This window comes from Furipterus horrens, unplaced genomic scaffold (genome assembly GCF_987537825.1).
Source record: "Furipterus horrens unplaced genomic scaffold, mFurHor1.1.pri manual_scaffold_4, whole genome shotgun sequence".
Lineage (NCBI taxonomy): Eukaryota > Metazoa > Chordata > Mammalia > Chiroptera > Furipteridae > Furipterus > Furipterus horrens.
In genome coordinates this window covers 4177582-4311808 of record NW_028327174.1, presented here as the reverse complement: position 1 = coordinate 4311808, position 134227 = coordinate 4177582, and the positions used below count along the sequence as shown (strand labels likewise).

Here is a 134227-nt window from a genome sequence, read left to right as displayed (position 1 = left end):
AATGCCTCTGCGCATGGAGGGAGCGCTTTAAAGGCACCCGTCTGTGCCTCCAGGGGTCTCTTTATGACTTGGCATCGGGAGGCGGCCAAGTGGCAGGCTGCCTCAGAACAGGGACACAGGCGCCAGCTCAGCCCCTGCTTGTCACCCCGACGCTGTCTGCCGCCCCGCACCCTACACACAGCCCTCAGCCCCATCCCGCTGCAGCCACACTCCGGTCTGCAGCCCTGGAGCCTGGGAGCTTTGTTGCTTCGGGGCCTGGGTCCCACCATGGCCCCTCACCTTCCTGGGGCCTCCTGTTTGTCGGCCTCACCTCTGACTCCCCCGTGCAGAGCACAGGGCCTGCGCCTAGTACGTGCTCAATAAACACTGGTGCACGAATGGCTGGGTGAATGGGCATAAGGGGGATAAAGTGCCTTCCTCCCAGGCTTGCATGGAAGGTGGGTGCCTAACATCCAGCCTGGCCCACAGTGACGCCCAGCTGACTTCGGTGGGATGGCAGGGCCCTCCCCGGGCGGGCCCCTGAGCTGACAGCACAGATGTGACTGGAAAAGCAGAGGTGGGCGTGGGGAGGTGGGGTGGGGTCTCGAGTCACTGATGAGTTTCTGAGCCACTGGGAGCCACGCAGCCGCAGCCTCGGTGGAGAGGCAGGAGCGAGCCTTGGCCAGGAGCCATGTCAGGGCCTCAGGAACCAGGGCGACAGGAACCACAGCACATTCGGAAACCTCATTTTCATCAAAACTTTCCATCTACTCTCACCCAAGCGGGTGCGGAGCAGTGAACTTGCTAGACTTGGATCCCTGGCGTCCCCTCCCCATGCCCTTGGCGGGAGCTGCAAATGCAAGTGCGTGGTGGGAGGAGGGGCAGAGGACGTGCCCTCTGCTGGCCGAGGGGCGGGGGCGTGAGGGCCCTGGGGAACAGCGAATTTCAGCGCCTGCTCTCGTCCAGGCCTCTGTCCGACCGTCCATCCACCGGCCCATCCCTTCACGTTGTGCTGAGCACCTGTTGGCACCAAGGCGGGAGCAGTAACCCAGCACAGGTGAGCAACAGCCGCGCTTCAGAGCAGCCCTAATGCCAGACGCTTTCAATCAGCAAGTCAATTTAATCCTCAGTGTAATCCCACGTGGCCAGATCGAGAACCACTTCGTTTTACAGATGAGGACACTGGGGCACAGGGAGGTTAAAATAAAATTGCCCAAGGTCACACAGCTAAGAAATGTGACCAGAGGAAGTGACTCAGGATGGCCCCAGCCTCTGTGCTCCTAATCTCTGCTCCCGCCCATCTCAGTGGCAGAAGTGTATACAGAGCAAAATGGAGGGCTTCATGGAGGAGGTGGCAGACCTGAAGGCGGGGGAAATGGGGCAGTCCTGAGGGGCTTTGTCCACATAAAGACTAAAGCTTTCCAAACCGGACTGAAGCAGTTGGCCTCTGTTTTCAGTTTGTTTCCCACATACATTTATTAAGCGCCTACTGTGCACCAGACAGTGGGAGCGCAGATGTAAGTCATAGTTTTGCCCTCAGGGTGCTCCCTGTCTAGAGAGGAAAACAGACCCCTGCCCCACACACCCTAGACAGGATTTCCACCTGCCCCAGGTGAGCGAAGGTGAGTGAGTGGCTGAGCGCAAGGCCCCAGCTGCCCGAAGTTTGGTTCCGATGCCCATCTTCTCTGCACTTCCTCCCAGGCTGCACTGTTGGGCAGCAGATGCACCGGAAGCAGAAATGCCTGGGAAGGGGACAACTCTCCACCTTCCCTCCACCATGGGAAGTCACTTCCTTCCTCCCCATAGACCCCAGCGCCAGGAGGAGCCCGCCAGACGGAAGAACCCCCTCACAATGACCCTGGGGTCTGAGATCCACAGCATCCCACTCATTTTGTCCCTGGGGTCCCCACTGCCCGGGCCCTAGGATGGGTTGGTCAATTCCCTTGTTTCCTTCCATTCTCTCCCTTAAGCACCCCTGCATTGGAGAGGGCCAGTGTGGAGGGCAGTCTCCCTCTCCCTCTAGCAACACCCAGGTTTGCCTTCAGGGTCCCCCTTTCTGCACCACGGAGCAATGGGCCCCTGCTGCACTCGGGGAGGGGACCTGACCACTAGGCCCAGGGACATGATTCAGCCCCTGACAACCAGCTGTGCCTCAGTTGAAGGAAACCCATCTAATCACGAACTGGGCTGGCCCACAGCAGACCAGCCTCCTTGCTCTGAAGGGAGTGAGCTCTCTGTTACTGGAGGTGTGCAAACCCACCTGGAGGCCACCACCCTACATGCTGCTTGGGGGCTCCTGCCTGGGTTGGAGGGCCGACCTGGCCCATCTCCAAAGCCCCTTCTCAACCCAAGCTGCCCTGTATCTTCACCTGTTTATTAAGCATTTGTTCCATAGCCAGACACAGTTCTAAAGACTTTTTCATGTATTGACCACTTTGGTTCACGCAGAAACCTCAGGGGGGCAGGAGTTACTGCCCCTATTTTACAGATGAAGAAACTGAAGTTCAGAGAGTGGAAGCCACCTGCCCAAGGTCACACAGCAAGGGAGCAGTGGAGCGAGGACTTGAGTTCCAGTGGCTTTGCTTTTATGTTCCAGTGCAGTTCACCTGACTCTCCCAGCGGGGCTGGTGTTAGAACCCTCATCCAAGCAAGACCTAGAGGCCCCCCTTCAGGCCCTGCCACACTACAGGTGATCCTGACGCTCTGAAAAAACAAAGGTGGCATCGTTTTGCAATCTTGATTCCAAGTCCCTCCTGTGCCAAGGCCTTGCTAGGGTTAGGCCCTTGGTTCTCCTGCGTCCCTAAGAGACAAGCACCCACCAGGAGGCCAGTCACTGGAGGCGGCGGGTGCTACAGTCTGGAAGGTCCTGGATTAACCGTGCCACCCCCTGCCCCCTGCCACCACGGGCAGCCCCTGATCGTCCTGTGTCAACGGCGCCACCTGGCGGCCTACGGAGACCCTCACCTGCAATGTCTTCCTCTCCTTGCGGCTTCCTCACCCCCTAGGGCTCTCTGGCTGCCCGGCAAGGCCAGGTCAGGGCATGAGAGACGAAGGATGCAGTGGTGGAGTGGGGTCAGGGGTGCGCAGAGCCAGGAATGTGCTGGGGGGCTGTGGGAACGGAGAGCAGGTCCTGCCAGCTGTAAGACCCCCACAGGCCTCTCTGAGACCCCCAGCAGCCTCCTTCAGAGCACGCCCACTCTGCTCTAGCAAGCTGCTGCGGCCGGGAACACTTTATAATCTCCTCTTGGCGAGTACTCATCGGTGGAGCTGGTTGCCGGCTACCAGGCCAACCAGTCCCGTGGCCATGCAGGGACAGCTGTTTCAGGCAGGGCTCCCCATCGTGAGTTCAGCCGATTATGGAACCAGCCTCTCAGGAAGCTAATTCAAGCATTGCCACCCCACACAGCTCTCTGGTCCTGGGGGCAGAGGGCCTCAGTGCCCTGTGACCCTGTGAGCAGCCCAGTGTATGCGGCAGCCATTAATTATGCAGATTCCTGGCCCCACCCGAGATTTGGCTCCAGGAAACTTTGGGAGGCCAAGGGACCTGTTTTGTTTTTGTTTTTTAAAGATTTTATTTATTTATTTTTAGAGAGAGAGGAAGGGAGAAAGAAAGAGAGGGAGAGAAACATCAATGTGTGGGTGCCTCTCACACGCCCCCAACCTGGGACCTGACCTGCAACCCAGGCGCAAGCCCTGACTGGGAATCGAACCAGAAACCCTTTGGTTTGCAGGCCGACGCTCAATCCACTGAGCCACACCAGCCAGGGTGGGATCTGTATTTTAACAGACCCTGGTCCTCACATTGAGAAACTGCCCTCCTGAAGCAGATGCCCTAGGGTGTGGGCAGGGTGATGGGGAGCTTGGCCACCAGCGGAGAGGAGCCCTTCAGAGAGACTTGATTCTCCCTCCTGCCCTCCCTCGCCTCCCCGCTCTCCCTCATCCCTCCCTCCCACCTAGAAGACCAGCAAGGCCCCTCAGGTTAAGCCAATGGGGCCGTTTCCTCATCTACAATATGAAAGAGGTGAACGTCAGCCTGGAACCGCAGGCTTGATGAAGAGCCGAAGTGGCAGACACGAGAGCGTTTCGCAAATACGATGTTGGTTGACAATAGCTGTTCTGCCATAAACCTTTACTGAGGGTGTCTTTCCGAGGGGCTTGGGGGATTTGCAGAGAACAGCGAGGGTCCAGCAAGACGAGGTGGGGCAGGTACAGACCCTGAGGGTGTGTGGCTATCCACAGATGAGGAAATCTGTGGGGGTGGGGGACGCAGGGGGACATTCAGGAAGGGGGGGATGGAGAGGGGGGCAGGAGAGGGAGGACCCCCAGCCAGCGTGGAGTTCGGTATTGGAGCTGATCCCTGTTAGGGCTCCAGAGGTGGGGTGCAAGGGGCTGGGTGGCAGCAGGGGGTTCTCCGGGGCCTCGCCCACCCTCAGGGAAGCGCACTCACCTCTCCTGCCCTCCCCTCCCCCCTTGGTCCAGCAGGTCTTCTTCCCACCGCCCTGCCCTGTGCTGGGCCACCTCCCTCAGCCCCCATGGGTCACAGTCAGGAGGCCTTAGGGTCACAGACAACAAAGAACCAGGGCCGGCACCTCTCATTTCTGCCGGAATCCAGAAGTCCCTCCAGTGACCCACAGGAACTTTGAGCCACTTGTCCCTTCATTCAGCGAACCTCTCTGGGGCATTGCTTGGAGCCAGGCCCTGTCCTAGGCACCCTCCACCTCGGGCAGAGCTGGATACCACACATCTAAGTCACAACCTGGTGAGAACCCAGCAGGAAGGGGACAGCAGCCCAGAGCGGGCTTCCTGCCATGGAAGCCCAGGCCCGGGCATTCCCAAAGCCTTGCTGGAAGCTTCCAGAAGTAGAAGAGGGCAGGCAGAAGGGGCGGGGGTGTCGGGGCCTGGTCCAACCGCTGAGGCAGGAGAGGGGCCACGGGGAGCCTGGCTGGGAAGACCTCCTCCTCCCCATCCTGCGATGAAATTTCTCTCTCCAGTGTCAACAGTCAGATGAATAAAACCATTCCTTTTGCTGTTAAAAATGACTGGTATTGTGATTAGTATTGATTTCCATTGGTTTCATTTCATGTGTACAATTTTCAGGCACACGCTGAGCGAAGCCGCTTTCTTGCCGGTCCTGGAAGCTGGGCGTCATTTACAGCATGGTTTCCGAGTGGAAAGACTCTCTGGAAGACAGCTCGTTTGGAAGTTCAGAGACTTCTGCATTCACTGGAGTGAAACCATTCTCTGCAAAATATCCTCAACCCTGGAGAGATGCTGTGGTCTTTTTAGGACCAGCAATCTCCAAGGGACTAGCTGATTGACAAGAACCACAGTCTGTTCTCTGTCGGATAGGACAGGACCGGAAAACTCAGCGGAGTCCTGACTTTGGATCACCCAACCGTGACACTTCCACTAGGTCCCGGCAGAGCAGCAGCCCCAGAGCCCGACGATGATTTTATTCACCCAGCAGCTTCCTCCCGGGAAATCCTCCCCGCCCCCACCGCCCACCGAGGACTGTGTTTTCAGGGTTTTCTCAGCTGACTTGGGTGAATGGATTCCCAAGCAGCAGCCACCAGCCTGGCGGGGAGCCTGGGCCTGAGTCACCCCTCCCCTGGGCCCGGCTGGCCATGACTTGTCCTTTCTTCCCTCCCACATCTATCTGCTGACCTTTGTTGGGTCAGCACCTCTGGAAGATGAGATGCGCTTGCTCGGATGTGGTCGTTTCTGCTCTGGCTGAGGGTCTGGACCTCACCCCTCACCCACAGCCTCTCTGACTCCTTGGCAGCACTGCCCCCTGGGTGTCAAACTGCCTGTTGCTGGGCCTGTCCAGTGTCTGGGGGGGAGGGTGGGTGGGGGAGCCGTGACCCAAGAAGGGAATGGAAGCTCTTCTCTGCCAGATGTTGGGCTGTGTCCACCCATGAGCCACCCTGCCGGGCAGGTTCTATGGTGCACACATCTTACAGACGAGGAAGCTAAGGCTCAGAGAAGGAAATTCACAGCCATTGAGGGCAGAGCTGGGGTTTGGACCCCGTTCTGCCTGCACACAAGCCCTGACTTGTGACAATCTTTGGGGGTGTCTGCACTCCATGGCTAGATTGTGAGCTCTAGCCCCCTGTCACCTTATCCTAGCCCTTCACCTGCTCCACCTGCAGCAGTCCCCGCTTCCCAGGTAATGACACCTTCATCTTCGCAGGTGCTCAGGCCAAGCACATGTGTCTCTTGAATAAATGAACGAACCGGCACAGGATGGCCGTGTGAGGCCCTTTCCCCTGATACGGAGATAAAAAGGGCCCCACAAGGAACTGTAATCAAATCAATAATAGATAAATAGGACTTTGGTTACAAACCTATAGAAAGTGGATGTCAGAATCTGAAAGCATAGGGTCTGGCCCGACTGGGAAAGAACCTGCTAACGTGAAGAACTCTAACTGGGCAGCTTGGCCTCAGATGGCGAATCTCCCCTTTAATTCAATTCTGCAGATGATTAAGGGATGCCCTGGGGACAGGTTCTGTGCCAGATGCTGGGGACACAGGAAAGCCAAGAGACACGACCCCCACCCTCCCTTCCGTTCCCCTCAGGCAGGATCCCATACTCCCAGGTCACAGACCTCACTCCCAGGGACGCTGGTGCAGAAGCCAAGGGGGACAGGAGACTATTAACTGTCCCGGGGTCCAGGGGTGGATTGACGGGAAGGGTGGGAGCGGGCAGCCTTGGCTGCTTAGGGATAGGGTGGGGAATGAGGGTGGGGAACAAGCTCCGTGGGCTTCCTAGGTCACCTCCCCTCCCAATAAGGGTTTGCAGGTGGCCTGGGGCTCCTGTCCCTCCCCCCGCCCCCTCCCTTTTCCCTCCCTCTCTTACCCTCGCCCTCCCCTCCTTTCTGCCTTTGTTCCACGAGTGACCTGCATGAACAGTCTTTGCCTTAGAGTCTGCACCCCCAGGCCCTTCTCCCGTTTCCTGAGCGGGTCTCTTCCCTTCTCGTGGGAGAGGGCAGAGTCTGTAACCCCCTGCTTCCCCATCTTCAGGCCAGGACATCCCTGGTCCTGTTCATTTCCCCGGAGCTGCTTCCAGACCCTTCCCCACAGAGGGCTCCTCCCACTGCAGCCCCCTGGTTCCCCGTGGGACATGGCCTCGCCCCCATTCGGGACTGATGCCTCTGGAGAGTTCCTTACCTCCTTTTGGATCCCCCATTTCCTGAGTTGGAGGAGGGGCCCACCAGCTGCTGGTCGACCCTCTGCTGCACCCCCTCTATGCCCCAGAAGGCCTTCCTTCCCCTGGGAATGTGGGAGCTGCCCCCACATGGGTCCTTTTGGCTTCCCACCTGGCAAAGGCCGAGCCCTGCCCTCCCCTGGAGCCCCATCAGGATGGTCTGTTGGGAGAGGGAATGTGTGGGAAGACCCGCTCCCTGTCCCTTCTGCCACACTATTATCCCAACCGCGTGCATCACCGGCTGAGACTGACCACCTATCATTTCAATGTAGAGAAAGGAGTTCCCAGCTCCCAGTGAGGGTGAGCGGTCAGGCAAGGGTAACGCCCAGGCGAGTGGCATGGCTCAGGCCAGAACTGGTACCCTCTTAGTGGGGCAAACGCCAGGGAAGACCTAGGAAGGGGCAAGGAGCTGGCTCTGTGAAGGACCCGGGACCTCACGGCCCCCGTGGGACACAGTTACCTGTCTGAACCTGAGCTGAGAGAAGCGAGTCAGCCACCCAGCTCCCGCTTCTCTATAAACTGCCCCTTGGCAGCCCAGAGGAAGTTGGGGTCTGAGGCTTCCACAATCTTGAGGGGCCTCTCACGGAAGAATATCACCCACAATTACAGAGCCAAAAGTACGTATGACAGTGAATATTAACTTCCCCTGCTAATGAGAACAGAAACCACAAGTTATAAATTCTAAAGGGCCAACAAATACGGTAAATAAACATCAACTCAGGAAAGCGACAGCTACTTTGTATCAACTGGCCCACCGCCTCTGTGACACACGCCCTGTGTTTTGTCCACCCTCATCACCGCTCGGTCCCACAAGGATGCTGCATAAGTGCCCTGCAGAGAAAAGACAGACTTGGGCCAAGTTTCCTCCATCGATGAGTGGTAAGAATTCAGGCCATGTCGGGTCTTCTCATGCAGGGACCAGCTGTTCCTTGTATGGACGACATCAGTTACCCAGTGTGTCCTGGATGCCCTCGCTGCAGGGGCCGATGAGTTCTGTGTCATCTTTGTGAATGCGGACATTTCTGTCAAATCAGCAAGACAGTTAAACCCTTTTCCACCATGTTCACTGGATTCCCTTATGGCTTCCAGGAACACCCCTCCCCCACCACTGATGAATGAAGACCGGCTTCAAAGCAGGAACAGACCTTAACTGAGGTCAAAATGTCCCACATCTGCAAACTTTACAGAAACGTATGACCACGTGCACACGCTGCAATGACGTAGGGCAACTCGGGGGCAAAAACAGAACTGGTTTTTACTGAATGGCACTGGCTGAGCAGGCAGGCGCATCCGGGCAGAAGGGGCCTTGGCCATCCCAGAAAAAGTGCCCCAAAGAGGAGGCAGCAGCTGTTCCTGATGGGTTTTGATCTTGCTCAGAAGGCCCAGCCTTGGAAACAAGCCTTCTAGGCAGGGGTTGCCTGTGAGTGAGAGGAACTGGCGTCTGGACTCAGAGGCAGGAGACTTGAGTTCAAGACCTCGCCTTGCCACTTCTGGCCTGTGGGGCTTGGGCAAGTCCCCAGGGCCCTCTGAGCCTCACCTTCGTCATCAGTGAGGAGACAGCGGGTCCTATTTTCCTGCCTTGAAAGATGGTTGGAGAGGAAAGGCCAAAAGGAGCAGAAAAGTCCCTGTGAACTGTGCAAGGCCATACCTGTGTACAGGGCTATTATTCTCCCTGGTGACTTCCACTTGGGGTTCTGCTGCAGGGGCCCCGGGAGCCCGGCCTGGGAGCTCCTCTGTCTCCCGAGGCACAGAGAAGACCGCTCTTTCCAAGTCAGGCTTCCGAGCCAGACTCCCAACTGGGCTGTGGTTTACCAGCAAGCGGGCCCCCAGAGTCCCCGACGCCCCGGCCTGTGACCCCTGCACGGCCGGGGCCCTGTGCCCGCCAGCCGTGCTGCATCAGCGGCCAGGCTCCGAGAAGGGGAGACAGGGAGGTCTCGCTTTAGTTTCCCTTTCAGGCTTGATGGGCGGCAGGCGGCTCCGCCTCCGGGTGTCAGACTCCAGCCCGCGCTTTGCCTCCAGCCCCGCGGCGCGGCGCCCGCTCCTCTTCATCCCGGCATCAAACGTCTGTTTGATCGGCTTTTCATCCATTTTCCCATCCATTTTCTGCAAATGTGGCGACTTAGGGATGTTCTGCATCTTGCAAGACTATGAGTTGCACCTTGGCAATACATCAATGTGGTCCCAAACGTGACATTGGGGGCTGCCTTGCTCTCAGCCAGCCCCGCTATTCCCCCACGCCCCCCCTCCCCCAGCCCCCAGGGACGCCGGCTCTCTCCCTTTGCCAGAGCCTGGGGGAGGGACAGAGGGTGGACTGAGAGCTCCCTCTAGGGGAACCTGTCCACACGGATGGAGAGGCGGTGCCCCCTGGAGGTGGGGTGGGAAGGGCAGGGGCAGGGAATATTCCACAGCCCCGCAGCTCAGCCTTCCGGACAGAAGAGGGGGTTGCCTGGGCTGGTGGAGGGTTCTGCATCCCACATAGTTACTAATAAGTAAGCTCTCTCATTTAGTAGCAAATCCCAGTTTTACAAAGCATTTTTTCAACCATTTTCTCCCTGGAGCCCAGAACCCTGTGGGGCTGGCAGCTCCCCGTGTTTTCAGAAAAGGGAGCTGGGCATCCGAGAAGCTGTGCCAAGTTCACAAGTTACTGGCAAGGGGGCGGGGGCCACAGGTCGGTCAAGTGACAGGAAAGGCCAGGGGTACAGGGGCGGGGACATACAGGCGTCAGAGCCAGGGAGCCAGGGCTCAGCGGGCAGAGGCAGAACGCAGCGGGGCAGAAACCGCAGCCCAGCGAGGGGGCAGACGAAATCAGAGCTCAGCAAGGGCCATAATCAAAGACTTACAAAGAAAAAGCTCCTCACCTGCTCCCTCCCCCCGCCCCTCCCCCCAGAGGTGTCCACTCCCCCCAGCTCACCTGCACCTTTCCTGACCCTTCCGACTCTGCAAATACACAAAGCATAGCGCCTCAGAGGGAACCTGGGCTTGTTCGTGCTTCCTGCAACCAGGCATTCTCGCCCTTTCTACTGGGATGCATCTGCTTGGGGCTGGTGGGCAGGCTCACGTGGGGCAGCCCCAGCCTGCCTCTGGCTGCCCAGCCACCTGCTCAGTCAGGAGGGGGCCAGGCAAGGCTGCAGGTGGGCCAAGATCTGCAGGGGGGAACGAGGCTGGAGCGTGGGAGCTGGAAGAAGCAATAGGGAGGAGCCGGACTGGGGACACCCCTGCCCAATCACATACTGGGGGAGGCCAGGAGCCCCCACAGGGGTGGGCAGTGGGGGCGGGGAGGATGCTGGGCAGGCCCAAGCTAGCAGAAGCACCCTATTATAAAAGGATAAATTGTCAGGGGTGCTTCTAACCCATAACCCTCTCCTTCCCATTTCCCCTGTGAACATGCTTCACCACAGATACCACAGGGGAAATTACTAGAAGGAGGGAGAAGCAGCGGGGTTTCTTAGGAAGAGTAAGTTTGTGATTCTCTGCTGCTAAGTGGCAACTCTAGCTCACCTCCCCAGCCTCCTCCCCCAGATCGACAGAGGAGACAGGGGAGCACCCTGCCTGAGGTCTGGGGGAGACGGCAGAGGGCAGAGACATCTGCAGGGCCACTGGTGAGCACCAAGGCTCTGGCTTGCCTCTGCCCTCTCGAAGGAAGTCTTACTGAATGTGATGGGTTGAATCGTGGTCCCAAAATGACATGTTCCAGGACTCATTCCTGTGAATGAGACCTTATTTAGGAATGGGGTCTTTGAAGATATAATTCGTTCCTTCCATCTCGAGATGGACTCATCATGGATTTAGGGTGGGCCCTAGATCCAATGGCTGGTGTCCTTGTTAGAAGAGGAGGGGACCCACAGAGATGTTGAGATGGTGGCAGAGCTGCAGTAATGTAGTTACAAGCCCAGGGCCCCCAGAAGCTGGCTGGGGAGGGGGAGGATCCTTTCCCAGAACCCCCAGCGGGAGCAAGGCCTGCTGATGTCTTGAGTTTGGACTGCTAACCTCTAGACTGTGAGAGTGGAAACGTCTGTTGTTTTAAGCCACCAGTTTGCGGTACTTTTATGTCAACCTTGGGAACTAAGACACTGAATAAAGAAAGGAAACAAGGATCAATTGCGAGAATGGTGACTTTTCTCAAGAGGAGGCTGGCAAGCGATTTTAACATCTCCAGAGCCACGTCCAGAACCACCCTTTTACAGCAAGGAGCTGTAGGAGGGAACTAAAACAACCTTTTATTGTAAAGCCACGGAAACTTGTGAAAAGTCCAGAAAGTAGAAAAGAGCTTGGTACCCGTTGGACTCTGCACCCCCAGGTTCAAATCCCTGCTCCATATCCCTGCTCCATCATGTTCCTTTTGACTTGGACATAATTCACTTCTCTGGGGCTCAGATTACTCATCTGCAGAGTGGGGACATAATCCTGCCCTCCCAGATCTGTGGGGATTAAACACAGACAAGATCCCAGCAGGTGCCCGGCTACTCACCACACCTCAGTAAGGTGCTCACTGCATACCAGTTCCTTATGTCTCCGATGGAAAACTCCATAATGATGAAATCGGATTGGTTCCAGAGTCCCTAAGTGTGGATGTATCACAACGTTCTTTTATTTAGAAACAATAAGGGTTTTTCTTTTTCTTTTCTTAACTCTAAAAAATGTATTTAAAAATTTATATACCGCCCTGGCTGGTGTGGCTCAGAGGATTGAGTCCTGGCCTACGAACTCAAGTGTCGCTGGTTTGATTCCCAGTCAGGGAACATGTCCGGGTTGTGGGCCAGACCCCCAGCTGGGGGCGTGCGAGAGGCAGTCACACATTGATGTTTCTCTCCCTCTCTTTCTCCCTCCCTTCCCTTCTCTCTAAAAATAAATAAATAATTTTTGATAAAAAATTTACATAAATTAAAATTCACTCTTTGTTATACAGTTCTCTAGGGTTTAACAAATGCCCGTAGTCATGTACCCACTACCACAGTCGATATAAAGAACATCCGTCTGTCCCCCTAAATTCCCTCCTCTGCCCCCTGGTGGTCAGCCCCTCCCCCATCCCCTGGTCACCCCTGGTCTGTTCTCCTTTTGTCTTTTACAGGGTGTCATAGATGTGGAATAACATAACTGATGAGGTGCTACTTCTGAGATGAGGCTATAAAAGACGGTGACTTGCCGACCTTGTCCCTGTCCCCTGTCCCTTCTCCCTCTCTCTCCTGCTCACTTGCTTACTCTGCTCCTGCATTGTGAGCTGCCTTACAGACAGTCCACGTGGCAAGGCCCTGAGGGCAGCCTCCCGCCAACAGTCTGCCAGGAGCTGACTCCTTCCAGCACCCACGTGAGTGAACTTGGCTCGGGTCCCTCTCCAGCCATGCCTCGAGATGATGGCAGCTCGTGACACCTTGACGGCAGCCTTGGGAGATGCCCACAGCAGGAGGACCCAGCACTGGGACTTCCGACCACAGAAACTGTGAGCTCATGAGTGTCTGGGGCTTTAAGCTGGGACCTGGGGTTTTATCTGTCACACAGAAATAGGTAACGCCTAGCTCATGGGGCATGCTCAGTAAGTGGCCCACGACGGCTATTCTGTGTCTACCAGGGGGTTCAAGGTCCTTAGGACACTGAAGGTTATAAATCTGTTCGCCAGGATCTCGGTGTGGCCCCTTAACAAGGAACCCGCGTCCTTTGTCACTTTATAAAAACCGTAGAACGGGTGCACTGACACCGAGGGTCCAGAGGAGAGAAATGTGTACAGTGTGCTGCTGTTTAAGGGAGGAGGGGAGGGGGTCTGAGTATATAAAGGGATTTGCTGGTATCACACATAACAAAGGAAAACTTGAAAAGCGAGATCACAGAAAGGGGGGAGAGGGGATGGAGTAGAGAGGACGGGGTGGAACCAGACGCCTCTACGTGGACTCCACTTCTCCGAGTGGACCTTGTTTTGTGGCTCTGACTTTGGAACCACGCAAACACTGTACTTAATGGCAAACCAGAGCTAAACTGAAAGGGGAAATCCCCGTAAATAAAAGCAAAACGAACCAAACACATGCGACTGTGTCTAAAGTTGGTGGCTCAAACACTCAGGCAGGAACTATTTCCAGGTAAGTCACTTTACCCTGCATCCTAGATGAGATACTTTAAAGATAAAAAAGAGTAAATATGTATTAAATTATTTTCAGTAATCATATTGTTAGCAATAATATTGGTATTTTTCTAAAATATATACTTAAATATACTATATTATATATTATAACACGTATGTTACATATAATTACATATACGTGACTAAAACAAGTAATAATGTTTTTAGAAACTAAGATTTTTTCAGCATGTGAGAAAAAAGAAACAAATATGAAATCAAAGAAGATAAACAAAAACCCTGCCATCCTACATTTCAGCCAAAAATAGAATCCTGAACTCATTATGCATTTTCTCTTTAAAACAAAACTTACTTCCCAGTCCTGTCCACTAAAAATGCCTAGCAACTAAAAACCAACCAGTAGCAAAGCACTCAGCCCCCAGCTGCGCTTTCTGAGCGCCGTTTTCCACTGAAAGGATCTAGAACCCCTTGGCTGGTCCCAAGTCTGGGTGACAAGGAAGGGCAAGGCGAGCCTGGGATAGCTGGTCATACTAGAAAGCAAGAAGGCCCTCACAAATTATTGCAGTCTTCCCCTTCCCTTCCCTGCTTTATGAAACACTCATTGGCTTTTCCTTTGTTTACTCATCGAAAAGGCACTAGGCAGATGTGAACATGGTCGGTGGTTGGGAGTGGGCAGACCCCACTGGGGTAGGGCAGGTGCACCAGGCCTCATACCCAAGGTGAATGGCAGCCCATGTGGCCAGGAGACCGGTGTCAAACAGAGAGCTGGAGATGGTGGGAGCCCAGTTCCCTCTGTCAGAGATGGGGATACACGTACGGAAAGGTAAAAGCCAGAACGAGCTGTGTAAAACTGGACTGGAGTTGTAGGTAACTCTGGGAACTCCTGGCTTTTTAACAGAGGGAGGGGAGTAATGGAAACACACTATCGTAAGGTTCTTACACTTTCCATGAAGTGGTATCACCTAAAGGTAGACTGTGATTAATTGAAGTTGTACTATAAACCCCAAAGCAACCATTAAAATAATAAATGGGTTATAATGAATAAACCAACATATGAGACACATTAGAACAATAAAAATATTCAATTATGCCAAAAGAACTCAGAAAACAAAGGAGAAAGGGGAAACAAAAAAAAGGACAAATAAAAAATGAATAGCAAGGTGATAGATTTGACCCTAACCATATCGATAGTCACATTAAATATAAGTGGTTTAAATATCCAAACTTAAAAGAGCAGAGATTGTCAGACTGGATAAAGAGCAAAACCCACCTATATGCTGTCTATAAGAAATACACTTAAAACATAAAGATATAAATAAGTTAAAAGCAAAAGGATGGAAAAAGTTATACCATGCTATCACTACTCAAAATTAAAAACTGGAGTGACTATAATAATATCAGGCCAAGTATAGTATAGAGAAAAAAACATCCCTAAGGATAAAGAAGGTATATAATAATGATAAAGGGGTCAATTCATCAAGAAGACATAATGATCTTAAATGTTTATGTACCTAATAACAGACCTTCAAAATGCTTGAAGCAAAAGCTGATAGATCTGCAAAGAGAAATAGACATGTTGACAATGCCGTTGAAGATTTCAATACCCTTCTTTCAATAATTAATAGAACAACTGAACAGAAAACCAGTAAGTATTTAGAAGATTTGAACAACATTATCAATCAACTCGACCTAATTGGCATTTATAAAACACTAGCCAATAATGGCAGAATACACATCCTTCTCAAGTTCACACCAAACATTTACCAAGATAGAAGATATTCAGGCTAAATCTCAGTGCATTTATTTATTTTTAATTCTTATGGAATTTATTGGGGTGACATTGTTTAATAAAATTCTATAGGTTTCAGGCATACAATGCTATAATATATCATCTGTATATTGCATTGTGCGTTCACCACGCAAAGTCAAGTCCCTTTCTGCCTCCCCCTCCCCCATTTCCCTGTGGTCATCATGATACTGTTGTCTGTGCTCAGTGCATTTGAAAGGATTCAAATCATGCAAAGTATGCTCTCTTACCACAATGGAATTAAATTACAAATTTATAATGGAAAGATCTCTGAAAATGCCCAAATATTTGGAAACTAAATAACACACTTCGAAAGAACTCATTTTCCAAAACAGACGTCAAAGGAGAAATTTGAAAGGATTTTTAAATAACTGAAAAGGAAAACACAACATATCAAAATTTGTGGGACTAAAAGCTATACGGCTTCTGTAGATGCTCTTTATAAAGTTGAGTAAATTCTCCTTTATTCCCAGTGAGTTGAAAATTTTGAGGTTTTAAAATCATGAATGGGTGTTGGATTTTTTCAAAGGCCTTTCCTGTGTCCATTGATGTGACTGCGTGGTTTTTCTTTAGCCTGTTGATATAGTGGGTTGTAGTCATTGATTTTTGAATATTGAGACAGCCTGCACGTGTGGAATGCACCCTCCTTGGTTGTGGTGCACAGATGGGAGAGGTAGGGTTATGGCTGTTTATATGGAAAGAGGTTATGATCATTATAACAGCCTTATCAGCTCAAAAGAATGTCACAGCAGCACAGTGGGACTCACAGCTGTAAATCTGCTTCCTCCCATGCCTATATCATTTGTGTTTTGTAATTGCTGGACTTGCCTTAACATTTGGTTGAGGACTTACTTAAGTTCATGAGAAATATTGGTCTGCAGTTTCCTTTTCCTTGTACTGTCCTTGTCAGGGTTTTGACAACTGGCCTCATAAAATGAGTTGAGACGTATTCTCTCCTCTATTATTTTCAGAAAGAGATCGTGTAATATTGGTGTTAATTTTTCTTTATTCCCTAAAATTTCTTTTTAATTATTTATTTTTAGAGAGAGGGGAAGGGAGGGAGGAAGAGAGGGAGAGAAACACCAACGTGTGAGAGACATCAGTCAGTTGCCCCTCCCTCACCCTCAGTTGGGGACCTGGCCCGCAACCCACGCACGTGCCCTGACTAGGAATTGAACCGGTGACCCTTTGGTTCGCAGGCCACCACTCAATCCACTGAGCCACACCAGCCAGGGCTAGAGGTTTTATTTTTTTAAGGGAGATTTTAAATTATGAATTCAATTTTTGTAATGGTTATAAATAGAACTTTTCAGATTATGTATTTCATTTTTGTTGAGTTTTGGTAGTCTGTGGTTTTCAAGGAACTGATCCATTTCATCTAAATTATCGACTTTGAGTATAAAGTTGTTTGTAGTCCTCCTTTATTGTCCTTTCAATGGCTATAGGATCTGTTGTGACACTCCCTGCTTTAGTCCTGGTATTGGTGATTTGTATTTTCTTTTCTACATTGTCAGTCTTCCTAGAGGTCTTTTTCAAAGAACCATTTCTTGTTTCATTGATTTTTCTCTATTGCTTTCCTGTTTTCAATTTCATTGATGTCTGCTCTTTATCATTTCTTCCTTTCTGCTTGCTTTGGGTTTATTTTGTTCTTTTCCCAGTTTCTCAAGGCAGGAACTTAGGTGACTGATTTGAGACTTTCCTCTTCAAATGTAAGCACCTCGTGCTGCAGATTTCCCCTCCGCCTTCACTGCACCTGCGTCCCACGAATTTCTATATGTTTTTACTTTCAGTTCTATGTAGAAGGTTATTTTTTCCAGTGGCACCCAGAGATGTTTGGAGCAGACAAAGACAGCCATCTGCCAGAAGTCAGGCTTCTCCCCTCAGAGCACAGGTATTGCTGAAAGGTGACTGTCCAGCGGGGGACCCTGCTTCCAAGTTGCCCCTGACCCTGCTGAGACGGCATGAACCGTCCTTGCTGCAGGAGGCCCGGGAGAAGCACCCTAGAGTCGAACCTCGGTCCCCAATCGTCTTGGGTCTCGAACAATTCATTTCTTGACCAGGTTGTTCACGGGAAAAATGGCTCAATTGTCTAACAAAACCTCAGGTCTCGATTCTCTCCCCGACTGCCCTTTTATGCTGATACCTGTACCATCAGGCACACATCTCTCGGGCGACAGACCAAGGAGATTCCCTCGAACAGCTTTCTGGAACAAGTTAAGTTCGAGAGCCGAGGTTCCACGGTATGGCACTTCCAAGCCAATGTGGTTCAGAAGTAAATATTCTTTCTCCACTCTCACCCTTTGCACCTATGGATGAAGCCTCTGGGGGTAGCAGAGCCAAAAAAGGGGGAGGGTAGGGGTCCCTAACCCGCTGTTGGAGGAAATGAACCAACCATGAACACACACTGGTCTATTTTATGGGTGAGAAACAAGCCTTTTGTGATAAGCCATTAATCACAGTTTGGGATGTATTTGTAAACAAGAGCTAGAATGTCCTTGCTGTTACCCTCAAACCCCAGCATTGCCACTTGAAAGATGCCTTTGAATACCCCTTTAAGGACGTGGCATCCGTGCAAGTCCCTGCACTTTCTGATTTTACCCAGAATCAATTCTCGGGTATTAAAGGCCTCCCGTTTATGGCCTTATTATACCGACTGTAATGGGAACATAAAAAGGTGGGAGATCCTGGACGTGAGACCCATCGGGAACGCCCGCTCACAAGCCCTGGGGAGTGATTCAGCAGCCCCGGCCTGAGGACGATCACCGCCAACAATGCCAGCCGAGACCTCTGCCGTGCCCCGCTTCCCGTGTGCGGGAGAAAGATGTCTGGGGAAATAAGGGTCCCTGCACTGTCACACCGCTCTGTTTCCTTTGTCCCCGTGACGGGCACGTAGATGCCTCGGGAGCAGGGGATGCTCTTGGTCGCTGAACCTGAGCTCAGGTTGTTACGCTTCATTGCTGCATGTCAGGGAAGGTGGCCCGGAACCATACACACAGCGCGACCCAGGCCGCCTGCGGCTGCATTTCCCACGAAACAAACAGCCTGCTCTAGTCTGAGGTCTCTTTTGTGTCATTGGCAGCCCCCTTTCCAGCAAAATGCACTGATATTTAAAACAGAAAGTGGATGGTTTTATTTTTAAAAGCTAATCAATATCTTTCCCACCCCGTCCATCTTCTCCCTCAGGACTGCCTCTCCTGTTAAAGCCATTGAGCTTGAGCGCTATTAACTCCTATCGGCTTTATAAGCTTTGATTTATAGAACAAATTGCCTGGGTGGCACTCGAGAAGGAACCTGTCTGTCAGCTGACACTGGAGTTTGATTTCGGCGCCCTGCCCCCACACCGGTTTATTCATTCATGGCAGGGAGAGATCTGGAGGCCAGCTCAATCTCATCAGCCCTTGGACTTAACGTGGGGTGCGCCTCCTCTCCCCAGCCCACAGCACTCCCATAAAGAGGCCGCACGTGGCTCCTTTCACGATAAGGGCAGAGGAAACCAGAGCCCTGGGAGAAGCCGGCAGCGGAGTCAGAGCTCTGGGTCTCAGGCAAAAGGCCGCACCGGGCTAGTCCTCTTGCCTGGGGCCCGGCTCAGAAAGGAGGGGCGGCGAGGAAGACTGGGGTTCACCTCCCACGTCTCTGCCCTCCGCGTCTGTCCCACTCACAATGAGGCCTGCGGATGTCCCTCCCCACCTCCTTTGCCAGGCTCTGTGGCCCCTGGCTCATTTTCTGATAAAGCTATCGGTGTTTATAGCTGGTAGGAGAAATCATTCTCTCTTAGCTGAATCTTAATTGCTCCCCCCCTTCATTCACTTAGTACATGTAGTCCCCCAGTTTTCTCCCACCCGAGGGAAAGGCACCTTAGCAGAGAAGCATTCCAGGAAGACAAGGAAGGTGGGTCTTGTGAAATTGCTAATTGGTAACTGCTAAATCGGAAGTAAAGAAGCGGCTAAGGAGGCGTGTGGGAGGGGCTCCTGCAGGCCCCCAGCTCTGTCGCACCTCGTGAGTGCCACGGACTACCGCTCAGGGCTGAGCGCCTGCACCCCGCAGAGGGCGCAGGTTCCTTGGGGAGACCCACGATGCCGGCTGGGGCTGGTTAGAACACGGGGCACCCTCCAAGGGGCCAGGCACCCGCACATGTCCCAGAGAACAGTGACTAAGACTCCGAACAACGGCAGCCATTGGCTCGATGTGACCAGAGCTGTGGCAGGTAAGCCAGGACCCGGTGGGACTCACACACAGGACTCGGACGAACTTGCTGGAGAAAGCCAAGTGGAGCTCAGCCGCATGGGACGACCAGGGGTCGGCGGCGGGGGCATCCGTGGGGAGGGGGCATTCTGTGCAAAGCCAGGGTGCACGGGACAGGGTGGCCCATGAGGGAAGCAGGTGGCCGAAGGTTCAGGTCATGTGAAGGAACAGCTCACAGCAGGGCTTGGATACCCAAGCGGGGTCCCCTCCGCCCCCACCCCCGCCGTACAATTTTATGCACTTTATTAAAATAACCTTATTGAGATTTAACTTACATACCGTAAAGTTCACCTGCTTCAGGGGTGCCATTCAATGGTTTTTTGTACACAGGGGTAGGCAAAGGTAGGTTTACAGGTGTGTACGTACGCAAAGCAGTTTAGCCTTGTGTTATTATTTCTTAATCACTGTATTATTTTCCCTGTGAACGACTGTAAGGCTGCTCTGGCCCGCCCTGGATTTGCAGAGCTGTGTACCTCACCACAGCCTCATGTCAGAGCACTTGGTCATCCTCCACAGGACACCTGCTGAGCGGTGGGGGGGGGGGGGGGGGCAGGGGTCTGGCCTGGCCCCTCATCGAGCCCAGAACACAGGCAACCTCTCAGCAGTGACGGTGCCAAGCGCTAAAGGTTTGTGGCAGCGACAGGACAAAACTTACTCCGTTTCTCAGATTCTTCTTCCTGGCGAGGGAAAGCACTGGGCTGCGATCACTCAGGCCATTTTTTGGCTGGCTGGCTACTCGGCGGCAGTGTGATAGAGGAGTGTAGCCCATTTACAAATAAAAACCACAGGAAAATCCAGAATCCTGAAGTTTCTGCCACTGTCCAGGGGTCTCATGAAGCAAAAACCACAGCTTGTCCGTACCCCCAAAACGGGCAGGGGCTCTGTCCTCAGAGGCTCTGTCAGGCGACTGAAGCATAGACCCCGTGAACGGGAGCTGTGAGCGGAGCTGCCCCTGTGCAGTGCAGGTGGCCCATTCAAACCCCAAGTCCTTAGCAAGGCAGGACCCAGAGAGAGTGGGGGACCTCTGTAGTGGCTCCGGGGAGCAAGTGGCTCTGATTGGAGCGAGACGCTATGATAACTGTATTGGTTAGGGGTTTTATTGTAAGAAACAAAAACAAATTAAAGCGGCTTTCACAATAAGGGAGAGTCGGTTCTGACCCACTCGTGACTAGGATGATGTGGAAAAGCTCCCTCCACAAAAACGTAGCGATGCGTAAGGAAATGTAACCCCATTGATAACTTGTGAGTGCGTGGCTGAGCTAACAAGCAAGGAAGGGGTCTGTCTCCCCGGGGGCCAGAACAAAGAAGACAAAAGCAGGTTGGTAATTTCATGATGGGACCCCAGCGCTGCCGCAGGGTGGGATGCAAGAGCGGGTGGAAGGAGGGTGGAGGGCAACCAGGGGCCTGGGCTTCGGCCTCCATTTGAGATGAGATGTGGTGCCTGGAGATAAGATCTTCAGCCACAGGAGATCGAGAGTTAAAATTGTGACTCCTTGCAAAGCCAGGCTCCTCCAAGGGCTGATCTGTAGGTGAAAGCGTGAGCTAGGGAACCTGTCCCCTGGTGCGGGGGGGATAAAAAGACACTTGTCTGTCACAGCACAGGCAAGAGCAGCGGGGCCTAAAAAAGGATCCTTAGAAAAATGCAAACTGCAAGTCTGTGCTTTGACTTCCCAGTTTAGATTGCATGCATGGTCTTGGAGTCGTATGTCAAGAGAAAAAAGTTGGTCCCACGCTGGTAGCAACTCTAAACCACCTGGTAAAAGCAGATGCAGAAAGGCTTTAGAGGGACACTTATAATTCAGGTAGCAGGAAATTCCGAAGAGAAACACAAGGTCATCCAAAGATGAGCTCACAATATCAAACTCCAGTGTACGTGAAGGAAAGGGCCCTCGTGAACACACCAGCAGCAGGAGGGGCAGAGCCCTAAGACTGAATAAGAATGCTTATAATGAGTAAAGACCGCATGGAAGATTCAGACTCTTGAGAAAATAACGACACATTATAAAAACAAGAAAAGACAGATTTGAACAATATTTATACATGAAATGCTATGGTGTCTGAAAGTCACCTCCAAATAATCTCAGGGTGGGGGGTGGGGGGATTTCTTATTCTCTCGTCTCTAATTTCACATTCATTTGAAAATTTTTCCATAATAAAAATTTTAAAATAAAATAAAAAGCTCCAAATAGACCTGAACAAGATGAATAATCAAGTTTACAACGCAGGACAGGCTTAATGGCAGACTGGACACAGATACAGAGAGAACTGAGGAACGGGAAGACATTTTTAAAATCCAGAAGGCAAAGTAGAAAGATAAATATACGAAAAACTTCAGGAGAGGTTAAGAGACGCAGAGGGTAGGGGACCACAGCAGAGAGCCGGGTGACATTGCCTGGTGAGAGGCTCCGCCCCAACAGTTTTACCTGTAGGCAAACATCCCAGGGGAACTTCCATGTATGAGCATGACAGCCGTGTGTAGGAATGGCCACTGCGGTGTCCTGTGTAGTATTCCTGGGACGGCCTGCTGGAGACTTCAATGCAGCAGCTAAACCCAGCGTTTAACCTGCCAGCAAGGATTCCACCAGCCAGAAGGACACATACATGTTACGGTGATGATGCACCCAGCAAGCCTGGGCGTCCTCTTGGTGGTGGAGAGTGGCAGGGAGGAAGTTTGGGACAGAGGAAAGTGGGGTGTCAGGTGGCTGGTGGTACAGCCACATCTGAAAGGCCCCATCGAACCGCTCGCCTCTGTCCCAGGCCCTTCGGGTTCCCATGCAACACAACCTGGTGCGCCAGCTGTGTCCCCAAGCGGGACACTCCCAGACCCTAACTCTAGTCTAACAAGGTCGGCCGCAGAAAGGCATAGTGCTGAATCTGGTTGGGTTAGAAGCCAGGGCTAGACCGTGAATTCTTAATAAAGTGTCATGTACTTGGCCATAGCTGATTTATTTAAAGGTTGCCTAAATGTCCCTCAGTCCACTGGGCGCAGGTCAGGTTCCAAGGCTGGGTCTTTCCTCCCCCCTCACAGCGACTGCCACCTCCCAGAGCCCCCTCCTTCCTGTCTGCGCCCAGCCCTCTCTACGCTTCTCCTCCGTCGGCACCTGGAGCCTTTGGTGCTCCTAACCACTGTGCTCATTGACAGTCACCGCCCTTTCTAGGGACAGATAAAGGTCTGCGGTCTCCCCAGCCCGAAGCTCGCTGGGGTCTGTGCTGGTTTCTCCATCTCGGGCCTGCCCCTCCCCCGTCCCGGGGGAACTGCCACCCGTTCTCACACAGAGCAGAGGGTACCCCTTTAGGACAAAGCTGCACATTTACAACCATGGCACTCTGGGTACAGTAGCTTCTGGGGAAGTTTCTGGGGCTGTGCCTAGAAACACCTTCGCCGAGACCTTTGCTGAAGAGTCATGAAATGAAAATGCAGTCATTTGCCACTTGAAACTAATTTTTAAGATAAGATCCAGCTCCAGACCTTTACGATTATGCTGGGCCCACCCAACAATCCAGGATTCTCTCATTATTTTCAAGTCAGTTGATGAGCAAGTTCATTCCATCTGCAACCTTAACTGCCCCTTGCATGGAACATAATATATTCAAGGGCCCAAGGATTAGGATGTGGACATCTTTGGAGGCGGGCATTTTTAAGCCTACCACAGCAGGGCTGCTACTTTGGGTAGGGTGGTCAGGAAAGGCTTCCTGGAAGAATTGGCATGGAAGCCATCATCAGAAGGACAGGAAGGAGCCAACCATGTGAAGACCCAGGAGAGCTTTTCAGGCAGAGGGAGCAGCGTGTGCAAAGACCCTGGGACAGGGAAGAGCTGGGCACACCAAAAAGCAGAAGGGAGACCAGAGCGGCTATTATATATTGAGCAAGGGGGCGGTGGTCCCACATAAGTTTCGGGAGGAAGGGAGAAATCGGATAACACAGAAATAAATGTCTCTTCAAGCCCTGCAGGCTATGGTATTCCATAATTGCCGCCTGAGCTAACCAGGACATCAGCAATCCTTGGCATTCCTGGGTGAGCGGCAGCATCTGTCTTCACATGGCGACCTGTCCCTCTTCTTCTAAGGACAACAGTCCCGCCCTGCTCCAGTGGAACCCCATCTTAATTTGATTCCAGCTGAGACCCTATTTCCAAACAAGGTCACAGTCACAGGCTCCAGGCAGGTGTGACTGTGCGAGGGGCCCCTTCAGCCCCACCAGGCCCGCCCTTACTAAGCCAGTCCAGGCCACCCAGCCCCGCCCTGGGGCGGCCCTCGCCTGGGGCCACCTTCTCAGACACAGTTTTCTTGCTTGTGGGTCTGCAGACAAGTTGCTCTTCCTCTTCATCCCATCACCCTTTCCCCAACCTTTGATTCCAGCCATACTTTTTTTTTAATCAATAAGTCTTCCTACAGTGCATTTTCCCAGCAGACCGAACGCAGTTTAAATCCTCCAGCTGCCTCCTTTCAGGTCTAATTCTCTCTGTAAAGTGCTTATCTTAGAAAATCTGGATAGAATCTGAGTTTGATCTTGATACCAACTAATTAGCATACACATGCTCCCTCAGCGAACTGGTTAGAGCCCCCGGAGTGCTGGCTGGCTTCAGGCTCGGAGGCTTGGGGAAGGAGGACCTGAATGACAGCATATTGGTCTCCCTCGTGCCTCCATGTCCTGTTAGTCAGGGGGCCCTAGGGCCCCCAGAGGCCGCTGGCCGTCCTCCACTGGGAAAAGGAGGTAACTGGGACCCTGGACATGGACAGGACTTCCTCAAGGCCACAGCAAGTACACTATAAAAGGAAGGCTCCGGACTCCCTCCTCCCCTCTCTTCCCATCTCCCGCTCCGCCTGGGCGAGGCCGTCCACCAGCCAAGTCTTGGAAGGACTCCCATCAGCCAGGCTTGTAAGAAAACAGCAGCTCAGCCAGGAGTTACAAGCACAGCCAGGAGTCCCCCTCCGGGGAGCTCAGGTCCCAGAAAACGTGCTGGCTGCTTTGTGCCACAAGGGGCCACAGCCCGGGGCTGCAGGCCGTTACTGCCCCTGCGGCGGGCAGAGGACAGAGACGGGGGACTTACCAGATGTTTAAATTACGTCGCACCCCTTCAAACACAGCCAGCTTGCCTCATAGCCCCCATTAGTGGGTTCCTATGTTTTAGGTCTTCTCAACTTTGAAACGACTAGGAAGCCGTCTGTGCCTCCACGGTTACAGCCACGGTTTCCTCAGCAGGTGGACGCGGATCACTCAGACCGTCATGATCAGCGCCCTGCCCCAGCAGCCTTTCCCTGCCACTCCTCCCTGCGGCTTTAAGGAGACAAGGGGACCCCTGCTCTGGCCTGGCTGCCACATTCTGCAGGAGGCTGCAGCGTCGTAAGTGTCTTGCCCCGGCCCTGCCAAGCAAAAAGCATTGGACTCCCCTGGGAATTCACTCTGCCAGGACAGAAAATGGGGCCCAGCATCTCCGGCCCCACTGTCTGCGCCAGGGGCGCTCCCACTGGAGTCGCAGGCCCGGAGGTGGAGGTCGTGGACGCAGGCTCCCGCGGGTGGGATTGTTGGGCTCAGAAAACACAGCTGTGCCCTGCAGTGGCTCTGTCTCTCTGCTTTGAACGCACCTCTGTTTACTCCCGCTGAACCCACACTCTGCAGGGGGCCAACACGGTGAAAAATCCCCGGAGCGCTGTACCATTCTCTGTGCTGTCCCCGCCAGCCGGGCCCTTAGCCTCCGGGTGCCTCTGGCATGTGCTTGAGGGGTGGGTTCCCCTGCGCTGTCTCCAGCATGAAGCTCCCAAGGGAATGCCCATCTCTCAGGCTTTAAAAAATTCCTCTTGAAAAAAATTACAGTCACCAAAGATTCCAGCCAGCAGGAACTTCAGAGGTGGAGAGCTTGGAATTACTTGCTCTAAACAAATCAATGCTGCTTCCAGTGCTGATGACAAGGGTGTGTGACAATTGGGCCCACTTGGGGAAGAGGCCAGTTGGAATCAGTGAAAAGTGTGAATTAAACAAAGTGCAATAAAATGCAACCACTTGAAACTACCTCTTTACCATCTTATTTTAAACTATTTAGGCATACTGTAAAGAAAGGGTTTATTACCATATATTTGGGGTAGCCCTTATCTATCAGACATGAATGAAATGATGTTATGACTCCTGCTATAGATACAAGTGAGAAACAAAGTAAACTATTTCAATGCCCATCACCACTCAGGAGGAATGAACAGGCAGTATTTATCAACAAGACACTCAGGGACTTCCGGCAAGATGGAGGCCTAGACAGACACTCTGCATCTCCCTCCACAACTAAGAAGGAACACAACTACCTCAAAACTGGAGACAACCAGAAGTTCCAGAAAATCGAGCTGCATGGAAGCCCAACAAATAAAAATATAAAGAAGAAATACTCATCCAGACAGGTAGGAGGGGTGGAGTAGGGGTGGAGAGGACTCGGTGTGGTGGTGGCAGCAGCAGCAGCAGCTCTAGCAGGCCTGTGGAAAACGTAGTCACACATTATAAAAGCCGGGAGGGACACCTGGGGAGCGCTCCCAGCACCAGACCAGACCGCACTGCTCACGGTCCAGGTACCGGAGAAAATAAGGCCTCATTGCTTCTGACTGTGCAAACCAGTGGGGGTTGGGGAGAAGGAAGAAACTGCCGGTCTCTCAGCAGAGTCCGCTTGTTTAAAGGGCCCCCATGGTCCTAGAACATCCGCAGACCCACCCACTCTGGGAACGACGGCCAAGGCAGCAGCTAGAGGGGCGCCAGTCCCATATAGGAAGTGGGAGAAGTGCCTGGAAAAGGGGCAAGTGCTCAGCAAGCAGCATTGTTCCCTCTCAGACCCCTCCCCCACACACAGCGCCACAACGTGGTGAAACGGGTTGCCCATACTGACGAATACCTAAGGCTCCGCCGCTTACAATGTAACAGGTGCGACAGCTCTACCTAAGACACATAGACAAACACAGGAGCCTTTCAAGATGAGGAGACAGAGAAGTATGGCCCAGAAAAGGGAACAGATCAAGGCTCCAGTGGGAGAACTAAGCGACAAGGAGATAGCCAACCTAACAGATGCAGAGTCAAAACAGTGGTGATAAAGATGCTCACAGGCTTGACAGACGTGATTGAGTATGGCAAATGCATAAGGGAAGAAGTGAAGGTTATGCTAAATAAAACGAAGGAAAATCCACACAAAACCAATGGTGAAGGGAAGGAAACCAGTGTTCAAATCAATTATTTGGAACATAAGGAAGAAAAAAACAGTCAACCAGTACAGAATGAGGAAACAAGAATTGGAAAACATAAGGAGAGGCTTGGAAACCTCTGGGACAACTTTAAACATGTCAACATCTGAATCATAGGGGTGCCAGAAGGAAGAGGAAGAGCGAGAAATTGAAAACTTATGTGAAAGAATAATGAAGAAAAACTTCCCTAATTTGGTGAAGGAAATAGACATAGACGTCCAGGAAGCACAAAGTTCCAAACAAGCTAGACCCAAAGAGGACCACACCAAGACACATCATCATTAAAATGCCAAAGTTTAAAGATAAAGAGAGAATCTTAAAAGCAGCAAGAGAAAAGCAGAGAGTTGCCTGCAAAGGGGTGCCTATAAGACTATCAGCTGATTTCTCAAAAGAACCTTTGCAGGCAAGAAGGGACTGATAAAAGTATTCAAAGTGATGAAAAGCAAAGACCTACAACCAAGATTACTCTATCCAGCAAGGCTATCATTTGGAATGGAAGGGCAGATACAGTGCTTCCCAGACAAGGTGAAGCTAAAGGAGTTAATATCACCAAGCCCTTATTATATGAACTGTTAAAGGGACTTATTTAAGAAAAAGATGATCAAAACTATGAACATTAAAATGACAACAAACTCCCAACTATCAACAACTGAATCTAAAAAATAAAGACAAAATCCAACTAAGCAAACCAGAATAGGAACAGAATCACAGGTACGGGGATCATTTGGAGGGTTATCAGCTGAGAGGGAGAAGGGGGAGAAATGGGGAAATTGTGCAGGGATTAAGAAGCATAACTGGTAGGTACGGAATAGACAGGGTAATAGGAAAAGGTGAAGCCAAAGAACTTACATGCATGTCCCATGGGCATGAGCTAAGGTGGGGGTGCGGGATTGCTGGAGAGAAAGTGGGTACTGGGTGGAGGGGGCAAAGGAAATAGAAACTGGGACAACTGTAACAGCATAATCAATAAAATATATTTTTTAAAAAGACCGGTAAAGAAACTTTTTCTTCCGTCAACTAAACTTAATGAAACAGTGTAATAGAAGATTTGTGAAAACATGACCAAATGATTAACTTTTTAAAATAAATCAATATTTGGCGATTTAGAAGCCAAAGTATCATTCTCTGCCCAGAATAGAAGGTTCCTAACACCAGAAAAACCATTTTAACCATGACCTTTTACCATCTCTTACTGAATGTTCTTTGCAAGCAGGACTTTCTAAGCAAGTTTCGATCTGGATCTAACGTGTTATTCAGAGTTCTGCAGAACAGTTGGCTGAGGCAAAAATCAATCTGTATTAAGACCGAAACTGAGTTCCCCACTCCGAGCTGCAAAATATTGATTAGATTCCTTTGAGGGAAAATCATAAAGTCCCTGGCCATCAGGCACCACAGACAGCTTATATGGAGCATATGTTTATGTTTTTTCAATTTAAAAGATTTTCACATGCAAAAGAACCATTTTTCAGAATCCTTGTGCCTAACAATTGTGTAACTCAGAAAATGTGGACCAAACTCCACTTAAAATTATTACCTTCAAAAGGCATTTTGCATAAAGATTATGGGATAATTCCTAAGTATCCCGATTGTATTTTTGGTCCCTTTTATTTTTTATTTGCCAAGTTCTTTGTCAGCACTCGTTTTATAGACAAAAGAAGTGGAGTACAGCGCCCCTCACGGAGCAGGTGACAGGTTTGGTCATGAACATGTAAACAGCCCCGGGGGTGCCACATCCATCCGCTTGTCTGTCTGTAGGACTAAGTATTTTAGATACATGTACATGGCACTGACCAATTCAGTGTCTAAATACAACCTTGTTTTAAAAGGCTCCCTAAGATTCCAATAAAGTTTTTGTGAATCTTAGTGGACGTTTAATAGATAATAAATATCGAATATCAACCATATATTGAGATTTTCATAAAAAACGTAATCCAGCGCTCAGGCTCGTGTGTGAATAAATGACATTACAAAGTGTGGAGCTGAGAAATGTCACGCATGAGTAAGATCCTCACAGCCAAATCCAGCGTGCTATTCACATATCAGGTGACCTTCATGCAATTTCCTTGCACTTTAGGGTTCAGTACAGAATTCATTAAATACTCTACAGGTTATCATGTAATAATAATAATTACACACATACATGGCTTTAACATTTTGATAAACCTATAATTTCATTTCAAATATTGCTGAAATCATTTTTAATTGGGAATACATAATAATATCTCAGTATAATATTGCATGAAAACAGTTTGGGAAATGGTGTTTTCACATAAACCCAATGAGTTTTAAGAGGATAACATTTTTTTCCCTATTCCTCCAAAGTTTAAAGAATTAAAATCAAGAATACAGTGAGCATAGTCTAGGCGAAAAATCTCCAGGCTGGTCAGGAGGTCCTGATTTCCTGTTCCCCCAGGCCCAGGGGTCGGTTCCCACGGGGATCTGTGACCTGTCCTTCGCCCAGCATCCTGTCCCACCCCTGGGCGTCACCAGAGGAAGCTTCTTACATTACTTTCCCTGTGTGTTTAGAGTGGGCCTCTTGCTATGGGCCTCCTGCACCACGCTGATTCAAGACTGCTCCACGTGTGCGCAACACCTTCTTGCTCAATGAATCAATGACCCTAGACAGCACATACAGATTATGTGAGGTGGCAGTGTGGCCGGGTGAGGATAAAGAACAGGCACCAAAGCAGTCCACTTGGGAGAACGCTGGTCAGACATGTGAAGTATATACCTCGCCTTCCTCATCTTTAATCTAACAATGCATATATTTGGGAACACCCTAATCGGGCTGGCTGGCAGTTCACTAGGAGCAACGGAGACAGGGATGGCGGCCGGTGAAAGGCCCATCCTGCTCTCTGTGTGCTTCTGCTGACACCAGAGGTTTGTGTGAAGCTGACTCGGAGCTGGATCTCCACTAGCTGCAAAGATAATTGAGCAGATGTCCACCAAGAAAGGCACCTGAGGAGCTAACGAGCCAACACTGACCAAGTCCTGAATAAAAGTTGCTTTTCCACTCGTTCCGGTCCGCATCGAAGTCTGCAGGCACGTTTCAGAAGAAGAGACCAGCAGTCGCAGAACCCTCATCCCGCCCTTTCAAACGCTGTCCAGGAGGAAAGGAATTCAGTGTGTGGAAAGTGGAGCCGTAGAAACTCTCCACAGGGACAGCAGTGGGGGAGCAGGGCGACAGAGGTGGCTTCAATCTTCCTTCTAGAGTTTTATACGTACAACCTGCATTAAAGAAGAAACAACAATGACCAAGAACACAAGGCTGGCCCAGGCATCCTAGGAGGGCCACTAAAGCAGGACGTGGCCACCTAGCAATTGATCGGGAACACGAAGCGGTGGTTCTCAGGTGTGACGCTCTCTGGCTTGGGCGCACGCATCCTGGGTCAGCGGGTCCCTTTCCCCACACAGCCGGTCCTGAGTTGTGTCCTCCTGCAGCTCGGGCCCCAGCGGGCACGACGCCCACCCAGCTCCCCAGTCAGTGGAGAGGGCTGTTCGGAGCAGCTGCCACACCTTTCCAGACACCTTGCCACCCAGCCAGTCAGAGAACAGCCCTACAGCCGAAAGTGGCCCCTCTGGAAGGAGATCTGGAGGCTGCTGCGGCCCGATGACACCGCACAGGGGACCTAGCAGGCGGGTCCAGGGAGGAAGCCAGCCTCAGCACGTGCCTCTGGTATATCTGATCCGGGGAATGGGTGAGGGTGGGAGACTCACAGAGAGGTAGACACATGTGAGCTCCACCCGCCCCCCACATACCCACAGTGACTGAAAGGGGGCCACTGTGCACACAGGTGCCAACACTGCCCCCACACACGACGCATCCTTTCCAAGTAGGCGATTTAGTAGCAACACCTCTGACCACATTTGGGGCATTGCGTTCAGAGCATAGGGAACCTCTTTTGAAAAGTTCATTGCCTTTTCTTTAAAATAATTATTGGAACATAAAATTTCGATCCCACAAATGTATGCTTATTATTATTTTTTTATCCTCATCAGAGGACACAAGAGAGAGAGCAAAACACAGATGTGAGAGAGAAACATCCATCAGCTGCCTCTCGCACGCCCCCAACCAGGGACCCAACCTGCAACCTAGGCCTGTGCCCCCACCAGGAATCGAACCGGCAACCTTTCACTTTGTGGGACGACACCCAACCTGCTGAGCCACACTGGTCAGGATGAGAGGTGAATTTAATTTCTGGAAATATGCAAAAGTGATTGTAACCCATCTGATTAATTAAAGAAGTTCCAAAAGTTTTTCTTGATCAAGGATACGACCAGCGTCAATATTCTAAAGATCACAGGCGAGGGTATAATGTACCTTCTCTAGTCCACTAGGGAAAATATTTTGGGGTTGTACTTCATATTTTAGGCATACTTCTAGCTAATTTTTAAAAGCCTTCCAGGAACCAAATCTCATTAGTCAGAAATCCACTGAAGTCTAAACTCCTGGGGTTACAACAGGGAGGGGAGGGCGGGTGGGGGGGGGCCTGCAGTCCTCTGCGACATTAATGAGATTAAGGATAAAGTTGCCAGAGCTGAGGGCTGCCCATTCTGAGTAGGCCCTTCACAGCTCATGTTATAAAGCAACAATTACCTTTCAAGTTGAAATTCAAATCCTTCCTCCAGGATATTTTGCCTCAGTACCGTAGTATTATTAGTGAAGAGAGCCCAGTGGTCTATTCACACTCACCAGGTGCCACGGGACAGCCTGAGCCTTTATGTGAATGAACTTGCTCAGCATGACTCATCCCCACTCTCTGACGAAGGGACCAAGGCTCAGAGAGGTGGACTAACTCATCCAGAGTCACACAGCAGGAATGCGGTGGACCAGCCAGCCCCTGGGCCTGAGCGCACTCCCTGCATTGCACCCCTCACAAAGGAGCTCTCGATAAAGTCGCTGCGCCATTTCAAAGTAGGAACCAAAGGCAGAAAGAGCCAGCGGGGACTCTCAGGGGCCGCTGAGGTGGCAGGGGGTCAGCAGCACTCAGCAGAAGGACCTGGGGCTGTCCTGAGCCAGGGGTTCCTAAGCACGTGTGGGTCATGGGTTCTCCGAGGCGCCAGCGAGGGCTCTGGAGCCCCGTCTGCAGAAACACACGTGGGCACAGCACACGCAACTTCACACTCTCCGTGGGTGGTCTGAAGTGCGTGGGATCCCTGTTGGAAATGTGCCCTGCTCCCCTCCCCCGATCCTGGGGAATTTCCCCTCATCCAACTTTTTAGAATGTTTGATTCACTAATTCCAAAAACAAAAATGTTTAGAATAATAAAGCACTTTTTTCTTCAAGACCAGAGGTCCCTACCTCCATACCTCCTGTTCGTTCCCCTCCCCCAATGCAGAACCATTCTGAGAATAATTCTGGGAAGGAACCTGTCTGAAACCCAAGGTTTGAACCCAGTAAGAAGCTAGGGCTGATCGCAGACTGGCAGCCCCCGAGGTGGTGAGCTGTGAGTGTTCATTCACTTGTTCACTCGGTTCATAAAGGGCCCACTAGGTGCCGGGTGCTTGGGCTACAGTGGGAGCAAAACGGAGAAGCTCCCACCCTTGCTGCGCTTCCGTTCCAGCAGAGGGGGACAAACACAAAGAACAGGCCAGAGAGCGTAGGGCAACTTCTACATCATGTGGTCGGGGCAGCTCTGGTGAGAAGTGACATTTAGAAAAAGACTCAGAGGAGGTGGTGGAGCTGGTCGCATGGACAACTAGGAGGGACAAGTTCAAGGGGACTTGCCGTGTAAGGGCACAGGACAGAATATGCCCGGTGCCTTCTGCGGGGCCGATGTGGCTGGGAGGCAAAGAGTAAGATCAAGGTCAGCCGATGAGCTCAGAGAGGTACCGGGTCTGGTGACAAGGACTGAGTGAGTTTAGACTCACGTGAGGACGCTGGCATTTAGAGGGCAAGGAGGCACCGTTGCAAGCTTCTGAACAGGGCATCCCTCTGGCCTCTGTGTTGAGAACGGATTTCAGGAGACAAAGGAGAGGCAGGGTGACAGGCTGAGGCACCGGGGCCGTACCCCAGGTCAGAGACGCGAGCAGCTGCAACCGGCGGGCAGCAACAGAAGGAGCGAGAAGGGAACAGAGTCTGCGTTTATTTGAATGCGGAGCCGATGGCATCTCAGGACAGATTGGTTCTGGGGAGAGAGAGGAGAAGGGAGAAAGGGTGAGTGTACGTGTTTGGGCCTGAGTGACGGAGGGGGCAGGGGGCAGTGTTGCAGTCCCTGAGAGACGGCAGGCCTGCGGGCCGACGGGGCGTGTGGGTGGGGAACCCTGGAGATGGGTGTGCAAGCCGGGCGCACGCGGTGCTCAGGGGAGAGGTTCTGACCAGAGATAGGAAGAGGAAGCTGTCAGGTGTGATCAAAGCCCCGAGAAATTGTTGCCAAAGGAGAGAAAAGGTGAAATTAAAAAATTAATTTCTGGTTCAAGCAGAAATGTTAATTTCATTCAGAGAGAGAGAGAGATCATGAATATATTCATTAGGACCTCACAGAAAATCGAGTTATCGCGTATAAATTTGGTACAAGCTGAGCAGGGTCGGTGATGCCTTCAGCTCTTAGATGGGCCTCCTTCCCTAGATCCTATTCTGATTTGTTTTCAAACGGATAAAATACTGATTTCACTTATACATGGAATCTAAAGAACAAAATAAGTGAGTAAGCAGAACAGAAACAGCTCAGTGATGCAGAGAACAGACTGACAGTTGCCAGACGGGAGGGATTTTGGGGAACTGGATAAAAAAGTGAAGGTTGGCACAAAAGTCCATTTAGTTTTTTCCGTAAAATAAAAGACATCTTTTTCATTTTCCCCAGTAACTGTATTGATTTGAATATTTTAAGTATGTCAGCTCTCTCCTGCATTGTATAACGTTGATTGTTCTCAATTAATGTCTCAATTTGATCGCTACCAACTTCAGCTGGTCTACCTGACCATGAAGCATCGTCCAGCAAGAAGTCTCCTGCACGAAACTTCACAAACCACTTTTGATATGTCCCATCAGTCACAGCATCTTCTCCACACACTGCACAAACCTTTTTTTGTGTTCCAGTTGCGTTTTTACCTTTCTTGAAATAATAAAGCATAATATGCGGAAACTGTTGTGTATCTTCTTCCATCTTCAATATTAAAATGGCTACCAAAAAAATCACCAATTTTAATACTTTTTTTTTAAATGCACGCTGATATGACAGCTGTCACAATACAATCTAACAAGATTGTTTCGAATGAAGTTAAAGACATCCAAGATCTTCTAGAGACACCTTACAGAAAAAAAAAAAAAAAAAAAAAACCCAAACTTTTTGGACAACCCACTAGTAATTGCAAAGTAGTCACAGGGACGTAAAGTACAGCATAGGAAATAGTCAATAATATCGTAATACCTATGTGTGTTGCCAGGTGGGTACTGGAAATATTTGGGAGAACACTTTGTAAAGTATATGACTGTCTAACCATTATGCTGTACACCTGAAACTAACATAAAATAATGTTAAATGTCAAATGTAATTGAAAAATAAAATTTAAAGAAAGTAGAAAACTCTCTATACATCTTAGATTGTCTTAGATGCTTGTCCTGGAATTCTGCTGGCCTCTCCCACTAACCAAAAAGTTTGTAGATTTTTTGCCATTGAATCAGGAAAGACAAATATAAGGTATTTTAAGATATAAATTTGGTTCTGAATATATTCGGAGAGCTCTTATTTCAGAACTTCCATTGATGTAGCATTTAATGGTTTACACTCCTGATCTGACATGATGCCGAAAACACACGTGAGGTGAGTAGGAAGGTGCCACCCCTCGGTGCTGAGGGGACCCCTTGCATGGGGGATACTAACCTGCCAGGCTCCCGCCAGGCCCGCCAGCTCTGGGCCCAGTTCTCTCTGAACGTTTTGTGGTTCTTCTTGGTTAAAAATATTGACTTGAGGAGGGTCAGAAAGGATGAAGAAAGTCTGAGGAAGAAACGAAAGCGCAAAGAGAAGAGAAAACAGTCACCAGGTGAGCGGGAAGGAAGCGGCAAAGAAACGGTGGGAACAGTAGCTCTTAAACTCCCATCGCTCAAGACCCCAAAGATCGCCAGGGCTACAGTCTGGCACATACTGGAAAGAGTTTAGCCCTGGCGGTGTAGCTCATTGGTTAGAGCGTCGTCCTGACGCACCAAGGTGGCGGGTTTGCGCCTCAGTCAGGGCACATACAAGAGCAACCAATGATGCATCACTAAGTGGACCAACAAATCTCTCTCTCTCTGCCTCGCTCTCTCCCCCCCTTCCTCTCTCTATCTAAAATCAACTTTTTTAAAAAGATACAGAAATAGGCTAGATATTGCAGGCTGAAGGTACCAAAGCACAACACAGCAATCCTTATCCTTACCACACTCTGAACTTGGGGGGGGGGGGCAGAAATAAGAAGCTGGATCAAACTGTTCAGCAATTATTAAGGGCCTGACATGAATTAATTAACTTAATTTTCACAACCGCCCTATAAGGGTTTTATCCCACTTTATAGATGTGGACATCGGGGCAGAGAGAGGGCAAGAGTGATTGTCACAGCCACCCAGGGTACCGGTGTCAGAACCAGGATCTGAACCCAAGCAGCAGGACACAGCACCTGAGGCAGTAATCTGTTCGCCACCCACGTTTCTGCAAGGTTAGTCCTAGGACAGAGAGAGTAGTTCAGAAGCCCTTTAAAAAAAACACCCTCAGATCATTTTTGGAAAAAGCCATTTCTGTTGAATTTTTTTTTAATAGCTTAGGTTTATAAAATCTTTGCCACACTGGACCCAACTGTCCGTCAAGAGGTAACCATCAGCCATGTGTGGAAAGGAACAAGGTGGCTTTGCGGGGCTGCTATGGAACGTGACAAAGCCAGCCCCTCCCCCCACACAAACACAAAGAGTCTCTAGACGGTCCCTAGGATGAGGATCCCTGGGCCCCTTAAATTGCCTGCCTGAGAGAGCTCAGGCCGCCCAGAGAATTCACCATGTGTTTCAGCCAACAGGGCAGTTAAGCCTCTGAACCCCCTCTTCGAGCAGTCCCCTTAGACAGCTCACAATGGTCTTTCCTCTGTCCCTTTGAGATGCACAGGTGTCTCTCACAACGCAGCAGCATCCTTCCCAAGGACCTGAAGGCCATTCATTTGAAATGTCATCACCTGGAGGGATAGCACCCCTGTCCTCCGTCCCCGCCCACCCCGGCTCTGTGGGAGGACGGAACCCTAACTTCCGGAATGGCCAGGCCCCAGACACAGCTGGCCTAACCGCGCTGACGCTGACGACCCTCTTACGCACCATCTGCCATTTTACACGTCTCTGGCTGCCTCTCCCTCCCCGCTCCCTCGCCCTCCCTTTGCTAGGCCTGATCGCCTCTGCACAAGCCAGAAGGGAGCTCAGCTCTGTCCTCGAGGCCGTGGTGGCAGGGTAAAATCTATTCTTAGCAGAGGCTCTAACGCCCAGCTTTGGTTATCTTTGACACATGTTCACCAGGATACACCATGCAAGGTGCAAGGCGTGTGCTCCTGAGTGGCTGGGGACAGCGCGGGAGTGGCGCCCTTCACCAGGCGCCCCTTTGTGCTTGTCAGTGTAGAGCTTACTTAATTCCTTTCTTAAAAAGAAAGATAAACATGCTCAGCCTTGCTTCTCCAAATCAAGGTGCAAACACCATAATTTTAGGTAGCATTTACAGGCTCCCTTCTAACTGACCTGATGAACGCATTCCACCCTCAAGGCTCCTTGAAGTGGGGCTTTCATTGGACCCATTGTACAGATGAGGACCTGAGGCACAGAGAGGGTGAGAACCCTGCTCAAGATCACAGAGCTCGTGAGTGAGCCAGGCCCGACCTCACGCTGTCTCTGGCAGAGCAAGTCTGTTTATAGAGACAAAGGCATGGGGACAGCTACAGTAACTTGGTAACAAATTCGTTCCTGTTTGAAAAAAGAACAAGAGAGGCACTCTCCCGCTCAGGAGCAGGCCTGGCCCCTCCTGTCCCTCCTTCTTCCCCCAGGCTCCTCACCTGTGCCTTTCCCTCCCCCAAGCGCCAAGGGCCCTTCATTTGCCTCCATAACTTGTTTCCTGAGCCCACGCAGCCCGGCTGGCTCACTTCTACTACCTCTGTAACTTTCTAAATAAACGTTCTCTTATAATTTGAACAAAAGAAAAGTAAAAAGAGTACATAGGCATTTTAAACCTAATATAAGACATTCATCACTTGCTTATGCTTTTGTAGATGTAGTTCTAAACAAAGGATGAAACAAAGAGAAATGTCACGGAGAGGAGGGACAGGGGAGACGGAAAGACCCCGGGAGGCAAGGAGGGCAGAGAAGGGGCAACGGTGAGAGAAAGGAGGGGCGGCAAAGACAGACAAGCACAGAGCTTTCTCTTGTGTGTTCAAGTTCAAGATTTCAATAATCTTACTTTTCCACCTAAAGGAAAACAAAAAACCCAACTCATGGAAACTGGATATGTTTGGCATTTAAGTAAACATGCTTCCTTTTTCATAATTAGATTTATCTTTAATTATAAAATTTATTAATTAACTGAAGCAAAGTACCCATAAAACCAATTCACTCCAACCTCCAAAAGAAGCTAAGCTTTATTTACTTTTTTCCTTTTTTTTAGAGAGGGGGGAAGGTGAGGAGAAAGAGAGGGAGAGAAACATCGATCAGCTGCCCCCTGCACGCACCCCAACTGGGGACCAAACCTGCAACCTAGTCATGCGCCCTGACCAGGAATCAAAACCTTTTGGTTTTGGGGGTGACTTTCCAACCAACTGAGCTACACCGGCCAGGGCTAACCTTTATTTTACAGATAGGAGACTTCTTGCCTTTGCAAAATTTAAAATCCTGAATTCTCACTCTATGTTATGAGTAATACCCATTTTGAAGCATTTCCGATTGTCCATTTCAACGTGTACTTAAAACATAAAAAAGAGCCTGGGAGATATCAAGACTAAATACACAAACTTTCCTAAGGAGGGTCTGGGTCTAGAATACAGTAGCCACAATATAGCAGATTCCTCCTGAGTGACAGGTGTACATCACCACCTTTATGAAACAGACATTTCTTTCAGAACATTCTACACTGAACAACAAGCAAGCTGGTGTCTCCCATTTCATGTTTCACCATTGTACTTACCGGCCCTAACTAATTCAAGAATGTTCATGGATATTTTTAACTATTTCAGAGGTCAGGCTAATAACAGTAATAATAATAATAGCTCCCATATATTCAGCACATACGACTATATCAAAACAGTGCTATGCCCTGACCAGTGTGGCTCAGTTGGCTGGGCATAGTCCCACAAAGCAAAAGGTCGCCAGTTGGATTCCGAGTCAGGACACATGCTTGGGTTTGGGGTGCCTACAAGAAGGAACCAATCGAAGTTTCTCCCTCACATCGCTGTTTCTCTCCCTCTCTTCCTGTCTCTCTAAAAATAAATGAATAAAATCTATTTTTTAAACTGTGCTAAATACTGTATATATATTATTTAATCTTACAATAAGTTTTAGGCATTTAGCTCAAAACTATTTATGCATTACAAATCAATAATGGTAAAATATAAACATTCAAATGAAATGTATGCAGCTTGACATATTCTTAAGCTTAAAATATATCACACCAAGAAGTTTAAAAAGCAGTTAAAAATGCAACCTTTCAACATTATATATCAGTTTTCATCTGACAGTAAAATAGAAGAATTTTAACTGTTTAGATAAATATACTGCCAACACACTTAAGTAGCATAAAGAAGTTTCTACCTATTATCTCTTTTCTCGATGAATAATTTTTTACAGCTATTTTCATCTACCATTTATTTTAGGCCAGACCCTGAGCCAGGCACCCTACTGGCATGATGTCATTGACTAAGTGATTCAACACAAGGTTCTAAAACCTTGCTGAACACTGCAAGTGCCCGATAAACGTGTCTATTATGATATCAATCTCCACATCCCTAATAATTCCTACCGAGGGGAGGGTTACTAGGCCCCACCACAAATAAGGACACCGTGCTTGGTCCAGAGTGATGCATCCCGTCCCAAGCGGAGCCCAGCCAGGGTCAAGTCCGTCCCTTCTGATGCTGCCACTTCCAACTGCACAGTTGATTTCAGAACATTCTTGGAAAGGATATGGTGGGTTGTCAAAAAAATACATGCACTGAATATAATCCAGGTCAGACACAAGGCACAGCGTAGATTCCATGTGGACTCAGACTACTGACTCATTCTGTGGGAATTGGAGGGGACCCGTGGGAGACCCGACTTGGGGTGCAGAGAATGCCAGAAAACCGAATGAAAACAACGGGCGCCACCAGAGCTTCTGGGGGGCGGGGTTCTGCCTCCGACACACGTCTGCTGAGAGTCAGGTCTGCGCCAGGCCCGGCGCTGACGCCGGGAATCACCCTAAGTGGCCAGGTCAGTGGTGCTGGCCCACGGGCGGCAGCCCAGCCCAGAGGCAAACAGAAAAGAACTGCAAACGGGTAAGTGAAGAAGGCACACATGCCGCCGAGTTAGGGGCTAGCATTGCACCTTTAGGGTTCAGAAAGCAGCTTCTTACAGTTTTCCTGTTAACTACTGCAGATGGAAACCTATGGACCATAGACGCTCCTTAAGATTTCGTGAGGTGGAAAGAGATGTTCTTTAGTCTTTGACCTCGAGGTGCTCCTTGAACCAAAAAGGTTTAGAAACCCCACCGAAGTGTGTGGATTTCTCCCCATTGTCTCACACAAGGCGGGGGAAATGCCCTCCCGCCCCTTTCTCTTTAATTAAGATCAAACCAGTACCGGCCTCAGTGCGAAGAGACGGCGGGCCCGGGAAGGTGCTGGGCGCTCCGCCGGCGCCCGCCCGGGTCCCCCCCGGGTCCCCGCGGTGGGCTCTCCAGGAGGACCGCGGCCCCGGCTGCAGTCAGGCGGGGCGCCGGCAGGGGGTGCTGCGGCCTCCCCGCGGCCGGTCGGCGCCCGGGTGCGGGCCGCTCCGGTGTGCGCGGTGCTGCCCGCTTAAGGTCCCGCCGCGTCTGTCCCTTTTTCGCTCGCATTCCCTTTGAACTTTGTAGCGCCTGCCTCCATCCTCCCACGCGGCCCCCCACCTGCGCCGCGCGAACCGCTCACCAGAGGCCGCATTCGGGCTCCGCGGAAGGGCGGGTCTTCCTCTCACTCCCCCCAAAAGCCCCCAACAGATGCCGCCCGCCGCCCGCATTTCAGGAAGCTCTGCTTCGACAAAACAAGTTTCACTTGTGTCGACCAGAATGGAGACGTGCCCACCCCGCGGGCGATCTAGGAGGGACACTGGGACTGGAGGGGCACACTGAGGGGACACACACCACCCCCACCCCACCCCACCGCCACCTCCAGCCCGGAGCCTTTGGGAACCCCGTTAGGGCTCCCAGGGCGCGTGCCCGCCTGCGCGCTCTCGCGTCGCCCCACCCAGACACCCCGCCGCCCTGGAGCGCGTGCCCCGCCTCCCGTTTCCCGCTGGGACCTGACGCACCCCGCCTTCCCCGCGCCCCCTTGCGCACCTGGAAGCAAATCAGCTCCAGGAAACCCTCCAAAGGGCGGGAGGGGCCGGTAGAGGGCGGTGGGAGGATCGAGTGGAATTGATTGAATCTACGCCCGTGGGAAGCATTTCCCTCGCCCGCCTGACCCGGGCTGCGGGATTGGATGAAACACTCACCTCTGTTTCCGCAGCTGCAGCGCTAGGGGCTCGGCTGAATTTTTTTCTGGAGCGCAAGGCCTCTGCCGCCTTCAGCCTAGAGACTCTTCCAGACTCTAAAAGGGAAGCGAGCTGCTGTTTCACCTGGGGATATTGCTGGAGACCAGAAACAGGAGCCCTTTGGGGTAGGGAACACACCATACAGTATACAGATGATGTATTATAGAATGGCACCCCTGAAACTATGCAATTTTATTAACCAATGTCACCCCAGTAAACTCAATCAAAGAAAAAAAGAAAAAGCAGGAGCCCAGTGGGACGGAGCGTGGTTAACGTGCAGCTGGCGGTAGTTCCTGCACGTGCGCGTCGCTGGCCGCGGGGATCCGAATGGTTGGGACCCCGGCCAGGACACTGATGGCCAGAAGGATAAGGGAACGGAGCCCAGCTCTCGGGGACGCTCAGTCGGCTGGATGGGGTACCTCCCACTTCGTCCTTGGGTAGTGGGAGGACCTGTGAGAGGGAGAGTCCAAAAGAAAGACGAGGTGCCAAGGCCAAACTTGACCTCACTCACGACATCGCCCGGACCTCCCCTGCTTTTCCCGAGGCCGAATTGATTACCACCCCGACTTCCATCAAACTGTTTTCATTTAGTAAACATTAATTTAGCGAGGCCCAGCGCTAGGCGCAGCGAGGAAGGAGAGGGGCGCCCTCGGGGTATTTACGGGCATCGTCATAGCAACCATAGTTGTTAGGCTCCCAGCGCCCTAGAATTGTAAGCCTCCCGGTTTAGGCTGGGTTCCCTAGGAACCAGAAGCGGAGTCTCTGAGATGCGCAGGCACGAAGCTTACTGGGCGGTGTAATCGGGAGCCCCTCTGGCAGGGAGTAAGAGGTGGGACTGGGCAGAAGTTGAACTGCGATGCGTCTGGGAACCTTAGCCAATTCCACAGGGAGCCCAGGAGCTCCGGTGGTCCCTCGGAGTTGTCCTGAATCAAGGTGAGGGGGCCAGCCCTTTGCAGCCCTTCACTGACCCGTCATTGCCATGGCCGGCCCTGGGGAGGGCGTGGCAGCTCCCTTCCGTGAAGGCGCAAGTCTCCGGCAAGAGTCAGCTGTGAGATGTCACAGCGACGCTCGCTGGCAGCTGGAGGAATGGAGCCTCCTCAGTCCTAGCTGGATTCTGGGGGGCGCACCGCGGCACCCACTGAGCTCCTTGGGGACAGCCTGTTTCCTTCACCTCTGCTCTCTGCACGCCCGGTTGTTCTTCCTACTGCTTAGGCTGCAGGGCTGCATGATGGTCATATCGCAGCGCCTTTCCTTTTACCTTCCTCTCTTAAACACAAGCCCAACCATGACAACAAGACACCTAACCCAATAAACCACAAAGGACATTACATTTCTCCAAAGAAAATATACAAGTGGCGCCCTTGCTAGTGTGGCTCAGTGGGTTGAGCGCCGCCCTGAGAACCAAAGGGTCACAAGTTCGATTCCCAGTCAGGGCACAGGCCTGGGTTGAGGGCTGGGTCCCCAGTTGGGGATGCGTGTGAGGCAACCACACAGTGATGTTTCTCTCCCTCTCTCTCTCCCTCCCTTCCCCTCTCTCTGATAATACATAAAGTCTTTTCTTTTCTTTTTAAAGAAAATATACAAGTGGCCAATAAGCATAAGAAAAGGTGCTCAAAGTCATCAGGGAAATACAAATCCAACAGTGTACCACTGACACCTACTAGGATAGCTCTAACCTCAAAAGACGGAAAAGACCAAGTATTGTCGAGGATGTAGAGAAACTGGAACTCTTTCGTGTCGCTGGTGGGAGTGTAAAACGGTGCGACCACTGTGGAGAGCAGTTGGGCCATTTCTCAAAAGGGTAAACTCAGAAATGCCACTTGACCCAGAGATTCTTCTGTTCGGTGTGTGTCCGTAAGGACAAAAAGCAAGGACTCAAACAGATGAGACTGTACACCCACGTTCACAGCAGCCCCAGCCGCTTCTGGCTTTCACACGCAATACCTCTTGTACGCGTACCTTCGTGCAAAGGGGCACCCGGTGCTCTAGGTCGGACACCTGGGAGAGGAACTCCTGGATGGCAGAGTAACAATCTTCAGCTTCGACAGTTGATGCCAAGCTCTTTCAAAGTGTCGCAATGTACAGCCCTCACCAGCAGTTTCAATCGCCCCCCATCCTACCCCACACTGTGCCATCTGGGGGGTGCACCATGGTACCAAGCCATCTCTGGTTAAGTCAATAAAAAGAGGGAATTTGATAAGGAAAATTGGTTACAAAAGAACGTTGGCATGGAGGGAAGAGCAAACTAATAAAGATTGGTAACTGCAAGTAGCTGGCACAGCTCCTAGGCCTGAGCGAGAAAAAGAGAGGCTTGGGGAGCAGACTGAGGCGCGCCTGATGTTTCGGGGAACACGGATGGGGCTCCTCCCGGTGCTGTTACTACAGTTGGCGATGCCTGTTCACTATTTCCGGTACATTCACTGTAGCACATCTGAGTAGCCTCCAGCTCCATGAATTGTACCGTTAGCCTCCTGACGCTTTCTTCCCTCTTCCTCCTCTGGCAGCACATGCCACTACCCGCCCCCCCTCCCTGTGCGCGCACCTGGGGCAGAACCCCGGAGTCAGCCTGAAGTCTCTGCTTCCAAACTGACCCCGCCTGTTCTACCCCTGCATCTCTCTCTCTCATCTGCGCCCTCCCCTCCCTCCTGCCTTCATGGCCTGCCCGATGGCAGGGACACCTGGTGTGTCTGTTCCAGGTCCCAGCACATGGTCTCAGGAAAACCGCCTGCTCAGAAGATGTTTCTCTGATGAATCTGAAGACATCAGGTTTGGGGGACAGGCGAACCATAGTGTTGCATCCAATTAGACATCTGACAGGAAGAGAGAAAGCAGCCTCCTTCCGAACCGGAGGCAACAGGGAGCCGGTGTGGCTGCACTGGGTGTGCCCGCCCCGGGAGTCCCTGCAGTCCTCCTGGTGACAGCGATGTGGGTTGAGGACCCCCCAGCCCAACACATGTTGCAGTTCGAAGATCACCTGAAGGAAGGGCCAGTGTGGCAGGAGAGTTCCTTTCATTGAGCCAAGAGCTTGTCACTTGGATGAAGTCGGTTTTGTGACTTTTAAGGTCTAATTGAAGTGAGATGAAAACTCAGAGTCCCTGGAAGAAAGACCTAAGTGATGCTGTGGATATTTGCAGAAAGCGCTAGGCTACTTACTCCCCTCCTAAAAAGGGGGGTTGTTTGTTGGGGAGAAATACAGAGCAGAGTCACTTCCGTCCACCACCTCAGTCACCTCAGGACTCTAAGGGGACCGACCAGGTACTACCTGGGCCTGAAAGAGCAGGGACAAGGGGCCAGCTGACCTGGTAGAGGGTGCTTAGGCCACTGTGCCTCAGGCCAATAGGACAGGGCAGGCTGGCAGCCACCACACCCCGAGGACAGCGGCACATGGACAGCTCATGCGACTATACTTCACAGAGTGCCAAAGATGGGTTACCAACTAGCTTTTGGCAAAGGGTTTTAACAGCTCTGGAGAGACTGCCAGGTGTGACTGTGGCAGCAAGTCCCCAGGGCAGAAGAAGAAAAGCCTTTTCACAGGAGTCCCATCCCCATTGTTTCTGTCACCCTAGGATCTGTGACATCCTTCATAACTCATCGAGGAACCCAAAACATTTCTGGAACCATGCGTGAACTCCTCATAGAAATGCCCTTGTCACCCCCAGTTTCTAGCCCCCCCCCAGTCTCTCTGCTCAGAATAAGGTCTAAACTCCTCTCCCCACTCTCAGTCCCTTCCCCACGTTTCCAGCCACCACCAGCTCTCCTTGCATTCTGGCTCTCCCAGCAATGTACCCCCAGTCCCCTGACAGCAGGACCTGGCTCTCCTGTGATCCCCACCCCCACCCCCGGGAGAATTCGCTGTACAGCTCTCTCTCCAGCCCCTCAGCCTGCTGGATTCTGGTTCACCAGTTTGGGGCTCTGCTGGACTGTGACCCCCGAAGAACCATATAGATGCATTCCCAACCAGCATATGGTGGTGAATGAATGGGAAGTATTTCTTCTTATTTGTCTTAGACTTGCCACTTTAAGAGACTCAAAGGACACATTTTAGTGCCTTTATTACAGGATTTAGTACCCCGAACATCCCCTTCCTGACTTGGGGTCCTTGATCCTTTTCAGGCTCAAGGTCATTGTCTATAATCCTTCCTCACATGGGCTGAGTCCAGCAAGATAAGTTTACCTACCATACAACAAATATTAAGGTTGTTTCTAGCTAGGGACCCCCCAGGACACGGTGAGAACACCGTGGATGCAGCCCTGGTGGACATTAAACCATTAAACAAAAGTCACCCCACCTTTAGCCCTAAGGGACTAAAGGACAGGGAGTACCCAGCTCCTCGCTGCTGCCATTCCCCTCCCCCCCAATCTCCAGGTCGCTGGGGACGTGGGTGGGGGGTGGGGGCGGGACGGCCATGAGCACAGCACAGTCAGCTCACGCTGCGGCCTCCTTGGGGTCCATGGGCGGCGGGGCGGAGCTTAGGCCAAGATGAGGGCGGGGCCTGGACTGGTGGGCGGGGCGGGGCCTCTGTGGGGGCGGGGCCGAGGGGGTAGGCACGCTAGGCCCAGTGACCCGCGAGTTGGCTGTTGGGCACTTCATAGCCGCGGACGCCGACGGCCATCGTGCGACCCCGGGACACGGGCCATGGGTGAACACGCCTTGTCCAGAGCCCCCTAGACCAGAGTGGGATGGGGGAGGCCCCCGCCCACTCCCCTACTTGGGGTCGCAGAGGGCCGGAGGGGTGAGAGAGGAAGGGTCGCTGACCACGCCGCCCTCCTGCGGGTTGCAGCTGCTTTGTCGGCAGCTTGGGGGCTGGCCGAGCAGGACCAGCGTGGGTGGATGGGTGGGAGGACACGGTGGCACGTGGCCCCGCAAGGTTGCGGGAGCCCCAGTTAGAGAAGGAAGCGCGAAGGCATGGGGTTAGGGGCGGGCAGGTCTGCAAGCCCGTGGGGAGCCCGCAGGCCAGAAAGGTCAGCTCTGGGCAGCGGGGAAGGCGCCCTGACAGAGCAGGCGACAGCGTGGTGCCCGGAGTCAGGGCTGCGGTCCCGGAGTCCTGCCCCTGGCGCCAAAGCCTCTCCCAGGCTCACCCTCCCTGTGGGACCTTGGCTGTACTGCACCTCCCTGTGCCTCGGTTTCCTGGTCTGCGCAGGGGGAGATCGTTACCCAACTAACTGAGCATGTGGGGAGATGCGCCACTCCAGCCTGCACTCAGTAAAGACTCAGAAAATGGTGGCTATTACTGTTTTCACGCTGGTTTTACAGAAAAGGAAACCGAAGCTGGGCTTTAGTAACTTTGCCCAAGGTCGCACAGCCAGCAAGGGTCAGAGTCCAGACCTAGCCAACACCCCAGACTCATCCAGGAAGTTCTGTGGTGAAGCCCTCCCAAGGTTTCCCTCACCCAGGTTACCTTTCCCTCCTCTGGGGACCCCCACGCCCATGTGCGGCTCCCTCCCTGTAAGCTAGGGACAGAGCAGGCATCTGAGCCCCTGGGCTGCGCTCCTGCTGCCCTGAACCCACAGGGCATGGATGAGGCTCAGGAAGCGCGGGCCTCAAGACTGAGTGCCTGCTCTGGCTCTCAGGTCTGTCCTCAGAGCTGAAGTTGGCTGTGCCCTGGGGCCACATTGCCGCCAAAGCTTGGGGCTCCCGGAAGGGTCACCCAGTCCTCTGCCTGCATGGCTGGCTAGACAATGCCAACTCCTTCGACAGACTCATCCCTCTTCTCCCGAGAGGTGAGGCTGGGGCTGAGGGGAAGTGGACGGCCAGGGGGCAGGGCGGCAGTGGGGTGCAGAGGGGGAGACGTGTACTTAGACACCTTCTCCTGCCCTCTGATCTCTGTCCCAGATTTCTATTATGTTGCCATGGATTTCGGGGGGCATGGGCTCTCATCCCATTATAGCCCAGGTCTTTGGTATCAATATCAGAACTTCGTGAGTGAGATCCGAAGAGTCGTGGCCGGTAGGTACCAGGCAGAGCGCATGTGTTGGCAGGGGTGGGGGGACATCCCCTCTCGTCGCAGGAGAGGGATGTTGGTGGTCATGAACCAATGCTGGCCTGGCAGTGACCTGAGGCTGGTCCCAGTCTGCCAGGAATCCGTGGGTGGCTTTGGGAAAGCAGGCGCGAGCAGCCACTTCCTCCTGCAGGTTCCACCCCTGTAGTGGGGCTGGGGCCCCCTCTCATCTGGTGTCTGGAGTGGGGTGCCCCAGATGCGAGGGAGGGATTTCCCAAGCCCTGGGACAGCAAGAGAGAGGGTGGGGAAGGCCGGGCCCATCCAGACCTGGCTCTGTGTGCTTTCAGCCTTGGAATGGGATTGCTTTTCCATCATGGGTCACAGTTTTGGTGAGTACACTTTGCCCTGGCCCTGGCTGGGCTCCTGCAGGGGGGCAGCGAGTGCGGGCAAAGAGCAGGTACACAGGTGTCTGTCCCCTGCACTTCTGGGAACTTTAAGGGCAGATGAGGGGGTTCTTTTGATATTGCCCTTGGGACACTGTGGCCCTTGGCCTCAGGCAACTCCCCTGAGGCACACATGACCCAGTAGGTAGCTGTCTCCCAATTTGATGAGGGCAATATGGCCTCCTGAGTGGTCGGCTCTGGTGAAGGGGCCCTCTGGCCCCAGGGAGGGAGTCCCAAGTCTAACAGGAAATACAGAGCCCCACCCACCCACCGGTGGGAGAGCACAGCCAGGCCCCTCTGCCGGAGGTGGCTCAGGCCCTGGGGAAGGTTCTAGCAGGGTGTTGACTGCTGACGAATATGGTCCCACTGTTCTTCGTCTCCTAGGTGGCACCGTGGGTGCAATGGTGAGTAGGTGGCTTTGCAGCAATCACCTCTGGCCACCCTGGGTGCTCCTCCAAGTGGCGTGGGGAGAATGGGAGTAGGAGGGGGATGTTACCGGGGCCAGGAAGTGCCTCCTCCATTCAGAAGTTTCGGGTCAGCATTGTATTAGCGAGTGGCAGCCCGCTTTGTAGACTGCAGGAGTCATCGCTGAGGCAGAGAGACCTCGGAACCCAGCAGGAGATCCCTGTCCTGGCCTCTTGGTCAGCACCCTCGTCCTGGCCTTAGAGGTGTTTCAGGAAGAAGCAGAGAAAAGTCTGAGTCCCCCTTCCTTCCAGTTCCTCTCCTCTTCATTCTTCCCTTTTGTGTCCCGGCAGTTTTCCTCTATCTTCCCCGAGATGGTGGACAAGCTTATCTTGCTGGACTCATACCCTTTTGCCCTGGACACTTACGTAAGAATGGGGGCTGCCACTGGGGGAGTCCCAGGGCCCACCCAGGTGGGGCCCTGGGCACCGTCTCCTTTGGTGGATGCCGGGGAGGCGGGAAGAGGTGGCTGAGGGTAGATGAGGGGAATCAGCCCCCCGTACACAGCCAGAGAACAGAGTGGACAGGCAAAGGGGTTCAGGGACCTTTGTTACCCTTGGAAACCCTGTGAGTGGCCTGGGATCTGCAAAATGCCAGGTCAGTCGTAAAGTGTTAAATGACCACAAACTCCGTAAGGGCAGGAACCATGGCTGTATTTTTATCGCTACATGCCCAATCCTGGCACATAGTAAGTGCTCAATGAACATTTGACACGTAGGCAGACGATCTGTGGGGTTTTGTGAGGATCCAGTGAGATGCGTGGCTGACACGCTCCCTTTTTAATCTGTTTCACTGCTGAGTTGACCAGCATGGTGCCCCCGGACTCTGGGCCATCCTGGCGGGGGGGAGGGGGCAGCGGTGCCTGGTGCGTGTTCCGTCCTCCCTGTTTCCTGTACCGTCCTGCAGTGGACCGTGGACAGGGCTGGGTCATTCCCAGAGTGAGCTGGGCTGGAAAGGGGCACATGTGGGGGCAAACTGGAAGTCCTTGAAGTGCGCCCCTTCTGCCAGTCTCCATGCCACCATTTGGAATGATAGCGTTAGTTGAACCAGATGAAATTGCCAACCCGGATTGTTCCTGAATATTGACCCTAATATTGCACCTTTGCAAGCACTTGACAGTTGATGGAGATTTCCTTGCCCCCCCTTCATCCAACCTGACCCCTCCAGCTGTCCTCCAGCACAGGCAGGACTGGGCTGGCTGGGACGAAAGTGGGCAACTTGCTTGGGGTCACAGGGCTAACAAGCAGGGTTGATCCTATGCCACCCCTCACTGGGTCCCACTGAATGGTCAGGGGCTGCTGAGGGCAGAGCCAGGGCTGGGGGAGGGGCCGGGCCCCTTTGTCTGCAGTTGGGAGCCCCGCCCACCCAGCAGAACCACGAACACTTAGGAAATGGACAACCTGCTGACCTACAAGCGGAAAGTGATGGAGCACGTGCTGCGGCTAGAGGAGGCCTCCGAGAAGCCGTCACGTGTGCTCAGCCCGGAGGAGACACTGCAGAGGTGGGAGCCCTGGGGGACGGCGAGGAAGCTACGATCGCAAATCCACACCCTCCGCACCCACCCAGGCATCGGGCTTCCCAGCGCTGTTGCAAGTGTACTGCCTCCCATTCTCCCCACTGTGTTAGCGATGCCTTTCGCCCGTCTCCGCACCGACTCTGGCCCCCCCTCGCCCCTCCTGCCCCCTCTCCATCCACGCCTTTGCTTCCTCTGCCGCTCCTACCTGTACCTCTCTCCAGCACTCCCCCTCCTCCTTTGGGCCTCAGGCTGGCTGGCACTTCCTCTGGAAGCCTGTCCCTGAGGCCCCTTCCCTGCCCTGCAGGTAATCTCAGTTCTGTGGGTGGTGACCACAGCTGGTTGGTCACCTCTGTACCCCCAGCACCTGTCAGGGCCTGGTGGTCAGGGCTTTATACATATTTGGTGTGTAAAGGAGTGAAAACACCTCCCGCCCCCCACGAGTGTGACCATCCCCCACACATGTGCCTGCGTCCCTGTGGGGTGGCCGCCCTCCCGTCCCCTCCTCTCCTTCCCATCTGGCCCCTCTTGACCCAAGGCATTCAGCACCCTCCTGCCTCCCCCAGGCTCCTGAAGAGTAACAGCCACGTGGGTGAGGAGTGTGGGAAAATTCTGCTGCAGAGGGGAACTACGCAGGTGGCCACAGGTAAGGGGCTCACCGTCCAGGGCGCTCTTACTGCCACTGTTCTTGGTGAGGAGTGACAGTGACTAAGCTTGTCTTGGGCCGGGCATGACACTAAGTGCTTTGCAAACAGTCTCTCCTTTCTCCCCCTCCTACCCTCTACTCAGCCCACTTAGAGCAGGAGAAGCTGAGGCTCAGAGAGGACAAGCAACTTGTGTCGGGAGGGACAGTACGGCCCATCCCAGAAAGCCCCGTCCTGTGGGCACCTTGGTCAGGCATCCTGGGACTAAATGTTGGGGAATGTCGCAGCCATTCTGGCTGGTGGATGCCCGGTCCTGGGTGGTGGGTGCGCGGTGTCCGAGGCTGGGCTCTGAGGGGTTCCTAAGGGGCCGAGTGACACTGAAGAGGTTTTTGAAAATGGAGAAGTGGAGTTGGTAGTACCCTGGGTTCAGGGCAGCGTCAGACTCCTGGTTTTGTACTTTGCTTCTCATCAGGAAACGTTTACTAAGAGTGTACTCTGTGCCCGGCCTCCAGCGAGGCTAACTGTACTTCAGTTCATTAAATATGAAACAGGCAGGGGTCACAAACCCCAGAGGTGCTGGGGGTGAGACCGTGAAGAGAGGCGGGGACTGTGGGCCTGGCCCAGCCAAGGGCTATTGTGTGGGAGCTCACGTCTCGTGTGGCCAGAATTTCCCTGTGCTCAGGAGAAGCCACAGATCTGCCGTGCTGCATTATGTTCCCGCAAATGGGAACACACTATGAGTTCGAATGGACTAGGTGGCACCTGTGACTGTGTGAGGCTCAGCAGCCAGTTTGTGACCTATAGTGCGGGATTGTCTTATCATCTCTGAGCCTCTGTCTGCCCCTCCCCGCAATCCTGTCACGAAAAGTGGAGATCGAGGGCAGAGAGCTGTGGGCCCAGGCTTCCTGGTGCACCCACACAGATGGGCGGCCCGGAGGGGCCCCAGGAGCAGGAAGAAGTGGGCAACTCCGGAATAAACAGGCCCCTGGCCAGGCGTGGAAGCCCACTAGGCCAGGCCAGGGTCACATGCAATGGGGAGCACAGATCCTGAACCAGTTGTCAAGGGGAGTAAGAGAGGAGAGGGGAGGGCGGAGGTCGTGGTGGGGGTGTGGGCAGTTGGATCGCTGTGTTGGCCCCCAGTTTAACCCAAAGAAGAGCAGGCTCCCTGACACCATGGGGCATGGGACTGTGGCACTGGGGTTCCAGGCTTTTCCTGAGGCCCCAGAGCCCCTGCCAGCAGCCCCCACTGTTCTGGAGCAGGGCAGAGGACAGGGACACACACTTCTGTCACCCAACCTGACCCCTCTGAGCCCTGGGTTAGCTTCCTGGGGCTGCCGTTATAAAGTCCTGTAGACGGGCAGCTGATTTATTCCCTCACAGTTCTGGAGGCTAGAAAGCCAAGGTCAGAGTGTTGGCAGGGCTGTGACAGACTCTGCTGATGCCTGTTTCCAGGCTTCTGGTGGCCTCAGGTGTTCCCTGGCTGTGTGCACCCCACCCCCACCCCAGTTTGTGCCCAGGGTGAGGGAAAAGCAAACGCTATGCAGAGAACAGAGCGTGGAGGGCTCAGCCCACGGGCAGAGCTCGAAGCTTGGTCTTCGGGTAGAATGGCTGGCTCGGTCTCATGGGGAAGCTGATTTCTGAGCACAGCAGGGCAGTGCTGGTGAGGGAGCCGGTCTCAGGGAACCCAGGAGGAAGGCGATCCCGGGGAAGGGGGCTGCCCGGAAAGGCTTGGAAAGGCTCCAGACTTGTGCTCTATTGCTCCCTCCAGCTGGGCCGCATGTGGGAGGAGGCGGCGGGCAGTGAGCCAGGATGGACAGAGGCCAGGGCCTTATCGACTCTCTTATCTGTGTCCTGTCTCAGTCCTGGCCTAGGCCTTCTGGGATCAAGCTTGCGGTGTCGGCGTGAAGGAGGGAGAATCCAGCTCCGGCTGGGGTTCCCTAATGACTGACAGGGACAGTCCTGTCTCAGGGTCGAGCCCTGCAGCCTGTCCACTGGGGTGCATGCTCACACCCTCACTGCAAGCTCAGCGGCCATGGGGTTGCAAGCAGGGCTTGTTTGACATGTGATGTTTAAGCACAGATATTTGGCATGGGGGGATTTTAAACAGGTTGTTGCCATTTATCGTTCTTCTTAAATATTTTTCTTTATTGATTTAGAGATAGAGAGAAAGGGAGAGAGAGAAACATCAATTTGTTTTTCCGCTTACTGATGCATCATTGATTAATTCTTGTACATACCCTGACCTGGGATCGAACCTGCAACCTTGGTGTATTGGAACGATGCTCTAACCAACTGAGCTACCTGGGCAGAGGAGGTGTTCATATTTAAAACTGAAAGATTTTGTGCAAAAATGGAGATTTCTAGTTTCTTTTGAAAGATGGGAAGTCCTGGCAGCACATTGTGCATTTCCCACAAGCAGCAGCAGCCAGCAGAGACATGTGTGGCTCTGCTGGCACCGGGGCCGGGGACCTTGGCGGGTCCCAGCGCAGGAAGGGGGAGGGAGCAGATTGAAAGGTTTTTTGAGGTTTATCCTGTTACCTTTGAACCTTGGGCCCCTTTTGTGGTCAGAAAGCCTCTGTGTTGAGGCCACTGGCTGGATCTGCAAACACTCCACACCCCCCTGGGTGGCAGCAGCCCAGACCCTGTCCACTCCCAGCCAGCCATGTTGCCTTGTTGTCCCTGGACCGGACGGACCCTCACGGATCAGGGCCCCTCAGCTTGCAGATGAGGAAACCGAGGCCAGAGAGGGCGAGCCCAGGGCCTTCCGTCCCATTTCATATGCCCCTTCTGGGCTGACGTCGTCCATGCAGCCACACAGCCAACAGATCAGCTCTGGCCCCCGGTCCCAGGCAGGCTGCGCACTCACGCTGGGGAGAAGTGCCTGGGCAGGACCAGCCCTGCACTCCTGGAGTGGGCCTGGGGGTCTGGGGACAGCTGTTAACCAAGTCACCACATGGACGGTTACCTAACCTGGGGAGGGCACCCCACCTGGGGGAGCCCCGCCAGGAGCCCAGGGATAGAGAATCAAGCCCAGGGCAGTGAGGAAGCAGTCATGGCAAGCGGCCATTCCGCACCCAGGGGACAGCACTTTTAGAAGTGGCTGCCAAGCTGGGAAGGGGATAAGGGGCTGGACTGGGCAGGGCGCAGTGAGCTAGTGTTGGTTGCTGGTTGATTGTGGTGTTTATTCCAAAATGAGAGGGAAGGTCTTGGAGGGTTTTACTGGGGGGTGGGGGTGGGGGCGGCCCTGATCAAATAGGCATTTCCAGACTCACGCTGGCTGCATTGTGGGCCCCACTGCAGACGACTGAAGGTGTAGATTGTCACCTGTACTCTGAATGACTGGCTGTAAACTGGGGTTCCCACACCCACACTTCCGGTTCAATAATTTGCCAGAATGGCTCACAGAACTCAGGAAAACGGTTTGTTTCTATTGTCATGGGGTTATTATAAAGGACTCCGATGGCAGAGATGCACAGGGCAGCAAGGTACGGGGAGGGGCATGGGGCCCCGTGCCCTCCCCGGAGCACCACCTTCCCAGCACCTCAGGGTGGCCACCGACCTGGAAGCTCTCCGAACCCCTTACTTGGGAATTTTTATGGAGGTTTCATTACGCAGGCTTGATTCATAATTAAGATTGATTATTAGCTCAATCTCCAGCCCCTCTGCACTCCATGGAGGATTGGCTAGACCTCTCAGGTGACCACCCCTATCCTATCACCCACAACATTCTAAGGGGTTCCAGGCTCTTCCGCAGGGGCCGGGCTCAAGGACCAAATATTAGAACAAAAGATGCCCCCAGCACTTCTACGTTTACAGCTAACACAGTCTTTAGGTGCTCTGGCCAGGAGTCAGGGACAATGGCTACCGTGTGTATTTCTTATTATGTCACAATATCGCTGCCTTTGAATATTGGCTGTGGCAGAAGAGGGAGTCTGGAGTTCTGATAGTATCTCCTGTGTTGAAAATCATTTTCTAATAAAATGTATGTTTCATGCAACTTTTCAGGGATTTTGAAACCCTTGGGGCCAGCAGGCCTGTGCAGAGCCCCCCATCCAGGCCGGGCCCAGCCTCACCTCCCTCCTCGCTGCCTGACACCTGCCCCTGGGTGGTCATTGAGGGAATTAATAAAATCGGTCAGTGGAAAGGCCTGGAACCCAAAACTGACTGAGAAAAGGACTGAGCACCAACGGCTCTCCCCGCAAAGCCGGGGCCCCTTGTTCTTAGATCTGGTAGATGGTTGGGCTCCTTAAGGACATCAGTGCTGGCACGCTAGTCTCAGAAACACAGTTCCTGCCTGTCACAGTAAAGAAATGAGTCCTGGCTACAAGGGCCCCGGGTCCTCTCACCCTGACAGGGGACACTGAGCCCACTGTCTGTGACTCTCTTCCAGGTCTGGTGCTGAACAGAGACCGGAGGATCACTTTGGTGAGTGCCTCTCTCTTCCTGCTTCCTTCACCAGCCTCTTTTTTCTTATTGTGGTCAAATATACATAGCATAATATTTACCATTTTTAAAGCCATTCGTAAGTGTGCAACTTAGTGGCATTATTTATGCAGCTGTCGCCACCCCAAAAGTTTACATCGTCCCCAATATAAACGCCTTACCCAGTAAACACTAACTCCCATCCCCCTGCCGCGGCCCCCGGAGACCCCCCTTCTGGTGCCTGTCCCTGCATTTGGCTGCTCTGGGGGCCTTCTATGAGTGGAATCGTGCACTGGGGGCCTTTGTGTCTGGCTCATTTCACATAGGGAATGTTTTCATGGTTCATCCATGTGGCAGCATGTAGCAGAAGTCGTCCCTTCCATGGCTGAACTATATCCATTGTACGGCCGTCCATTCATCCGCTGGCAGCCACACTCGGTTTCACCCTTCGGCTGTTGTCATACAGCCATTGTGAACACGGCTGTGCAAGGACCGGTACGAGCCCCCTCACACATGCCTAGGGGCAGACTGTGAGACCCCATGGTGACCCTACGTTCACCCTTTTGAGAAACCACCCAACTCGCCCACAGGAGCTGCTCCACTGTGCATTCCCACCAGCGATGCGCGCGGGTGCCCGTTCTCCACGGCCATGTTCACACGTGTTATTTTCTGTTTTTAATTTTATCCATCGTATTGGGTGTGAAGTGGTGTCTGGCCTGTTTTGAATCATTGGTCTCCTTCCAGTCTCCTTAGGGCTGGAGGTGAGGGAGAGGATCCACCACCGAGTGGATTTCTGAAGTCAACATGTGTCCCCGCTGGGGCTGGCAGGCGTGGGGCTGGCTCTATGCCTGGGAGGAAAGCAGGATGGCCAGTGGCCTGGGCACAGTGACCGCCCCCCATTCCTCAGGTGTCTCCAGGGTGTGCGCTCACAGGCCAGACCGCAGCCCTGCAGGCAGGCACTGTTGTCACCCACATTTATAGGCAAGGAAACTAAGTTGAGACACACAGCCAGCGAGGGCTTCACGACCAGAAAACGACGGGAAAAACAAACAGCCCTGCACATAGGTGCCTGAAGAGCAAACCGTGAAAGCAGACCCACCCTCGGCCCTTCTGCAGGCAGACTTGTCTGTGTAGGGACAGAGCCTCTTTGTTTTAGGGCCTGTTTTCTGGCAGGTATGCCTAGGTTTTTACACACACAGTTGCCGGTGCTTCAGTGGAGTAAGTGCGAGGGCAGCCGGCAGCCAGGGGGCATGTGATTGGGAGTTTCTTAGAGGAGGGGGTACTTGTGCTGGGCCCAAGGTGGGGGGATTCAAGGTGGGTAAAGAAGGGAAAGCCATTCCAAGTACTTGCTGCCCCCGCACAGGTACAGTCTTTGAAGTTGTGTTGTTTAAAGGGCTCCTTAGTGAAGACTAAAGAGGAAGAGGGGCTGGATAGCAAAAGGGCTTAAAAACCAGCCACAGACTTCCGGCCAAGATGGAGGCGTAGACAGACACACTGCGTCTCCCTCCACAACTAAGGAGGGATACAACTACCTCAAAACTAGAGACAGCTAGAAGTTCCAGAAAATCAGGCTGCATGGAAGTCCAACAAACAAAGACACAAAGAAGAAATACTCATCCAGACGGTAGCAGGGGCGGAGCCGGGGCAGAGAGGATGCGGTGTGGTGGCGGAGCAGCGGTGGTGGCAATGGCAGGCCAGCGGAAAGCGCAAACATTTAAAAAAGTCAGGAGGGACACCTGAGGAGCGCTCCCAGCACCAGAACAAACCACGCAGCTCACGGTCCCAGCACCGGGGAAAATAAGGCCTCATTGCTTCTGACTGTGCAAACCAGTGGGGATCAGGGCAGAGACAGGAACTGCCGGTCTCTCAGCAGAGTCCGCTTGTTTAAAGGGCCCCCATGGTCCTAGAATGTCTGCAGACCCACCACTCTGGTAACGACAGCCAGGGCAACAGCTAGAGAGGCACCATTCACATACGGAAGTGGGAGAAGTGCCTGGAACAGGGGAAAGTGCTGAGCAAGCAGCATTGTTCCCTCTCGGACCCCTTCCCCACACACAGCACCACAATGTGGTGAAACGGATCGCCCTGTACTGACGAATACCTAAGGCCCCGCCCCTTACAACATAACAGGTGCAACAGCTCTACCTGGGACACGGAGGCAAACACACACGGGAACCTGTCAAGATGAGGAGACAGAGAGATATGGCCCAAAAGGGGGAGCAGATCAAGGTTCCAGTGGGAGAATTAATCGACAAGGAGACAGACAACCTAACAGATGCAGAGTTCAAAACACTGGTGATAAAGATGCTCACAGACTTGACAAATATGCTTAAGTATGGCAAACGCATAAGAGAAGAAGTGAAGACTATGCTAAATGAAACGAAGGAAAACCCACACAAAACCAATGGTGAAGGGAAGGACACCGGGGTTCAAATCAATGATTTGCAACATAAGGAATTAAAAAACAGTCAACCAGTACAGAATGAAGAAACAAGGATTCAAAAAAACAAGGAGAGGCTTAGGAACCTCTGGGACAACTTTAAACATGCCAACATCCAAATCATAGGGGTCCCAGTAGGATATGAGGAAGAGCAAGAAATTGAAAGCTTATGTGAAAACATAATGAAGGAAAACTTCCCAAATTTGGTGAAGGAAATAGACATACAAGTCCAAGAAGCACAGAGAGTCCCAAACAAGCTAGACCCAGAGGACCACACCAAGACACATTATCATTAAAATGCCAAAGGTTCAAGATAAAGAGAGAATTTTAAAAGCAGCAAGAGAAAAGCAGAGGGTTACCTACAAAGGGTTTCCTATAAGACTCTCAGCTGATTTCTCAAAAGAAACACTACAGGCAAGAAGGGACTGGCAACAAGTACTCAACGTGATGAAAAGCAAGGACCTACAATCTAGATTATTCTATCCAGCAAAGCCATCATTTAGAACGGAAGGGCAGATAAAGTGCTTCTCAAACAAGGTAAAGCTAAAGGAGTTCATCATCACCAAGCCATTATTATATGAATTGTTAAAGGGACTAATTTAAGAAGAAAAGTTGTCATTTCAGCATGTAATCAATATCGAACATTATTAAGACAGTTGAGCCCTGGAGGCTGTGGCTCAGTGGACTGCCCGCCAGCCTGTGAACTGAAGTGTCGCCAGTTCGATTCCCAGTCAGGGCAGAGGCCTGGGTTGCAGGCCAGGTCCCTTGTTGGGGGCACGCGAGAGGCAACCACACATGGATATTTCTCTCTCTCCCTTCACCCTCTCTAAAAATAAATCTTAAAAAGTTATTTTTTCACACTGTCTTCAAAACCCAGTGTGTAATTTACACAACAGCACATCCCAATAGTCACATGTGACACGTGTGGGACAGCACAGACCTAGACATCGTAAACCATCATAAGACGAGGTGGGCAGAGGTAGATGGGGGAGGTGACCCTGCCAGGCCCCCCAGTGCCCTCCAGAGCGGGGGGCTTCCCCCCACAGCAAGGCGTGGTGGCGAGAGCGCATGTTGGTTTCTGTCTCTGCAGGCACAATACAGCTTTGATTTCATCAGCAGAGAGCAGCTTGTGCCCTTCATCAGGAGGATGCAGGCCCACGTCCTGCTCGTCAGGTAAGTCTGAACCCAGCGCCCAAGATGAGCCGCGAACGCTAGGGGTCTCCAGTGTCCCTGGTGTCAGGTCTCCAGGTCCCCCACTGCGACACCACACGGCCATCCTTCTTAGGAAGCCTCCGGCAGCTGATGTGTGGAAGGCAAAGTGACGGGAGGGCTTGGGTAGCACAGGCTGAGGCAAGGACCGCACACGCTCAGACACGCGATCCGAGGCTACCACAACCCTCTAGCGACCCTGGGGCCCTCACGCTCCCCGGCCGAAGCTCGTCCTCTGCCTGTCTTCCTCCCCCAGGCCAGCACCTGCCGTTAGCAATGCCACCACCTCAGGGTCCCACGGCAGCGAGCATCCTGGCATGTGGCTCAGAGGCCACTCCCCACTCTGCTGCAGCACCCATGACTTCAAAGGACACATCTGTGTCTCTGGTGCCAAGACGGGGTCCACAAAGCATGGACTCAGTGCCACTGCAGCCCACTCGGACAGCTGGACCCCAAACGTGAGGCGGCAGTGCGGCTTCGCAGGACAGTGAGGAGCTGGAGCCCTCACACGCGGCTATGGGACTGCGAAGTGGGGCGCCTGCTCTGGCCGAGTCTGGCAGTCCCTGGAGCCATTAAGTCTCCAATACGACCCTCTGGCTCAGCACTTCCCTCCGAGGTGCAGACCCAGCACACGCCCACACAACCTGTCCACGATGGTTCACAACAGCGTTAAAGGGGAGACAACCCACTTCCAGCCAAGAGGGAGGCCTAGACAGACACGCTGCGTCTCCTTCCACAACTAAGAAGGAACACAACCACCTCAAAACTAGAGACAACCAGAAGTTCCAGAAAATTGAGCTGCATGGAAGTCCAGCAAAGATATAAAGAAATACTCACCCAGACAGGTAGGAGGGGTGGAGAGGATGCGGTGCGGTGGTGGCAGCAGTGGCAGGCCAGCAGAAAGTGCAGTCACACGTTTAAAAGGTCAGGAGGGACACCTGGGGAGCGCTCCCAGCACCTGACCAGACCACGCAGCTCACGGTCCCAGCACCGGGGAAAACCAAGACTCATTGCTTCTGACTGTGAAAACCAGTGGGGGTTGAGGCAAAGGCAGAAACTGCTGATCTCTCAGCAGAGTCCGCTTGTTTAAAGGGCCCCCACGGTCCTAGAACATCCGCAGACCCACCCACTCTGGGAACGATGGCCAGAGCAGCAGCTAGAGAGGCGTCGGTCCCATACAAAGTGGGAGAACTGCCTGGAAAAGGGGTGAGTGCTGAGCAAACGGTACTGTTCCCTCTCAGACCCCTCCCCCAGATACAGCGCCACAATGTGGTGAAACAGGTCGCCCCAAGGCTCCACCCCTTACAACATAACAGGAGCGACAGCTCTACCTAAGACACAGAGACAAACACAAGAGCCTGTCAAGATGAGGAGACAGAGAAGTATGGCCCAAAAGAGGGAACAGATCAAGGTTCCAGTGGGAGAACTAAGCGATGAGGCGATAGTCTACCTAACAGACGCAGAGTTCAAAACACTGGTGATAAAGATACTCACAGGCTTGACAGGGGATATCTGGCCAAGATGGCAGCCTAGACAGACACGCTGTGTCTCCCTCCACAACTAAAAAGGAATACAACTACCTTAAAACTAGAAACCAGAAGTTTCAGAAAATCAAACTGCATGGAAGTCCAGCAAAAATATAAAGAAGAAATACTCATCCACAGGTAGGAGGGGCAGAGCCAGGGTGGAGAGGATGCGATGTGGTGGCAGCAGTGACAGTGGCAGGCTGGTGGAAGGTGCAGTCACACGTTTTAAAAAGTCAGGAGGGACACCTGGGGGAGCACTCCCAGCACCAGACCAGACCATGCAGCTCACGGTCCCAGTAACGGGGAAAATAAAGCCTCATTGCTTCTGACTGTGAAAACCAGTGGGGGTTGGGGCAGAGGCAGAAACTGCTTGTTTAAAGGGCCCCCACGGTCCTAGAACGTCCGCAGACCCACCCACTCTGGGAACAACGGCCAGGGCAACAGCTAGAAGGGTGCAATTCCATACAGAAGTGGGAGAACTGCCTGGAAAAGGGGAGAGTGCTGAGCAAGTGGCATTGTTCCCTCTCTGACCCCTCTCCCACACACAGCACCACAACGTGGTGAAACGGGTCACCCTGTACTTACAAATACCTAAGGCTCCGCCCCTTACAACATAACAGGTGCAACAGCTCTACCTAAGACACAGAGGCAAACAAACACAGGAGCCTGTCAATGAGGGGACAGAGAAGTATGACCCAAAAGGGGGAACGGATCAAAATTCCAGTGGGAGAACTAAGTGACAAGGAGATAGCCAACCTAACAGATGCAGAGTTCAAAACACTGGTGATAAAGATGCTCACAGGCTTGATAATATGCTTAGGTACACCAAACACAAGGGAAGAAGTGAAGACTATGCTAAATGAAACGAAAGAAAATCCACACAAAACCAATGGTGAAGGGATGGAAACGGGTTCAAATCAATTATTTGAAACATAAGGGAAAAAAAAGTCAACCAGTACAGAATGAGGGAACAAGAATTGAAAAAAATGAGGAGAGCTTAGGAACGTCTGGGACATCTCCAAACGTGCCAACATCCGAATTATAGGGGTGCCAGTAGGAGATGAGGAAGAACAAGAAATTGAAAGCTTATGTGAAAAAATGAAGAAAACTGTCCCAAATTTGGCGAAGGAAAGAGATACACAAGACCAGGAAGCACACAGTCCCAAACAAGCTAGACCCAAAGAGGACCACACCAAAACACATCATCATTAAAATGCCAAAGGTTCAAGATAAAGAGAGAATCTTAAAAGCAGCAAGAGAAAAGCAGAGAGTTCCCTACAAAGGAGTTCCTATAAGGCTATCAGCTGACTTCTCAAAAGACACTTTGCAGACAAGAAGGGACTGGCAAGAACTATTCAAGGTAATGAAAAGCAAGGACCTACAACCAGGATTACTCTACCCAGCAAAGCCATCATTTAGAATGGAAGGGAAGACGAAGTGTTTCCCAGACAAGGTAAAGGAGCTCATCATCACCAAGCCATTATATGAAATGTCAAAGGGATTTACTTAAGAAAAAGATCAAAACTATGAACATTAAAATGACAACAAACTCACAACTTTCAACAACTGAATCTAAAAAATAACAAAACCCAACTAAGCAAACCAGAACAGGAAGAGAATTATAGGTATGGGGATCATTTGGAGGGTTATCAGCTGGGAGGGGGGAGGGGGAGAAATGGAGAAATGGTGCAGGGATTAAGAAGCATAATCGGTTGGTACAAAATTGACGGGGAAGTTAAGAATAATATAGGAAAGGCCATGGCCATGAACTAAGGGGGATGGGATTGCTGGAGGGAGGGGCATACTGGGCAGAGGGGAGCAAAGGGGAAAATAATTGGAACTACTGTAACAACATAATAAAATTAATAAGAGACACTAAAAAAAGAAAAAGTGGAGGCAACCCAAATGTCTGCCCATAGCAGACCATGCTTCGGCCATGAAAAGGAACCAAGCGGACACATCAGAGCACATGGTCGAACCCCACACACACTGTACCCCATCAGAGGCCGCCAGTGATGCCCACACAGCACAGGACTCTGCTTCCATGCACGTCCACATAGGGAAACCAGAGCAAGCCAGTCAGCGTGTGTAGGACAGGCCGTTGTGTGCGGCAGACAGAACACAAGCATGGGGTTCTCTTCTTTTAATTTTGAAAGTTTATTAATTTTAGAGAAACATCCATTTGCTGTTCTGCTTATCCATGCATTCATTGGTTGTTTCTTGTATGTGCCCTGACTGGGGATTGAACCCACAACCATGGCATATCAGGATCTAACCAACGGATCTACCCAGCCAGGGCCTGCATGGGGTTTTTGCAGTGATGAAAATGTTCCAAAATTGACTGTGGGGATAGTTGCACATTGAACATACTAAAAACCAGGAAGTTAACTTAACACCCTTTGAGTACCAACGTCACTGTGTGTGATGCTGACAAATTTTCCCAAGAGTACCAGCATCACTCCCAGCGACTCTTTTCGATGATTATAGATGTAAATAACAATGGACTAATTCGTATTTTATGTACTGTTCTCTTTTTGTACCTCAGGCTATATATTGATATATTTTTTTCTCATGTTGATCCAAATTTCTAATTATGCATGGTACTCAAAGGGTTAAAATGAGTGAAATTATCTGTGAAGCTACTTTTCCAAAAGAGAAAGAAAAGGCATGGACTGCAGCTGCTCACTAGCTGGGCCACTCAGGGGCAGTGACTGGGTGCGGGTCCTGGGACACCAGGTGAAGTGCACACTGAGTGGCTGAATCCTGAATTATACCTGAACCTGAAGGGATCCAGCTGTGGGGAGGTTCAGGTCCAGAGTCCGGAAGTGCACCAGAGACGAACCCTGGTTTCCTGGTTTCTAGAGCAAGCCATGGATATGATGAAGAGAGGAGAGAGAACAAGTCTATAAATGAGACCCTGCTTCTCATGATTGATGCGTTGAAATCAGTCCTAAAAGAGGTAGGTGTGGGGCTCAGTGTGGCTGGGGTCTGGAGGGGGTATCAGGCCCTCGGGGCTCCACCAGTCTGTGCTCTTGCACGGGGACCCCTGGTCTGGCTCAGCCCCCACGGGAGCTACCAGGCTCACTCCGAGCTATAGTCACAGGTGCATCAGCACAGGAATGGTGTTCGCTGGCAGATGCTCCCCACTTTATTGTCCCTGAACACCCACCAGACTGGGCCCTACTCAGCCAGAGGCCATCTTAGTTTCCTAGGGTCCCAACCAACCACAGACAGATGGTCAGTCCCCCTTAGTGGCTGCTAGCTGAAGGTGTCAGGGGGCAAGCGGTGCTCCAAGCTGGAGGGCTGGGACTTGTACTGGGACTTTATGCTGGGGAGTAGCTGGCAGGTTATGAGCACGATCCCCCAGAACACCTGCCCGTGGGGCCACCGCAGACACCTCGGTGTCCTCATGCAAGGGAAGCCTGAGCGGGCCGGCCAACGGGCAGAGCCCTCCTCACAGGCAGGAACAAGTGTGGGCGGCTCATTCTTCCCCCTCCTGGGCCTTGTATGATTATAGGGCCGGCAGCAGCCGACCACTGGCCCCTGCCCAGCCCCGCCCTACAAGGTCACAGCTCAGGAAGGCAGATCACGCGCGGAGGAAATGGGGGCCCTCGGAGCTCCGGGTCAGCCACTGCCCCACCGTTCACTGTGAGGGGTCACCTGCGGACCACAGGCAGGCAGCAGATGGTGGGGAAGCCCCGCCCCACCTGGCTGGGCCACACCTCACCGCCCGTCCCCTCCCTGCCGCAGCGGTTCCGGTATGAGGAAGTCCCAGGCAATCACTACGTGCACTTGAACCAACCCCATCACGTGGCCGCTGCCGTCAGCGCCTTCCTGCGGAGCAAGGGCCGGCCCCGGGCCCAGCTGTAGCCCCGGGCCGGGGGTAATGAGACCTGGTGGTCGCCGCTCAGCACGCAGACACCCAGCTCCCGAGGCCACCAGCCAGGCCAGGCACAAGGGGACAGGCCGCACTGGCGACGACCAGCGTGGCGGGCAGAGTGGAGCCGCGGGGTTGAGATGTTCTGTCCCACCTTTGTGACTTCCCAAGGGAGACTGTCTGGACTGGGGAGCTGTGTTTGCGGCTGACAATCTGCCGTGGGCTGGTGGCGGCTGCAGGACGGAGGGGCAGGAGAGTAAAGCGCCTGTGTCCTCCCTCCTCCGGCTTCCGAGGCTTCGCTGCGGCGCGGCTTTTGCACTGAGGGCAAGGGGAGAAAACAGCAGACACTTAGCTTTCATTGGGGGGGGGGGGGGTCCAGAGACAGGCTCGCGAGAGACCGGGAGCGCGAAGGAACCACTTCCTGGGCCGGTGGCTTCCCGAGGGCCGAGTCCTCGTGCTGGGCAGGCGTCCCCACACTGGGCCCAGGACTGCGGAGGCCCTGTCCTTCACCCCGCCCGCGTGGGTGCGGGGCCCTGGTGCCGTTTGCCGTGGCAGCCCCTCCGCCCGGGCAGTGTGGCGAGCGTCCAGGCCCCCACGTCCTCACCGCCCACCTGGGCCAGCTCAGTAGGGCCGGAACTTGCGCTGGGCCCGCAGCAGCTCAATCCTCTGCTTGTCCTCCTCGAACTTCTTGCGCAGCTGGGCTAGGTCTGGGGCGCGGGGGGGGAGGGGGAGACGGCCAGGTCAGACTCCATGCCCTGTGGGAGCCGCGCGCCGCCTGCACCCCCCCCCCCCGGGGGCTCGGCACGGCCTCCCCGTCCCCTGTGGGTGCCGCACTGAAACAACGGGCTGCAGGCCCGGGATGACGGCAGAGGCCTGCGGGGAGAGGGCAGCAGGCCTGGCTTTTCAGACAGAAAACTCTCCCAAGGAGAAGGCACAGGGAAAGCAAAAAGTCACTTGCTCCCTTCCTACCCCCCGCCCACAAACACTCGAAGGTGAGAGGAGTCGGCTCCTGGGGTGCTGGGAGTGTCCCGGGGACACCTCTCCGGGCCCCTTCCCACCGCAGCAACCAGACTCGGGAGGAGCAAAGGGACTCCAACCCAGAGGGCCAGAGTTCAGATGGCGGCGTTGGTCGCTGGGTGACTGGGCCTGAGGAGGTATGTGGGGCCCGGAGGCCCAACGTCGAGTGAATCTAGAGGGGACAGGGCCGGAGCAGAGATGCGGGAGGACGGGCAGTGTGGGGACAAGCAGCGGGGCAGGTGAGGGCGCTGTGGCCGGCGGCGGGTCACAGGCAGGAGCCCCTCCCTGGCCCACAGGGAAGCCATGCTGCAAGAAGGGAGACAGGCGGCCGGGGCCGCGCACAGCACGCTCGCTGCCTGAGCCCGCAGCAAGCCATCAGGGGCTCATCCCGCATGCTCTGCACACGCGGGCGCTGGCCGCACGCACCCATGGCGGCAGCCCTCTCCGTACCCACACCCGAGGCCGGCCCTCTGCAACCGGGCTCCAGCACTAACTGCCCAGGGCTCTGGCTGTGCGGGCCCTACATCCCAGGGGCCCCCAGAGCAACCTCAGGGGAGAAACGGGGGGGACCCCAACCCCGAAGCCTATGGGGAAGTCTGGGCCTAAGAACACACTGGCTCAGCCCCAGGTCGTGTGCACAGGGCTGAGGGCGACGGGCACGGGGCTGGAGGACAGGCTGGGGGCGCGCCCTTACGCTCCATCTTGGTCTGGCGGTGCTGCCAGGCGTAGAAATTGAGCAGCTCCTTGCGGGCCCGCTTCCGCTTCTCTCTCTCCAGCACCCGCAGGCTGGCCGCCTCCGTGCGGGGCAGCACAGGCCGCCGACCACGGCGGGTCACCTTCACCCAGCCCTCGTCGTCAGGGACCCCTTCTTCCTCCTTGGCCTTCGCTTCCTCCTGCAAGGGACACGACCCTGGGATAGCATCTGGGAGCACCTGCAGCCTCAGGAGCACCTCGCACCCTTCCTGCTGGCCAGGCTCCCCCCAACCCCCACCCCAGAACCAGGGCACCCTGCCGCTCCCTCCGCACCAGCACAGTGTTGGTGCCCAGACAGGTTGGGGGTGCGGGGGAGCAGACATTCCAACACTGCCTCCTCCTCCATCCTCGGACCATTCATTCCCTACAGACCTAATGTAGGTGTCACCAAGTCAGATGACCCAGGACTCGGCAGGGAAAAGGGAGCCTGGACTCTGTGCGGTGAGCAGGCCAGGCGGCCACCCCACTCCCCGTTGGGAGTCACACCACGACACCTACGGCCCCCCCGTCCCATAGCAGCCACCCCGGCAGCCCCACCTCGGCTATCTTCTTGTCGTACGCCGCCATGAATGTGTCCACCTCAAGCCTCAGGGCCTCTGGGTCCTGCAGGGAGTCTGCGTAGTCCCTGATCCATTCTGAGGGAGGAGGGGACGTGGGGGACAGGCTTCCTCAGGTTGACACTCGGGACCCCCCCTGCAGGGCCAGCCGGGCCCGCCGGGATTGTCTGACACCAGCCACAGGCATGGGGACTAGGGCTCAGAACTGTGCGGTAAGCAAGGCCCTAGGGTGGCGCGCTGGGCCCACACCTCTGCCGACCCCGAGTGCCAGGCTAGGGCCCCCCCCACGCTGCTCCCAGGGCCAGTGCGCACAGCAGATGCCGCCACCACAAAGCTTCCCCGCCAGCCCAGGGCCCAGGAAGGAGGCCCCCACATCTCCCGCAGTACTGACTGTGAATGCCACTCTGCACGGGGTGACTCTCTGTCGAGACCAGCAAAGGGCCCTTCAGGGCTAAGGCAGCTGACACCCCGCCGGGCTTCTGGAACACCACGTAGGCCACCTGGAACCCCTGGAGGGAGAGATGTCAGTGTCAGGGGCCTCCCCATTCCTCCCACCCTCCACGCCTGGCACGAGCGGTCCCACCGGGCCTCAGCTTGACATGTCACTGGAGCAAGGGAGACGTGCTAAGCCGTCCCTGAACTGTGAAGACAACCAGGAGGTTGTCCGTGACCCACAGGTGAGGTGGCTGCGCTCCTAGTTAAACCACTGAGCCACACCCACAGCAACCTGCTCCCACCAGAGGCCTCTCTTCCCGCTCTGGGAGGGACTCGTGAGAAGCACGCTCACCCTCGGCCAGGAATGGACGGGCACACTATCCCGGGGGAACGGGTGGGCTCCAGGGACACAGGGAAGTGACGATGGGGCCACTGAGCCTGAGAAGGACCGACTGCAGCTGGGGAGCTCAGGGCGGCCCCTCAGGGCAGGGGGCAGAAACAGTCTCTGAGCTCCCACCCAGGACAATGGAAAGAGCCGGCAGGAAGCCGAAGGACGTGGCGAGGCTGGGGTGAGGCGTGGAGGCTGCTCACCTGCCAGCCTCCTGGATCGCACAGAAAATTCTCTGCAAGCCCCACTACCACGTGCACCAACTCCGCCTCCCACGCCGGGGACCCTGCTCCGACCCCACGCGCACCCCCGTTCTCGCAGACCCCGGCGACAGGAAGCTTACCGCGACAGGCCTGGGGTGAAAAAACTTCGACTTTGGCTCCTCTGGGCTCTCGGCGAGCTCGGGCTTCCCACGCAACTCCACAGAACAGACAGGGCCACACGGGGAGAGGAGGCGGGTCAGGCACTCCTGCCACGGCCCAGGGAGCACAGCGTGAGTGGCTGCAGGGCCTTGCAGGAGCCTCCCTCCGCCCCTGGAGGTCTGGGACCCCATGGCTGTGCCCAAGCCAGGGGCGCGCAGGGAGGGCCTGGGCAAGCCACGGCCTCAACACGGAGGTTAAAGTCCGACCCTCCCAGGGCCCAACACAGAAACCTCGTCAACTGTCATGTTAAACCTTGTGGGTAAAGAAAAAACTGCCTCCACCAGCCAGGGCTCTCGGGAGGACAGAGCCCGCAACAGAATTCAGATGTCACTTTTTTGGCTTCATGACAGGACCCTTTGAGTAGCCCCGGATGTGTTTGGTTTTCTCTCCAAAGGGAACAGGATTTCTCCCTCTAAAAGGGCATCCCATGAAAGATCAGTCTTTCCCATCAGTTTCTCTGGGTAAATGATCCCAAAAGGAGATTAGGTCCTAAATTTAAAATGAGTTTTTTTTACAACAACAGATGGGGACTTCTTGGCTGTTGTTCTGAGTGTTCTGATTTATGAACCGTAAGTTATAATACCTGAATCAGCCTTTTATAAAAACTTAAAAAAAAATTTATTTCAGAAAGAGGGGAAGGGAGGGAAAAAGAGAAAGAGAGAAACATCAATATGTGGGTGCCTCTTACAAGCCCCCCACCGGGGACCTGGTGAACAGCCCAGGCACGTGCCCTGACTGGGAATTGAACTGGCGACCTTCTGGTTTACAGGCTGGCGCTCAGTCCACTGAGCCACACCAGCCAGGTCTTGTTAACTGTAACCTTTCATTTTTTAATTTTTAAACTATAATCTTTTAGAAACTGATATTTCATTTTTTGAATAATATGAGTTTCTCTTCTGTAAATTACATAATACTAAATTCAACAGTTTTGTGGAAAAATTGTCGCTGTGTCCAGATAGATATATAAGTAACCTGATTTTCTTTATTCTTTACTATGGACATGCACACCTTTTACAAGAGTGGGTCTACTCGCTAGACACCCTCCCTTGGGGCTTCCGTTTCACCACTAAGGCGCTGGTGCGGGCCAGTGGGAGCCCCGCTCTGCCTAGAGCCCCCCACACCTGAGCCTGCAGGCTCCCTCCCAGGCCCCAGCTCACCTCTGTGCAGTACGGCGGCACATTGAGGACAAAGAGGGTCCTCTTCTGAGGCCAGGAAGACTTGGTGCCTTCTCGAACTCTGTGCTCCCTCATATACAGGTAATGAGAAGCCTGCTGCTTTGCGGAGAACTTGATTGGAACGGCTGGAAGGGAACGGGGCAGGGAGGGACCGCACGAACGTCAGGTTCAGGCTGCCTCTTTCTCGTCCCACTTGTCTGTCCACCCACCCACCCATCCACCCTTCACCGAGCCCCTCCTCTAGGCAGGGCCTCTGCAGGGTGTCCTGCAGGCTCTGAGAGCAAGAATCTGCCCATGAGGGGCCCCCAAGCTGGTGGAGGAGACAGAACGGAACCGGGCCATTAATACAGGTGGGGAGAGAAACATCAGTCGGTTGGCTCCTGTAGCCCTGACGGGGGACAAACCCCCAGCCTAGGCATACGCCCCCACGGGGAATCGAACCCGCCACCTTCCAGTTTACGGAGGCCACTCCAACCAGCTGAGCCACACCGGCCACGTCCCACAGTTTAATCCTCATGAAAAGAGGGCCGCTTCCTGTGTCTCCCACCAGCTGCCCCGAGCGCCCTGGGCATGCAGCTCCCTGCACTCAGGGAGCTCCCACGTCACAGGGGGGCGAGCGAGCGAGCAGGCCTAAGAGGGGGCCGTATCAACTGCGAAAGAAGGGGGAAGCGGCGCGGGGTGACGGGCGGCGGGGCCTTTAGATAGCCGTCCCGAAGGCGCCACAAAGCCGGCAGCAGTCGCAGGACCTCGGGGGACGAGGGCAGCGGCCGGGCGCAGTCCGGGAGGGCGCAACGCGCGGGGAGCCAGCGCTGGGGGTGAGCACCGGCCGGACATGGGGGGCCGTGCGGGGCAGTGGCTACAAGTTCGGGTTTCGCTTTAGGTGTAACGTCCCCCAAGAGGCAGTTCACGAGAAGGGGGTTGCGGAGAGAGGAGAGGGGGGCGGAGGGAGGAGAGGGGGGCGGAGGGGGGGAACGGGGGACAGGGAAGATGGGGGCGGGGCGCGTGAGGCAAGGTCGGAGTCAAGTCTGACTTTAGGGAGCACCCCCGGCCCCGGGGCGGAGAAGAGACGCCAGGGGCGAGAAGCGAAGCACGAGAAGCGAGGAGAAGGGCACATACTGCCCGGGGCTGGGCGGCGGTGCGGCGGCTGGGGGCCGGGCCGGGAACCGCGAAGGGCAGGAGAAGCACATGTGCCCACCGAGCGGGAAGGTGTAGAAGGACACGCCCTGCGAGACAGCGTGGACAGAGGCAGGTTCGCCCAAGCGCAGCGCGGGCCACCGTGGGCTCGTCCCGGGAGAGCGCAGCGAGACGGGAGCAGGGCGCCACGTGGGTGTCGGGTGGACCCAGGCCTCACGAGCTGCGGGGGCCCCGCCGACGCCCACCTCGCCCCTGGGCGAAGCCTGCCCGCCCAGCCGCGTGGCCCGCAGCCCCTCACCCGAGTAGCCCAGCGGGCTGGGAATCGCCTCCTCGGAGCCCCGCGCCGCACGCTTCCGCCGACGCGCCACCATCTTGCCGACCGGAAGCCGCGCGGGCCGCTGGGAGTGGTAGTTGGACGCTGGGAGCTGCGCGTTTCCGTGACAACGGCGCCGCGTTGGGCTCCCGCCCTTTTCTTAACAGGCCCGCTTTGCTGGCTCGGGTCTCCCCAGCGCCCAGCCCTCGTTTCCTCAGAATAAAATCAACGCCTAAATGTGGAAGCTCATGCAGGCGTGGACGGGGCCGTTCTCGGGTGCGAGCTCAACTTTCCATTCATCCATCTATGCATTCATTCCACAAACACCAGTGAACGAATGTTCCAGGCACTGTCCTGAGCGGTAGAGATACGGAGCTGAAATAAAACCCAACCTTCCTGGAGTTTATATTGAAACGGAGAAAGGAACAGGAACTACTCAAAGAAGCAAAGCGCAAAGCATATGCATGAATGCCAAGTGCTAAGCAGAAAAACGAAGGAACCGTAAGGCGAAGGCTTCAAAGAAGTGACATTCGAACACAGATCTGAAGGACGTGAGGGAGCAAGGCATTCAGGGGTCTGGGAGAAGAGGATATTGTGAGCAGAGGGAAGGGCAAGAGTAAAGGCCCCGAGGCTGGAGCCTCCCTGCTGTGGTCGAGAAATAGCAAGGGGACCGCGTGGCTGGAGCCAGGGAGCCATCCGAGGGGCAGAGTCTGGCCCATCGCGCGGGGTCCGGTAGGCCACCAGAAGTACGGTTACCGTGCCTGTGCGTCATGGAGCCAATGTGGGACTTTGAGCAGAGGAGCAATGTGTCAACATTTTGGCTGTTACATTGCAATTAGTCTTGGAGGGCAAGGGCACCCCAGGACCGCACAGGACACCATCGCACCACCCAGAGGAAAGGTGGCGATGGCTTGGTCGCTAGGGAAGTGGCCGTCGAGGTGATGAGAGGTGGTCAGATTCGGGGTACGTTGGAAAAATTCCAAGAGGATTTGCTGACAGATTGGATATGCAAGTAGGGGAGAGAAATCCGGGGTGACTGCTCGTTTCGGTGTCCTTGCAACTGGAAGGGTGGTATTGTCTTTATGGTGCTCCACCTTCCCCCCGCCCCCGCCCCAGTGCGGAAGGGATGTCTTCCTCCTCGTGGTGACTCAGCACAGGTGTCAGCACCACACATTCCAGCTGGCTCTTGCTCCAGCACTGAACTGCTGAAAACCATAGCCATTTTATTCTATCTCGGGATTTTTGTGGGTTAGGAATTTGGACAGGGCTCAACTAGGAGATTCTTTTGCTCCACAAGGTATTGACCGAGGTCACTTGGTGTTCAACTGGCACATGCGCTGGTCTGAACGGTCTAAGTTACCTTCATTCCCATGGCTGATACCTCAGCTGGATGGCTGGAAGGATGGGCTCTTGTGGAGCTGTCAACTAGAGCACCTACCCATGGCTTTGTCAGTACGTGGACGCAGTAGTCAGGCCCCTAGAGAATCTCCAGGGGGCAGCGAATGGGGAAATTGTCCGTTTTCCTTTAAGATTTTACGGTTTAATTATTTTTAGAGAGGGGGAAGGGAAAGAGAAAGAAGAGGGAAAGAAACATCCATGTGCGAGACAAACATCCACCGGCTGACTCTCACACATCCCCAGCTGGGGATCTGGCCCGCAACCCAGGCCTATGCCGTGATCGGGAATCAAACCAGCGACCCTTTGGTTCCCAGGCCAGCACTCAGGTCCACTGAGCCACACCAGCCAGGGCTGCCACTCTTTCAAAATCTGGGCCCAGAAGCCGGCCGAGTCACATCTAGTCAAAGCAGTAACAGAGCCCAAGATTCAGAGGGGCAGCGACCCACCTCTTAAAACCCAGAATGTCAAATAATGTGCCGCTGTCTTGAGCCAGGACACCACCCGTTACCATGAGCGGCTGGGTCTTTGTTGTCACCTGGCCGGCGAGGTTCCAAATCCACAACTGAACTCTGAGGACCTGTTAGACTCCCTTTGAGTACCAACTGTTCTAGAGTGGGTTCTGCCATGGCAGGCAGACTGGAACAGGGATTCAGGCACCAGTAGTTTCTTTGGTAGGGGACCCCAGCAGACGTCACCAAGGGAAGTTGATGCATGGCTCCAAGTTCCAATACTGCACCCAAGCAGGCTGAGTGGCTTGTTACCAGTTCCCTCTTCAGCCCCTGAAATTCAGTAGTTAAGAGCTTGTGACCAGCAAATGCCTTTAGGGTAGCTATAGCTTCAGTGCTAACTTATAGATTCTTCATTTTTGTGCCTGGAGACATTATTTTCATGGGGGCAGAGCCATGCGAGGAGGATTGTCACTATGTGAAGAGTTTCTAGGTGTTTCGTAAGGGGAGGCTTTCCCGTATTGCTTAGTTCTGCTTATTGCTGGAAGCAAAGGTCCAATAGTTTCAGCTTCATAGGGTCTCTGTGGGAGATTCTTCCCAACGATGGCCACTCCTTTCACCAAGGTATGAAGGCTATGTACGCTCTTGACATGGACAACCTTGTGACTTGCTTTGACAACAGAATGCGACAAATCACATACCGGGCTTTATAAGCCCGGGACTTAAGCGAGTAGCTCCCACCCTCTTGGGATCCAGGGATCCAGGCGTGTAAAGAGGTTTGTCCTAGAGTTCTGAACAAGAGACCGCACAGGGAGAGAGACGCTGCAGCTGAGGTGGCGGTCACGTGAGTTAGGGGCATCAGATGTTTTAACCCCAGCTGAACTGATGAAACACAGCCGCCCGAGTGGCCCTGTGAAGGAGACCAGCCATCTCTGCAGAGCCCTGCTCAAACTGCAGCAGAGTAAACGTGTTTGTTGTTTCAAGTCACTAGGTTTTTTATAAGTTTTATTGCAATATAATACACATATAAAATTCACTGCTTTAACGTATACAATTCATGCCCTGGGTGGTGTAGATCAGTGGGCTGGACAGTCTTGCAAACTCCAAAGATCACCAGTTTGGTTCCTGGTCAGGCACATGCCTGGGCTGCGGGGCCAGTCCCTGCGTTGGGGACCTGATAGAGGCAACTTATCGATGTTTCTCTCCCTTCCTCCCTCCCTTCCCTTTTCTCTGAAAAATAAGTGAGACCTTCAAAAAAACAGTATACAGTTTTTAATACATTTACAAGGCTGTGCCATCACCACCACTAATTTGAGAACATATTTAGGTCTCCTGGAAAGAAACCCCATCCTTACCAGCACTCCCTCTCCGTCCCCGTCAGCTGGCGGCCACCGCGCTCACCCTTTCTGTGGGTTTGGCTGCCCTGGACACTTCATATCTATGCAATTATGCAGCATGTGTTCATCCCTGCTGTAGCCCGTATCAGTACTCCATTCCTTTTTAAACACTGTAGTAAAAATATACACAAATTTACCGTTTTAACTATTTCTAATTGTACAATTCAGTGGCATTAAATGCATTCACATTTTTGTCAAAATGTCCCCATGGTCCATCTCTAGAATCCCTTCCGTCCCAAACTGAAACCCTTAATATTTCCCTCCCCCGGGTCCTCATGACCACCACGCTACTTTGTCTCTATGAACCTGACCGTACTAGGTACCTTGTGTAACTGGAATCAAACAATAGTTGTCCTTTTGTGTCTGACCTACTTCATTTAGTATGCTGCAGAATTTCCTTCCTTTTCAAGGCTGAATAGTATTCCATCACACGTGTGAACAGAGAAGGGGCTATGAAGTAAATCTGACCAACTCAGTCAAAGTAACTGCACAGCGTGACCAGATCATAAACCCCTAACTAGGTGGCCCATGGCGGGTAGTCACTCCCCAGGCCTACAGCTTCCTTCGTAAAAGGTTTATATTTGCCTTAAGCAAGCCATGCTCTTGTGCATCTAGGTTAACACACTTTTGAAATGTCAGGTTAATCCTCTTTTTCAGGCCCCTCAAGGGAGCATATGACTCCTTAAAATTTTAAACATAAAATTAACATATGATGCAGCCATTCCACTTCTGGGTAAATGCCCCGAGGAGCGGTAAGCAGGGTCTGAAAAAAACACGTTCACAGTAGCATTGTTCACAGGAGCTGAAACACAGGAGCAGCCAGAGTGCCCCTCAGGGGATGGATAAGCCAAATATGGTTTCTGTACGCCTTCAGCCTTAAAAGGGAAAATCCTGACACACGCTGCCATCAGACGAACCCTGAAGGCACGCTAAGTGAGAGGAGCCATTGGAAGACAAGTACCGCGTGACCTCACGCGAGCGAGCAGCATGGTGGCTGCCACGGGCTGAGGGGGGAGTGAGGCGTCAGGGTTCGGTGGGTACGGGGCTGCAGCTCCACGAGAGGGGAGCACTGCAGGGACGGATGGGGGCGGGGCGTGCAGAGCAATGTGAGTGCACTTAATGCCAGTGAGCTCTGTATTTACGAATGGCTGTCAGTAAAATTTGTGTATTTTACCACAATAAAAAGATAAATTTTCTGCCTTGGCTGGTATGGCTCAGTGGATTGTGCGTCAACCTGCGAACCGAAAGGTCACCAGTTAGATTCCCAGTCAGGGCACATGCCTGGGTTGTGGGCCAGGTCCCCAGCTGGGGGCGTGCAGGAGGCGGCTGTTCAATGTGTCTCTCCCTCCTGTCCTCTCTAATACATAAAAACGTAAAAAAAAAAAAAAAAAAAGGCAATATTTTTCTAACACAGTTGGTCTAAAGAGGTAAATTTTGGGGTTCAATCTCTTCCAACCGAGACAAAAGCCACCAGTCAGGCTGGCCAGACGCAGCGCTATGCTGGAGCTGACCTCGCGAGACACCCAGGGAGGCACGCCCGGCCCGGAGGCGGCGGGTCCCTGTGCGCGGTGCTCGCACAGACAGGGATGCTCGCCTTCTCATGGCTGCGGAAACTCGGGGTCAGGGGGTGCGGTGAGGGCCTCGGCTCCAAGGCCAGAGCTGGTGAGCAGTAACGCAAAGCCCGATGCCTGTGCTTGGTTCCAAGGCCCACAAGGCCACTCAGTAAAATCTTTGAAGAAATGACAGCTCAGAGGTAGGAATAACAAACATTTATTCAGAAATGTATAAGTAGCAGAGTCTCCTCCATCCCTTCATGTCTCTTCCTCTTCTGAACGAGACACACAAGATGGAGAACGTCAGGAACTGGGAAGTTAAGAGGGACATAAGGACCGGTCCACCAGCTCCTCTTCCCGCTTTTCCACGATGCCATCCTGTAGAACGGGGGAGCGGACGGGCTTCATCCCACAACCTACCACGTGGCTGTCCCGGGGACCGGGTTCAGATGGCCAGGGCTGCAGCTGGCTCAACAACTCTGGCACGAGAGCAGCCCGCATGGGACGGACGCGGAGGGGAGGGTGGAGCCGGTGGGCAGGAACCATCTCCGCTCACAGCTGAGGCTGAGCAGTGGCCAGACTGTGCTCAGGACCTGGTCCTACTGCCTTGGGGGCTCTCTCGGGCCAAAAAGTTTCGAGTGTAGGAGGAATGTCTTTCAGCTGCCGAGAACTAAATTTGCACCCGTTTAAAGGGGAAGGAGGGAACAAAAACTGTATTAAGAACGGGGTGGTGGAGCACCACCAGGCACCCTCCTTGGGCTGCCCAGGCCTAGCAACCTCGCCACTGGAGGACTGAGCTGGGTTCAAGTCTCTCCTGCTTGACAGATTTAACTCTATGCGAACATGAGTCTAGGTTTTTCTTCACCGGGCTGGCCCCGAACAGAGGCTCTTAGCGCCTCAGTCCCATTCCAGGTCTGGGCTTGTGCCTTTCACGGCACTTGCTGGCGATTCAACAGCACTTCCCAGAATCCCGCTGCCCAGCTCTCTCCGGCCCTGTCAGCCAGGACTCGCTTCACAGTCCCAACAAACCAGGGGCAGGCTGACAATGACTCTGGAGCAATATTGTCTTGTCTTGGTCTTCAGGGGCTGCCCCTGGGTTCTAGAGATTGGCCCCAGCTCCCTGGAACCATGCTGAAGGGCCTGTCTGAAGGATTGCTCTACTGTCTTAATCCCCCCTCACCACCCACCAGTGCCCCCAATCCCTTTGCCAAGGCAGGAAAATCTCACTGGTCATGGACGGCTGGATCACTCATAACAGTGAGGATCGTGCCCCTTGGTGGTAGCTGCACTAGGCTCCCCGCACCCGACTATTGTTCTGTAGACACCTGAGGCCAGAAAGCGTGTGCCAGGAGCAAGTCAACATGTCCCCTTCCAATAATCCCCCAAACGCTGTATCAAAGAACCAGGGGAGAGCCAAACCATGGTGCGATGAACACTGGGCTAGTGAAACTTTAAGAACCAGCAACACAAGCCTTCCCAGCAGTGACAACCAGAGGCCACGAGAGCTGGGGGGAGCCCTCCTTGGTATAACCCAGTGGGAAAGGGAAACGTGACGCCAGGTTTACTCTGGTTGCCTGAGAAGGCACAGACCCTCCAGCCAAGAGCCGGGTGCCTAACCTCTTTCCGGCAGAGCGGCCTCCCCCAGCCCTGGCCGGCAGGGCCCTCCCCACCCCACGCTGTGCTGAGAAACCAGGGGGCCTGTGAGCAGGTGCCCACACCGGCCATCTCCACGGACCAGGCAGGTGAGTGGCACAGCTCTGGAGCTGACCAGGCCCCCATTCAGATGGCAGGGGCTTGCATTCTCTGCTTCGTTTGCAGTTTCAAAAAGAAAAAGGGGAGGCAAGCCCCTCACCCGTGAAGAAAAGGAGTGTCCTTCACACAGTCCCTGTCCCGGAGGCCACAGAGCCACAAGGTCACCCAGAGAATTGAGAATGGGTTCCCAGATGAGTCAGTCTGGGGCTCAGGTCGGGGGGGAGACACTGAGCAACACACACCTACCTCGGTGAGAAGGTGGAAGAAGAAACACACTACAGGAAATGTTAACGTACAATGAGCACAGGGTAGAATATCACAGAAAGGCGGTCGTGTCCCCGAGGAAGCACTCTACCCCCAGCTGGGACCCCAGCCCGACGGCCCACTGGCCACCAGTGTCGCTTTGGGAAACAGAGAGAGCCCCCCCCACCCCGCTCTGGCTGCCGCACTCCCCATTCAGAGTTTGATTTTGAATTCTGTGGGCTGCGGGGTCACGGAGGCCCCCGAGGACTTGAAGAGCGCCTTCAGGATGGTGTCAGGGTCCACTTCGGCAGGAGGGTGGCAGGAGGTGGCAGAGTTCGCCCTGCGAGGCAGCTCACTCTCCTTCTTCACTGAGGGGCTGTCACTCAGCCGTCTGTGGGGGGCAGCGGAGTAAATACCCTGTCAGTTTCCCCAGAGATGAGGCGGGACACCCCTGACAGAGCACCTGTTATTCGCTTTCTGTTCCCGTTTTCCTTTTCCTCTGCAGCACTCTCATAAGCATCCCTATTTGCCAGTGAGAAAACCAAGATGCAGCTGTTGTGAGCTGGGGTTTTCAGTGTAGAAAACAATGCCCATCCCTCAGGGGTGGTCATACACGCATTAGTGTATTATACATTGTGAGACGTCTTGAATAAAGAAATCGACTTAACTCTGCTTAGCTCAGCGGTCCCCAAACTTACCAGGTCATAGGAGACACAGATAGTCTCTAGAATACAAATGAGCTCTGGAACAGTTTAAGAAACTTGTCCAAATCACACAATTCGATGCCCAGCGTTCATGTTCTGGTCTATTTCAGGCCTGCCCCGCTCTGCCCCACCCACCTCAGCCAGTCTAACGCCCTCCCTGGGTCTCTGTCTCTTTCCCTGCAAAGGATGTCCTGCCAGTCTAGACACTGTGTGCCCCTCAGTCTGGGGCCAGGCAGGCACGTCTGGGCGTGTGAAGCAAACAAGAGGCAGCAACGAGCACTGGCTCCAGAGTCAATGACGGCAGCAGGAGTTCTCCACTCCCCGGACAACGACCCAGTTCTGCAAAAAAGGACACACTAGCCTGCTCCCCCACTTCCTTCTCAGGTGTTTCTACATTATTAGTCTGGGAACAGGTCTTATCACTGGCCCCCAGGAAGCCACCCCCCCTGCAGAAGTAACAGACAAGCCACTCTGTACCAATCTATTAAGGCCCTGGTTGACTGCCTGCCCTCAGAGCACATTTGAGCACAGGAAATGGGCCGAGTAGGGCTGTGATGCAGGCATTTACCCCTCAGGACAGAGGTGATCCTGCAGAGCAAGCGAGGAGAGCCCCTGCCCTTGGAACTTACAGGAGGATGGGCTGGTCTGAGGTGATAACGTTCCCGTTCAAGTGAAGGTTGCACTTCATTGGCTGCCCTGAAAAAACGAAAGAAAAGGCTCTGCCATGAGATGTAGCAACACCCCACCACTGGCAGCCCTGGCTCCACAGTGTGGAAGCGGCTGCCAGGTTCCAGCAAAGCCCGGGGACTGAGAAAAACCCCGGTGTTAGGACGATAAACCTTGGCAATGACCTTGCTTCATACAGGAGGGGAGGAGAGTGAGGTGGAGGGAGAGAGTGGACTCAGTGTGAAGGCTTCCAACCTTATTTGTGTAGCAATTAGGAAGGGAAAACATTTGTGCTATGAAACTAAATGAAAAGAGGATTCAAAAGCTTATGTCTAGACTTTCACTTTGCCCATGAAAGATGAACTCAACTGAGTACTACACTTGCACTGCTTATAAAATGTGATCAGGAGGATAATAACAAAGAATAAGATAAATTTCTTAAAAAAATTTTTAAACATAAAAAAAAAAAGCCCTGGCTGGTGTGGCTCAGTGGACTGAACGCCGGCCTGTGGACCAAAAAGTCGCTGGTTCAATTCCCAGTCTGGGCACGTGCTTGGGTTGCAGGCCAGGTCCCTCCCTGGTTGAGGGCACATGAGAGGCAACCACACATTAATGTTTCTCTCCCTCTTTTCCTCCCTCCCTTCCTCTCTCTCTAAAAATAAATAAATATTTTTTAAAATAAATTTAAAAAAAAAAAAGGAAAATCCCTGGCTGGTGAAGCTCAGTGGACTGAGCACCTACCTGCGAACCAAAAGGTTGCTGGTTCGATTCCCAGTCATGGCACTTACATGCCCGGGTAGCAAGCCAGATCCCCAGTTGGGGGCACATTAGAGGCAACCACACATTGTGTTTCTCTCCCTCTCTTCCTCCCTTCCCCTCTCTCTAAAAATAAGTAAATAACATCTTTAAAAAAAACCCCAACAAGAACAGCAGAAGAGGGACTAGAGCCATATAGAAGTAACGTTTCTATCTGTCACTTGCATTAAGTTAGTATTAATCTGCAACAGTCTGGTATATTCTGTCCATTGAAGATGCACTTCAGATTCAAAGATACAAAAAGTCTGAAAGTAAAAGATACAGCACCCAAAAAGCACTGCTAAGAAATCTGAAGTGTTATATTAATATAAAATAAAGAGGGATATTTTATAACTGATAGAAGGGTCAATCCACCAGGAAGAAAACTATTAGAACAATTATAAACACACATGCAACTAACAGCAGCCTCAAATACATGAAGCAAAAGCTGACGGAAGTGGAAGGAGAAGTAAACAAAGAGCAGCTGAAGGTTTCCCGCGTCATGGTCAGTAACGAGAGAACCGCCAGGCCAAAGACCAGCCAAGAAGCAGAAGACTTGAGCAACATTATAAACCAACCAGACCCAAGAGCAGCCAAACACATATCGTCCCAAATACTCAGAAGAAAATCTGGAAAATGCACAACTACATGGAAAATTAAGCCAAACAATCCTAAATAACCAATGAGTCAAAAAGAAAAAAATCACAAGAGGAATTAGAAAGCACTTTGAGACAAAGGAAAATAAAGGCACAACATACCAGCACCTATGGGGTGCGGCTGACGCAGGGCTTAGAGGGGAACCCATCCCTCTAAATGCATAGTTTTAAAAAGGAAGTGAAAAGACAAACTACATAACAGGAGAAAATACTGACGACCCACTTATCTAAGACACTCATATCAAGAATGCAGTAAGAAAAAAAAAGAACAAAGAACTCCCTGTAGGCCAAGGCTGCGGGTGCGGCCCCCGGTCAGGGCACCACAGAACCATCCAATGATGCACAAGTACGGGCAGCAACAAACGGATGTCTTTCTCTCTCCCTGTCCCCTTCCTCTCTCTCTAAAATCAATAATTAAAAAAAAAAAAAAAAAAAAAAAAGACGACTCAAAACGTGAGCAAAGAGCTCTGGCCAGTGTGGCTCAGTTGGCTGACTGTTATCCTGCAAACCGGAAGGTTACAGGTTCAATTCCCAGTCAGGGCACATGCCCAGGTTTCAGGTTCAGTCCCCGTTTGGGGCACGTGTAGGAGGCAGCTAACTGACGTTTCTCTCTCACATCGATGTTTCTCTCCCTCTCTTTCTCCCCCACTTCCCCTCTCTCTGGAATAAAAAATAAGTAACAAAAACAAAAAACTTTCTAAAAGTGAGTCAAGATTCTGAATAAACATTTCTCTAAAGAAGATACGCAAATGGCCAAAAAGCACATGAAAAGATGCTCCACATCATTAGCCATTAGGACACGCCAACCAAACCCCCGTGGGCCGTGTCTCATTAGTTCCTGCGCCCACTGCTAGCACATGGCCGTGCTCCACAGCAGGTGCCCAACAAACACTGGAGGAAGAAACGAGGGCAGAGGGAGCACAGCAGCCAGTGTCCCCTGTGCGGGCCCTCCCGGGATGGACGACGGAACCCGAATACAGTGTGCTCAGTGGCTCGCTCACAGAAGCAGAACGCACCGAGGTGCTGACACTCGGATGAGCCTGGGGCCACGAGGGAGCCTGCGTCCTGGCACTGAGCAAGTGCCATGTGGGCAGGGTGGGGCATGGGGGGTGGGCTATGGCTCTTGGTGTGCCTGCCAAGACCCCTTAAGAGAACCACCCGCGGAGAGATGCGCTTCCCTGCAGGCTCGCTTCAGTGCCAGGGCTGGGTGACACCCAGAGCCCTCTGGGCCAGGCAGCTGGCAGCTCCGCAGCACCCAGAGACACTGCACCCCACTGCCTGGCCGTGGTGCCCGGGAAGGTCCCAGCGGGGTGACTGTACCTGGGTGCCCGCCCACCCACCTCGGAGGAGGCTGTATTCTGGAGGCTGCTGTCTGACAGCCAGCACTGAGGGGGAGGGGAGGCGGCTGCCTGCTCTGACTTACCGTCCAGACACCGGTTGTTATATTTCTTATATGCGGTGATCGCGTCATCCTTCTTCACGAAGACCACCTCCGCCACCCCGGGGTGGACCAGCCGAGCCCGCTTCAGCGCTCCACATACACAGAAAAGCTCCTGCAGGGCACAGGGGGTTAGGGTCGGGGGACAATCTGGGGCCATTATCCGCCCGCCTGCCTGCCATCCATCCTCTCTGAGGGCTCCGTAGGGTCCACACTATGCCTGACGGTGCCCAGTGCCCAAGATTCCAGGGAGGCTTCCTTTTAGGTGGCGTTCCTGGGACAGCCGCAGGCCTCAGCATGGCCCACACAGGGGACAAGCTCTGCTGGCAGTGGGAAGCGGGCCTGAGCTTACAAGCCGTGGAGGCCCCGTGCCCTTCAGCAAGCCACCCCGAAGCCCTCCTGCCTCAGTGCCACTTCTGCCTTCTCAGGGGTAAGAGCTAAGGAGTCCCTCGGAGGATTCCGTCATGAGAACGAACGTGCAGGCTTATCCAAGACAGACGGGCCAGTACCACGTGCAGCCATCTGCTGGAAATCAATTCTGCAGTTCTGCACAGAGGGACCAGGTGTCCCAGCTCAAGGACATTCCTAGGACACGGGCCTTTCAGTGCTAACCAGGCCAGCTGGTCACCCTCAGTCAGACCGGCCCGGCTGTGACCTCCAGGACTCTGCCCCTCCTCAGCTGTACGACCCCCAGCTCTAGCGGCTCACTGACGCCTCGGGTAACGCTCCCTCCCCTGGAAGTGGCGGGTCCAGCCTGCCTTCCAGGGCTGCTGTAAAGCTTCACTGAGCTCATTGCTAAGGGAGAGCTTCATCCACACATCCTCCTCCTCCTTTACTCTAATCCCTCTGTTGTACAGACCAGGCGTCTGAGCCCAGACAGGGAGCATGACGTGGAGGCAGACCACAGGGGCCGACTCACACCCAAGCCACTTCTTCACCTGCACCTGCCCTCGCACGGCTCTTACGAGGACAGAGACTCAATTGGTTTTTAATAATAAAAGAGAAAACATCAGATATCAAAACCAAGATCCCGATTTTATTACGGATGTTCTTTTAGCATCGCCTATTTGGGTAGAAAAGAAGCGAGGGTGACTATCACTGGCAGTTCTCACTGGGTCACCGTTAGAGGCAATTAGTTTTTCCACTATTCAGTATCTTCAAAGGTCCTGCGCACCGAGTGCCCGGTACACAGTGAACACTCAGTAAACGGTAGCTGTTACTACTTCCATAGTCAGGAAAACCTGCAGTTCCTGTTCACTTACCAAGTACGACACGGATCTGGCTACAATGCCCTTCTCATGCGCCCCGCTCACTGGGGGGACTGCTGAGTTCTAACGGCGACCACACAGCACCTGTGGGTGCCACAAACCCACTCACGAACCCGGCGGCCAGCGCGGGCTGTTCCGGAACCTGGGGTCTGGCTGCCGGGAGAGCCCGAAGCCTCTAGTTGCATTCCTTCTGTGACCTGACAGTTCAGGTTAAAAGGGCACAGGGACTTCCAACCTAACAGCTTTTTTGGTGCCTGAACGGAAATGAGGCTGAAATGAAGCCCTGGCTGGCTCTGGGCCCCTGCTCACCAACATCTGAACTGGGTTTTGCCCATGACCGCCAAGGGTCGGACAGGATGGACCAGGAGGGCAATCCAGGGAGGCCCAACCACCAGATGACACCTCTCACCCCTTTTCCTCTGGAGGCATCACGTGAAACCCCCGGAGGGGAGGCAGATGTTCTGAGCCTCACAGGAAAACAGGAGCCCCCCCAGGGCCCGTCGCAGCATGAGCCCTGGGCCCTGGCGCAGAGTTAACTGCCCCGCCCGACTGCTACCCTCTGAAAGGCCTGTTTGCAAGGTCGGTCTGAGGCCGGCGTCTGGGAATGCAGATTCTGGGAGGGCTCCCAGCACCCGGACTGACGGGAACAGCTCACTGTGCTGCGTGGGCTGTGGTCTGTGCTGGACCCCTGCTTCCCTCGTGGGGGCCTGGAACTCTGGTGTGGCCCAGCAGAGGGTGCCTGCGTGACCCGCCCCAGTTACAGCCCTGGGCACTGAGTCTCTGATGAGCTTCCATGACTCACACGCATCATCACAGCCCACTGGCCAACTGCTGGGGGAATCGAGTGTCCTGTGTGACGCCACTGGGAGAGGACTCTGCAAGCTTGTATCGAGTGACCCCTGGCCTTTGCCTGTGACCCTCTCCCTTTGCTGATTTTGCTTTGTGTGCTGTAATGAATCTTAGCTCTGATGCAGCTCTGGCTGAGTTCTGTCAGGAACAGGGAACCTGGGGCGGGGGGAGGGGTCTTGGGGACCCCTAACACAAAGGCAAGCTCTGGCAGGGCAGAGTACTCACAATAATGTCCTCCTCGGTGACTCTGGGGTGCAGGTTATTCACGGTCATCTTGGTGCCTTCCAAAGGGCTGAGGACAGGCTGTTGCAGACACGCGTGTTACCAGAAGGCAGAGAGCAGCTGTACATTCCAGGCCAGTGACCCGGAGGCCCCCCGCCCCTCAGAGCCCTCAGCGCCCAGCATGCCCCAGCCCCTATGAGAAGGGACAGCGCCTCTTGTTTCCCCAACGCTCTGGGCCACCCTTCAGGCCTCTGAGCCTTTGCTGGGAATGCCACTCCCATTTCAAGACCCACCCAGCCCAGATGGCACTCTCTCCGTAAACCCTTCCCAGCTGTGCCCAGTGGAGTCAGCTCATCTCTCCTTAGTGTTCCCAGCAGCTCTCCCCTGGGCACAACTGTCGTGCCATCAGACACGGTATCTGCCTGTGGCTCCGTTTTCCCACCTGCCTGCAAGCCCTTCACGTGCAGGGGCCACTGGGTCTTTGTTTTGCTCATTTGTAAGGGGGATGGCAACGTGTACCTCGGAGAGGGGCAGTGAGCGCAACAGGGTCCCTACAGCACTCCCACCTTCACCTCACCTCGGCAGGCGGCGGCTCTTTGGGGGTGTCCTCCTTGTTCACTAGTGTCCGGGACATGTTGGTCAAGGCTTTGGTCCGCAACGAGGAGGGGAGAGCAGGAGCTGTGTACGCATCATTCTGAACCACTTTGGTGAGCGGGGGGGCCTTGGACGCGGAAAGCCTGGAACTGCTCAGCCCGGCCTAGACAGAGGCAGACGGCAAGCTGAGAGGCCAGCGGCCCGGATCCCCAGCTAGGGGCTGACAAGCCTCACCCAAGGCCTCCCAGTTCCCCAATTCCATTAGCGACCTGAAGCCAAAAGGGCTGCCAGTGACATCCCAGAGGGAAGGGGCAGAGGCGAGAAACACACACAACCTGCACACACGCCCACAGGAGCCACTCTGCGGTGTGCAAAGCCCTCGGCAAGAGCTGGCACGCAGCCCAGACCAGGACCCGCAGGCTCACCCATACCGTCCAGGCTTTACACAAACCCAACGATCTGGGGCTGCTCAGAAGGCGAAGCTTGGGGACACGTGTGTTCCCACATATGCTTCTGGCACAGGGGCTGCTCACCAGCCCAGGCCTAACTGCCAGCTTCCTGGTCCCCGCCGGGCCGTGCAGAAGCACCACGCGCAGGCCTGGCCCTAGCGGCTCCCAGACCGTCAAGGACGGGCTGGCAGGGCCGGCACACGGAGAGGGGCAGACAGCGCCCTCCCGCCCCAGCCACCCCTCACTGAGCACGTGGTCCCCCGCAAGCACAGAGCAGTCAGGGCCCTGGTATTAATGCTTCCGCGGCAGAAGACGCCCGAGGTGGAAGTGGCAGGTGGCCTTGCTGACCGAGGGTGGCGTCAGGCAGGCCCCGACGCAGGGAGGGAAGAGGAAGGCGGCAGCCGGGGGACAGCAGGAGTCGGTCCGGCAGCCGCTCCGGCTGTAGGTGAGGGCCCCTCCCCAGCCGGGCTCCACGTTCCTCGGGCCGCTCTCTTGGCTCCGAGAGCCAGTGCAGCCGAGGGGTCAGGCCCACAGCCCAGGAGCACAACTGCTGCCGCCTGAGTCCTAGGTCCACCCCTCGCCAGCTAGGTGACAACGCGCAGGTTCGCTTAACCCGCTGTGCCCGACTCCTCATCGGTAACACAGGGGTAACAATGCCCCCATCTCACGCGAGGAGGGAGGGAGGGAGGAAGGGAGGAGGCGCCTTAAGTGAATTAGGAGACACACGCGTTTCGGGGGTCCCCGTTAGGGTTGGTTACGGAGCCAGCTCCCCCTGCGGCAGACCCCGCAGCCTGATTACTGGAAGGCCAGCCCCTTTGTAACAAACTGGCACCGTTCAGCTTCACCCACCACTTGAAGAGCTTCACTGCTAACCAGGAGACTGGTCCACACATTCAGTGCAGTGACCCAAACAGTCTTTGGGCCCCTGAGGGCAGAACAAAGGCACTTGGCTTGGAGGCCCACTGGCCTCCCTGCCTGTAACGTGGCTACAACCACTAGGCTAAGCAGCACAGGCCTCTCTGGGGTGCCCGATGCTGCTTTCTTTCCTTCTCTGCATCGTTATCTGACCAGCATCCTAGTCTATCAAGTTTTTCTCACAAGCAGGCTGCACCTGGTGGTATCCACAGGTAAGGTTCAGAAACTTTGCTAACATACTAACCAAGGGAATCCATATTTAAAAATGGGACCAGATCTGCTGACGGTGGAGGAAGGGGGAACATGTAGAATGTTCTGCCACAAATAGAAGAAAATAGGCCCTGGCTGGTGTTGCTCAATGGATTGAGTGCCGCCTGTGAACCCAAGGGCTCCTGCTTCAATTCCCAGTCAGGGCACAGGCCTGGGTTGTGGGCCAGATCCCCGCTGGAGTGTGTGAGAGGCAACCACACATTGATGTTTCCCTTTCTCCCTGCCTTCCTCTCTCTCTAAAAATAGATAAAATCTTTAAAAAAAGAAAAAGAAAAAGAAAATGAGATTTCCTCCTTTGCGGTTGCCCACATTTCTTTCAAGTGTCTCAGACCTCACTAGCTGTGGGACCTTGAACAAGTCACCAAACACCCTGGTCTCAGCATTTATGAAATGAGGGGTTGGATGAGTTTGTTCTGAAAATCTTAAGATCCAGATGAAGAAGTACTTCTGAGCTGAAAAGCCTCCTTTCCACCACCTCTACGATCCACCATATTGACAGCCTTGGTTCCCACGCCATCCCCCCTTCTCCCCGCCAGCCTGCAGCTGTCTGGGTTTCCCATGATAGTGGGGTACATCAGCCCGAGCTACGTGTGGCCTTGATGAGCCCTAGACTCACTGCTGCGAGATAACAGCTCAATTCAATAGTTTCTTTTTTCTTCCCCCTATGAAACAGTCCCTCCTTCCCTAGGAACCCAGAGTCGGGCCATTGGCGGCACGGCTCCCTCCCCGCTTGCTAGTTCCCGCAATAAACTTCTTTTTGCCTGCTTGCTACCTCCTCATGGTTCTCTGAGCAACACCGTTCTTACACCAATTAGAAACACACAGCAAGTATATAAAAAACATAAAATGCCCTACCGCATGGTGGAGAGAGCTGCCTGAGGCTGTGAATTTCATCTTACTCGGAATGGGAGCTGCAATATCATCATCTTCATCCAGGTCGTATAAATTCTGAAAGAAAGAAATAGGAGCTACTGTGGCATATACAGGCTGGCAGCAGAGCTTTGGAGCAAGGACAGCAGGGAGAAGACTGCTGGAGTGATTGAGGTGGAGGGAGAAGCAGGTATGTGGGTGTCTGAGGAGGCCGGGGCTCAGGTCCTAACATCGGCTCCCTGCCCACAGGGGCCCGATGGAAGTGCTGCAACTTACAGGCACATCAGAAGTATCTTTCTACAAGTGGACAGTGCCTAGGAAGAGCCCCCCAAATATCTGTTTACATCCTTTGGCTTGGAAAGCCCACCCCAGGCAATCTGGGCTACAGAAATAAGCCCAAACCCAAGAAAGAGTGTCATCCAATAAGATGTTCAGAGAATTTCTAACAGAAAAATAGTTTAAGTCAACTGTAAGGTCAACTCAATGGATTATGCAGTTATTACAAATTCTGTTTACAATAAATGTGAATCACAGAAAAATGCCTGAATTACAAAGTGAAAAAAGAATGACACAAAATTGGATTAAGAATATAACACAACTACAACTATGTCAAATAATAATGACATTTAAAAAACAGGAAGGAGCCCTGGCTGGTGTGGCTCAGTGGACTGAGCGCCGGCCTGCAAACCAAAGGGTCACTGGTTTGATTCCCAGTCAGGGCGCATGCCTGGGTTGTATCCAGGTCCCCAGTTGGGGACATGCAAGAGGCAGCCACATATTGATGTTTCTCTGCCTCTCTTTCTTCCTCCCTTCTCCTCTCTAAAAATAAAAAAATAAACAAGAAACAGGAAGGAACCAGGGAAGAATTGCAACAATGGCTGACTTTGGAGAGTGGAAGCACAAGAAACTTATTCTTCTTAATCTTTCTCTATTTTGTAAATTTTCTGTATTAAGCACATATTAAATAAAAATATATATATATTCAATTTGCCTCTCTGTCCCTCTCCAGTTATGAAATTTCTTCTTAAAACTCATAAAATACAAGAAGTCAAATGTAACCCTGCCCCAATTCTTCAAATTCTGAACCTTGGGTTAGGCATCAGTTAATCCACCCAGCAAGCCCAATCAAACACATGCCTGTGCACACATCTGTACACAAATGTTCGCGCGTGCACACACACACTCTACCTGTTTGGCCTGGTGATGATTGATGACATTAATCCTCATTCCAGCAGGATGGGCATGGGGTGGTATCATGGCCTTCTGCTGTGGGACCTAGAAACACCCACTGGTCATAATCCAGCCCATAGGCTTCACGTGCATGATGACCGAACTTGAAATACAATGGGCGCTGGGCTTTGGTCTCTGGTAAAAGGCCCTACAGAGTGCCGCATGCCCCCAGCAGGAGAGTGACAGGGAGATTCGTCATCCCAGAGACCATATGATAATGCATGAGTAGGGCTCAGTGAGCCTGGCTCAATGAACATTCCCTGCGGCTGTTCCTGTTATCAACCTTGCGTGAAGAGTAAACGATATTGTTTCCCTTCCCCTTGGGGTGGTGGCTGTGCAGGTGGCCAGGTCCCTGTATGGGGAGCCAGGCCCTCCCCATGACTGGCTGGGTAACTCCGGGCATTAATGACTCACATCTCTGAGACCGCGGTTCTGTGATAAGACTGGGCTAACAACCCCAGCGCTGTAGTGAGGAATGCATATATGTTAAGTGCCTGCCACGTAGCACATGCACAACAAATGTTCTGTCCTTTCCCCTCTCTTTCCCCCCACCATCTCACCGGAGAAAGGCACTTCCTTTCTCTGGACCCTCCGCCCCCTTTATATGAAACTGGACTAATACCCTGCCTTCCTCATACGGTTACTCTGCACACATATGGGTAACTGTCATTTTGCCAAATATCCCCAACCCCTGCCCCCTGCCAGAATCTAGTTGTTACTGGCTTCCTGGACCCATGACAAGAGCCACACCCACCTGGATGGTTTTAGTGAGCTTCAGAGCTGGCGTCACTGTCCCGATGGGGGGGCTCACGAAGGCAGCAGGGGAGCTCCGCTTCAAGCTGAGCTTCTCCCGAGCATCAGCTACCTGATGGGGCTTCGGAGGCACCGCGCCCTGCTGCTTGCGGGAGTTCAGCATCTCTCTGGCATCCTGCACCTTCCCTTTGATCCGGAAACGAGCATCTTTCTGCAAAAGCTTTTCCCGGGCATCCTTGACTCCCAGCTTGAGCCGGGCATCCGAGAGGCCGATCTTCTGCCGGGCGTCAAACCTCTGCTGGAAGGTGGCTGTGCGTGCTGGCTGGCCGAGGAAGCTCTGCTGCACCCCAACATGAGACCGAACACCTCCAACTCCTGGCCTGACGTTGAGCCTGCAAATAAGAACTGCAGTACTAAGTGGATCCGGATACCAAGAGCAGTGCTACTGAGAACAGAGGAGGCCGCAGAAACCAGAAAGCTGCTTCCTCTCTGAGGGAACAAATACTGGAATGGCCAAAAAGCTCGTGTGGTTTTTTTCCGTCAAATAAGAGATACATTTTGCATTTTCACCAATAACTTTATTGATTTGGATATTCTGAATATCTGCTGCATGGTATAACGTTGATTGTTCTCAATTAACATCTCGGTTTGATCACCATCAACTGCAACTGACCTACCCAACCGTGGAGCATCGTCCAGTGAGAAATCTCTACCACGAAACTCCGCAAACCACTTCTGACACATTTAATCGACAAAGCGCCTTTTCCATATGCTTCACAATTTTTTTTTTGCATTTCAGTTGCATTACCTTTCTTGAAATAATAAAGCATAATATGCTGAAAATGTTAAGTATTTTCTTCCATCTTCTATATTAAAATGGCTACAAAAAAATTCACCAATTTTGATATGTTTTTTATTTTTAAAGATTTTAATTATTTATTAATTTATAGAGAGAGGGGAAGGGAGGGGGAGAGAGAGGGAGAGAAACATCAGTGTGTGGTTGCCTCTCGCAAGCCCCCAGCCGAGGCCTGTGCCCTGACTGGGAATCAAACCAGTGACACTTTGGTTCGCAGGCCAGCACTCAATCCATTGAACTACATCAGCCAAAGCTGGTAAGTTTTTTTAATGCACGCTGATATAACAGCTGTCACAAAACAATTCAATCTAACAAAAATGTTTTGAATGACATTCAAGACAACTAAATGCTATTAGACACACCTTACGGAAAAAAAAAAAAAAGAACTTTTTGGCCAACCCAATAGTTAGAGAGGCTTCCTTCCTGGTTTTATGGCTTTGGAAGGAGGGCCTGGTGATTTGTATCACTAGGTAAGTGTTTTGCTCCTGCTCTGACTAGCTTGCCTCAGTGGGTTTGGCACTGTCCCATGAACCAAAAGGTCACTGCTTCCATTTCCTGGTGGGGGCACATGCTTGTCCCCAGTTGGGGCCATGTGTGAGAAGCGACCAATCGATGTTTCTCTAGCACATCGATGTTTCTCTCCCTCTCTCTTTCTCCCTTCCCCTCTCTGTAAAAAATAAAAAAAAATTTAAGTGGTTTTTTGCTCCCTAGACCAGGTGCTTTGAGACACCGTTAGTGACAAAGGGCATTCCAGGCAGACTAGAGAAAACGCCCTCACAGCCAGCTCGAGGCTTCTCTGCTCTGCAGCTCAGGCAGCAGGAGGCACTGAGACCCGCACCCGGCCCCTCCGCACTCTATCCTGCTCCCACATCACTTCCAGAGCCGGAGGCTCCCTCCTAGGGGATGCAAGTGCTGGACAAAGCTCCCATTAAGGCACTTACCAAGCTGCGTCCTAACGATCTGCTTACAAGTGTGCATCTCCAGCGGGACTAAGAGCTCCTCAGGGGCACACCCTGCAGCTCCTCTGCAGGGTCAGCCAGGCACCAGGAGAATGACAAAGGCTCAAAGAGCTTTCTGGTCCTGCGCTCCTATAGATCACTCTTCTTCCAGGCCCACCATCTGTTAGTTGCCACCACTTCCACCTCCTTTGCAAGGACCAAATCACAGAGCTAGTGGCATGGCTGGGACTGGACCGCAGGTCTGCCTGGCTCCAGAACCCACAATCTTTCCACTGGAACAAGCTCCATGCTTCCCTCCCTCCTCCTCCAAGCCCCAGGGCGGTGAGAGGGGAGAAGTGATGGCCGCCCCCGGAAAGGCTTTTCCTGGAGGAGACCACCTCTGCAAAGGCAGCCTCTACCCACCCCCCAGCCACTGGTGCACACCCTGCTAGGATCCTGGCCACCAATCGCTCCTCCCAGCGCCTACCCATGCAGCCAGGGCATATAGGGTGACCCTGGCGGACCCTAAAAGAGGACCCACAAGGATCTGCTTGCCCCAAGTAGGGGGAGATACTAACCCTCCTACGGGAGCTTCAGGAATGGAGAACATTACAAATGGAACCAGACTGCATAAACATCAACACTGCAGGAGTTAACTGACGAGCAGACCCACCAGGGGCACTCGGCACACCCTAATCCAAACCCGAGCCTGTCTGAAGATCGCCTGTCTTCGTCTGCCTTCTCCAAATCCCACCTCCTCCCATCACCAGGGTACCCTCATTACCCAGGGTTCCGGATGTTTATAACTAAAGAGGTAAGATGCTCTTACTGATGGGGAAAATCAAGAGTTGGAAAACTTTAGTTTTAGGTAATAGTAGGCTTAGTAGTTGATGCATGTAAAAAGCTACTGTTTCAGAAACTGAAGATTCGGCCCACCCTGACTCCAGGAGACCACAAGCCAGCATTCAACCTTTGTGCCCCAGAAAAGACCATAAGCAGTCAAGATGGTATCAGAGGGAGAGACATCCCGCCACCCAGGACACAGGACACAAGGCCCAGAGAGAAAATCACTGGCCACCCATGAAAGGATGTTAAGGAAATTGCCAGACTGCACCTCTGACCTGATTATAACCTTTTTCCTGTATTCCAAATCCCTTATCTACTCTTTTTCCTTACAAAAAAGGCTGGCTTGGACAGAAAATGTAAGATGGTCTCTTAGGGTACATAACCCATCTTCTCAGATTGCCGGCCACTTGAATAAAGTGCCCATAGAGATTCAATCCCTATCTCTGCTTGTCGGTTCTGATGGAGACGGGCAGCACAAACAGTGGCTTTTCTGGTTTCATTATTATGTGATACTGTGTGATTTTACAACACCATGAAATAGGACAAATCTAGGCTCCATGGCATCAATTATGCATTCAAAAACCAAAGCTAGCCCTGACAAGTGTGGCTCAGTTGGCGGGGCATCATCCAGTCAGTTCGATTCAGTCAGGGCACAGGCCTGGGTTGTGGGTTTGGTCCTCGGTCCGGGCACCTGTGAGAGGCAACTGATTGATGTTTCTCTCACATGGATGTTTCTCTCGCTCTCTTTCTCCCTCCTTTCCCCCTCTCTCTGAAAGTAAATAAATAAAATCTTTTTTTTTTTTTTAAGTGGGGGGCGTGGCTCAGCGGACTGAGTGCTGGCCTGCAAACCAAAGGGTCGCTGGTTCGATTCCCAGTCAGGGCACAGGCCTGGGTTGTGGGCCAGGTCCTCAGTGGGGGGCGCATGAGAGGCAACCACACACTGATGTTTCTCTCCCTTTCTCCCTCCCTTCCCCTCTCTCTAAAATAATAAATAAAATCTTCAGGGGGAAAAAAAAGAGACCAGAACTTGAAGGGTGAGTACTGTCTCCAGGCTAAGGGAAATCTCAGAACTCCAGTCATGTCCAGGACAAAGCACACTCTCTGTGACCAGAGGGTGAGCACACAAGAAGGAAGGCCACACACGTGGGAGCCACACACCACACTGCTCATCAGGCAAGAAAGACCACCAACAAATACCAGTCTTGTGCAGCGCGTTTCATACACCGGAACAGCGGGGAGGGACACCGGAAAGGGAGGCGATGCAGCTGTGGGGCTCAGCCACTTCCCTCACTCCCATGCATTCACTCCCCTGGTCACACCCATTCTTCCGACTGCTCTCGCAAAAGCTTAGGGGGCTTCGGTGTTCAGGCTTTTTATAATCACTGCTCCTGTTCCTGCCTGAAAGACAGCCATTCATCCCAGCAGGTTTGGAGGTAAGATATTAGTCATCAAGAATTTCTGAATAAACATTCCTGCTGGAAGCAGGTCTGTAAAACAGAGAGCAATTATGTTACCCACCCACCCCCTGCCGCAAGAAGTACTGCGGGTTCCCTAACAAAGCTCAGCCCCCCACCCCCCACCCCGTGGAGCCCCTGGTCTGGCTGGGCCCAGCTTCTGCCGGCAGCCTCACCTCTGACCGCAGACTACCTGATGTTCCCAGCATGTCCTGCACTTCTGGCCTCAGCAGATGTTTGGGAGGAGGGGAGAGGGGCATTTTGAGCAAGTCTCGTAACTGCCCACCCTGTCACCCCCCAAACAGCCCCACACCGCACTGTTTCCAGACACTCGCCAGGCAGTATTCCCCAGGTGTGGGGAAGAGTGCTGTGGGTGAGAGGGCCAATGTCCCCCCTGGGGCCTGAACACACGGGATGACCAGGAAGGGTCGGGTCGGTACGGGGCTAGGGATGCCTCACCATCCTGCCTCTATTTGTGGAGGGCGGAGTGGCAGCTGCTCTGGACATATGTCCAGTCCAAAGGGTTGAGGCCAGTGACAGTGGCCCAGGTTATTATAAAGTGGGTTTTAATCCTTGGGGTCTCTGGGTTAGAGTACATGGGTGTTGAGGCCACCTTTACAGGGAGAAAACACAGTCTGGCTCTGTCACTGAGGGTCAGTTCTGAGTTGGGTGCTGGAGACATAAAGAAAAACAGCACATTATCCTGTACCTCCCACACAGTCCTGGGCAGAAGTTTCATTTTAAATCTTGATTCTTCCCCTCTAGATTACATAATAACTAATTTCCCTCTTCTTTGCTTTAGTTATACATCTTTATCTTATTTCAACGGGAAAACAAGCACTGAAAAGCCCTGGCCTGGACTGAAAAGCTCTCCAACTCCCTCCCGGACAGGACCGCCCCCAGACAGAGCATGGGGGGCCCAGGGCGGCTCAACTCCAGCCCAACTTTCCCCTTGGGCTGGATGCATCTAACTACATGCACGTAGTGAACACGCAGGTACCGCCTGAGAACTAAACTAACCAAACCAGAGGGCTCTTGACTAACTGAATCAAGGATGCGCTGGTATCTGAAGGAAGAAACTGATGGAGGACAGGCCTGCACCCAGTGCTGCCCTGAGGGGACTCACCCACAGGCCTCAAGCCACTGACGTCCCCGGGATGTGTGGTGTGGGGAAAACTGTGCCTCACCGTGGGCTGGAGGGCCCAGGTAATGAGACAAGGACCCATTTCCTGACTTACAAGGCGCAATGAACATGAAACAGACAGCCCCTCTAAGTACAAGCACACTCCGAGCCCCGTGGGGAAAGGTAATTTTATTTACACTTCCACAGGCCCAGTCTTCCACTGTTTCCACTTCCCTGAGACAATTACAGGTTCTTCCTAAATTGTTAAGATCAAAGTTCCTGGGACACGCATGCAATGTTAAGCCAAAGTTCCCGGTAAGGAATCTTCTGGTAAGCATGAAAGATAGACTACATTTACTGTAGGAAATGACACTGTCCAGACCTTTTACATATCTTGACAGGGACCTTGAGATCTAGTTTTTCTCCTCGTTGGCTGTGTGAGTAAAAGAAAACGGAGTTTCCAGCCGGTTTAACGCACAGGTGGCTGCAGTCCAGCTTCTTCCGCACCGGCCTCTGCCCGCACTTCCCCCTCCACCCTGCCCCTGCGGCCAAGCAGTGTTCTCACGCTGAAAACTGGTTCTGACTTCTTGACCCAAACACTTCCATTTAAAAAAGCTGACACCTACTGAGCGCTTAGTACTCATCCGACACTTTTTAGGTACTTCGGTTCGATTAATTCACTTCGTCTTGACAATAGTACCTGTTATGGTGCATCAGCGAGCAAAGAGGACACGAGGCAATTTAGAAGCAGATTTGTGGCGTTTATTTACCTGGCCAGGGACGGGTCTTCCCACATTCAGAAGCAGAAGATGGGAGAACCGCTCCGTCTCACAAACTAAAAGGTTTTTAAAGGTAAAAAAATTATGCTCATGCTCTTGCAGCCGCCAGATAACAGCGACAGGCGGGGAAAATCACACACACACACTTTTCTTTTTTAGAGGGAGTTTGGCTGGTAATCACTGGGCGCGTTTGGGGCTACTGGAGGTTGAGACAGCAGCTGGGGTAAGCTAGCGAAGGGGGGCCACACGGTTGCTGGGGTGAATGAGCAAAAATAACCTGCCACTGGAGTAGACAAGCCAAAATGACCTGTCACAGCACCCAATGCCTACATTTTAGAGGACGTGGTTGAGTAACTTGCTCAGATCCCATGGCGAGTGGGAGACCAGCGCGCCCCCAGCGCGTCCCCTGGCTCCTCCTTTACGGAAAGGCCGTGACAACTGCCTTCACTGGCGCACACTTACTAGCTGGTACAAACTTTAAAAGATACATTCTTATATTCCTGTATTTTACCCTCTCAACGACCTCCTAGCAGCCATTAGTTACAGGTGAGGACCCTGCCCCGCTCGGACGTCCCCCGGCCAGGGAGGCAGAGAACCGCACGGCGGGGCCTGCCAGCACCTTCCCGGCGTGCGGCAGCCCCGCGCCCCGCAGCCCCGCGGCCCCGTCCCGGGAGGCCGGCTCCGGCAGCCCGTGCAGAGCAAACCGCTGCACCGGGCTCAGCAGCGGCCCGGGGACCCGCCGGAGCGACCGTTGGGGAACCGAGGCCGGGCGGTGTGAGTAACCGTCTGCGGGCGAACGGCAGCTGAGAGACTGCAACACCCCCACCGCGGGCTGGACGCGGCCGTTGCCACTGACTTCACGGGCTGTGGGACTCCGTCGGCAAAGCTCCCCTCGTTCCCACAGGTGACCCGGAGCTCGCAGAGGCTGCGGGCGACCCCTGACACTGGGGGCTCCTGAGGAAGCGCGGGGCGCCTCGCGGGGACCCCGTTTTCTCAGAGGACCGCGCTACAGCCATCAAGAAACGGCCAAGGCGGGGTGGGGAACACACAGTACAATATACCGACGACGTGTTACGGAGCGGTGCCCCGAAGCCCACGTCCCTTCATTAACCAGTGCCGTCCCAATAAATTCAGGAGGGAAGGGACGGCCGAGAGGCCGGTTCCACGCTTTTGTGCCCGCGCCGGAGGCCAACTCAGCCAGGGACTTAGGCGCACGCCCCCCCCGGCTCTCCGCGGCCTCGGGCAAACCCCTCCACGTCCCCCGGCCCCGAGCTCCGCACCTGTAAAACGGGGACAACGTCCCCAGCCGGCCGACGGGACCGCGGCAGAGCCCCTGGGACAGTTTAACTCGAAAGCGCTCCGCAGCACGCCGCGCACAGGGAGGCGACTGCGAACAGAAGCGGCTCGGAGCGGGGAACCGGGCGCAGGGCGCGGAAATTGCAGGTCCGGGCAGGGGCAGAGCCAGTCACTCCCCCCCGAGGTCCGGCCGTCCTGACTCCAAGGCTGCGCTCACGGCACGGGGCAGCGCGGCCCCAGGCGCCTGGCTTCTCGGGCGGGGGCGCTGACCGGGGAGGGCCTCGGGGCCCGCGGGCGTCCGGGCCCCGCCGCCGGCAGGGCTCCCGCCAGAGCGACGCTGCCTGCAGCCAGTGGGCGGCCGGATGTCCAGGCCTGTGGCGGCGGCGACGACCGGGCCAATGAGCAGCGCGGCTACGGCAGGGGGCGGGCGCAAGCGGCCCTCCGCGTCGCGCCGGGGCCGCTCCCTCCTCCGCCTCGAATCCTGCTCGGCCGCGGACCCTAAACGCTGAAAGGAGAAAACGTGGCTCACCGTCCTTTTGCCGCAGCCCCGCGCTTCCGGATGAGCTCGTCCAAAGAGATGTCCGCCATCTTGCACCACAGAGCAGCTTAGATTCCCCCACCCCTGAATCCCGCCCCTTCAGCCGCTACGAAACGACTGTTTCCGGCGTTCCGTCGACGAACTCTCGCGACAGCTCAAATGAGGCAAGAACCGGAAGGGGCGTAACGCTCTCCATGAGCCTTAGCGACACCGCCTGCTTATCTGCATGCGAAGGATCGAATGATTACCTTTCTCTAGTCTCCCCCGGACAAATAAAATGAATAGTGACATAAAATATTAACTAGTATAAGGCCAACTTCAAAGGAACGGGGGTCTTAGTTCAACGGTCCTCTTTGACAGTCACCGTAGTACTAATGAGATTAAGATTCATTATGTAGGAAGTAACTGCTGTGATTCTTCATGCCTTAAACTTATGAGTAAGGAAAATAACGATTCGGGGTGACGCCCGAATCCTCACTGCTAATGTGAGACGAATTTTTGAGCGGGTAAAGGTTGCCCAAAAAACAACACACACAAAACCTAAACCCCCCCAAATTAAAACCCCCCCCCCCCCCCCCCCCCCAAAAAGCAATTGATACGAAGAGGAAAGAGAGTGGAAGGAATTGAGGGGGGCATCCCCGAAGCGGACCTAATGGCGATCATTGCACGCTCTTCGCGTTTTCGCACTTCTTGTTATTTGGGTTTTTCGCTCGGGAACCGCCACAAATTCATGGTTGAGAAATGAAGAGCGGCTCTCGGCTGCACACAGCAGGCGCTCACGGGAGTGAGAAGTGGGGGCCGCATGGCTCCTGTCCCAGGGGCCACGCTCGGCCCTTCACAAGCGAACGGCTTCACCTCCTCGTGCCCGTCTTCCCGGTCTGCAAAACTGAGCAAACAATACAGGTCGTTGCGAGAGTAAGACTGATCAATTAAAGTGTCCCATGCGTGGAACTGCCTTGATGCGATCCCAGCCTCCAGCACCGATTGTAGAATCAATTCAAATAAAAAGAAAAAACAACGCCTTTAGAAAAGCGCCGAGCGTGGACTTAGTGCTCTACGAATTTTATGTTTGTGTTATTCTTTTCTTAGTCCAACACTGCGAATTATATACTCTTTAAAAAAAAAATTATTAAGGTGAAATTGGTTAATGAGTCATTTACTCTTGACGGAACATCACGCTACAATTAAAAATCTGGCACCAGAAGCTCCGTGGAAAAACTGGGCAATGGTAAGGCTACAGGGTCTGGGCACCAGACAGGAGAATCCAGGTCCCACCTGGGCGGCGGGACTGGGGGCTGCGTGGCGCTCCTTTTCTCAGCTGCGAGCAGTGCTTCCCTCCCAGGGCTACAGGGGCGCCCACGTTCGGTCTCCGCTCGGGCTGGCAGGTGCGGAAGAACCCGGAAGCGCCCAGAGAACGCAGGAGTCAAAGCCCGGTGGCCCCTTAAGTGAAATGTAAAAAAACGTCAGTTCAATTAGTTTTTTAAGTCAGCACAATAGGACTATTAACTGAGATCAACCTATTCCGGATTCTCAGCGGGGTGGCCTTTCCCCAAGGCATTTCCGAGCTTTGTGGGGTGCCTGTTTGGTTGTCTGGGCGACCGGGTGTCGGTCACGTGGAGGTAGGGGCAGTCTTCCAACCCTGGCGACTTTCCTGGAGCTGAGAGGCCCGCTGCGATTCTCTGAGCCAGGCTTGACTGCATTTCTTGTATGAACAGGCAGGACTTTTCCTCCGGTGTGAAAAAAACATGGAATTGCCAGCAATGCAGCTGCTAAGTAGCCAAGGCATCGGGTCCCGCTTTGTTTGGAAATTGACCCAGGATTGCGCCCTGCCTGGAAAAACTTGGCCTGCGTCATCAGAGCCAGGAAGCCTGGCTGCATTTGGGGCTGTGATAGTTCAGGGACCTGGCATTTGGGCAAACCCTGGTCCTACGCTTCTTCTGGGGGCACTTGGGCAGTATCTACAGGCTGGAATGTGTATCATTTTATAAATTCCTTTTCTTTCTCTCTCAAAATATAGAGGTTTGTCTGTGTGTTTAAATTCTGTGTTTGGATTGGGGATTTTACCTGTGAATTTAATTCAGGAGGGTAAAGGGGCTGTTAATTTTAAAAGGGGTGCCTTGGCTGGTGTGACTCAGTGGATTGAGCACCAGCCTGCAAACTGAGAGGTTGCTGGTTCAGTTCTCAGATAGGGCACATGCCTGAGTTGCAGGCCAGGTCCCCAGCTGGGGGTATGCAAAGGACAACCACAAAATGATGTTTCTCTCTTTCTCCCTCCCTCCCTTACCCCTCTCTAAAAGCAAATAAATTTTTTTTTAAAAAGGGTATCAGGTTTGAGAGGGTGGAGAATCACTGACCTAGTTCATGCACCCATTTTATAGGTGGGGAAACTGAGACCAGAAGAGAGAGGGGAGACCAGGTCCAATTCATGCCCTTCTTCCCTGCTCCTGGAGACAGCTTCTAGTGGGCTCAGGCAGGTGTACATTCAGAACCCAACCCTCAGGCCTGTTTTCTCATCTGCCAGATGAAGACAGGAATGAGACCCAGCACACAGTGGATGTGAAGAAGAGCCACTGGGGTCAGGGATTCCCAGGCTCAGTGCTTTTCCCAACCACTGGTCACAGAATAGATTAGAGGAGGAAAAAGGGGCTCCCCTGGCCCCCAAAGCACAGCCTCAGACATTTCTTTCTGTGAACTTCCCCAGCCCCTCCACTCCAGCCACACTGGCCCTTCACTGTGTTCCCTCAGACTCCCAGGGAACACGGCCACTGGCCCAGCCTCCCGCCCCCAGGAGTCTGCCCTAAAAGAAAGTCTGGAAAGATGTTATTTACAAAACCCACACACTGAAAACAGCCTCGCTAAGCAACCACAGGGGACTCGCTACACCTGGTTTACGTTAAGAACTCATCTGACATCAGGAGTAACAGCAGTGGCCACAGGGCAGATCATGTGGCTTCATTAAAGTCATCAGTGTTTGTTTGCCTCTGGAGGTCTGGCATTTTTTCCTTGTGTATACTTGTCCTGTACTCTCTAAATGTCAGGCCCTACGCTCCCCCTTCCCGTTCCCTCCCCACGCCCTGCCCCCTCGAAGGAACACAGGCAACGGGCTCAAGAAGCCACACAAGGGTTAATATTAGCAAAGTTTTATTTCAACATTATTTCTGCTCATAAATGACTCTGAAAAAGCTGATAGGCAAAGACTAACCCACTGTGGTCTAAAGGCAACGTCGGGGCCACTGAGAGTGGCTCAGACAAGAAGAACTGCTCAGTCTCCCCCACGCGGGGGTGCAGGCAGCGGGAGGGGTGGGTTTGGGACAGAAGAATAAATAAACATTAACTCCATCTCAGCTCTGCCATCAGGGTTGGTGGCCCAGGACCCTGAAGCGATCGACCTAACCACTGAGCTGACAGCTTGGAACCCCCAAAGCTGCAGACTGTCTGGGTGTGTTGGGGAAAACGTGGAGGCTTCGGGAGGGCCCATGTGCCAGCCAGAGGGGCCCTCTGCCTGCCCCTCCTCCCTAGGCCCTGAGGTGGGAGCAGCCTCTCACCCCCAGCATCCCTGCCAAGAGGACTTTTGGGTGGTACCTGTATGTAGTGTCTGTCAGGTGCTAAGGCCTGGCCTGGCCCGGCCCTGAGGCAGGTAGTGAGGGGCAAACGGTGAGGTCCCAAGGTGGTGGCAGGGGACTCCTTGGCACCTACAACCCTGGACTGCCTGTATATTTGTTTATTTCCAGACTGTGGCCTGCTCTGGGAGGGGTGGGTGGAACATGGTGCTGGTGGCCTTGACCCAGGAGTGTGGGGGTTCTGGAGATGAGAGAGGGACAGGACCCGGGGCCAGGCACCACTGGTAAGACCCAGTGAGGCTCAGACAGGAACCTGCCCCAAAGGTGGCTGTCGTGGTCCACTGTAACAGAACCCTGTACCCAGAGGGGCCCCTTGGGGGCCAGCCCAGCAGGGTGGCCACCCAGGCACGGGCAAGCCAGGCTGAGCCCAGGGCCATAGTGTGAGACGTGGGGGAAGTGACATAAAGATGGCAGGGAGGGGCGGGTGTGCACAGGGCACGTGAGGACGCGGCAGGCGTGCGGGCGGGTGGCCAGTGCCGGCCCTCAGAAGGAGAAGCAGCGCTCCTTGGGGTGGCCCACGCGGTCCAGGTTGGGCAGGCAGGCGTACTGGATCATGGGTGGGGGCCCACACATCAGTATCAGAGGCTCCTCCTCCGGGGGCGGCAGGTGGTCCCGGATCATCTCCTCATTCACAAAGCCCTCGCTGTAGTCCCAGCCTGCGGAGCAGGAGACTGCGTGAGCCTGTGTATGGCCCTGGGACGGGCCGACCCTGCCCAGCTGCCCTCCCGGGCCGACGAAGCGCCCTGTGCGAACGCCTCCCTCTCCGCAACAATCTTCCGAGTGAAGAGGTTAATCCGAGCAAACCCTCCCCCTCATGCCCTGCCCCGCCTGGCTGGCCCACGACCCAAACGCAGCCCTTCGCAGTTTCCATTTGGCCTCTTGGGCGGCCCGCAGAACCGCCCTGTGCGTGGACGGGGACAGGGCTGATGACCTCATTTTACAGATGTGGAAACTGAGGACCAGAGGACCCAGAATTGAGTTGTCCAAGGTCACACAATGAGGCATGCACTGGGCAGGATGTGAACTCCAAGTCCCAGATGTCTGTCCCAAGCCAGTGTCCAGCCCCAGGCTGGCCAAGGTGACATTCTTTACTGGTACCTCTCCCACACCCCCACTGACTCCTGCCCTCAGCAGGGTGTCGGCCTGTGAGGAGCCCTGTCTGGTTCACGGCTATGTTCCCAGTGCCCAGACAGCCTGGCGCGTAGTACTTGCTCAATTAATAATGAAGGCAGGCATGGTCCCAAGCAAGCAGCCAATGAGTCTGAAAATAGCAAGATCCAGACACAGACCGAAGCTCCAGACACAGTGGCACAGGCTCCCTCCCGGTCCTGCCTGCCTCCCTGTCCCACACGCGCACACAGTGTGTCTCCAGGTTTCACCTGAGATCTGTGACCTTCTTTCATTCCTCCAAGTCACTAACAGCACCCACGGTGAGAACCTGGCACCCTGAGGCTGGCAAGGGCTCTAGTCTAGCACAGACCCTCAGGAACTGCTGCGCTGCCAGGACTGCTCCCAGAGGGGGCCACCCAACCCAGGGATGCAGTGGATTAATGGGAACGAAGGCCGGCGGGAGTCTGACAGGAGAATGGGGCTCTGATGACTGGGGGTCATGTGGGGGGAGGGCACAAGAGAGGAAGAGGAGACAGATGCCTTCCTCTCCTCTTGAGCTCTGGGTTCTGATCTGCTGGGCAAATGACCCCTCTGAGCCTCAGTTTGCACATCTGTCCTCACAGTGCCATCCTCCCTACTGCACAGGGTTATCAGAGCTGGTGACAGGAGGTCTCCCACCTTCTTCCAAATGTGCTGCCTAACGAGTTGCTTCGCCTTCCGGATGAGTGAGGAGAGGACCCACCTTCCTTCATGGTTTTTCACTGTTCAGTTGGGATAAACACTATTTGAGGACTGAGGGCACAGGCTGGCCTCGCAGCCACGGTCCTCTCAAGTGGCCCCCGGGCTGAGCAGCTCACCCCCAGAGAGACAGACAAATGGACCAGCAGATGCCCACCATCGGCCGCATGCCATCTCCCCACTGAGGAGCCACCACCAGCCACCTCCTGATCCCACGGTGGGTGTCCGACCCCATGCCAGCCTGTGAGCTCTGGCCGGTGGGTGGGGTGATCACCCAGGCAGATCCTCTAGCTTGGGTCCAGAGGGGCAGCAGGTGGAGGTCAGAGGGCAGGACTGAGCAGGAGTGTGGGTAGCAGCGGTGAGGGGCAGGAGAAGTGACGGTGGGACCCTGCCTCTATCAGAGGAGCTCGGTGCTTTACCAGGACAGGACGAGGCTGGGGAAGGCCTTGTCCTCCGAGTCCCTCCAGCCCTGAACACCCAATTATGTGGCTTGTCTCTGTTGTTCACTAAAGACCTTGACAGCAACAGAAACACAGCTCTGTAAGCCCAAAGTCAGGAGGAGGTGACCGAGGGACCTTGCCTGGATGGACAACGCTCACTGCACCACACTCTAGCCCCTCTATGGGGGTTCCTTGGGAGGGGACAAGACAGCCCCAGCTAGTCTTGGCAATGGAGTGCTGAGCAGTGGAGCATTCTGTATCGCATGGACACTGATCTCAGTAGCTGACCACATCTCCCTTTTCACTTGGGCTGCGGGGAAGCTCAGAATGATATGCACAGCCCACCTGCAGCAGGCGTGCATCCCAGCCCATGTGTTTGTACCAACCCCATTCCTGATTCCATTGTACGGCCCTGCCCGTTTTTCTCTCACTCCAGTTCTCTATTTGTACCACTCTGACTCACTCTGTGAGTCTTGCTAAGCTGCCCAAAATCCATCTGGAACGAGGGAGGGCATGGACACGTGACATTTTTATGGTTGGGCAACAGATCTGAGAGGACTTTGTTTTTGTAACTGCACGGAACAAAGCTGTGTTTGCTAACGTGGGAAATGTGCAGGTATATAAGCCACGACTCTGTTTTACAAGGATTTTTAAAGACAGTGTCTTTTTCTTCATATGAGTACTGGAGGCGGCTTTGTGGGGGAAGCGTAAGTCGGCTGCATTTGCCACGTGAGCGGGCCCCTCCCCTGCTCCTTCCCTTAGCTCCAGGCTGGCCAGCTACCATTTTCTTCTTCAACATCCAGAAGTTCAGCTTATGCCCAATGTTACAGCAATACCTTAACTGCCCTTGAAATGTGGCTCAGGGTAGTAAAATGATAGGAGAAAACCCACAGTACCTCCCCCTGGCCCACAACTAGTACTACTATTAAAGGTCACTCGCTAGGAGGTGGCACTTTGGCCTTGGCATTGCCATCAGCAGGGGTCAGTGCCGGCCCCTCCTCCTGCAGTGGGGGCCTTCCACAGGCAACAGACAAGGCCCCCCCCATCCTGGCTAACAGCCTACCCCACCACACTATTAGAACCTGCAACCAGGTTCCTTCTTTCCCCCCCTTTTGATTGAGGCCTGGGTAGAAGATGAATGTTCCTTTCTTTACTAAAAGAGCAGCTCCGACTCCCAGAGCCTGTGCCCCCTGCCCGACCTCCACTCCCAACTCCTGGCTCGACTCCACTGTGCCTTCCCTGGGTCTCACTCACCACCTACTACTATGCTCTGTAACCGACTAAGAAACCTGCTTCCTGATCATCCCACAGGGCCAGGCTGGCTTCGTGAGCACACACAGCAGAGGGCCCGACCAGGAGGGAGCCGATAGCTCAGACGGACCAGCCCAGGACACCCGCTCTAGCCAGAGGCCTCGGGACATGGCTTTCAGGTCCGCCCAACCATCCAGGCCCAGGTCTGGCTCTCAGCCAGGAGGCCCAGGACCCGACTGGTCACCCAGGAGGGAGCTCCCCTCTCAGGGGTGGCCCACATCACCCAGCTCATTAGATGGGTGCCAGCCCCCAGAGCCCACCTGCTCATTTCGGGGAGAAGCAGAGGGTGGTGCGTTCCCCCTACCGTGGTGGAGCCCTGGGGAACTGTGGGGCTGTGTGAGGAGCAGAGGCCAAGCAGGGGCAGAGTGGCAGACCGTGAATGAGATGACAAGCCGGTGCCGACGTGGGTACGTCAAAAATGCTGTTTCTAACATTTAGAAATGTCCCATGAAAATGCAGGCTCAGCTTCCCTTAAAAAGTGGAGAGGCAGGGCCACAGGGCTGAATTCCTGCAGTGCCCACGGCTGGCAGCTGAGGGGCTGCCCCTCTGGACAGGACAGATGCTCTGGTTAGCCACACTTACCACCATGCCCTAGTGTCTACCGACCCCGAAGCAAACATCGCCCGTATGATCTACCAAGAAGCCTGACCCGCTGCTTTTCTCCCAGCAAAGATGGTATGTGTTTGCATCCACACCCACCTGAGGCGGAAGGATGAAGCAGTTCAGCCCCCAGAGGGCAGCCTTGTACCCCTGGGAGCAGCCCCCACTCACTGCCTCCTGCGTGGTTTTGGTTCCTTCACAACCAACTATGTGACCTTGGCAAAGAGCTTAACTCCTGGACGGGTAGGGGGTTCACCCAGTCCAGCCCAGCCCACCCCGCTAGGGCTGATGACCGAAGAGAAAATGGGTGTAAAGTGCCTAACGGTACAAACTTCATGGCAGGAACGATCATCCCCCGCCCTAGCACTGGCCCTGGGGACCGGCCCTCTGTGAGCCCCAGGCCCAGGGAGTAAGGCCAGCCTCCTTTACCCAGCGGGGGGCAGTGCAGCCAAGGGAGGCCTCAGGCTCCAGAGGGGGAGCATGTGATCCAAGCCCTGTCTGGTGCTTTATAGCTGTGTCATGCGGGGCGCTTCCTGCCCCCCTCTGATCCCTCCTTCCACATCTGTGAGACGGGGTAACACAACCTCCCCCTCAAAGGGCCCCAGTGCGAGCGTGCACCTGAGGACACCATGTGAGCAGAAGGCCCCACACTGGCGGGCGCAGCACAGGTGAGCCGTGGGCCAGTCCCCGCCCCAGTCCCCAGCCCGTCAGGCCCGCCCGGGGCTCCCATCGCTCACCTTCGGGGGCCTTGTCCACCGTGTACCAGAGCTTGAAGCGCGGAGAGTGCTCGTTCCTCAGCTCCTCCAGCTCGGGCCGCAGCAGGATGTCCTTCTCAGTCTGCGCGGGGGACAAGTCCGGTGGTCAGGAGGGACGGGGGCAGGGACTGCCCCAGGGGACACTCATTGCCCACTGTGGGCCACACACTGGGCAGGGCTTCCAGGAAAGCAGTCTGGCACCAGACCCCGAAACATACTCTCCCTCCTCTCATCTCGCCTTGGGAGCGGATCAGGCTGCAGGCGAAGACGTTCGCTACAAATGCAGTTTGCAAACGGTTTGTAACATCGTGGGGAATGGGCACAACGTCACGGGGAATGGAGAACGTGTGAGACAAAGCCAAACGCGGGAGTGCTCAACTGCAGAACAGTGAAGAGAAGAGAAGGAAAATGTGCCAAAATATTCACTGTGACGGTCCCTGGGGGGGTGGTTATACTACAAACAATGAGTAGCTCACTTAAAAGAATGAAGGTGAGCCGCCCTCACCCTTCGGATAAGCCTTTAGGTTATACATCCACAGATTAGGAAATAACAGGCACCGGCAGCCACATGGCCCTACAGGGTTTAGCCCACTGTCCTCTCCTCCAGGAAGCCTTCCTGGACTCCCAGGGGGCATGACTGAGAGTATCTATCTTCTGATATCTTTGCCCACACTAAGTAATAATTGTTTCATCTATACCAATCAGACTGATGGTCTGGTCATATTTTTCCTCACTAGTTTATAAAACTCTTACTATTAAGGATATATTTTTAAACAATTTTTAAATTTATTTTCATTTTTAAAAAGATTTTATTTCTTTACTTTTTCTTTATTTTTAGAGATAGGGGAGGGAGGGAGAAACAGAGGGAGAGAAACAACGATGTATGAGAGAAATATTAACTGGTTGCCTCTCGCACGCCCCTAACAAGGGACCTGGCCCACAACCCAGGCAAGTGCCCTGACTGGGAATCGAACCAATGATCTTTCAGTTCATAGGCCAATACTCAATCCACTTAGCCACACCAGCCAGGGCTATTTATTTATTTTTAGAGGGAGGGGAAGGAAGGGAGAAAGAAAGGGAGAGAAACATCGATGTGTGGTTGCCTCTCGTACGCCCCCAGCTGGGGACCTGGCCTGCAACCCAGGTCCCTGACTGGGAATTGAACTGGTGACTCTTTGGTTTACAGGCTGGCACTCAATCCACTGAGCCACACCAGCCAGAGCAGGATATTATTTTTCATTGGTGATGCATTATGTTTTGTTCCTTGTTATTGATTTTTCTACCTTATATGTTTCCCCTCCATATAAAAATATTTATGTGCATGTTTGTTTTTTATCCTCACCTGAGGACACTTTTTCATTGCTTTTAGAAAGAAGGAAAGGAAAGAGAAACATGGGTGTGAAAGAGAGGCATCCATCGGTTGCCCCCCTCCACACCTACGTGGCCAGACCAGTGACAGCACACACCCAGACCGGGGGTCACACAAACCCAACCCACAACCTAGGTATGTGCCTTGACTGGGAATTGAACCCGCAACCTTTCGGTTTCAGGATGACGCTCTAACTGAGCCACACCAGCCAGGGCGAAAACACTGATAAGTTTTTAATTTCCCAGCAGAGAGCTCGCTCCACTGGTCTTTCCCCGTGTGGGCTCTCCATCAATACCTGGCTCAGACTGACCACCCGCAGTCACTCATCCAATCAGCAATACTTCTCATAAAAATGCTCAACCGCTACTTTTAAAGCTTCGGGTTTGTGTTTTTTCACATGTACATCTTTAACCCAAACTTCATTTTACTGGAAGGTAAAGTAGGCACCTATTTAAGTTTTTTCCAACTGCATGGCAACTAACCCAACATCCATTTCCGTTTTCTCCTTTTGTGTTTCTGACTTGTTTATTTGTCAAGGAAAACTATTCCTCAGCTCAAATAGGCATGTTTCATAGTTCAGGAACACAGGTCAATGACAAACTTCCATGAAATTCAACCCGAAGAAATTCTTTCCATTCCAAGATCACTTTGCACTCTGAAAGACACCAGCCTTCCTCATGTCCTCAAAACCTTTCATGGAATCATCATTTCTGCTGAAAAATATGGAACGCTTCACGAACGCGCGCATCGCGTCATCCTTGCACAGGGGCCATGCTAACCTCTACATCATTCCCACTTTAGCGTACCCACCCCCACTGTCCTCTCTCCTCAGGTACGCAACGTCCCCTTCATTGCATACAGAGTCTCATATACACTCAGGCTTGCTTCTAGGTCAGACTTGCTCAGCCAAACTTTCCGCAGTGATGGGAATGTTCTAGGCTTATGTCATCCATCCAGTGCGGTAACCACTGGCCACATGTGGCTATGAAACCCATGCCACGTGTCCAGTAAGACTGTGAAAGTGAGTTTTTCATTTCCATCTTAATTTAAATGTCAACAGCCACATGTTCTAGCATGTTCCAGCACCGTCTAGACTTTCATTGTTACCCAGAATGCAGAAGGTCCAGTAAGCCCAGATCTCACATGCGGCTCTATCGCTGATGCTTTTCTAGTACGTTTTAACATCCTCGTGCCGAGTTCTTTCTTGCTACTCCTTTTTCAAAACTTCCTTGGGTGCGCACATACACTTTGTCTTCTAGACCATTCTGCAGTAGTTTGTCATAGGAAAGGGAGAAAAAGGCCCCACCAGGAACGTGTTCCTTTATGAGGAAGCGACACCTTTAGGCTATCAGTCTCTCTGTGCAAGAACCAGGGAGGCCTCGCTGCTGTTACCTCTCCTTTCCTGTCCTTCTGAAAAGCCGTGTTTCCTTTAGGCCCAGGCTCGGAGCAGAGCCCCACGTTGTCTCTGACTCAGGGTGAAGGAAGGAGGCAGGGGCAACGACCCGCCTGGGACAAAGTGGCAATTCTCACTCAGTGGCACCTGCAAACCCTTGGGGTCCCCTCTCAGGGTCCGTGAGGTCCAAACAACTTCCATACGATACTAGGACTTCACTGGCGTTTTTCACTCTGGCTCCCGCGTGAAGGCCAGGGGCGCTTCCTGAGGCCACGGGACCTGAGATACTGATCTAACGGAATGCAGAAGCAGATATGGAATCCGGCAGCTTCTACTAAGCCAGGCATTACACGTAGGTCAAGCCCCTCTCTTGGCCTCCGTGGGCAGAGCTTACAAACGTGGGGGGATTCCATGCCCCGCAGAGGCGGCAGAGGGCCTCCACAAAGACCAACCCAGCACGGGCAGGTCGAGCTGCTGCCTGGGATTTCTGGCTCTTTTCATCCACCCTGAGCCTAGCAAAGGCCACCTGAGGTGGCCACGGGGCAGTTTTCTGTAGCTGGGCGCGAGTCCGAGCACCTTAGGCAGCCCCTGGCCCTCCGGGGTCAGTTTCCTCACACATGGGTGGTGTGCAGCCCGGGCCAGGTGAACCGCATCTGACGTGTAGGGGCCGGGGCGCAGCCTCGACACAGCAGGCAAGGAATGTCTCATCTTGGCCTCCCCCTAAAGGGACATCGCTTTATAAAATCCACATGAGTCATGAAACACTGAACCAAGAAAGACCTGGGATGACCTTGTTCATTCCAGCTGAGGGATCAAAGCCCAGAGAGGGAAAGTTACTTGTCTAAGGCCACATAGCAGGCCAGGGCAGGCGGGCAGCGGGAGTGGGCAGGACATGCGCTCAGGAGTCAGAGAGACCAAGTCCAAACAGTGCCCCGACATCACCAGCTCAGGGACCTCGTGTAGATGGGCTCGTGGCACCTCCCCTGTGAAAACAGCCCCTCGGTCCCCAGGCCGGCCCAGGCCGGCTTTGGCCCACTTCACTGGTGGGCTCTGAGCTGTTTGTGGAGGGAGCTCTGAGGCTTAGAGGAAGCAGCCAAAGGAGCAAACCTCAGGTGGGGGTGCTCCAGGTGCCTGACTCCTCTGCACCCCTCAAGTGTCAGGTCAGACCCTGGGCTCTGCGCCGAAAGGCCCACCCCCACCTGCTGCAGCAAAGGTTGCCTGTGCAGGTTATGCTCGGAGCCCCCCTCACATGCCAGCTGTCCCGACGTCTCCATAGAGCCACGCGGACCCTTGAACATCTCACCAGGCCCTGCATCCCCTCCCAGCAGGAGCCAGGTCTGCAGTCTTGGAAATGCCCACTGACCTGGTTGGCAAAGAGCAGGTAGCACACGGTGTGGTCGTCCGGGTCCTTCATGATGGCACGAATCACCTGCAGCATCGGAGTGATGCCTGCAAAAGGGCAGCCCCAAGGCTGAGTGAGCCCCTGCCGCACACACAGGGCGTCCCCACAGGCCGAGGGGACCCCTGCCACACACACACGGCGGCCCCACAGGCCGAGGGAGCCCCTGCCGCACACACACGGCGGCCCCACAGGCCGAGGGAGCCCCTGCCACACACACAGGGAGGCCCCACAGGCCGAGGGAGCCCCTGCCACACACACACGGCAGCCTCACAGGCCGAGGGGACCCCTGCCACACACACACGGCGGCCCCACAGGCCGAGGGGGCCCCTGCTGCACACACACGGCAGCCCCACAGGCCGAGGGGGCCCCTGCCACACACACACGGCAGCCCCACAGGCCGAGGGGGCCCCTGCCGCACACACATGGCGGCCCCACAGGCTGTGAGCCCCTGCCACACACACACGGCGGCCCCACAGGCCGAGGGAGCCCCTGCCACACACACACGGCAGCCCCACAGGCCGAGGGAGCCCCTGCCACACACACACGGCGGCCCCACAGGCCGAGGGAGCCCCTGCCACACACACACGGCGGCCCCACAGGCCGAGGGGACCCCTGCCACACACACAAGGCAGCCCCACAGGCCGAGGGAGCCCCTGCCACACACACAGGGCGGCCCCACAGGCCGAGGGGGCCCCTGCCACACACACAGGGCGGCTCCACAGGCCGAGGGAGCCCCTGCCACACACACACAGGCCCAGCGCCAGGCAGGCGCCCGGGGGAGGTGCCGGGACAGCTGGCCAGGGTCCCTGCCCTTGTGCAGCTCACAACTGCTCCTATCTGTGCCCCGTCCCACACCCTGACCCCCACCCACGACACCACCTGCCGGGGATTCCGAGGGGCCACGGGGCCACACACCTGTTCCTCCTGCGATCATGCCCACGCACTTCACCGTCTTGATGGCAGGGGGGGATTTCTTGTCTGGACGGATGGCAAACTTTCCTGAGGAGAGGAGAAGGGGTAAGGCCCTATGTTTGAGGGTTGGAGGGGCTGGAGACCCTGCCCCACTTGGGGGTCCAAGGTGCAGGCGGCCGCCATACAACCCCAGCCAGTTAGGGTGGAGAGGCTGCTGGGATACCAGGCTCAGCTCAAACGCCAGAGGGACATGGGGCTCCTCGTGCAGATGGCCCGGGGAGCGGGGCAGAGGCTGGCACACGGGGGGCTTCCAGAGCAACCCTTCCTGCTGCTGGTTTTCAGCCAACCCAAGCTCGTCTATGGGCTGACGCGGCCCCCAAGGGTAGCCAGTCTGCCATCCCTGCGCCAGCCAACTCATCCCCTATATAGCTGGGGAAGCTGGGGCCCTAGAGAGGAGGCAGCTTGCCCCGCAAGTCACACATCCAGAGAGCCGCAGGGTCAGGACCGGCCCCAGCGTTCTCGGGCCTGCCGGGTCCTCAGGGGAGTCCAACCGATTCACCTTTGCCCTGGTAGACCAGCAGTCCGTTCGGGCCACGGAACTCAATGGTGTCTCCGATCTTCATGCTTTCCAGGTACTGGGACATCTTCCCTCCAGCGGGAAACTTGGGATGGGTGTCTTTGAAGTAAACCTGCAATATGCACCCACAGTCCTCAGTCCCCTGTTCCCAGGGTTGCCAGGTGAGCCCTGGACCACCATGGGAAGTGAGTCTTAGGGGCTCTTCTGCAGCCTGTGTGTGGCCTTCTCACACAATGCCCCAGCCACCCATCAAAACTTACCCATCTGCGCCCCGTACTGCCAGGAGTCTGTCCCCCTCCCCCCAAGTGTGTCCTTGGAACGCAAAGCATCAGCCTGGTGCATACAAGGCAGCCGACCCCAGGGCTGGATTTGATGTATCAACGTCCCACCAAGAACCTGCTCTGGGACCCCTTCACGATGGGAGATTCCCACGGCTGTCAGCACAGCAAAGCTAAAGGCTCCGGCAAGTCGGCTGAGCCACGCCCTCCCGGGGGATGTTCAGTTCTTTCCATTCAGTGCCGTCCTAAAAACATCACTCTTAGGTCAACTTCCTGCCCTGTGCCCTTCGGGATTTCAGCTTCGGAAAGAAGGAAGTGCTGCAGGCCTCAGAGAAAGGGAAGAGGAGACAGAGGAGAAGCTCACCCGGCCCAGGGCTGGGAAGGCTGCATGGGGGCATCTGCACTGGGCCCTGAAGGCACGTAGGCATGGGGGGCGGAGGGGGGGACAGGTGGCCTGAAAGGTCTGTGGGGTGGGGTCGGGGGTGCAGGGAGAGGAAGGGATGGTCAGGGCACACTGTGTGCTGGGCCAGGACCCAGGGCCAACCATGGCCAGCGGGGTCTCCAGGCCAGCAGGGGCATGGTCTTTGTGAGTTTTCATCATCTACCTGGATCTCCCCAAACCTCCACATCCAGCCGAGTGATTTCAGTGAGAGCAGACACTCGATCCCTCACCGCCTTCCCTTTGCTTCTGGACGAAGCCCCAAACCTGACCAGGGCCTCCAAGGCCCTGCCCGGCCCCTCTGCCCTATCCTGCCCCGTCTGATCCACCGCCCCTTGGCTGCTTCCGTCCTTGGGCTTCCTGCTGACCTCAGGGCCTTTGCACAGGGAAGGTCCTTTTCCTCCCTCTCCACCTGGTCTCTGCCTCCTCAGCCACCAGACCTCACCTTGCTGCCACCTGCTCAGGGAGCAAGCAGCTCTTGTCACCCACCCTGCCCCAGGTCTGGGGCCCACTGCAGGTGCCCAGTACCATGTGCCTGTCCCCTGGAGTAAGCCCTGAGCGCCACGCAACCATGTGTTCAGTGTCGGCTCTCCAGCTAGAGATGGGGTCCCGCGACCAGACCTGGGCACCCTGCGAGGCGTCTAAATGACACTAAGCTAGGAAGGGACCCAGAGAGAGGCCAAGCTCCCTTCCTGCCCTCACAGACCCAGTGGGGGATCTGCCTCTGTCCCTCCACCCACGATGGCCAGTGAGGGGGCCTTGGGGGCCCACACAGTGGCATTAGGACAGTAAGCCTGGGCCCCAGGGACGCAGAGCCTTGGCTGGGGACAGTCTCTGACACCCCACACTCACCAGCCCAGGCAGGTTCGCATCTGTTGGATATGTAATCAGAGAACGTGGATCGCTACTGTGAAGTGTGTATTTCTGGCTTTCTTAAAAACGCCCCGTGCTACAGCTGGCACTTCTCTTTCCACTCAGCCAGCCCGTGTTTTCACGATCCTGGCTGGGTGTTCTGTGTCGCTCTGGTCTGCTGCCTGTGACGGCTGTGTCAAACCCCCGGCCCCTCACCTCAGCCCCCCAGCAATGCCCTGCGAGCTCCGCACACCACACCCCTAGCAAGTTTGTGGGATGTTTCCTAGGGAAACGCACCAGGCAAGGCCCTGCTAGTCACAGAGCTCATGTGACTGAACGTGGTAGAGCCGGGGCCCCAGCCACCATGCAGGCGCCAGCTGTCAGCCTTCCTGGTCCTCCTTCTGCATGTGAACCGTCCTGAGTGAAGACACTCAGCCTGAGCCCCAGTCCCTGCCCTCTGCCGAGACCCCCACATGTGGCTTTTGCTGATAAAGTACAATCGGCTACTCACTCAGGCCCAGGGCGCATGAGGCCTTCATATACCAGGCTGAGGGGAAGATGGGCCCCCTGGAGGCCTTGGCTATGATGCAGTCACCCCCACACCGGTCCCCATGTGGCTGCGGCCCCAACACCTCACCTTGATGACCAGGTCCACAAAGCCCTTGTCGTCATCACTGGAGACGGGCGTGTAGGGCCGGATGACCAGGTTTCCATCGATTCGAGCTGAGAGGTAGATGTGCTGGCCTGCAGGATGGGGAGAGGGGACCCTGGGTCAGGGACTGTCCCTGCAGGATCTGCTGGGCCTTCTCCACCAACTGCCCTGCGCTTGCCCAGCATTCAAAGCCTGCCCTGACTCGGCTCCCACTGTCTCCTCGTAGATTCCCATCATGTCCCAGCTTCCTGCCACCACACCTTTGCTTGTACTGGTGCCACTGCCAGGGACACTGGGTCATTCCCTCTTTCACTTGGACACCCTTGAAGGCCCACGGCAGCTGTCACCTCCTCCTTGAAGCCTTCCCTGTTCTCCCTAGTTGAAGTGCTAAGTTCCCACCTCTCTGATCTAGCACCCGCCTCCATTTGGGCTGGTTGGGGCCACACTCACCAATAGGGAGGCCCAGGATATGCTGGGGTGACGGCAGGGCAAAGCGGAACCGCCGGGTGTCATGGTTGATGACCTGCAAAGAGGCCCGAGCTGTTGGACGGCACCAAAGGCAGGGGGGCCACCAGACCTCAGAGCCCCCACCTTCCCCAGTGCCCCCAAGTCATTGAGAGAAGTGACACTGATGCCACTCCATGTGGACGCACAACCTGCACCAACGTGTGGGAAGACACAGGCCAGGCTTGCGCTAGGGGCGCCTCTGTTCTCATTGGCCCAGAGAAGGGCAGTGCCCCGCCCAGGGCCTGACTGTCAGAGCGGGAAGTGAACCCAGGGTCCCAAAGGGAGGCTGCCAGAGGACCCAGAAAATTCCAGGGGCAGGAGGGAGGGCCACACCTCTGCCACCAGCCTGAGCAGGGTCCTGGGGTGGCAGGAGGAACTCAAGGACCAGGCTGGCAAACTCAGGGCAGAGCTGAGACAAGGCGCCACGTGCCCAGGCCTACGCCCATGAGAGGGGTCCTAGACACTACCGCACTCAAAACGACCGGAGAACCGGCGCTGCCATGGCTGTGGCTGGCGGCATAGGGCAGGAGGGCCCATGGGCGGGAGGGTGCAGCCACTTCCCCTCCAAGGTTGGGGCAGAGGCTGGCTAAGAGGAAGAAGCCAGGATTAAAGCCCCAAAAACCCCGCTGAGTGGTCCTAAACCAAGGCCAGGCAAGCTGTGGTCAGAGCTGGGAACTGAACCGGTACCCGGACTCCTGACCTGGGCTCCAGCAGGTGGCTGGGGGGGTGGGGGAGGGTAGAGGAGGGTAGAGGAGGGGCTTGAAAGACAGGTCAGTGTCCAGCACGTGTTCACACAAGGCCAAGGTCAACCGACAGAGAGTGTTCTCACTTGGGAGGGGTCAGGGAGGGACACAGACTTCTCCAAAGGAACAGCGCACCGCTCTGAGCATCACTGAAGTATGTGAACAAAGACAGGTGGCCTGGGTCTCAGGGAAGATGGCGTCCAGCCACCACTCAGACACACGCTTGCCGGTGGCGGGCGGGCCTCTCTAACCCAGCAGCCCAGGCCCGAAGCTGCCGCCTTGGGAGCCTTTGCACTCTGGGCGATAGAGCCCAAAAGCTTCCTGGGAGCAGATTCCAGAATTATCGACCGGTCCTGGGGTTCAAGGCCAGAAACCCACAAGCCAGACAATTTTTGGAGGAAGAACAGAAATGAGGGAAAACACTGATAACTGCTGTGCTGGATAGCTTCTCACAGGGCGCAGCAGAGCCAGGAGACTAAGTCTGTGCATGGCTCCACCCGGGGCTGGCACACAGGCGGCTGCTGGCCATGCTGATCTGAGCAGCAGACACTCAGCAACTCGGGGGCCTTGCAATCACCTGGTCCCATCCAGTTCAGAGAGAAGGGCAGACAGCAGGCCCTTCCCCGTGCCCATGGCAGAGCACAGCAAAAGTAACAAAAAGTAGCCCCTAAGGAGGGGGAAAGGGGGGGGGGGGAGTAGCCCTAACCGGTGTGGCTCAGTGGGTTGGGTGTTGTCCCACAAAGCAAAAGGTTGCCGGTTCGATTCCAGGTCAGGGCACACGCCTGGGTTGCGGGTTCAGTCCCCAGTTGGGGCGTATACAAGAAGCAGCCAGTCCGTGCTCCTCTCTCACATCGATGTTTCTCTCCCTCTCTCTCCCTCCCCTCCCCTCTCTCTAAAATAAGTGGACATGTTCCTCAGGTAAGGATTTAAAAAATTATAATAATAATAAAAAAATTAAAATAAAGAAATAAAAAATTGAAAAAGTGTCAAAAAGCAGACCTACCTGCTGATCCTGCAAAGCCACCATTTAGGCTACAATTGCGGGGGAGGGGATGATTTAACTGCTATACTAGGACATTTGCCACATGTTCAATCAACGGGGACTGGAGATCACCCTGTTGTGTGATATCCCCTATGATGAAATACGAGACAGTCATCAAAAATAAGGAATCAGCTTTGAGATAGACATGATGAGGTGTCCATGTTATAGGGCTGAGTTAAAAGAAATTGGGTTATTAAAAAAGAGACTCAGTATATGCACCCCTGAGCCTCCAGGCATCATGTATATGGGGACGTGATGGCCAAAGAGGGACACGCTGACCCGTAAACAGGGTGGGACCCTCGACACGAGTGTGCAGTGGGGATGGCACTCACACTGCACAAAGGTAATTTCTATAGTGAGCACATACAAGTCATACGTTACTTCTGGAACTGAAAAGTAACAAGGAAAGTGAATTTTTTAAAAAGGAAAAGATTTCAAAATCTTACGATTTCGCCCTGGCTGCTGTGGCTCAATGGACTGAACTCCAAAGGCCAGTTCGAGTCCCAGTCAGGGCACAGGCGTGGGTTGTGGGCCAGGTCCTGAGCACACAGGAGGCCCCCGGGAAATGCTGTGAGGCTGACAAGGGAAGAGGTGCCTCTGGGGGCGCACCCCTGGGACCCCCACGGGGCTGGCACTCACCTCCTTGTCGATGAGCCGCAGCGGGTACTTGATGTCCGGGCTCTCGAGGGTGATGGCCGGCGTGGAGCGCTGGAACAGCCTCATGAGCAGGTTGTAGAGGAACCAGACTGGGGAGAGGACCACGTGGCCCAACTGAAATGACAGGGACAGACCCACCAGGTCAGCGCGGCCGTGGGGAGGGGTCTGTCACCTGCCCTTCCCTCAACCACACCAACCGGTTCCCAGCTTCACGCCTCTGTCAAGCTGCCCCTCTGTCAGGGGCGCCCTCTTCTCACCGTCCTCATCCCGGGAACCCCAGCGTGCATTTCAGTGCCGGCTGGGAGACGTGACAAAACCCAGACTCACGAAGCCCGTCACTGCCTCACTGAGCCCTCGGAAAAGCCCCGTTGGCCCGAGGACCAGGGCTTGGCACTGCGTGCCTGTGCTCCCCAGACAGGCTCCTGAGCCCCGGGGTTCTGCCTGCAGGTGGCAGGGGCGGCTGAGGCGCTGGGCTGGGCACTAGGAAGCTCTGGCTGTGTGACCCCGGGCAAGTCCCTTCGCCTCTCTGAGCTGAACTGGACCAGGCGCTCAACACCGTGCTGAGACCCGCCCAGGCGTTAACCCCTGACCACCCCTCAGGTCCCGACTGGCATCACCACCATTGCACAACGAGGAAAAAGTTCAGGGAAGTGAAGCAACTCGCCGCTTCACCCAGGTCCACCCGCCTCCGCAGGGACACACCTCAGCAGCAGGCCCACGCTCACCTCCTGCGTGGCCGAGAGAGGCTCCTCCTTTCTGCGCCCTGCCCCCCACAGCTCAGTCTCACGTGCACCCTACGGGGTGGTTTGGACTTTCCCCAAACAGAGAGAACCCAGAACCCACGGCAGGAGAGCTCACTGCTCGGGCTCACCCGGGGACGACCCCTTTGCAAAGACAGCCAGCGGGCCCCCTGCCCTTCCTAGCTGTGTCCCTGGGCAGATCCCTCAGCCTCTCTGAGCTCAGTTTCTCCATCTGGGAAACGGGGACCATAAGCCACACTCCCTGAGTGCGAAGGTGGGAATAAGCCATGGGAAGGGCCTTACCCAGGGCCAGCCCCCAGTAGGCCCTTGAACCCACAGGGCCACCCGGAAGTCGGGACCCAAGCAGCCTCCGCTAACTGGACCAGGAGTGAAGCAAGACTCGGGAGGGCAATCAGAATGGCCTTGAGACAGCTCACACCAACCCCGCAGTGCAGGACCTGGCGGGCAGGCAGGCCCCTAACTAGCAAGGGCCACAGGAAGGGGCTGGCTATCAGGCGCCTCCTGACGCAAAGTAAGAAGGGGCCGCCACTGCCCCGTGGGCTTCCTTAGGAGCCTGCCACCTGCCTCCAACCACAGGGAAATATGGAGGGCCGTTTCCCAGAGTAGCTGGCCACGACTCTCCAAAATGTCCACGCCACAAACAACAAAGAAAGTCCGAGAAGCTGGTCAGATTAAAGGAGGTTCTAAGGAGGTTGAATGGTGGCCCACAGAAGATACGTCCACCCAGTTCCTGGGAACATGACATCGGGAAAAAGGGTCTTTGCACATGCAATTAAACTCAGGCTCTTGAGATGAGATCATCTTGGATTATCCCAGTGAGCCTTAAATCCCATAACAACCATCTTTATGAGAGAGGAGACTCCGAGACAGCCACGTGAAGGCAGAGGAAGGCTGGAGTGATGCAGCCACAAGCCAAGGAAGCTAAGGCTTGCCAACAGCCACGAGGGAAGTGGGGAGGGGCCGGAAGGGCACCCCTTGACTTCCTGAGAGCGCAGCCCTGCCCACACTTTGATTTCAGACTTCTGGCCCGCAGGGACGGTGAGAAAATAAATTTCTGTTGTTTTATGCCACCTCGTTTGTGATCATTTTCACATAGCCCTAAGAAACTAATACTGAGGCCAAGGTGTCAGAACAAACGAACGTGCTGCGTGGTTTTGCGTTAGATAGTGGCCCGGGGGGCGGGGCGGAGAAGCAGTTACAAAGGGCAATACCGAGACCACGGTGAAGTGTGAATTCAGGCCCACGATCAGACACTGATGCCGTTTCAATGTGACCTCCATGATTTGCTGCTTATTGCTCTGTGGTAAGGCAAAAGGATGTCCTTGTTCTTAGGAGAAACACACTGAAGTATTTAGGGGCAAAGGGGTAGCACATCAAAGAGTTAAAAAATACGCACGCACAATAAAGCCCATACAATCGATGTTAACATTCGGTACATTTGGATGAAGAGTACGCAAGAGCCCTTTATATAGTCTTGCAACTTGACTATAAGCTTGAAGCTATTTCAAAATAAAAAGAGGGGGGGTTGGTGTAGGGGAAGCCCACTCTGGTGGTTCAAAGAGTGAGTTTGAGACCCAAAAGTTCCCACAAAACACTGGTTCTCAAACTTGTTTCACAGCTGCTCCCCCACTCTGTCTAGGAACCCTCCGTGACGTCAGTTCTCTCAGCAAGTGGCTGTGTGTTCTTCTTATCACAGCCCTGCAAGTTTCTCCTTTTGCCTTGGCTACCAGGAAGCTTACGGCTAAGTTCCCTGATTCCATGGGGCCTCTCTGCTTCCTTTGTGGGGCTCTTGGGTGGCACATTCTGCAAAACACAGACCTGGACGTGGCCCCTGCCCTCTGGAGGCCTAGGTGAGATGACCTTCACCTCCAAGGCCAAGCCCTACTGCTCCTCCACTCTCTACCAACCCAGGGAGGCCCCTCAGAGCATGGGTTTTATCTTCTATAGGAGGAAAGTGAGAGCCATTGCCGTCCCCACCTCCTAGAGGGTAGGGGAGCTGGGATATGAGACGGGGGTGCCCCAGGTCAAGGAGTGCTCTATAACCTGGGAATTGTGGGTATACACACAGGAGCTCTTTCTGCCACCCTCATGGGGCCCCTATCACCGAGGAGCTGGAATACCCAAGTGAAGGAAGGGCAGAGGTCCCACGATCCCACGCCCAGCCTGGTCCCTGCCCCCCAGATGAGCCCAATGGCTTCAAGTTGCCTGGCTGCAGCTGAGGTGACAGACCCTTTGTTGGGCTCAGACCAATGTACACCTCTCCCAGGCTGGGTGCAGCCAAGGCCCTGCCCCACGGGGCCCCTGGTCTGTGATTGCAGGGTCTAAAGGGAAGGCTGGGAGCCTGCCCAGGGACGCCTGCTGCTTTAACGAGCACCTACCACATTCTGGGAACCCTGGCTGGTTTGGCTCAGTGGATTGAGCGTTGGCCTGCGAGCTAAGTGTCGCTGGTTCGATCTTCCAGTCAGGGCACATCAGAGAAGGAAAACTCTGACTCCAAAAAACCTCCGCTGCCTTGCGGCATACCTCTTCAGAGGAAAGGCTAAGGGAGTAAACCCCGACAGAAAATCCGGAGCCGGAGTCCCTAAGGCGGTTTGACGTTGTAGTCAACACCGGCAACTCCTGCGGCGCACCTGAAACCAAGCTGTATTGACTCCGTCTTTCCCTTGGACCCTTCAGCTGCGAAGAGAGGGGGGGTCTGCTGCTTGGGCAACAGCAGACCCTCCATATCACCCTGCCCAGGCTCTGTAGCTTCAGTTTCACTGGAGAGGACACTCCAGCGTCATCGCAAGATGTCGATTCAACACGGGAGGAGACAGATACCGTGTCACTCCCGAGTCGGACTGCACAGCCATTCTCGGCGGTGCAGATAGACTCTTAAGAAGCTACACCATCGTCTCTCGAGACGGACGGCTGCCGACGACGACCACATTCTGGGTACCAGGTGGTGCTTGACCCCACAGGACTCACTTAAGGTCCTGGCTGGCAGCCCTGGACCTGGGGGTCCCCAGCTCAGGACTTCAGGGGAGAAACTGCCTCTACAGCCCCCACCTTCCTCAAGGGCATGAGGATGCTCCCATTTACGGCTGGGGAGGAAATGGGGCAGGAAAAGGCCACGCACAGAGCAAACATGGCCCATGTCCCCAACGTGACAAAGCTCCAGGTACAGAACATGAGTTCCCTGGGATAATCCTCACTTCAACCCTGGGCCATAGATGCTGTACGGAAACTGAGGCCCAGAGAGGATCAGGAACCTTCCCCAAGTCACACAAGGCCAATCCGCAGAGGACCGCACTCACGGCAAGTGACACTGCTGTCCCTGTTTCTCAGAGATTAAGTGACTTGCCCATGGTCCTGCACCAAGGCGGGGTGGAGCCAGGATCCAACCCCAGCCTGTCAAGCTCCAAGCACGGCTCTTCCCGAACCACCTCCCAGGACAGGTGCCCACTCTGTGCCCCGTCACAGAGCCCACAGCCCAGCCCCGCCCCCCACGCCCTGCCACAATCCGATATCCTGCCTCCTACGGGGGGGGGGGGGGGGTCCAGCTGCCCAAACCAACAGACCGCTCCACCTCCTCCTCCAACACCCGCCATGGCTCCCCACTGCCTGCACTCAAAGCCCCTGCTGACGGCACCACCACCAGCCACCAGCCCATCTTGCCTCCGGCCTTCCTCTTCCCTCAGCCAACCAGCAAATTCCTATCCATCATTCAGAGCCCAGCTCAAATGTCAAATCTCCCCTGACTGGCGCTCCCCAGCTAATCGGGCTGTCAGGGGACTTCCGCGGCCTCAGCCTCTCTCTGTGAACTGCCTGGGGGAGAGGACCAGTCTGCTCGAAGCCCCTCCCGGGTCAAAAGAAAACGCCACATCCATGGGGAACATTGTTTAGGGAAAAGTTAAGGGAAGTTACATTCGCAGGAAATCACCATTGTTGGGAGCCCTGGAAATGAACTAAAGTGACACAGAGAGCCAAGGGGATTGTGTCTGGTGCTCCCAGGAGATTAATCTTCCTGCAGCACAGCTGCTGAACTGCACAGCCTAGGCCAGCGACAAAAGACCCTTCAGTCCGCAAAGCACCTTCCCTTGCACCTCCTCACAGGCCCACGGTAATGGGAGACAGGCCAACTGTGTTCTTCATTTGACAGACGGGGAAACTGAGCTAGGGAGCCCCAGGGCGGATCCTGAGCTTTGGTTCCCACTATTCTGTCGCTCACCCCAAACTTCTCGCCTGTCCCAAGCCCACAGACGCTGGCCTGTGGTAAGTGCTGGGCCAGGAGGAAGACTCAATGTCAACAGCTCTGCAGGCAAGTCCTGAACGCGGGCCTCGGCCCCTGCGCAGCCCCTCTGGACCCCAGGGGCCCGCTTCGTGTGCCCCAGATGCCAGCCCTGGGCACAAACAGCCGGGACTGCTCCCCACGCGTGGTCACAGTCAACACGAAACAGCAGACCCTGCAGCAGAGCCCCAGGAGGACAAGGGGTTTGTCTAATCATGAGTGTGTCCCCAGGGCTCAGAGCAGCTACACTCAATTATTATTTGTGGATAAACTTGGGAAGGGAGAACAAGCCCATCCCCCAGTCTCTCTGACTCTTTGTCTAGAAGTTTCAGGAACAGGGGCAAGAGGCCAGATCCCTCCACAGCGAGGGTGGGGCATGCATGGCTCATCCTGTCTATGTTAAAAACCCACAGCCCTCCGGAGAACGCAGGCCATGTGGGCTGCATCAAGGCTTCCTGGCCTGTCCTCACCTGTCAGGCACACCTGCCTCCCAGAGGTGTGGTGGGACCGGAGCCACTGCTGGATAGCTGGTAAACGCCACAACAGGGGCTCCGCATAACCGGGGAGAATTTCAAGTTACCCTCAAGCCTGGGAGGTGGAGCTGCTGTTACATCCCCTATTTCAGGGGAGGAAACTGAGGCGTGGGCGACAATCCCAAGGGCCAGGATTGGGATCCAGGCGTCTGGCTTGGGTCTGTGCACTGGGCCCCGATGCCACGCGGCCTCTCTGCGCCCACGGACGCTGCCTGGCCATCGAGAGAGCAGAGGAGGACTTCGCATGCACTCACATTCCGACCTGGGGAGGCAGCTGTGGGGAGACCTTCGTCCTTCAGGCCACCAGCCCCCGGGGGCACACCTGCCAGGGCCTGCTGGGACTTGGGGGACACAGGTCAAGGGACCTCACTGCTGAGGAGCTCAAGCCAATGGGGGAGACAGACACGGGCAGAGAAGAGGGTGCAGTGGAGGGGCGGAGGCTTGGTCTCCAGAAAGCTGGAGGCTTTACCGGACATACAATGGGTATATAGATACCATTCCCATGACTCGAGGGGTAAACAGCTCTGAGCCCCCTCTCTGTCTACAGGACCCCTCCGGCCCCCGCAAGCAGTGGGCGGAGTAAGCAGGAGGCAGAAGGCTGAGGCCAAGGCCTCACCCCAGCTCCTCCTCACTGTGCTGCTCATACATGTAAACATATTTATGTGCACACATACATACACACACACACCTCCCCATCCTAGCCACCTAGGGGGGTGTCTAGGAAACAGCTGCCTCCCAGGCCTTGACCTGATGGTCCGCAGGCTGTGCTCTGCCCCACCGGGGAACCAGCCCCTCAACCTGCCCTTCCTCGCCTTGGATAACACAAGAGAGGGGAACCACATCCCCCACCTGCCTTTCCTCACCTTGGATAACACAGGAGGGGGGAAGGAAATGGGGTGCCAGAGGCCCAGGATGACACCAGATCACCCACCATACCTGAGGAGCTGGGCAGCCCCGCTCCCTGCCACAGGGTGTCCTGCCCAGCCACTCGCCCCCTGGAATTCCCCAGGTCTGGGTGGGCAGAGGGACGTGCCAGGGCTCCCCGCCTGGCAGGTCTGGCCCTCCCCAGATGTCAGTTCCCTGTGCTGAAGCTTACCTGCCTGCTGCTTGCTTGCCAGCTGTCTCACTGGGGTGTGAGTGGCCACCTCCCTCCTGGTCCCCTTCTCAGGAAGTGGGAGGGAGTAGAGGAAGTTCTGCAGGGCGGGGCAGGAGCGCCCCGCTTGCAACTGCAGGAGAAGGGGACCCAAGAGGAGGGGCAGGTGGACAGCTGAGCCGCCGTCTGCAGCGGAGCCCCAGGCGTGCTCCCCAGGGCCCACAGAAGAGGCGCGGAGCTGCCACGGGCAGCGGGAAAGCCTTCAACTCTACCTGTGGCAGCGGGCCCACAGTGGAGCCACAGTCCCCAAGTTCCCCCCAGGTGGCTGGTAGACTCCAGTGCCAGATCCTCGGCTGGGCCCCGCTGGAGTGTGGGAGGAGGCCGCCCTCAGAGCCTGCACACCCAGATAAGATGCCGGGCGCAGCTGCCCGAGCTGGCCTCCTGCAGACTGCGCGGGGCCCGTGCGCCAGGAGGCCTGGCCAGTGTCTGCTGTGGGTATTCTGGGCCAAATGGGGAGCCCAGCAGGGCCCACGAGGAAGGGGCAATTCCCACCGACGCTTGGACGGATGAGGTCTCTTGACTCCAAGACAGGGCCCTGCCTCTCACATGACAGCTGCCAGAGGGCCTTGGCTAACAATGTGTGGAACAGGGATAAGCTGGGAACAGTGACAAATTCAACCGACACTGGGTACAAGGTGAGAAAGCATCATGGGGGCAGGGGTCAGGGGAAGGCAATTTCTGGGAACACGATCAGGACGCTACGCGGAGGGCTGAGGTGGGGGTGCACAGGTGCGCCCCGGGCAAGGCTGCCACTTGATCTGAACACCCCGGAGTCCTGGGCTGCGGCACACGTTCCTGAGCAAACACCCTTTGGCCCCGGCCTGGAGGAGGCTCAGTCAGAGTCAGGGAGGAGGAGGAGGTGGAAGTGCTGGGCCGGACCCTCCCAGCGCCAGCACCCCACCCCCGGCCAGCGCCGAGATGGGGGCTGCCCTCCGGCTATAGTTGGGGTGGGCACAAGCCCTCTACCTCCCCACAGTGGCTTCTGAGAAATCCGCGACAGGAGGTGGGCCTGGTGGGTGGGAGGGAGGGCGGCCCTGGACGAACCCAAAAGTGACAGCAGGACAGCGGACTTTGGAGCCCCGCAGGCTCAGGCTCTGCCCCAGGCCACTGGCCAAGTCTGACTCCAAGTTCTCCACCTGTGAACTGTAACGGCTCGGGCCTCCCACGCGTGGGGCTACCAGCACGCTCTGCTGCGTTAACCGGGAAGGGCCCGGCGGCGGTTGTTGCTAAAAGATACCCGAAATCCCTCCGACGTAGTGGCCTCGCGTTCACACACACGCTTCACGCCCACAGTTACAAATACGCAGATGCGCATTCACACTCCAACACGATCCACACTGCAGAGCCTCACCCACACTCACGGCCCACACACCTGCTCGCTCAGCCACACTCAGTCTCACACGCTCACGCTTACGCACGCACACGCTTCGCCCCGGCTCGCCCTTCACAGACACAGCCACAGGGTCCCACATGTGCGCTCACACTCACGTGCATTCACACCCACACACGCACGTTCCCATTCCACCCACCCTTGATCAGCCACTCACTCTCCCAGGTCACATTCACAGGCACACGTCCGTCACAAGCTGTCACACAGTCGCACACTAACTTTCCAGACCACAGCCATTCTTTCTCACACTCAAGCGCACACTCCTCCGCTCCGTTCGCGGGACCCACGGGGATGGGGGCGGCAGGCAGGGCCGCCCCCGGTGCCCGCCTCTCGCCCGCCCCGGGGCAGGAGGGCTGGGTCCCCCCGACAGCGGCCAGGGCGTCCCCGGACACGCCCAGGCCAGGGTGCGGCCGGGTGGGATGCCGCACCCCCGCGCCGCGGCCCCGCCGCCCCGCCCCCCGCGGCCGGGGCGCAGTCGGCGCCGCCCGAGCCCGAGGTCCGGATGCCGGCCGATCGGCAGTGACGCCGAGCCCCGCGCCCGGCGCCTCTCGCCGCCTACCGTGCTCAGCTGGGCCCCCATGGTGGCGCCGCGCTCCGCTCGCTCCGCCGCCGCCGCCGAGACACAGGGGCCGCCGCGCCCAGGGCCCGCCCCGCGGCCGCGTCACCCTCGGCGGAGGGCGGGACCCAGCGGGGCCCAGTCCGGACGCGGGGGCGGGAGGCCGAGCGCTGGGCCGGTGCGGCCCGCCGCCGGGTGCGCGCTGGGCGCGGGGCCGCGCAGAGACGCACGGAGAGCCCGCGGCCGGGGCCGCGCGCCCGCCTGCTGTGCGGTCTCGGGTGCCGCGCTGGCCTGCTCTGGGCCCCGTTTGCCACCGTCTGGGGAGGGAGATGGCGCCCCCCGTAGATGGGAACTGAAATAAAATCCGGAAACTTCGCCGCAGCCTCCCAGGCTTGCAGGAGCAGGCCCCGCCCGGCCTGGCCTCCGATGGGCGGCCGAGTGCGTGGCGGGGCCTCAGGGACATTCCTGTGCTTAGCTCGGTCCCCCCTCCAGGCCTTTGAAATGGCCATTCCGTGTCTCTCGAACCCTGTCCCCAGCCATCTCAGGGCCACCCTGGCTTATGGTGCGGGTATCACAGCACAGGTTCCCTCCTCCGCGAGGCCTGACCTGACCCGCTATTCGGGCGTTCCCTGTGGTCTCAGGGTGGTCCGTGACGCGGGCTGTGAAAGAATTCACGAAGAGGAAGAAGTGTAGATAGGTTTTTATTCTTTTTTAAGATTTTTATTTTTTATTTTTAGAGAGAGGGGAAGGCAGGGAGAAAGAGGGAGAGAAACATCCATGTGTGGTTGCCTCTGGCGGGCCCCCAACTGGGGACCTGGCCCGCACCCCAGGCCTGTGCCCTGACTGGGAATTGAACCAGCGCGCCCTGGTGTTTGCTTCTGCTAGCTGTGTGAACCAGTCCGTGGCCACGCATAAACTTGGGGAGGCCACACCTGGTGCAGAAGCGGACAAAGGCTGAAAATGAAGCCAAAACTGGGGATGGATTGTGTGTGCTTGGGGCGCCCACGTGGTCAGGACGATTGCTTAGGAGCTCTGGACTATCACCACTCCAGTGTCACCAGACACCCCTTGCAGCCACACCTTCCAGCTGACTTGACCCCTGGCCCAGCAATCCTGTCTTGCAGCTGTCCCCCTGGTGAGGGACTAGCCCAAGGGTATTTATTTTACCCAGTTATTGATCTGAACCTCAACTTCCTGGTGTTTCCTGGGGTTCAGACGGGCTTGCAATAGTTGAGACCCCTTTTCTCTAACCTCCCTCTTTTTAAAGATTTTCTTTTTTAGCTGGAAGGAAACGAAGGGAGAGAAACATGGCTTGGTTGTCTCTCACAAGCCCCCAGCTGGGATGAGGCCCGCATGTGCCCTGATGGGGAATCGACATGGCGACCCTTAGGTGGCAGACCGGCACTCAACCCACTGAGCCACACCAGCCAGGGTTCCGAGTTTCCCTCTCCTCCCTGCCTGTCTGGTCCTGCCTGCACCTCGGAAGGCAGGGTGTCTCTTCGGCGGTGGTGGGCAGTGCCGGTTGAGGGAGTGGTGGTCCAGTCTCTTTGGGGAGAGAGGAGTGGATTTCTTCCTGGACCCCATGGTGGCTGCTCACCTCCTGCAGGAAAGTAGGGCAGCCTCAAGGGGTATGGCGTAGGGGGCAGGAGACCTGGGGTGACAGTGATGGGGTGGCTTTCTCCTTGCTCTTGGGAGCTGCCATCCACTGTGTGACCACAGGCCAAGGTCCTCTGTTCTCAGGCTCCACCTCCAAGACAGGGCATCGGGCTGCAGGGACTTTAAGATATTTTATTCTGGGTGTGTGTTCCCTCCGACGTTTTACTTGGAAAAATGTCCAATGTACAGAGAAGTTGCAGGAAAAGTACGATGAACTCTCAGGTTCACCAGCTGCTGTTCTGTGACCTCTCTCCCCCTCTCCCTTACCCCCTATCGATCTGTTTGCTTTTGCCGAACCACGGAGTTAGCTGCAGTGTGCGACCCTTCACCTCTCAGCGCTTCCCCACGTGTCTCCCGAGACCAAGGCCATCCTCCTGCCCGCCGCTGTGCAGTGATAGATCTCAGGGACTTTAACATAAGTACAGCACCACTGCCTCATCCGGCCCACATTCCTCCTGCCCCAGCCGCCCCTAACGTCCTTCCTGGCTATTCTTTTTTCTAGCCCCGGCTCTAATCCCAGGTCAAGCATCGCATTGGCTTGGAAGGTTGCTCAGGTCTCCATTAATCCGAGACTTGATCAGAGGCCAGGTGATGAGTCCTCGGCTGCTGGCGCCTGCCGGGTCTCCCCAGGGTAAAGGGAACCAGTACTTTGGGGCCCTGTGATGGTTTGAGCATCTGTTGATGATCCTTGCCTGAGTTATCACTGAGGCGGTTTAACAGGTTTACAAGCTGCTTTGGGGAAAATAAAAGACCTTTGTCCTGCATTCTCAAGGTCCTTTGGTGAGACCAGGAACAAAGTGGAACAGAGCCGCCCAGCTTCTGGGCGTGTCTTGTCGGTCCCCCGCCCCCGCCAGAGTCCCTTCTGTGCTCAGGTGTTTGATCCTTGGGGAAGGCTGGGAGGCGGGCAGAGAAACCATCGGTTTCATTACAGAGTGGAGGAAACTGAGGCCCAGAGGGCAGAGAGGTGGCCAGTGCGGAGCAGCTCCTGCCCCGGAGGCTCCAGGCTCCAGCCCCTCCCATGGACTGGAAAGGGGGCTTCCAGGCTGACAAGAGGGCCAAGTTTCGGGGTCCAGGTTGGTACTGTCTGACCCCTGGCAGTCCCCCTGGTTACCCGAGCAGGACCTAGGTTGCCAGATTTAGCAAAGACAAAACACAAGATTTCCATTTCCATTTGAATTTCAGATAAGCAATAAATAATTGCGTGATATGTATCCCAATCATCACACTTAAATGTACTTATACTGAATAGTTCTACTAAAACCTCACAGTGTCTGAGGTGTTGGGACTGACACTGGGGTTGCCAGGTAAAGTACAGACACCCAATTTAATTTTAATCTCCAGGAAATGCTGAATAATTTTGTCACCCAGATGCCGGGAATTAAAACACGTGGCAGGTGTAATCAGGTGTAAGAGTTGAGGTGGGGGATGTGGGTGGGGCCTTGAATGCTGGGGTGAGTTGCCCTCCTGGGAGAAGCTGACAGCCATTTCCAGACAGTTCTAGAAAGTTCCCTTTAGCTATGTGATGTTAGGGAGCGTGGACAGAGGGGCGCAAAAGGCCAAAAGGAGTAAAGGCCAGGGACCAATCAGGGGGTGGCTGCAGTGGCTGGTGACATGCCATGAGGCTCAGGCCAATGATCAGGGGATGGGAAGGGCATTCGGGAGGCAGGACTGATGGGGCCTGGGCCCCACCGGCCAGGGAGGGGGAGCGGAAGGCTCTGGCTTAGTGTGGGGGCAGGTCTGGGGGGACTGTGGGCCTGGACAGGGAAAGCCTGGGAGGCAGCGGAGTCTAGAATGTGGAGTCCGGAAGGGGCCGGGCCCACAGAGAAGAGTAGCCCTGGGTCAGGGAAGGCGGGACGCAGAGGCAGGGCCGGGTGGCAGGCTGTGCAGTGACCTTCCAGGAGGCATTTCTGCCCGAATTACTTCCCCCCACCTCATTTTTGCTATTTGAGGAGCTGGCTGAACCCCACGGCCCTGGGATGGGAGGGCACAGCCTCCCCCACTCCTGGAGGGGAGAAGCCAGACCAGCCAGACCAGCCGCCCACCCCTAGCTGAGTGTCTGCAGAGAACCCAGAAGTGATTTGTTGGGAGCTAATGAATTTATCCCCTCAGGCATTTCCAGTTTGAAGAGGCAGCTCATTGAAAAGGAAAGAGCTGCAGCTTTCTGGGCAGAGACTGAAGCATTACTGAGGAATCATAGGCACCTGCTCAGACTTCAAAGGTGCTTCAGCAGGAAAGGGACGCGGAGGGGGTGGGGGTGGGTGGTGGACAGTTGACTCCACTGTCACCAAGCCTGTTCTGCTAAGGCCACTTAGGAAGCCACAGGGTCTGCTCTTCCGTGCCAGCAGAGCTGGGAGCTTCACGGCACAGGCGTTGGTGACAGGCACACTCTATGTGGCAACCACCTCAGGAGTTCTCCTGGGAAGTATTCAAAGCAAGCACAGCCCCAGCCTGGAGGATCCAAACCCCGGGGAGCCAGTGGGATCCGGCCAGGACTCCGTGGTGGGTGAGGAACGCTCCCAAACCCTGCTTTCCCCAAACGAGAGATGTCCAGATCTTGGCTCTTGCTGTGTGACCTTGGGCTCCTCTCTGGACTTGGCTATGAAATGGAGGAGCACCTAAAATCCTGCTAGACTCTAGCTAGAGTGAAGGTCGCAAACTGCTGCCCAAAGGAGGCACCAGCCAAGTTAGGACTTCTGGCTTCTTTTTAAAAAATATTTTTTATTAAGTTTTAAAGAGAGGGGAAGGGAGGGAGAAAGAGAGAGAGAGAGAAATATCAATGTGTGGTTGCCTCTTGAGCACCCCCAACTGGGAACCTGGCCCACAACCCAGGCCTGTGCCCTGAGTGGGAATCAAACCAGTGACCCTTTGGTTTGCAGGCCAGCGCTCAACCTACTAAGCCACACCAGCCAGGGCGAGGACTTCTGGCTTCTTGTTACCCATCTGAGACCCTTGTGGTACCAGCTCTCATCTTGGGGCTGTTTTTGCAAACTCTGGTAGAGCTGGTTCTTCTGAGATCCTTCCAGGTGCCCAGGCCCCCCACCCCACCGCCATAGGATGTAATTCCCATGTGCTCTGCTCCCTGGGAAGCCGGAGACCCAGGGTCTAGGTCTGGCTCTGCTCCACGCTGCTGCCTGGCCTTGGCCAGCCGCCATTTCTTTCCAGGGGGTTCCAGTAGTTCACCCGAGGTCTCACAGCCAGTTAGTGGGGGACTGGCATTTGAAATCAACCTCTTAATGTTGTATTTTGATGAAGAGACGTTTTTGATTTGAATGGAGTTCAATGTATCGGTCTTTTATTTAAGGCTAATGTGTTTTGTGCAGACACGCTGTTTTGAAACATCCGGCACCTGAACCGGCACGATCTCGCCGATGCTCAGCGCGTTGGCCCTGCAGTTCCAGCACGTGCAGCACTGTCACCTCTGTGACCAGGTTCCATTGAGATGCATTTAGTTCTTTCCTAATTTTTCACCATGTTGGACAAAACTGTGGGGAATCCTCGCAGGTACATCTTTGCATGGTTCCAATTATTTCCGAAAAATAAATGCTGAGACATGGAATTTCCTGGGCAAAGAGAGCAGGGTTGAAAGAGTCCTAGCGACGCAGCCTCCCTGTCCGCGGGCACACTGCGTGAGTCGGGAGTTTCTAGGCTCTCCTAACAAACCAGCTGACCTCAGTAAACACATTCATTCTCTCCTGGGTCAGGAGGCCGGAGTCTGAACGCAGGATTGGTTCTCTGGAGGGCCCCTGGGAGGCACCTTCCTCTGCTTCTCTCCAGGCTTTCTGGGGGCTGCCAGCCGTTGGTGTGAGGGACTGAGCAGGCCCCTGGGCGGGGAGCTATCCTTGGGGGCAGGAGCCGGGCCCCTGGGCCTGCCAATTTCTGCTCTGAGAACTTTCCAGCGCTATTCCAGGTGCTGTGTGCGGTGAGCTGGAGCCCGAAACAAAGTCTGTCTCACGGTGTCCATCACGGTGACCATCAGAATGCTCCTGGTTGAAGAGCTGATGTTACCGAGGGCATCCTGGGTGCCAGGTGCTATGAGGATTCATTGAACCCCCACAAGAAGTCCATGCGGGTTACAGCTGGGGAACCGGAGGCACCAAGCTACTTAGTGAGCGCTGGAGGGGATGCAAAGCCAAGGCCGGCTGGCTCCAGCGGCCACTTCTTCACGGGCTGCACTACCGCTGGGGGCAGGAACCCGATTCCAACTAGCTGCGCAGACCAGAATTTCCAAAGAGGTGGCCTTGGGAAAGACTGGAGAATGACCAGGGGCTTCCCTCCCCACCTCTTTGCCTCTCTCTGCCAGAAGCGGGTGTCTTCCCATTTGGGTGGGCCTCCCCTGACCCACCAGGGCTGGTCTGAGTAGAGAAATCCTAAGGAAGGCCCCGGATTGGTCTGCTTTTAATATGTGTCCATCTTTGGACCAATCAGTGCTGCCAAGAGGCTGGCACCCTCCAATGGGCCCAGTTTGGGTCAAGTGCCTACCCCACACCCAACCACTCTGGTGAGGGAGGTGGAGTCAAGTGGGGGGAGGTTGGTAGCTCCCACTGGGATGACAGGGCCACCTCGTGGGTGGCACCAGGCAGTCCTAGAGATGGAAAAGGCTTCATTCCTGACTTGCTGTGTGACCTTGGGCAAAGAGAGGATGGGAGGGTGCTCCTAGAGCCCCAAAATACTGCATAATTTTATGCTGAGGAAGGAGGAAGAGAGCCACCCTAGAATACTGTAACAGGGCGGGGCAGGCATCCATCCCCAAGGTCCCCACAGCCCACGGTTCTGGGGATGGGGGAAGGAAAGAATACAGCTTTTAAGGTACTTTGCATATCAATGACAAGGGGATAGCCGAGCCTTTCCTGTAGGAGAGAGCCAGAAGGAAAGGAGCAGCCATAGGAAGGAGGCCACACTGTTTGAAAGGATGAAGAAGGGCCCCGCGGTCTGCCGTGAAGTCTGATGTGAAAGAAGGGGCCTGCGGTCCACCGTGAGAAGCAACATCATGGAAGGAGCATGATGGAGCAGCGGGTTGTAGCAGCCCTGTGAGAAGAAGCAGCCATGCCATCTGCAGCCAGGACCCGGCGTGCGGCCTGGGCTGGTGGGAAAGCAGGCCCGCTGCTGCTCTGATCCTCTGATGGTGCCCCCTTCCGCTGACTCCGAAGCCACCGAGGACTCGGCCCTGCGGACCCGGACTCTCTCTGGACTCCTGGGACTCGGGACACGCGGAGAGGACACTCTCTTAGGACTTGTGCCTTTCCTGGACGTCACTGTGATCCAGTGTGACATGGCACACGCTTTCCTGGACTATGACACAGAGGCTGAGGCCTACGTACCCCAGATCCTGAAGGAGAGAGCTGACAGATAAGGGATGGGGAACTTCTGGGCATGTTTTTGGCTTCTAGCTTTTGGGGGAGCAAGGGAAGTGCTGGGCCCCGTGGGAGAGCAGGGCTCCGAGCTGAAGTGCTCCCAGCTCCGCCCCAGGTTGGAATCTTGTAAATAAAGACCCATTTCTCCCAACACTAATTGCTGGGTTATACATCAAGGTTCAGAGAAGGAAAACTCTGACTCCAAAAAACCTCCGCTGCCTTGCGGCATACCTCTTCAGGGGAAAGGCTAAGGGAGTAAACCCCGACAGAAAATCCGGAGCCGGAGTCCCTAAGGCGGTTTGACGTTGTAGTCAACACCGGCAACTCCTGCGGCGCACCTGAAGCCAAGCTGTATTGACTCCGTCTTTCCCTTGGATCCTTCAGCTGCGAAGAGGGGGGGGTCCTGCTGCATGGGCAACAGCAGACCCTCCATATCACCCTGCCCAGGCTCTGTAGCTTCAGCTTCACTGGAGAGGACACTCCAGCGTCATCGCAAGATGTCGATTCAACACGGGAGGAGACAGATACCGTGTCACTCCCGAGTCGGACTGCACAGCCATTCTCGGCGGTGCAGATAGACTCTTAAGAAGCTACACCATCGTCTCTCGAGACGGACGGCTGCCGACGACGACCGACGACGACGATACATCAAGGTGCATGTGAACGAGCCCCCCTTTGCTCAGTAACAGTCCTGCCCTGTGCCAGCTGCTTTGCCTGTGTGGGGAGATAGGGTCAGAGATACTAACATGGGTTTCTCTGTTTTCCCTGTGTTTTCCCCCTGCCGTTCCCTGTGCTCACTGCCCCAGAGCATGGTCTAGGCGGGGCAGAAAGCCAGCAGCCTGTCTGGAGTGGGGAGAGGGTTCCCAGCATGGACAGAGCTCCCTGAGGACACACACAGGAAGAAAGGCTCCCAGCCCTGACCAGGGAGGTGGAGCCAGTTCTGGGACACGTGGGGTGTGGCTAAGGGCCCTGCCCCAGCAGGACTGCAGGGCCATAGGATGCCTTGCGTGAGTTAGCGAAAGGTGCCCCCTCTGGGAGATGCCCCCCTCTGGGTTCCCGCTCAACAGGACCAGATGGTTCCGACTGTGCTGCTTTCTGAGTGGGCCTTCCCTGTGTATATGGCTCACTGGGACCCAGAGTCTCCCCAGAAAAGCCTCCAGGCCTGAGCCCGAGGGATGAGGAAGGAGCAGGGAGCTGCTCAGTTTCAGCCACCCTGTGCTGATTGGTGACGATGGGAGACCAGCAGTCCCAGCGGCAGCAGTCCCCCACCTGAAATTCTTAGCATGCTGGCGCTGAAGCTTATTTCCAGCCTCCGGGCAGGGGCGGGGCCTAGAGGCTGAAACTGCCTTTTAGAAAACAGGCAACAGTGTTCCCGGCACAGAGTCCTATCCAGCACACACCAGGGACCTCGTTTCTTTCTCACGTCGACCCCCTGAGGCAGGAAAGCCCATAGATGAGAGTGAGACAGACCCAGAGGTCAAGGAGCCTGCCCAGGGTCACACAGCAGTGGCACCAGGAGGCACCCAATCTAATGTGATCTCTCTCCATTTCTCTCCTCTCTCCTTTCTCTTCTCCTCCCCTCCATTTTTTCCTTCTTTCACTCATTTGACAATTTTAATAAGTGCCAATTATACCTCTCACATCCTGCGAGACCCTAGAAAACAGAATTGGGGAGCTGAAAAGCGTGACCCACAGCTTGGCCTCTCTGAGGCTTACCTGCGTCACTTGGAACACGGGAATAACAATGGTGCGCGCGGCCACACGTGGGTAGGGGGTTCTGCCCCGCCTCCCGGAGGACGGAGCGTCTCCCGTAGTTATTTGGAATTCTTCTGCATGGGACATTTTTCTCCTCGCTCCATGTGAGGCAGGAGAGCGAGAAGCTAGGGAATTCTGGTGCAAGCAGGATGCGCAAACGGAGACAAGAGCATTAAACAAGGCCAAACAGTGCCAACCACTTGCCGCCAGCTGGTGAGTCACAAGCCCTTATGTTCCATAAACAAGGAGAGCAAACGGTTTATACCTCTCCTCCCTGACCAGAGAGTACATAGCTTAGATCACCCTGCTTGGGGAGATAGGGGACAGACCCCCAGGTAATGCCACATGTGCCAGCCAAACCCAAGGACAGATGAAGTCAAGGGAACAAAACAAAAACCTAATTAAAGCCAGAGAGACCCAAGAAAAAAGTAAAGCAGTAAAGCTGACCAGAGAATAATCCCAAACGCCCCTATATGCTCATTTTGATGCAACAGCATATTAAAAACACACCTAGAAAGCTGACTAATATTCTACTGAAACCCTCCCCTAAGATTTTCATCCGCAGAAGGGAGATAAAACCCTTAAGACTAAGATCCAAGGCAGGCTCTCTCTGGAGCATGCCCTTGCCCGGGTCTCGTTCTCGGGCATGAACTTCTTACTTTCTTTCTCCTAAACTCTAAGGGTCCTCACAAGACTTGCAGCCAGGGGGTCAGTGGGCAGCGGGCAGCGGCAGCTCATCCTGGGCTCACCCCTGACCCTGTCTCCAAGGCCCCCTTTCTCTCTGACTTCCCAGGGAGCTCACAGCAGCCCTGCCTTGGTTTACCTCTTTCCTATAAAGTTTCTCCTGAGCCAGAGCAGCCCTGCCCAGGCTCTCTCCTGTTCCTTCTTCTACCCTACCTCCTTCCTTTGTTTCTCTGTCCCCAGCTTTAGTAAACATACCCTCAAAATCACCGGGACTTGTGTTTGTGTTGTGAAATCTTCCCTACGCCAAGTCTAGAACCCATACACCACAGGCTGGCCCACGGCAGATCTGCTCTAGACCTACTCCCTTTCTGGTGACGTGTTTATTTATTCAGTCATTTATATCAGTATGGACTCATGGGGGTATATATATATATATATATATATATATATATATATATATATTTTTTTTTTTTATGGGTATGTATTTTAGAAACGTTTCTACTTTGGGTTATAATCCAGCTCTCTCTTCCTCTCTCTCACTGTTCCCTCTTTGGCCATGAGTAGCTCTTTCCCTTGGCCGGCCTCCCTTTACATAGCACGTGTGTGTCTCAGCACTTCCTCAGCTTCTGGTTCCTGGCACAACCCCGTGCTCCAGGCTCACTCTGTGTGTTTCCTGCCCCAGTCCGAGAATCAACCATTTCTCCAAGGAGCCTCGGTTCCTTTTATTTGAGAGTGGTGTTAGAGACCACGGTCTGGCTGAGTAATGTTCCACCGGAAGGGGAGGAGATACGTGTGTATTTTATTTGTCCATCCGCCTGTGTCTGGACATTTAGGCTGTTTCCACGTTTTGGCTGTTATGAGTCAGGCTGCTATGAACATCCATGTACACATTTTTGTGTGGACAAGCCTGCATTGCCCTCAGAGACACACCCCAAAGTGGGATTGCTGGGTCATACGGTAATTCCCCCTGCCCCCCAGCAGTGCATGAGGGTCCTAGTTTCTCCATATCCTCACCAACACTGGCCAGCGCCTGTCTTTTTTTATTTTTAATCCTTACCCGAGGACACTTTTTTTCCATTGCCTTTAGAGAGAGGGGGAGAGAGAAACACTGATGTGAGAGAGAAGCATCAACTGGTTGCCTCCCACATGTGCCCTACCTGTTACGTCCTTAAATTGGTTCTGTTTTTCCCTGAAAAAGAAACTTTATGTCCTCACATGCAGAGAACAAGTACCACTTGCCAGAAATAGAAAGTAACCACACAGACAAGCACAGTGGAAATAATGTGATTAAACTCTAGCTGGAGGCGGTTGCCAGCCAGAGGCCTGAGCTGGGGGCCTGCTGTCCCCGGGATAACACCGGGGCTCGGCCAGGGCTGCGGAGGCGGCCAGTATCCTAGCACCGAACTGAGCCTTTCTCCTCGACCCAATCAGAAGGCTGGAAAGACGTGAAAAGACAGGAACCACTTTAGTTAATGTGGCATCCGTGTAGCACTAAATGACCCAAGGACACCCCCTCCCCAGCCCCAGGGGGACACCGGGCTGGTGCGCCTGGAAGTGC

At 54.5% G+C, this 134227-nt stretch overlaps 4 protein-coding genes and 2 non-coding genes across 9 annotated transcripts; 2 read left to right on the top strand and 4 right to left on the bottom strand.

The window, feature by feature from the left end:
- The first annotated feature begins 44782 nt into the window (after positions 1 to 44782).
- On the top strand, positions 44783 to 62931 carry SERHL2 (serine hydrolase like 2). Its single transcript, XM_090272314.1, has 12 exons — positions 44783 to 44836; positions 45768 to 45917; positions 46030 to 46143; positions 46483 to 46524; positions 46963 to 46982; positions 47334 to 47408; positions 48429 to 48541; positions 49120 to 49199; positions 53588 to 53622; positions 57150 to 57232; positions 61657 to 61753; positions 62545 to 62931. Exons 1-12 carry the CDS (start codon positions 44833 to 44835, stop codon positions 62662 to 62664), a joined length of 933 nt encoding a protein of 310 aa, XP_090128440.1. The 5' UTR covers positions 44783 to 44832; the 3' UTR covers positions 62665 to 62931.
- On the bottom strand, positions 61429 to 68959 carry RRP7A (ribosomal RNA processing 7 homolog A). Its single transcript, XM_090272313.1, has 8 exons — positions 68851 to 68959; positions 67401 to 67543; positions 66165 to 66290; positions 65390 to 65507; positions 64979 to 65076; positions 64383 to 64581; positions 63283 to 63378; positions 61429 to 62989 (listed from the first exon to the last, which is right to left on the bottom strand). The coding sequence occupies exons 1-7, from the start codon at positions 68921 to 68923 to the stop codon at positions 63293 to 63295; spliced, it is 843 nt and encodes a 280-aa protein (XP_090128439.1). The 5' UTR covers positions 68924 to 68959; the 3' UTR covers positions 61429 to 62989; positions 63283 to 63292.
- A 6728-nt stretch (positions 68960 to 75687) lies between these two features.
- Positions 75688 to 95242, bottom strand: POLDIP3 (DNA polymerase delta interacting protein 3). Its single transcript, XM_090272312.1, is given in 9 exon segments — positions 75688 to 76045; positions 76988 to 77054; positions 79899 to 80028; positions 82256 to 82333; positions 82830 to 83009; positions 85336 to 85428; positions 86539 to 86715; positions 87335 to 87725; positions 95155 to 95242. Coding segments are annotated over 9 exon segments (1353 nt in total). The 5' UTR covers positions 95214 to 95242; the 3' UTR covers positions 75688 to 75867.
- A 341-nt stretch (positions 95243 to 95583) lies between these two features.
- On the top strand, positions 95584 to 95712 carry LOC150010921 (U12 minor spliceosomal RNA). The gene has a single exon (XR_016511082.1). It is a non-coding gene; the product is annotated as a U12 minor spliceosomal RNA (small nuclear RNA).
- Positions 95713 to 98293: 2581 nt separating this feature from the next.
- Positions 98294 to 123306, bottom strand: CYB5R3 (cytochrome b5 reductase 3). 4 transcript variants are annotated; one of them, XM_090272308.1, is made up of 9 exons: positions 123227 to 123306; positions 114543 to 114674; positions 112062 to 112134; positions 111597 to 111703; positions 109373 to 109502; positions 108817 to 108900; positions 107863 to 107948; positions 103720 to 103819; positions 98294 to 99439 (listed from the first exon to the last, which is right to left on the bottom strand). In XM_090272308.1, the coding sequence occupies exons 1-9, from the start codon at positions 123245 to 123247 to the stop codon at positions 99267 to 99269; spliced, it is 906 nt and encodes a 301-aa protein (XP_090128434.1). In that variant the 5' UTR covers positions 123248 to 123306; the 3' UTR covers positions 98294 to 99266. The 4 variants fall into 4 exon arrangements, with proteins under 4 accessions (XP_090128434.1, XP_090128435.1, XP_090128437.1 ...); XM_090272309.1 differs by lacking the exon at positions 123227 to 123306 and adding an exon at positions 121221 to 121303; XM_090272311.1 differs by lacking the exon at positions 123227 to 123306 and adding an exon at positions 121061 to 121167.
- On the bottom strand, positions 105823 to 105925 carry LOC150010920 (U6 spliceosomal RNA). The gene has a single exon (XR_016510946.1). It is a non-coding gene; the product is annotated as a U6 spliceosomal RNA (small nuclear RNA).
- Positions 123307 to 134227: the final 10921 nt, after the last annotated feature.

Excerpts from the sequence above, each read along its gene's own strand:
- SERHL2 (XM_090272314.1), top strand. Across the intron at positions 53,623-57,149 it reads GAGACCGGAGGATCACTTTG|GCACAATACAGCTTTGATTT; the intron begins GTGAGTGCCTCT and ends CTGTCTCTGCAG. Across the intron at positions 57,233-61,656 it reads GCCCACGTCCTGCTCGTCAG|AGCAAGCCATGGATATGATG; the intron begins GTAAGTCTGAAC and ends CCTGGTTTCTAG.
- RRP7A (XM_090272313.1), bottom strand. The coding sequence starts at position 68,923 with ATGGTGGCGCGTCGGCGGAAGCGTGCGGCGCGGGGCTCCGAGGAGGCG. Across the intron at positions 66,291-67,400 it reads TGCCGCCGTACTGCACAGAG|GAGTGCCTGACCCGCCTCCT; the intron begins GTGAGCTGGGGC and ends GGGCCGTGGCAG. Across the intron at positions 65,508-66,164 it reads TTCACCCCAGGCCTGTCGCG|GGGTTCCAGGTGGCCTACGT; the intron begins GTAAGCTTCCTG and ends CTCTCCCTCCAG.
- CYB5R3 (XM_090272307.1), bottom strand. The coding sequence starts at position 114,847 with ATGCACGCTGGGGTTCCCGGGATGAGGACG. Across the intron at positions 114,675-114,817 it reads GGGTTCCCGGGATGAGGACG|TTGGGCCACGTGGTCCTCTC; the intron begins GTGAGAAGAGGG and ends CTGTCATTTCAG. Across the intron at positions 111,704-112,061 it reads TATCCTGGGCCTCCCTATTG|GCCAGCACATCTACCTCTCA; the intron begins GTGAGTGTGGCC and ends CCCATCCTGCAG.